General features: G+C 42.0%; 1 protein-coding gene across 1 annotated transcript; it reads right to left on the reverse strand.

Moving 5' to 3' along the window:
* Positions 1-46,167: 46,167 nt before the first annotated feature.
* On the reverse strand, positions 46,168-110,184 carry cdh2 (cadherin 2, type 1, N-cadherin (neuronal)). The gene is made up of 16 exons (XM_084369969.1): positions 109,793-110,184; positions 108,031-108,139; positions 69,725-69,945; positions 66,181-66,348; positions 64,476-64,631; positions 63,116-63,260; positions 62,580-62,752; positions 60,938-61,075; positions 60,268-60,453; positions 59,004-59,257; positions 57,825-57,967; positions 56,541-56,774; positions 55,435-55,668; positions 55,061-55,200; positions 50,137-50,301; positions 46,168-47,443 (listed from the first exon to the last, which is right to left on the reverse strand). Exons 1-16 carry the CDS (start codon positions 109,850-109,852, stop codon positions 47,237-47,239), a joined length of 2,733 nt encoding a protein of 910 aa, XP_084226095.1. The 5' UTR covers positions 109,853-110,184; the 3' UTR covers positions 46,168-47,236.
* Between the last annotated feature and the right edge of the window lie 11,712 nt (positions 110,185-121,896).

The raw sequence follows: 121,896 nt of genomic DNA on the forward strand, positions 1-121,896 counted from the left end.
TAAGATTTAACCATTTAAAGGAGACGGTCATTATCCCTCCTCGTAATGCTTCCAGCCAATCGGAGACTGTGCAGAGATATTTTCATCGCCTCACCACTCATAATATGCCAACACCTTCCTTTGGGTAAATACCTCATTGTTTTTAAAGGTCATGTCCCAAATACTGATTCATAGCTCATGCAAAAGGGCAGATGTTCTTGAATGAAACCTCAGCTAAGGTCATTTGCACGCAGTAATATCCATCTATATCTGTTATCTGTAATACCATCCATGCATCTTATCTGTTATCCGTCCATACGTCATCATCTCTGTGGATCAGCGGGTTAGGTCATGCTCTGATTCCAGTGAAGCCCTTGGAGTTATATTTTCACAGTAACAGCAACAGACAGAATATATATATATATTTTTTTTAATTCTTCAGTTTCTTTCTCAAGATCTCTGCTGGTTGAATCCCATTTATTATGCAAGGGCATAATCCACGTCGAGGAAAATTACAGGAAATGTGTTTTTGTTTACTCCTCGATGTAAATTTAGAGCTCCAAAGCCTGTCATTCCACCATAGTGCGAAATCATCTGCAGCTCTGCCTAAAACCAACACAACTGAGACAACACAGGAAGGACTGACAGGGCTCCACTCAGACTGTCAAAACTCCAACTTCAATAGTGCCATTACTTCAAGTCAGTGCTGTCTCTGGTTGTGCCTTTGAAATGACACTTTGGGGGTGGCTCACATTCAGACTTCACAATTAGTCATTAGTTTATGTAAAAGGTCTGTGGGGGAGTTTTTAGAAAAAACTTGTTTATGAATAATGCAAAGATAAAAAGTAAGGCAGCAAGAGAGCAGTACTGTGTCACCTCAGTATAGATGCTCTTTTGATATCACACAGCAAATGATTTCGTCTTACAGTCTTGAAAAGTATTCATCATTACTTAATCACAAACATGTAATTATTGGTGTGACTGTCAGTTCAACAGCTAAAATAACAGCTAGTTATCTCAGGGTTGCCATGAGGTTCAATTTGATGTTTCTAGGGACATTTTTTACTTTTTTTAATAAATTCTGACACTGTTTATGCCATTTTATTTTGTCAGAGGAAAAATGCTCTTTAAGTATGTTGTGTACGGTGTGTGATGTGTCAGCCTTGCCTGTGTTCGTTTTGGTTTCCTGTTGTTTTTTCCCTACCTGTTTCCCCCCTCCATTTCCCTCGCCTGCAGGGAACGTCTTTGTTGAACGCTGTTTGTGCTTGCAGGTTTCTCCGGCGTCTCTCTGCTCAGCCTTCAGCTCCGTTGTCCTCTCCAGCTCACCTGTGAGCTGCCTGCTACGTCCCCGTAACCCGGTGAGACCACTCAACCCCGCAACTCGTCTCCTCCTGCTCACCTGCCCTCGTTTTCCGTCATTCCCCTTTATTGTTTAATAAACCTTTTTTACTTTGCACAAATCCTCATCTCTCTGCTTTTGGGTCCGCCAGTACCAAAACATATGTAAGATAATTATTTATTATTTTTCGTAATCAGAGCATGACAGGAGGAGTGAAGCATCTTAACGATTAATATTCAATACAATTAATTAAGTTTCGCTTTTTGCTCTTTAAGAGAAAGGTTTGTGCACCCTTGCTAGCTGTCACGAGCTAGCTGACTGGGGGCAATTTTTTGAAGATAAATAATGAATGAATGAAAAATAAGGTTAGTAATGCACAGGTAGCAAGCCAATCAGCAGGACATAAAAATTGCAGTTCACATTGTTTGAGCAAATTAACACATATCATATCATTCAAATGACTTTCTCATTATAGCCCCATGCAAACAAATTCATATTGTTACGAAATCCAAAGTTTGACAGGCAAGCTGTGCATAGTTACGATTGCTAAGCTATAATTGGACAATCACTGTTGCAGATCAAATGGTGCTACTTCTAATGACTATTAAGATTACTGCGTTATTATAAACAGAAGCCCTGTAAACGTTTATATCATAAGAAAATGACTTAGTACTGGATGTTTGCTACTACATAGAATATTTAGTCGCAGTAAATTAAGACTGAATGAATCCAAAATTGAATAGCTTCATTATCTTGAAGCATTTCAACAATGATTTAAACCAAAGGGTTGAAATCACACGACTACCGTAGTCGCAGTTCTCTACAGTAAAGTTGTTTTCAAAGTTTGCTTATAAAAGTCCAAAAGAAGCAGGAATACAAAACTATGAGGGCCATCACAAAACCATGAAGCAGACACCGACTGTATAGACTCTGTGGTAGACCTATACTCTGTGGGTATACATTTTCTCCTCCTCCTTGTTGTGGGTGTTACGGCTCAGACTGCCAGTTCACAAAGTCAGCCTCACACGCCGTAAAATGTTGTTTTATCATGACTTCAAAAAAGCTGCCCCTGGTCTTGTTTGGATTTTGGCTCTTGCAGCACAGCTTTTTGCCTTGAGTGAGTCACATAAAATAATTTACATTTATATATATTTTTGCTCATAGTTTTGCTGTCACAGTGGGAGCTTGGACAAATGATACTGTGAGTATTACTATAAAGCTCGGGCAGAGTCATGGCCAATTTCATGAGAAAAGTAAATAAAGGAAGGTATTCAACCTAGCATACCACTTCCAACCTCCTCCGCTTTTGATTTGGATCAAGGATGAAATGAGATATTTGTTCCGTTGATAAAATATTTTGGCTCTTGTCACATAAAGTTATTACCAATTGCAATATTTCACATTCTCGGCTTTCTGTGTCCTCTCCCCCGTGTCTCCTGTCTGTCTGTCTCTCGCTCTCCGTGTGTCTGTCTGTCCGGAGTGTGGGCGTGGCAGTCCCTCTCCGACTCTCCAGGCTCCTGGCTCCCTGCTGCTTATGCACACCTGCTGAACCTTGCCCACCTGCTGTCCATCTCCTCATCAACCCAGCAGCATTTCTACCACGGCTCTGCACCCACTTGGAGCCAGATCGTTTGCTCTGCTTCAGAAGTAGTCAGTGCTTGTATTTCTAGTGCAGCGTTCTTCTGAGTCATCGCGTTGATTACTTGTTTATATTTGTTGTCTAGCGTGTGCCATAGTGGATCATCTCCTGCCTGCTTACCAACGTGCCTGGGCGCAGATCCCGGTCAGGTCAGAGGGGACATAGGGAAACATAGGGAATCTGACAAATTGTTATCGTTTTACTCATGTCTTTTGATTGATCGGCCACTGAGAAGATGATAATGGCGAGTGCAGTACTGCGGGAATGGCAGCACACACAAATTGGTTCCTGGATTCATCTGTAGAACAAGATACCGGATCCAAACATCAGTGCCTTTTCAGTTCAATGAGAACTGCTCGTCAGGTGCATACGCCAACAGTTTCTAGCTTCCAGGTTTGCTTCCTGGCCCATTGGATACGGTCAGTCGTGTTTTGCATGTGGCCACTGGGCAAAATTGGAAGCAAGGCCGAGCGTCACCGCTGGTGGTCTAAATAATACATCCATGCGTCCAAATTCTGAAAAACATGTAGTTGTCACCGTGCACCCCCAGCCTGCCCTCAGTCTCGGCTACAGTGGCTCATCTCATGCCTGCCTGCCTCCCCGCTTGTCCGCCTGCCTTTCTGTCTGCTAACCTCCGAGATAACTCCAACCTTCGCACGCCACTCACCCTCATCTGTTAGTCCAGCCTTGCCCGGCTCTGCCATCCACCATCGCCCCTCTGCCCTCTGTTTCTGCCAGCCAACTTCTCCTCGCCTCTCCACCTCCATTCCCCCATTTTGCTATAATAAATCTTCCTCTGCTCTCCTTACACCCATGTCTGAGCCCTGCGCATGGGTCCACTATAACATATCTCTGCTCCAAGGGTACATTTACAGAAAAATTAATTCTAGTGCACCTTTTAGTGGGAAACATCTTTATATTTTACAAGAGCACTTGAACCAGCAGCCGTCTTTATGAAACAAATTACCAAATGTCCTTGAGTGTTGATAGTAGCTTTTACAGGGAGGAATGTTAAATAAATGCAAAAACTGCCAGCGTGTGTTAAGAGTGTAGCACTTATTTATGTGTTTGTTTTGCAAAACAAATCCACGCTGACTGTTATTACTTTTCGAAAAGAGAAAATACAATTTCCTTTCATCGGTTGCACTCTGCTGTGTCTGCATGGGGAGGTGTATGGAGGAAATAAGATCGTGATTGGGGATTTGGGGAGCAGGAGAAGGAGAAGGAGGTGATGCTACTAGTATCATCACGGCTGGCCTGTCACTACATGTGGACAAACTGCGTGGGGATGATGGGGGACAAAGGAGGCGATTAGTTGGACAGAGCACTCGTAATACACTCTCGGGGGACCAGTAAGTCAGGCAGCTCAATGCTGCAGCCAGGTTCACTGAGCAATTAAGAGAGCCGAGAGAGTCAAAGTGGCTTAGCCTGATGCTCCGCAGCTCTGTGCCAGTGCTGAGAGCAGAGGGTCACTTTCAACCCCTATCAGTCCACCTGTGTCTTAATGCACCCATCCACACTGGCTAGATGAGCCGAGAACAGAGCCAAAGGGACAAGTGGGGCCACAGCAGTACATGGGAGGAATTATTCTCCCCTTTCCCCATAATTGTGCCTGACATATCCTTTGGCTTCTCTCCCAGATCACTCGCAATACATATATTTTTTCTTTATACCCTTGTTATCCCTGGCTCCTTAATGAATTATTTATAGTAGGGAGAGTGAAAGGGGTAGAGAGCGTTTCCCTCGGAGTAAACATACCAATAAAAGGAGAGATGACTGCAATAAAATTATATGGAAGGCATCATTTGCCCTTTTGCCAAAATGGGTTTCAAAGTATTATGGGCCACGCACCATTTTTGAACTTAGAAAAACAGCGAGAGTCTTTAGCAACCGGATTATCTGGAAACACATTGAGGTCTGGGTGAAATTGTGCAAATTAGTATTGCAGGGGCCCTTCATTGTAATTCATTCTTGATGCGCAAACAATTGATCTTAACTGTAATAGTCCTGGCTGCTGCATAAACGGAATCGATTAAATCCTCCTAAATATGGCATTTTCAAAGGCTGTCTGACGTCCATTTGAGAGTAAGTGCAAACATAGCAATCCAATTGCTACTCCCGTTGCAGGTGCCTCCCAGTTTTAGAGTGTGTGTCAGATATTACCCATGACTACCTGGCAATCGGAAACACCAATAAAAAAGACCTTACTGTACCTTACTGGAAGCATTTTTAACGCTAACGCCCCAGGACAATCATCAAAAGGTGTTTCTTTGATTTGCTTTTCTCTCTCTCTCCCCTACTCTCTGCAATACAAGCAGGATTACACGAATGAAGGCAGTGATGCCTTGAGGGGAACAATTTCCAACTTACCGGCAGCACATTCATGAGCACTCTCTCACCTAAAGGTCCTCGGAGAAATCTGTGCTTCAATTTACAGCTTCCACAAGAATGTGAGAAATAACTGTCCTGAAATGAGGAAATCAAGCTCTTTGTTACGTTTCATTGGAGGAGTAGCCGTCAGCTCTCAGGGTCGAAATTGAACAGCACTCCATGGCTCTCCCTCTCCCTCACTGTGCATACAGTATGTTCTGAAGTCTTAATTTGCAGCGAGTCTCATTTATTCTTAAGTCCTTTCAATGATTTTTGACACATGTGAAAGTGAATTATTCTCCCACGTATGAGTCCACGTGAAGATTTTGCTCAGTGAGTCATACTCGCCTGAAGAGTAGCAGTCTTTCAGAATTGCAGGAAAGGTCAGTGATAGGTCAAAGCAGAGAGCCAGTTAATTGAAGTTGTATATAATAAAAGAAGGGGGGGGGGGCAGTCTGTTCATTAATAATTGATCAAAGAGCCGTTAAATTGAAATGTGTTTGCATCAATTAATCATACCCCCAGATGCCACTAATCAGCCTTTTCCATTGCAGCATCATAGCAGCCATGCAGACGACACCAGTTATGCTGCGCCCGAGCCATCGTTCATCATGTCTCACTGTGCTCTTAAAGCTGGCCTCAAGTCTGTGACAGAGTGATTAAAACACTATTGCCATTGAGCGCTGCGGGCTTTGCTCACAATCTCCTCTGAAAATTGGCTGCATTCTGTTCTGTGTACAGTGTGAAACTTGATTACCATGTTTCTACGAGATATTGATATTCTTTGAACTTTAGCAGGGCGGTGAGGCGTTCAGCTACAGTCTGCAGCGACAGTTTGAGTCCTTAAAATGTTCAGTTCAATCACTGTCAGGCCGTACAAAGTGCCTGTAGAGGGGGTGGACGCCCATTAGCAGTTTGAGATCAGCACAAAACAGAATTTGAAATGACGACTTTAAGGATGACTTAATCATAGCTCATGGTTACAGTTTCTCAGCACAGGTAAAAAAAAAAAAAAAAAAGGGTAACATTAACTTAATTAATCTAAAATGCATCATCTGAAGAGCATGCTAGGTTATCCAGATCAAACACACCCACAGTTGGATTTTTAAGCTTACAGAGTTGTCTGATGTACAGAGAGTGACAGTCAACAGTGGGTCTATTTGACATCACCGTGTTGTTCCAGGACCATCATTTCAACTTGTCTAAGTAAAGTAGCAACAGAAACCATATTTGTAGCAAGCCATTTAGGTTGAGTGGCCTAGGCCTCTCATAGGCCTCTTAGTTTAGAGATTGGGGACCAAATCCAGCTTTGAATATATAATACAGTTCACTTACATGACTTTAAAGTTTTCTGTTGCTGTTTTGTTAGGTTTAGGGAACGAAAAATCTTGGTTAGATATAGGGAACTAAAACTCTTGGTTAGGTTTAGGGAACTAAAATTATTGGTTACATAAAGGCAACAAAAAATCTTGGTTAGGTGAAGGCACCAAAAAATATTGGTTAAGTAAAGGCAACACAAATACTTTATTTAGGGTTAAAATTCACAACTTTTACAATGTTAAACACATGCTTGAAAGGACAACTTCTCCTATGTACATATTTTTCCAGTACTAAGCATTAAGTAATGACATTACGAAGACATGATTGGTGAGTTCTGATGGTCCTTACGATATACGATAATAGATCATGCATAAACAGTGAGGCTGCTATCAGTGTGGTAAAGTATTAGTTACTTTTTAACTGTTGATATTTAATGCAGTATCAATAGCAGGCATTTAATCAGTGAAGGTTTCTGTTTCCCCAAATCAAATTACTCCAAACTCAAGCAGTTCTGCTCAGTGGTCATCATGGTCACCTCTCTAAATCTGCACCTGCTGCCTTTTTCTATTGGCCCGTTTGCGATCTGATAGCCTTATTGGCCACAAAATGCAGATGAAAGGTTTAGATATTAATTCAAATTGTACTCAGGACTTAATTAGTTGCCTCTACACCTGCTTTTCTGTGAACCATTTGTGCATGTAAAGGAAATTTTAATCCATTTCTGGAACGATACATAATTTGTGCAGTAATTACTGGATGTAAATGCCAACTAAAACTAGTGTACAAAAGTGCTTTGATTCAGTTTGAGGTTTTTAAGTTTATGACCTTACAGTGAAGGCCTCATCTGGCAAGCCTGCTAGCATGAATGTCTCAATGTACATGTAGTTTGAATAAAGACAGTTGTAAAGTTGTACTCTGGGCAAACAGTGGAGACTTAGAGCTTTGTGGAGTGTGAGGCTTGAAGGCCGCTCATAAAATACTGTATGTGTATCTCCTACAGTTTACATTTCCTTGTCAATGATGCAGCCCACTCTTCATGAGAGAGCATCAACAGTCATTGCATTGTGTAGCAACAGAGCATTATGTGTACAAGCTGTGCAAAGAATGAGTGTGTTTGTAATCTGCACCTGCAGTGGTGTTCATCTGTCTTGGTGAAGCTCTTTATTGTTGTTTTGATCCATGTTGGGCAGGTTACCTGAAAACTGTTACATTGCACGTTACTTTACTTTGGTAACTCAGTCTAGCTACACACACTGTGATTTAACTGGCAGCCCTGTATTTTGGAAGTATTTACTGCAGCTAGCTTCGCCCTGCTAACGGCTCTCCATAGAGCTATAAACAAAACTATAAGCCTGGATGTAGGCGTAGCGATGCCTAACATTATCAAACCAGCTGAGAACACAAAACCCTGCAGGTGAATGTTTTAAATGTGAAGAAGCAGCAGGAGGAAATGTACCGTTTGTATCAGCGGTCACTTAATATGGCTCTAATGTAAAGAAAGTGACGGCACACAGTGAGGAAAAATATCATGCCTGAGCATTATGCCGCATGTTTCCTGTGAATCCTTTGTGCACATGAAGGCCATTTGAATCCAGTTCGGGAATGGCGGACCCCACCACCAACAATGAAAACTACTAAATAGAGAGGTCATTACTGAATATAAATGTACTAATGTCTGCTGCAAAAAAAGAAATGCAGACCACACAATATGTTATAAAAAAGGGGGGGTTTGTTACGAGCAAATTTTAAGAATAACCTTCAGAGCGTTTCATTGCACAATACTTATGTGGTTACTCACACACATTGTGATTTAACTGGCAGCCCTGCAATTTGGAGGAATTTACTGCAGCTAGCTTAGCCCTGCGTAAAGCTCTCCAGTGGAGCTATAAACAAAACTCATGGCTAACATTAGCAAGCCAGCTACAGTTATCCCTTACGACACTTGTTGCTGACAAAAGTAAACACATTACTGTGACACGTGACCGCCCAATGCTGTTTTTGAATGCGTGTTATTTGATTAATGTAATAATGCATTTTAGACCCACTGCGGTGTTCATGGCCTCTTTTTGATTCAATGTAGTTAGGTTGTATTAAAGTTGTTTGTAATAATCGTAAGTCTGTTGGATGCAGCTGCAAGGCGCCCATCTATGTAAAACAATGTATTATTCGGTTTGGGAAAATAGCCCTGTGGTGCAGTTATGTAAAAAATATTGTTCCACATAAAGAGAGACAAACACATCAAACAGCAGCAGCTATTGTTGTTTCTATTACGCAGGTATTTTTATTATAAATACATTACATACACTCAATGCTGCTCATTGCTCTGTCTTAGTTTAGTCATCGGAGGACGATGTCATGACAAATGCCATGTGTCCCAAAGAGTCACCTCCATCTAATCGGTCTGAAATCAGAGCCCCCATCTTTAATTAAGATGAAAGCACAAACTGATGCCTTTTCATATTTACTACATCAGTGAACATCCAGGTTAATCCAAGAAGGGATTATCTGTGCTGACTGAGACTGACCACTCATGTAATAAACTCACAGGAAAGGTGACTCAGTGGAGCTCCGGAGTGGCCCGACCACAAGTCATGACAGTCAGTCCCACTAAGCCATGTTAGGAAACGTCCACATCATCTTTATTTAAAGTTTAATATCTCCGGGCTGTGTCTCTGGCCGATGCTGTTGACATGAACATGATCAATGACAGAAGATCAACCCCATGGGAAGTGCAAGATACACATCACATGATTAATGGCTTTGCCAGCTGTCATGAACTATAGTGGACCAATACAGTGAAGGCTTCATAAATCATAAGTGTTTTGACACAAGAAGTTTTTGTGCACTTTATAAAAAGCCAACATTTGGTGTGTTTTCATTTTTCCTTTTTTATTTTATTTTTTTTGCTGTTCTCTCAGGAATATAACAAGATCAATTTTGCTTCCAATTTGGTGTTTAGAGTTAGTGTATTTTGTTGACAGTGGTGCTATGGCGTACTGCCTCCAGTCTAATGATGAATTAAACATGAAATTTAAGAGCACAAATAAGATGTCCCGCAGGAAAGTCTGTCATGCGCTGTCATGCGCTAATGAATGTCTCTTAAACATGCATTAAGTGTTTACCACTAGAGAGAAGAAAGCAAAGCAAATTCAAAGCAACAGAGCAACCTTATATACCACCATCTTATGAAGTGCTCAGGGCTCAAGTCTTGGAAGAAAATCGACTGCTTACACATCCAACACACACGGAGCAACATGCCCATCGTATTGGGGAATTCTTTTTCCGCTTCTACCTGTCAGATGTGAGCCTGATATTCAACATTTCAGCCCTTGTTTGGACCGTGACAGCTTGAGTAGAATATCACCGGAGTGCTTTGGTTTCCTAGACGCTTAGACATGAATCAACTGCAGGCAACAGAGAGCTGCAAAGTAGTAAATAACATCAATAATCACTGCAACCATGATCTCATTTCATTCCGCACATGGAGCGAGTAGTTTTCCACACAACGTCAGTGCACAGTAAAGTTGGTTACCTTGCTGAGGAGTCGGAGGCGTGCAGCTTGTCGCCTGCAGCTCTTCATCTTAAAGCTCACTGTGGCTGCTGCAACATGTTTCATTACTCCCTGCAACATTTTTGCAAGAAAACGGGCAAAAATGCCTGTTATCTATAGTTTTGTAGACACATTTATGATGAACAGTTGCGGTTAGTGCTTCCCCGCTGTGACAAACATATTGCCTTTCCTGTGGCTGCTTCACCATAAGTTAGGGTCATTGCAGGTGAAGTTTTTTAATGTGCAACAGCTGCAGTGGAAAATGTACCGTTTGTTTTAGCAGTGACTTAATAAAGCTTTACTGTGAAGAGAGTGAGAAAACACAGTAAGGTAAAATCAGGCCTGATTACATGTTGCATTGGTTCTTATGAACATGTGAAGGCAATTTGAACTACAGTAGTTATGTAATTACTGAATATAAATCAAAAAAATGCAGTCCATAAATCCAAATAATAAGCCTTTAAAGTGAGTAGCAGGTGGCAGTACAACAAATGACTTTACAATACAGGAAGTCATTTGATTTAATGTGCTTAAAAAAATCACGACCGGAACTTTTAAGGACCAGTGTGTAGGATTTAGTAGCACCCCTCGCTGTTGTGCAACTAACTGAATACTCCTCGTCTCTCCCAAGTGGCAACCTAGGGGGCTAAGAAAAGAAGCCAACAGGGAAGTACCAAAAACTGCTGTTCCTCAAACTGCCACATGAGGCAATCCTCATAAGAGCCCATGTTAAAATGCCCAACTATACAGCAGAAATAAAGATGTTTACAGCCTGGTACAGCAAACGGCTTTGCTCTCTGTCCTCTCAGACGACTGCACGGGAGGTGGATTTTTAAATAACTCACTCATTGAATTATATTAAGGCTTAAAGTTATGCATAATTAGGGGCATAGCCCCTTTGAGTGACAGCTAGCCCTGAGCTGTCTGCTACACTTTACCTCAGCTAATTCAAGACTCTGATCTTCACTCCTCGGCCGTGTTTGTGGTGTTGATGCCTTGTGATGCCCCCGTGGTGTCATCTTAGAGCTGTCTCACTCCTGTTGTGTCATGTTGGAGGTGTGTCTCATCTAATCTGTGCTGCTCCCTTGCAGGTAGCTTAATTGCAGCAAGTCAGTGCACCTGGGCCCGGTGTGCTGAAGTTACTTAAACTCCCGCAGATGACTGTCACTGTCTCTCTCTGCTCACGTTCTTGTTTTGGTGAAGTCATACTAAGTTCACCGTGCACACACACTCTTCACTCATGCATAACTGACTTTATTGATTTCCACATGTTGTAGATATTAATTTGATCATTTAATGGTTCAAATTGGTTTGATTAGATTTAATAAAGCATTCTTTAAACATTAACCGTTGTGTCGTCTCCCTATTTGTTGTGACCTCCTGTGCCAGGTCAAGACAGCCTGTTGGAGCAATTGTAATGCAAATATCAGAAAAATAATATGTGTTGCTGTGCGGTTATTTGGACCAACAGACAGTAGTGTTATTTGTGGCAAAACTCACACGAATAACGTGGTGAAATGTGCCTCTCTTTATGTTTGACCACGGGAAGCTTGTTTGCTTTGGCTAGCTTGATAGCTTCCAGGTAGGTGCGTGTGCTTAAGTAACTAGGTTTGCTTCATCTCCACCCACGCTTCACCTATTTGCCCATTTTTGATGAACCAGAAGTTTGGCGGAGTCAGGCTCTGCCAAGATGGGGAAGGTCTGACCCTCCCTCTCCTACGGTGGTCACTCAAAATGCTAAAAACATGAATGGCCCGCTCTAGTGCCAGTGTTTGGATTGTCCATTCAGGGCTACGGCGGCGAAAAGGCTCATTCTAAAGAAACACAAACACAACTGTCATTACAGTCAGGTGATTATCCTCGAATGAAAATATGATTATGCATGTATATTCCATTTCTGCCTTTAAATCCTACACGCTAGAGCTTTAAATGGTCTATAACATATCATCAGCCATTATCTGTATTCCTTTAATGTGCATGGTGCTAATCGCCCAAATTTCACTGGCGATTATGAGTTTCTGCATTCAAACTTTCTGCAATTCTTCTCTGTTTATGGGAAAAGATCTCATTCTCATTATAACAATAATAAACGTGAGATGCTTTTCTATGCAATTTTTCTGCATATGCATTCCACGCGAATCATTACGCTGCCATGTGGTCATAGTAACTCTCCTTAATGGCCGTATTAGTAAGACAGGTCACCAGGGGTACAACTTGGGAATGATTACATATCCACCCACCATCCGCCTACACATATGTATGCACCCGTTCATTACTCAAACATGCATGTGTGCGCGCAAACTGCACAGACACCGCGGGGACGACAGCAGAAGGAGTTGATGTGGAGAGAGGGAATGAGAGAGAGACGGAGAGAGATAGAGGTCAGAATTAATAGAACGCTGAACCTTTACTAACACTGTACAGTAGTGAGGACATTACAATTATAATTATACTCATTAGCCTAATATCTCCTCCTCCATCCTGTCCAGGATGATATGCAACTCTGTTGAGATCCATCAGCTTCATACCCGCTGGGACTCTGCGAACATATGGTGCGTTTAACGATGTGGGGAAATAATAAAATAAATTAAAAATAACCTCACATGAATCCAAAATAATTGTTTATCTGACCATGCCTTCGGGAACGCATGCCATTTCCATTAGCACCGAGAAATATTAAGTGAAAAGTTACTTTTCTTCTTTTTAATTGCTCGCATTTCTGCACAAGTCAGCAAGCCAACTTATCCCTTTCCTGTGTCTTAATTAAGCACATTAAATCTGTAGGATATTGAATCAGAACGTTTCTTTATTAGCATCATGATAAAGAAACCTGTGGGTAATCGGATATTTTCTTGGTTTTAGGCTTTAAATCCAAATTTGCCAATGTCTCAGCAGTGCAGAGTTACTGCTCAAACCACCTCTTCCACTCTCGACTCAGTCCAACAAACAGTTTGTGTGAATTTGCCAGGTCATTTTAATATAACATGGCAAGGTCAGCACACAGTGTAGAGCTGCTACAATCGCTGAGTGGATCTGCGGAAATATTTGCCAATGCCAAGAGGCAAAACAAAACAACATTGGAAATACATCACAACTTAAAAACAAGCATGTCAAAAGCTATTTTTGCAGTTCTCTATGACCGGGTAAATCGAATGGGATATCTAAAAATCTCCATGTTTTAACATCAGTGATCCGTGACTAAGGTCCGTGTTTCGTAACTTCATGCTTTCACCTTTATATTTACAATCTTGTGATTGTTTTGGGGCCTGTCCGGGGGTATATGCGACTCTCTTGACCAGTGCATGCTGGGATTGGATCCAGCCCTACTGGGACCCTAAACAGGGTAAGCTGGTATACAAGAAAGATGGATGACTGAATGCAGTGGAGTCTCCCTGGAGAGAAGATGTATGTGTTATAAGAATGACAGGCAATCTGTTCTTACTAGTGTGTGAGGCACTGGTGAACTCAGGTGGGGGCACAGCCTCCACTTGGTCCCCACATGTTTGAAAAAATGCTGAAGGAGATCCCTGATGGATGCCCCTATGGATAAAACATGATAAAGCCGCTTTAATGGTGTCCTTCCAAAGGTACAAATGTGATGCAGTGCACTAATGGCTGCATTTAAAATGGAGAACACTTGTTGCCCTTGTGGATTCCCTTATGGTAAATAAAATTATAATAATGCAATCTACTGTGGCTTTCTGTGCCGTTCCAGTGGAGAAAACGCACCATTAAGCTGCTTTACATACCAGAACATTAGTTGGCCTCTTTGTGCCTCTTAATGGTAGAATAGTTAATAACTCCCTCAGTGTTAAGACACAGGTTTAAGAGTTATACTTTAAATGTAAGTCACACTATAAAACAACGTTAATCTTAAAGGTGCAATATGTAAGAATTGACCACCTTTTCCAATTCAAAACAAAGTTGTTGTTAGCTCAGTTAGCTGTGCAGCTAGTGGTCAAACTGGGGCGAGTGTTGGTATGTACACCACCAGCACAGGAGCATTAAAACAGGACGGGTTGGGGCTAGTTGGTTAGCATGCTAACTTTAGTTTGTATCTTTGCAACAAAATACAGAGAGCCGCACAATTAAATTATTTTATTCATATTCAAGTTAGGAACTAGGAATGCTAATGCTATAATGTTATGATATGGCCCATGTGTCCATCCGTATTTTCAATATTCATCATCTTCTTAGTCGGTGACCAATCAGGAAGCAGTTAAATTACAGCATTTTTTTTTCCAATTATATGACTTGCAGCCTGGAACACAGCAGCATTTGAGCTTACCACCCTGAGCACATTTTTTTTTTTTTTTAGTTTTTTTGCCAGCAGACACATCACCCAGGAGCACATCTATATATAAAACACGCAGTTAGCAGAGTCACAGCCTTGTAGCTTCCTCCGTTTGACATGAACACAAACATTACAACAGAGCCAAGACAATGACACGTGCGTGTTAGCACAAGCAGGAAACAGTTTGGTGAAGTGTGCTTGCTGAATTGAAGCGGTGATCCCTGGCATCCCAGCAGAAAACAATGTGGTAGTTGCATTGACCTCAAATTGCCACAGCACACAGAGGCGAAACTGTCTTCTGGCTCGGAGGCTGAGAGCTCATATAAAGAACCAACCAACAAATTGAGTCGAGGAACTACGTTCCTCAGCGACGGCAAGCAATGTGCAAGCACAATTATCTCGCCCACAAAGCCTCTCTAAAGTGAACTGATTAGACTCTTAGCAGGTAAGTTTCCCTATGAAAAGCAAGATGAGCAGCAGTGGTAGCAGCAAGTCTTACAGCAGACGTAGCTAATGAGCAGGGCAGCAGCTGATAGCTTACAGAGACCACACTGTAGCAAAGGGTGCATTAATGTATATTTCAGCCAGCAGAGTACTTCATGTGGGAGTGTAGCAGTGCAATTTAAGTTGCCTGCCTGAACTTGCTCGCAGGCTTCTCTGCTGATATAAAAAAAAAACTGAAAAAGAAACGGTTCCAATTTGGAAAAAGACCAATTTGCTGCGGCTATAGGCATATTTATTCCCCATGAGTCACAGCCATGTCTTGCATTCTGTTAGTTACTGTAGCTTTCATCTGTCAACATCCACGAAACATACTCCTAACAGGAAACGGATATATAGATGATTCTGAATTACTTTTATTGCTAAAAGTATCAGTTTATCCATCATAAGGTTGATATTTTGGATGTTGACTTTACTGTTGTGCTCGAGTAACAATTATTTGGAAATGCCAGCTCCTCACTGTGAGGAATATCCAGGTATTCAGACTGTGAAGACTGAAAATAAAATGCTATAATCAGCCCTCTTACGTGTCTAGTGGCCGACGCTGAGGACAGTGTTAGTGTGACTGAGAGAGCCAGGACACAACATCCTCGTTAAATGTCGCTTCTCGGGCTGCAAACAGCGAGGCCTGACCCTTTGATTACACCAGAGCCGGGGACAAAGGCAATCCAAAAGGAGACCTACCTCACCACTATGATTAATACTGCAGGAGCCGAGGCTTCCCCGTGCTTTTTTGATCCTATCAGATCATTTCTGTCAGAGTGGCTACCAAAATAAATAAATCAATAAGACTGAAAATGAAAATAGAAAAACACTGCAAGCACCATTAGGCAACACGGGGGGGCGGAGAGACCACAATCTGGTGAGATGAAACAACTCTCATTGGACACTCGACTTTGTGGCATGTGTAGGCAATTGCCTCACAATATAACACTGACTCAATGAACACATTTCCTGTCATTCATTATGCTAGAGGGGCCATGAATGTTCATCCATTCCATCAGGTATGTGTCCAAATGCCCTCAAAAATTCAGCATACTGCAAACATTACATATTTAAAGCTGCCGTAAGTGATATATTTTTATTATTGTCACAATCATGTGTGTCATGTGCGCGTACATCATCCATGGTCAGTTGATGGTATGAACTGCGGTGATGGAAGATAGTAAGCAAAAATGAACGGTACAAAAACACTAAAACTATTGCTCTCAGCATGAACTATCAGGAAGAGCAGTGTGGAGCAGGAAATTGACATTTCAAGTAGCAGAGTTTAAAGGTGCATTACGTAAGAATCGGCCGTCTTGAATTGATACTCCCAACAAATAGGGGCAGCATATCGCCAGAATAACTGCTAAGAGCCGCCAACTGAGTTCTTTTTATACATCCACGACTGTTCTACTGTTAGCTTGTTAGCTCAGTTAGCCGTGCAGCTAGCTGGACTACCAGGGGAGGGTTGGAGACTCGGACTACACTTGAAAATGCAGATCAATTATTGAATATAACAAAGAAAATCTAGTTATTCACAATATTATTAGCGTTAGTACATTTTTTCATGCTTTCAACTTATTGCACCTTTAAACCTAAACTGACGACTGTGAACAGATCGAAGGGCGCAAAACAGTGACGCGGATAGAGCAGCCCATGCTACTGTGTTTTCACAATGGTCATCATGGCAGTACTTGTAGATACAGATATTTTTTGAGGCGGTACACTGTGGAGAAACTTTGAGAAACATTGATCTCGATTTCTTTGACACGTCCCAAAAAATATGTTATTCATGAATTGAATATTAGCTTCCGGAAAGCCACTGTTGGATTTGTTCTTGAAGGTACCTTTTTTTTTTTTTTTTTTTTTGTCCCTGCATGACTCGGTTGCAGGCAGATGAATGAATAAATTGATTTTCTCCACAAAAGAAAAGTAGGGATGGAGGTTCAGCTATGGGCAGAGATGAAAGCAGGCCGCGCTGCCTCTTCCTAAATTAAACACAGAAGACGAGATAACAGATGTCGTAGGGGAACAACCATGAGCTGAATGCATTGTGAAGGAATGCACAAAATGGACGTTTTTAGGTATAACTGCAAGCAATAGAAAATATACAGTATAATGTGAAGTGTACATGGATATATGGTATGATAAACAGCTGAGGATCTCACAGAATTACTTAAAGATATGGACCGCTCACATTTTCTCACAGATCCATAATTAAAAACTAAATATATGCATAATTTCCCCCTTGGTTTATGTGCTCATGCTTGCTTTTTAGCTATAAATTATTGGCTTAATCCATTAAAAGCATAGGCTGATGTCATGAAGCCTGACAGTTTAAGCTCTTCCTCATATTTTACAGCTCAATGCTAGAAAGCAAGTGACCAGAGCAGCCTATTGCAGAGATTATGAGCACTCAGTCAAGAGATAATGCTGGAGTGAGATGAGATTTGTGATTTTATTGAAAGAAGGGTTCTGGTGTATCAAGTGATATTGAGGAATGATTACATGCGGTCCCTCGGGCCATTAAGAAACTCACAATAAAGTGAAGGATACGGGTTGAAAACAAAACGGAAAACACTTCTGTCAGCGGAGTTTCATTTGTTTCTTGGATCCTGAGTTTTGTCCATAACATCTGAAGAAAAGGAACGAAAATGACCAAAGAAAAGAAAGTTAGTTATAAATAGCAAAAGCTTATGTTCAAGCACCTTCAGTCGGATGAAAATGTCTGTATAAGAACAGCCTCTTAGGCCTGAGGAGCCAGTGACATCAGAGAAAATTGTGGGTCGTCATACTCCTCGAGACATAATGGTACCTGATCAGCAATCACATACAATTCACTTATCAACGTAATTCAAGTTTTTAGATCATTTTCCTCTGGGTAAAGGAAATATTTATTCAATATACACAGATATAAATGGCCACTCAGAGACAGAAAATTGTTTATTCTAAGTGACATTTATTTTCCACATTTCATGTGGTTTTCCTACTGAGCAGAACATTTCAAGAGGACATCAGTTCAGTGTCATTTCAGTGAAATCTTGTTCAACTTCAGTTACAGACATCTAATGGACAGCTTCTCGTGGTTCAAAGTCAAAGTTTATATGATGTCTTTCTTGGACTCACAATGTCTAGATGTCGACAATGACACCCCAATTTTACTCACATGTGGTGTATCGGGCTGCTTTCAGACATCTTTTCCACATAACAGGATGCACAGCCATGAAAAGTGCAAGAAATTACAGTGTTGTTTTTGATTTTTTGTGCCTAATTGCTATACTTAAATACTCATTCAAAAAATAATAAAGTAAAGGCCCTATTAGTAGTTCTATAAATATTAAATAAAGTAATAATGATGGATCTGTGCGTCTTTGGGACCACAGAAAATTGCAGACATGTGAATCAACTGCTCCTTTCTCAAACTACACATCAATTATTGAATACAACAAAGAAAATATAGTTATTCCCAATATTATTAGAGTTTAAATTACGTTTCTCACAAGTGTAAACGTCACCCATAGGTTTGTAGACCACTGCTTTGAAGCCTGATGTTTGAAATTATGGACGTCACCATATTGGTTTTGTCAAATATGACCATATTTGGACGAGAGGGTGGCGCTGGGCAGGATATCCTGATTAGCTGAGAAGCGACTTGTCAATGCCAGAGTAGCCAAGCTGGAAAACAAGCCCTGCTTCATCGTATATTTAACTTTAAATGGAACCAAAATGTACAACATGAACATCGTGCCTGACACTAGTGATTGAGACCATAAACTCATAAGGAAACAAGAGTTAGGGTCATTTTCTCATAAGCTTGTATAAAATCAAGCTTCTTCATGAAACCAGAAGAGTTGCCCCCTGCTGGCTGTTTAAGGCACTTCCATATTTTTCACTTTCCTGCCTCTGAAGCTCCATCCATATTTTATACAGATAATGGTTGTTTCTGTTGTGCATAAAGACAGAGCATTAATTCTCAATTAGATTATTTATATTTAATCATGAATTGGACTGCGGCAGTTGTCAGCATAATTGAAAAAGTTTTGAGTTCTCGAAGATGTTTCACCTCTCGTTCAAGAAGTTCCTTCAGTTCTCATTAGAAAAACAAAATGTTGTAGGCGGATTTAAATGATGTTCCTATAGGCTCTTATATTCAGTTCTGAGCTTTCACCGTTGTTTGTGAAATGAGTGCAAACTCTTTCATCATAATCTCAAACACAACAGCCTCAACACTAACCCCACTGTTGCCATTGATTAATGCTTTGCTGTCATGTGGTCAGACCACGTTGCATCCATACCTCCTAGATTATTCCATTTGTTGTCATCTCCGCTGTAAGGGGAGGCTAAATTGTGTTTGTCTGGTCTATTCACCGCTGACTTACTGTGCAAAGTACAACCACAGGCACAGAGTACATGCGGGCAGCCCTGTGCGGATATGGTCCGGTAATTTGCATCCACAGAGAGCGAGCCGCAGGAATGAAAAATTATCTGCGATCGTTCTCCTGAAAGCAGACAAACAAAGTGATGGAAAAGGTGTCGAGGCTAATGCTCGGGGTTGTTAACACTGCTGATTTTGGTGACCAGACTTTGCCCCCTGGTGCACATGTGGCTCTGATTACGGGAGGCCTCGTGGTTTTGAGGAGAAATGACCCTAAAATCTGTTCTGAATCAGGGACGAATGAAACATCTTTCCCAGAATGTTTGTTTTGCCTTTCCCTGTGCTGTCTGCTCTGAAATATGTTAATATGGTCATCAAGATGCTCTGAAAACCACACAGCAAATACAATTACTGAATACATTAGCGCGCGACATCTGGAATCATTAAATTTAACTTTTTTCGGGGGCCGTGGTGAAAGAATCGTTAAAGTAACCGGTGCGGCATAAAACTTGAGATAAGTTGGCAGGCGGATGTGACATGATATGTATGCTAATCTCTCTTCCACTGCGAAACATGAATGAATGTGAAATATGAATATGGAGGAGTGCCACGCGCACCTGCTGTTTCAGGACACCTGGCCATTACGCTGCCACGTAGGTGCTACTTAGACAAGTTTCCTCAAGGTTGCGTCTGTGTTATACCTGCACATCTTCATTTGACAGTTATTATCCCTAAGGCTTTTATCTTATATGGTAAAGTACAGCCTGTCACCTACCTTCTAGGATGAAACGTAATGGTGAACGTTTCAACTCTAAAGAACATTTCGTTCTCCGCGATCCATTTTCGGAGGTAAGTTCATTAAACAGCACATAAAGAAATGCACCTTCTTTCTTTGTGCATTGAAGCACAGACGCCAGTAGCTGAAAATAATAATAATTATAGAAGGGGGAGAAAGAAAGACTTTTTTATACATTTGTGTTTGATTAAGAATCATCCCAGGGGAGCTGTGCAGCTTCTCACCGCCCATCATTAAACAGGCGCACAGTGAGAGGATCAGAAGAGATCCCATGAAAGCTAAAATCTCATCATTCTGTAACTTTAAAGTTTCCACAGCGGAGACTCACACTTATCAGCATCTCTCCACACAAGGGCAGGTTAGTATGGAGGAAACAGCTGTACTGTGTACGACGCACACTATGGCCGCTTTGTTTCTTAATCGCTGTCTAAATACTCAAGGAGCGGGAGGAGGAGGGAAAAAATCATTCGATGATGTGCGTTATTAAAGGGCCAGTTCATCCTAAAATCAAAAATACATATTTTCCTCTTACCTGTAGTGCTGTTTATCCATCTGGATTGTGTTGGTGTGACTTGCAGAGTGTTGGAGAGATGTCAGCCATCTCGTGAATATAATGGGAATAGATGGCACTCGGTTTGTTGTGCTCAAAGCGCCAAAAAATAGGCTACATTTGAAAAACTCAATATCAATGTCTCTTTACAGAAATCGTGACCCAGTTACTCAAGATAATCCACAGACTTTGTTGTGAGCGGTTTCACACACATCAACCAAACTACGCCAGTGTTTCCCACACATAGACTTTACGTGTGCAGGTTCAAATCAAATCAAACATATTTTGGTGATTTGGCCCAAAATCACAATCACATTGCCTCAGTGGGCTTTACAGACCGGACAGTGAACGACATCCTCTGTCCTTAGACCCTCGATTCGAGTGAGGAAAAACTTGCCATATTGAGAAAAAAGAAAAACTTTTAACAGGGGAAAAAAGGATGGAAGAAACCTCAGGAAGAGCCACAGAGGAGGGATCCCTCTCCCAGGACGGACAGACATGCTATAGATGCCGCATCGCAACAGAATCACAATATACAGAACGCACTGACAGAATATCTGATCCAGGAGGATGACTGAGCAGGCCGAGGCATCGCCAAATTTTAAAAAAGAAAGAAAACATCAGAATGAAGAGACATCAAATTTGACAGAAATACTGATATAAGGAGATAGTAAAACAGCGGAGAGCAATGATCTAGCGGTGAGGCAGCAGAAGCCAGGAGAGGTAGATGTGGTCCATCGATAGAGAAATGTAATGTTAATCAGAATAAACACATGTTTCTTGTCGGCAGGACAATGTGAATCCTAACACTATAGGTAACTCACTGAGACTGAGACCGACCCACTGGAGAAGCTAGCAATCGAAGTCATGGACTATTTAAAGGTTGAGTCAAAAAAGTAAGTTTTGAGTTTAGATTTAAAGGCATCAATAGAGCCAGATTATCTGATGTCAGTTGTGAGGTTATTCCAGAGGAAGGGGGCACGATATGGAAAATGCCCTGCAGCCAGCTGACTCCTTTTTAACCCTGGGAACTGTCAGGAGCCCTGAATTCTGAGAGCATAATGCACGAGGTGGAATATATGGTATAATGAGATCTGACATGTACGACGGGGCAAGGCCGTGTAGTTTTGTATGTCATCAGCAGCACCTTAAATCTGATCTTATGTGAATTGGGAGCCAGTGCAGTGAGGCTAGCATTGGTCCAGACCTTCCCATTTACCGACATTCAACAGAAGTAGAAAGATGTTCACTGTTACGACGTCCCTCCTCTTAACTCACGGATTGTGATGCGACCTCTCCTATTTATTGCAGGACTACTTATGCCGTTGTTTTGTACAAGCTTGTGAGTGCACCTGGTTGTGGTGATATCATTCGGTGTTGGTTTGTGTGGCTAGGCTACATAATTAAGCAAGCTTCCTCCGCATGTGGCTCGCCTGCTGTTGTGAAAGTTGAATCAGGGTGTCAACAGAAGAAGGTCAACAGAGCAGACGCATACTGGGAGAAAGACAGAGAAAGGCTAGCTAGCTAAGCTGACTACCTTAGCTGAGGAGGAAGCCATTAATCTTTACATCCCTTCGTCTGTGAGTGAGTGCATGCCACCTTTCTGCGTTCTTCTCCCATTTAATCTGTTGTGGGTGGCATTGTTCTCTCTGATGGAAAAAAAAAAAAAGTTATAAAAAAGTTTTAAAAGAACTAAAAACACTGCTAAAATGATTCGACCACCCTCCACAAGTAGAGTCTTGTGGGAAACACTGGTGTAATTGAGTTGAACGAAAACAATTCCGACACAAAACAGCTTACAACAAGGTCTGTTTATTATCTTGAGGAACTGGGTCATGATTTCTGGAGAGTTTCAGTTTAATATATGTATTTTTTTGGCAGTTTAAGCACCGCATGCCGGGCGCCATCTAGTTCCATTATAATCCAGACATATAAGGCAGACATCTCTGTGACTGATATCTAGCACATATTGGCAACATACACCAAAACAATCTACATGGAATAAATGTATTTTGTATTTTGGGGTGACCTGGCCCTTTAATGTAGAAAAAATAAAACTCTTTGGCTCTGGGTTTAGACAGAATTCACAGTCCCCTGGCCAGGATAATAAAAAGCACAGATGCACATGAATGCATTCAAAACAAATACCCAGATGCAGGAAACAAGGACCGTGAATGTGTCCAAACACCCCCCCCTCCTCTAATCCTGGTGGGATATTTTGTCATTACTGGCTCTTGTGTTTGAGCGAGGATGCAGGAATGCAGCATCCGGTGCCCTGAAGCCAGCGCTTGGAGAGCTAGCAAGAGATGTGTTCTGCTAGCAATCACAGCCCACTGAGTCACAGGCCAGTGGAAAATGTCAGATAAACATCACAGTGAGAACAGGGTTCCTCCCCCTCTCCCTCTCCCTCTCTGGCAGTATAAGTGGTTTAAGAATAGCACTAGAGATGGAGCTGCTTATTTTAAGTGACACCATGAGAGTCAAAAGGTCAAATGAAATATACAAGGTTAGAACAGGCCAATGCAGCGCTGAGTGGATCAGATGACCGAGGCACATGCCAGGGTGTGTTGTGGGTTTTGCTCTAATTCAAACGCTATGCCGCATGTTATTCTGTCTCACCAACATCTCTGCTGTCATCCCCTATTATGTCCTGCGCAATAAAGGAGGAAAGTCTGTAAGGAAACGAGGAGGAACTGAAACCTGAGTCAGTGCTGAGAGCCGTGCTGCAGAAGCACCGCATTAGGACTAAGCCGAGCGCTTGCTTTACCAGCAACCGTCTCAATTCACACCTTTCGCACAAGCATTCACAAAAGCTTGTCGTAATTTCCTGCGAGACCTTAAAAAACACAGCGAGGAACAGCTCTCACTGCAGGCTGCTATTGTAAATCACATGAGGGCAGCTCTGATATTTCATTTTCACTGAACATTTCTCTGCTCATCGACCGGTGGGGGAAAGTAGCCTGGGAAACATCTCCTCCAGTTTCATGACGTATTACACAAACTCTGTGCTCGGCCTCAAGTGAGGCTCGCGCTATGAAACATTTTTGTCAGATATAACAGCTTTTTACTTATTAAAGTCCTGGATACAAAGAAGAACACTGCATTTCATGGGGGCATACTTTAATATATTACGTATATTGTATACACACAAAAGCAATATCAGCTTATTGAGTAAGATGCACTGCAGTAGAATAAACTGCCAAAGGTATAGAAGGAAATTTAAAGCAGCATCACCTCAGCCATCTACAACGTTGTAGTAATAATAATTAAGTATTAGCTAGAATGTCACTCAGTCCCCTTTTGTACTCACTCATAGATGCCAGCCGCCTCAAGATCCATGCATTATTCCCTGAGAAATTAACAAAAACGTCAGGAAAAAAGGCCTATCTCACATTCTTTAAGAAAGCGAGAAAATATTCCTGGATCCGTCCCTTTATCCAGATCTGCACCAAGAGTTACGGGGGTCTATTCTGAGCCGAGACCCACCCTACATCCAAGCTTCGTGGAAATCGGTTGAGAGGTTTTTGTGTAATGCTGCTCACAAACCAACCAACCGACCAACAAACAAAAAAACAGGCACAGGTGAAAACACACCCTCCTCGGCGGAGGTAATGATTCAGTTATAATGATTTATCGATAAGATATATATAATATAACACTCATGCGAGGCGTATATCCTCTGTCTGGTTTCATCAACTTCAAATCTACTGCTAACAGGGCTGCTGGAGGTGCAGCTGGGGGCGACTGCACAATCCCACTTAAAAAACTGCTTTTAGCCGAGTAGTCTTCTCCTCCAGAGGAGTTTAATTTGAGAGGCCCCATCATATTATCCATTTAAGTGTAATGCCAAGCGATGGCTTGTTGACGTCCCAAAATCTGAAGACTGTTTTTTTAATTTTATTATTGTACATGTTTTATACTGTATATATTTTTAATCAACTAGCCCTTCAGCTATCCCGGGTGCCTTAACATTTGTTTGAATGTTGATGAATACGCACCGTCCCTTTTCAAAATAAAATAATTTAAGTTTTAAACATTTAAAATATCTAAAAACAACTAGACCTTTGTTATATATTTTGTTGAGCTGTGTAGTTATATTATCCTAAATGTTTCCGACAATGTTCAAGCCGGGATATATCTGTAATTTTGTTTCTAATGGTACGTTTCATTTGGTCACGTCTTAGCGAGGAAGTAAGCAAGTAGGCAAACAAGAATAAACATAATAAAACTTTAAACCACTACCTTCACAGTGAACATTTCTGCCTGAGTCATGTGGACAGATCTTCATTAGTAATGGTGGTTGTTCAACGAAGCAGAACTCCCATGATCCCACGCTACTTACAACTTTTGCTTTGTTTGATTGAGAGATCCCTAGTGGCACAAGTTAAATTATGTTTGTTTAATACTTCACTGTTTTTTGTGTTATTTTCTTTACAGAATATATTCTGTATCACCCTAAACAAATAGGGGGCAATAAATCACCAGAGTAACCGCTAACTAGCTCAGTTAGCCCCACAGCTAGCGGTTTGGACTGGGAGCAGTGTTTACAACGCCCACACAGGAGCCTTGGGACGGGGATGGGATGGGGCTAGCTGGTTAGCATGCTAACTTCAGTAGATATCTTTGCAACACAATACACAGACCTCACAATGTCGAAACTGCTACGTATTCACATTCGGTTGATTCAGGCTGACATATTTGGTCATAAAAGAAATGACTGTGGGTTTGGATAAGGTGTGGCGAGGTTCTGTTCATTTAACTTGGCCCCCTTTCCTAAAGTTTAAAACACTTGGCGAAGTTACAATATAGGTTCCTCAGCCCCCATTCTGCCTTAAATCATTCTTTTCCGGTCTAAGAAGTAAAAGCAAAGTTTTCGCTCCATTTCCTCACGACTCCCTCATTGCTGTGCTGACTGAGTGCTGCCCAGCCCTTTACTTTATAGCGGCTGCACAGAGCAGGGGATGAGCTATAGGTGCCGTCCAGTTCCTCCTCCTCCTCCAACCTCCTCTTCCTCCCTGGCATTTGCTTGCTGTGGCAGCCGGTGATCATGGCAACGGCGGGTCTTTGGCGGGGGCCAGTCAGGTCTAGACTGGTCCAAGCTGCAGTAGTCTACTGGCTGCAGTGCTGAGGCGCTGTGTTTAATTAGCCCCATCCTGCTGAGCTGCTGCTGTTTATTTCCCCTGTGACACTCGGCTGATCTCCGCTGAGCAGCCAGAGAGAGGGGAAGAGAATCATTATGCATACGCTTCTGCACAAAAGCACCTATAGTCTAACTGCTACACTGTACAGGCACATAAAGTTGCTCTCAAATACACACTCACATCCGAACACAGCCTGTTCTTTCTATTTTGCTTTCCTGTGCTGGTAAATTTCATTCTCTGCACACACGCAACCACTTTTGAGAGAGACAGTATAGCAGCTCATAGTGCTCAGCCAGTGATCCTCTGGTCTTACCCTGCACTCCCACATTATTACACTGCAGCAATCTCACATATCTCTCTAAAAAAAAAAAAAAAAAAAAAACACTTCGAGAGTGCTGGAAGCTTAGCTGAAGTGTGTACTTGATATTAGCTTTGTCAAGATTTGGACAGGTGATCAAATGTCAATTGAATCAGCTGTTTGTCATGCTAAAAGAGCAGCTCAACATTTTGGGAAATATGCGTCCTCTCTTTCGTGCCGAGTTAGTTGAGAAGATCAATACCACTCTCACGGCTGTACGGTAAATATGTAATATACCCAGCTGCCGTTTCGTTAAGCTTAGCACAAACGAAGGGATAACAGCCAGCCTGGCTCCATCCGAAGGTAACTGTTGGATGTAACTGCCACAAGACCAAGAAACTGTCCAGCAGAGAACCTCCAAGTAAAACCCACAATTTTATTTATTGATTAATTAAACAAGTTATAAATGTGTTAGTTATTGGGTATTAAACTACATTTACGTCGCAGAATGCTGTGTTCGTGTGAGTAAACGTTTCCATGACGTCTTGGTAAAAAAACTTTTCTTCCTCACCTTCCTATCACAGTTAACCACATCAGACTGGGGGGGATAAAGGAGTGGTGCGTTTGTGAGCAGGGCCCACAAATATACCAGAATGAATAGCCATGATTTATGGAGGAACTAATAGTGAATGCCTGCGTACAGGGTCCAGACTTTTGTGCTACGCCCATGCAGCTTACATCTGGGAAAGAGTTGGACAGACTGACCAAGTCATTATTTCATGGTTGCCTGGCAAATACACATAAACACAGCTTAATGTGGATGTAATTCTTAGAGGTGTTGGTCTGCAGATTTAGTTACCTCTGGACGGAGCCACGCTAGGCCGTTTCAAACCTTGTGGCAACAGCGTCCAGTGGCTGTTTGGAACTTTTTTCGTCCCTGGCTTTATTGCTGAAATAAGTATTACCTACTACAGAAATACATTCATCAGCATTGCAGGAGAAAGCATGGGGGTTTTTTTCGACCATCCATACTGACTGGCAGGACCGCACCAGGAAGGAGAGGAAGTGAGCCGAGATAAGAATCATTGACTTAAGGCTGCTCCTGCTTAACGTCTGGTCGCCGGGTAATGAAATGGACAAATGGGGATCAGGCTGCCCAAGCACCAGAAAATCAGAGACCGTTGGTCCGACATCTTTACTCCACCACAACATCCCAGATCAAGCTGTTGCGCCGGACAAGGCGGACCGTGTTCTGTTCAGGAGAGGCGGACTCTGTGTTTACGACATTGATGCTTCATGTTCACACGCAGCCAGAGTTGATGTACAGTGTCGATCTTTGAAGATGCCGACCATAATATCATCACCATGTTGTTGCTGCTGTTCACATTCGCATGCACTATGTGTTTTTTATATATATGTACACAAACAACTGCGAAAGAGCTGAAAGAGTTGACCTCACCTAAGCATAGAGTCTTTCTCCATCGCCGCCTAGCTACATGAGTACATTGTGTGAGTGTAAGGAACATGGTATGAATGGGGAGATGTTTTTGTCGCTGTAAAAGTGAGAAACATTCACACACACACACACACACACACACACACACACACATACCACTGTCCATCTCTCCCACACTGCTTTAAAATAGACCACATGTGAAATGGGGGAGAGGGCAGCAGCCATGTCTCCCTGGTCCAAAAATCAATGCAACAAAAAAAAACAAAAAAAGGAAAAGGCTCTGACAGAAGTTAAGTTGTGCCTGTGAGTCTCTCAGGATCCCTGCAGGGCAGAAACTCCACTGAGTTTCTTCAAAACATTAGCTGTTTAATTTGAGTGCAGGTCCAGTGAATTGGAGGAGAATTACTGTTCATCTCTGCCGGGTTCCCTATGCGGCGGAGGAGAAGCATCAGGTCAGCGCAACGCTGCAGCCAGAATGGACAGCGATGGATGGATTGTCAGAAAAGCTCGCCACCAAACAGCTCATAATATAGGACACGTTTTCCCTACGTGCAACTTAAGCCGCTTAGCTAAACAAATCTGGAGTGGAGCGAAGATAGACGAACAGGATAATGCGCTGTCCTCACATTTTTTCCCCACCTTTTTTACTTTCCTCGTTGTGTTTCCGTGGCTGCAAATTGAGAACAATTGGAACACATGGCATGTTAGAAATCAGTTTGACTACTCTGGCACCTCCCAAACTGTGAAAGTAGGACTGGCAGAGCAACCATATGCTGTGTGCCAGATCCTTCTCGCTACACAAACACTTCCTCACACGCACACACACCACAATGCCGGGGAAATATGATTGATTTCCTGCTTTTAAATATCCACTGATTCAAACCTGCAGCTTAATGTGGAATCAAAAACCTATAGATAACGGCGTCGAGGTTGCTTTTCTCTCGGTTATAGCGGCGTAATGTCAATATCAAGGTCGTTTAATAGATGTTTATGTTCAAATGAGTAGCTTGCGAATCTATATTCCAGCTCCAGGTGTTCATTTTTTGTTTTATGGTTTCTCGCAGGCTCCCTCGCCTCGTAAGATAAGGAGGGGAATATTTTCCTTGTTAAATGGAACAATTTCTCCTCTTTAGGCAAAATATATGTGGAGAATAATTCATGAGACATACTTCTTTAGTATCCGCCTTGGCTTGTAATTCATTGGCCACATGGTGTCATTGTGTCTGGATGATAAAGTGAGTGAAAGCAGCGAAAAGGACATCCAGGAATCCTTTGGAAGTGCACAGCTGCGCTCGTATCAGTTGTGTATGAAGTATAATGAGGGACCTCCTTGTCACTGTCACCTGTGATAGACTCATCAGACTCCAAATCACAGGGCTAATGGAGAGATGGCCCGGTGGGATACGAAGGAGTAGATATTGTTGCGCGAGGTTACGGCGACACCTTTGCATTGAAATCGCAAATTTATTTATGGTGTTAATGTATCTGAGAGGAGCTCATTTGTCTGTCAGCGTGTATACTTGACTGGAGAGGATGGAGATTAGCCGTGGAGTCAATGTGACCTTTCTGTCTGTCAATCCTCTGTCCTCCTCGCTGTCTGTTGCGCCCAGCTTTGGTACGCTTTCTCTCAAAGGAAGTGACCGTGAACCCGTATTAAGGAGGGTCCTTGGCAGAGGCGGCGTTTTTTTTTTTTTTTTTGTGCGATGACAAAGAGCAATCTCCAAAGAGAGAGTGTTTCTTGATCCGGCGCCTTGGACTAGAACATTTCGTAGAGCGCTCCTAGGAAGGAGCTGATTGCTGCCGGTGTTTACTTAACCTGATTAAAAAAAATACACTTATCACCGCACAGGCGTATGAGAGCAATTACGATGTGGGTGAAAAAAAACGTGAACCTTGTAGCGTTTGTTTGCTTCAGCCTGTCAAGGCAAAAGCTGTAATAAATAGAGCAGATAAGAAAATATTAGATTCGTGCAAAAATTTGTTTTCTGGAAAGTCTCACAGCTTTAAATGATCAGAAACAACAAATGATAAATAATGTAATACCCACGCTAGTATAATGATACTCAGACTGTTTTATTAAACCCAATTTATCTATGTTTACATAATGTTTGGGAAGACAAACATTTGTTAAGTGCCCTGACAGGCATCAGAATCCGGAGCCAAAACAGACTCATAGCACAAAAACCGTCTTGCCAAATGTTTGTAAAGATTAGCCACTGTCAAACTGGCAGTTTAATTATTTTTGATTGCACGTTATTAGCGGCGCTCTCGGTACACATTTCTGTGTCTCTCGTTTGGCAAATGAGGCCCATTGTTGATTTCCTTTTTCTCCATGTCACCAGAGTTCAGGACAGCACTGCTGGCATTGGGAATGATTGGACGGGAAAAAGAGAGCGGCGACAGGCTCCAGCAAACAATCTCAGCGTGATCAAAGCTGCTGAGTGGAAGAGAACACTGTGTACAATGATCGGAGCGGGGCGGGAGGAGGGCACTGTAGTGAAACAGATCACCTCAACACAAAGTTTCTCTGACACTGCACTTCATGGAATGGAATCGGGGGGTTGCAGTTACATGCCATTAATCATAACTACCACACTAGTGTCAAGCGTTGTCTTTGCGGCCTATTGTGTGACTTGCACAGCGAGCCAGGAAGTGATAGCTGTAACTGGAGCATCATTAAACAGGAGCCTTTATTTCTCAAGTTATCCTATCATTACCTGAGGCGTGACTACGATAACAAGAAAACAGATGCAAGGCTAACAGTGTGAGGGCCGGTCATCACCGCACATTGTAATCAAACTGACAGGGTAACGACCTTCATTTTGTTCACAATCTGCCTACTTGTACATAATTATCACATTTCTCCCCTGCAGTGAGCATCCCCGGTAGGAGCCGCGTCTCCGTGGAGGGAGACAGACATGTGACACCCATACCCACCAAGCACCGTCATTAGACACTGATTGGAGGCAAAGTTCAGGAGACGACTCCCGCGTTAGGCCTAATGGTTGCACGTTGGGAAGGGGAGCTGATGGGGACGGAGCAAGTAAAAACACATAATGGGGGTGGCGGAATTAAACGGAGGCAGTTAGCTGGGTGTGATTTAGAGCAAAGCTGTAAATAAAGCCCACTGATTTACAGTATGAAGTCATCGTTTCCCTCTTAACGCAGCAGCTGCAGGCTTTTCTTACAATTAACACGAGCCACAGAGTTTAGTTTGGTGTTAGAGTTTAACAGAAAGGGTTTATATTTTCTGACATCGGTTACTTTTTTTTTCAAAATTAGACCTAAAATAGGTTTTTATTTTCTTTTGTCATCTGCTGAAAAACAGAAAATTAATATTTTTAATCTGCGAGTCAACATTGCAATTATATACGTGAATACAAATTCTGAATTGAAGAAAAGATTCTGTATTGGGCGATCAAAGCAATTATTTTCACTTAAAATATCGTCGATAACAGCCTCAAAATCATTCTCTGAAGCTGTTATCCCCCCATCTTTTGTTTCTGTGCTGTGTAACTTCGATGAGCGGGCGGGATCACAGTGTGTGTCGCTTTAAGGCAGCACAGCACACACAGCACTGACTACCAGTGAGTTTGGTGAAACTGGATCATATTTTATGGAGAAAACCTTTCCTGGCTTTCCCTCTGATGTCCTTCTTCTGCTCTGCCTGGACTGTCTATGATTCAAGGAGTTCCCTGAAAGCAATCTGTAACTGTGAGGTACTGAAGCCACACCACAAAAATGGCTGAGCAGCCATGTTCACTTCAAGACATAAGTTCTCAAGACATAAAACTGCTATGACGTGCCAAGTTTTGTTTATCTGTAGCACGTAATGTTACATTACATCTGACAAATTGTTACAGAAACCTGTTGCACTCCCTGTTTTGGCGCCAAATCACACAAAATAAAAATCACTACATAATGGTGCTTTAAGATAGAAGCTCAACCATTCTGGCTTTTAAAAGTTGATATTTTTGGCTCTTGTTTGTTGTTTATTTGACAATTTCATGCTAAGCTAGAATGGCACTCAGGAGAGGGCATGCCTCCACCAAGGCCCGTTTAATTCAATCAAGCCTAATCCAATATCAAACTCTATAGCCCTGTGTCACTCTGAATTATAAACCATCACTGCTTAACCATATTTTAAGCTCAGCAGATCTGTGACAGCCAACAAGGACAACAAAAACGACAAAGATTTTTATTAGGATCAACATCAAATTGCGCTCACTCATACTGTAGGTACCCACCGTTTTAATACCCCTGGTATTTTTCATCAAGATCCATCCATTATAACCTGAGAAATTAAAGAAAATGTATCAAAATAAATAGATAATTAATTAGAAATAAAACAAAACGCCCCAGCTCACAATGTTAAAGAAAAATCCTGGATCTGACTCTTTATCCAGATCCACACCCAAAGTTACGGGGGTCTATTCTGGGCCGGGACCCATCCTCCATCCAAGTTTTGTGGAAATCCATTCAGTACTTTTTGTGCAATCCTGCTCACAAACCAACTATAAAACAGACACAGTCAAAACATAACCTCCTCGGCAAAGGTGAAAATATAAGAAAATATCTGACGAGCGTCGAGGGTGCAGTATGTTTACCAGAATGAGTCGAGGCAAAGTTGAGAAAACTTTAAAGCCGATACACATGGGACTCCAACACTCCCTTGAAACTTCAAATAATATCAACAACACTAACAGGAAAAACATGCAATAAACACTGAAATAAACATACATCAAGATACAACATCATATCCATTTTATCAGGGATGACACTGGGAAAATGATCCAGTGAATGTTCTGGTGTGAAGTTTAAAGCATAGAGATTAAACATGTTTGCCCTCCTCGTCTTTATTCAGCGAATCCTCGATTCATCTGAGGATTACTGCCTTCAGTGTACAGTGTGCTTGCTTTTGTGCGGACGTGTGTGTGTGTGTGTGTGTGTATACATCATGTATACCGGTCCTGACGCATATGCATATAAGCTCATATCCAGCGGACACTTCTGGGTCAGCTCCTCTTGCAAGATTCTAATCCAATCCGTTCCCTCTATGTACAATTAAAACACCACTCAGGAATACCACAGTGTGTCCCAATTATATTTCTCCAAATGTTCCCGGCAACATTTCTGCGGTGTGCGCTCCTTCTCCTTCTCCTCCCACTTCTAAGTTTGGGTGACAGGCCTCTGAAATACCTGGCGTGTCTGTAGAGCTTTTCACAATGCCCCAGATCCATCATTGCAGGGCCATCGAGGCTCATTGTGTGCATCCATTAACTGTATCTATGGTGGAACCTTACAAAGGGCCAGCTTGAAGAGGGTCACTGGTGCGTAGGCCCCCGCCATCATAAATCTGGAGCAGTCCAGAGCTGAACCTCCCCTGCGCTCAACTAATGGCGCTCTAATCGCTGGTACCACTCCTTGGGTGGGACGGATGGGGGTGCGTATGAGTGTGTGCGGTGGGGGATGGGGGCTTTGCGAGCGGACGGGGGTGTATAAAGCGTTACTCATTTGTTTCCAAGCTCCGAGGCCAATGAGCCCTAACTAATCACTCGGCTTTTTGTCTTTTCCATAAAAGTGTTTCTGAAGCCACAAATTAGCCAACCGTTTTAGAGACACTTCCTTTGTCAAGATATTGATATTAATCAATGTCTTTATCCCCCACTCCAGCACAGTGTTAATATCCATATGAATAAAATATAGACTGTGCACAAGGGATGGTCAAACCTCCTTCCCTCGCTTGCTTTTGGATGGATCTCATTGTTCCTCATTATTGAAGTGGGTCAGTGCCTCTTCACCTCTCTGCTCACCTGTGGAAAAACATATGGGTTTAGAGAGGCCTGAAATATTAATGCTCACATAAAGCAGGCATGACCTTCCCTGCAACCACATCCTGCCATCAACCAGCTCAATAAACAAAGTGTAGTTAATAATTTGTTCCCCTATGCCTGTAGACAAGGTTTTAAAGGTGGTACCTGATTGTTTGCAACACCCTGTGAACTTACATGTTGGTGTAAGCATTGATTATAATCTTTAGTGATTGCTCCTGACCATCACAGCAATGAATTACAAAACATTATCACAAAGCGTAATTTGTGTATACTATAGTATACTGCAAATCATATCCTGAGAAGGTGTGAATATATGTATATAGGAGGCAGATTTTGAGAAAAAATAGGCTAATCATGAATGTTTCTCTCTCTCTTTCAGTTGTTATGAAGAAAGCAGTGTCAAAGTGCGAAATCTGGCGCTCGTACCAAAGTCGCAAATTGTTGACTTGTTCGGTGTGTTTCCCTGCGCTCTGAATGCTGAGCAGTATCCCCTGTGAGCGTTGCCATGCAGGTACAAGTGTCCCACTAATTTGCCTGCAGGTTCCAGGGAACGGCTAATTCCCTCGTGCTGTATTACACCGACTAAATTGGGTTATTTTGAGACAGCTAAGCGGGATATGAAGAGATTCTTTAACACGCGGTATCCCACAGCTTGTCCTCTCTAGATTGGGCAAATAATTTACATTTTTTTTCCCTTCCCTCTCCTCTCCTCTCCGCCTCCAGCTTTGTAGGCAGCTCAGTCAGAACATCTCCCGCTAGAGTCTGTGGGTGTCCTCTCAAGTAGAAGGAGCTCCTATTGGTTTTCCTACTGCATCCTACCCACACACATCCAAAGGTTCCCCCCCCCTCTCTTTGCCAGTCAGTCCCTGCGAGTCCTGGCAGCCATCACTGTGTCTGAAACACAAAGGAATCGTGTCCACCTTAATACTGTCCCTGGGTGCAGAGAGATGCAGAAAGCCGGTACTGGCAAAAAAGAGAAGAGAGCCTCTGCTTGAGGGGCCCCCAGTCCTCCTCTTTCGCTCATATGGTGGATGATCAAACCTCAGAGGAAGCTTCAAGTCAAGTGCTTAGAAGACAGTGGCTTTTTTTCCTGCCAAACACAGCAGGATTACTGGTGGAGTGTAGCCAGTCATATTCTCACATCAATTACACCATTTAGATAATAGACCAGCGCTTGATGTCCAATCATAGTATTTACTTACGAAGCCCCAGAGTATGGAGGACCATAAGAGCCATGGAGATAGTAATACGACTTTTACAAGGTACAAGGTATGAGGTAATAGTTTGTCATTTTTTTAGACAAGGGTTTAAAAAACTAAATAATAATTGAGTCCTTGAGGCCTGCTGAGTGTTGAGGATGAGCTCAGGAGTCTCACAGCGTGGGGAATGAAGCTGTTCTGTAGTTTGGTGGTAGAACAGAATACTTCAATCAAACATGTCATTAATTAAAAATAATTCAATATTAGTTCAATAAATATGAAATAATCTCATGGATAAACTGAATACATACACAATGTAATCAATGATGTGTGAGTTGTTTGTGTTTAATTGTAGATTTTGTTTTTGTTTCCAAACTTTTCATTATGTCACTTTTTATTTCATAATGTTACATTTGATGACAGTTTAGCGCCAAATTTAGCCAGTTAGCTCCTGTTAGCTGCGGCTAACAACACCTCCAAAGTAACTCTGAATCAGCTAGCTGGTAACTGCGGCTATATGGCCTGAATAAACAGGTTACACTGACACAGTGACAACTCGTAGCTTAACACGGCTACACATGCTACCTAGCTAGTCGGCTGACTGGCTAGCTAAAGATGCTCCTCAGATAATGACACGCAACTCTGTGAAGAGCAGAAATACCGACCATGTTTTTTTCTTTAGTTGTTTTAGCTAACAGGAGCTAGCTAACTTTGATGCTCAGTAATAAATCAAGGCAACCAAGCCTAGCTAGTTAGCCTGTGCTGTCTTGTTAAGGTAATTGTGTTTATGGTTAATTACAACAGCAGCCTATTTAGTTGGTTTATCCAGAATTTCTTCGGCTTTGTTGTGGCTCTGATCTTGCTAACAGAAGCTAATTGGCTAAAGTTGGTAGCAGCTGTTTATGTTTCAAAACAATATTTCACATGCGTAAAAAAGCATTTGAACGTATAATTCACATGTGATAATGTTATTATCTCTATGAAGAAATTGTCATTCTTATGTAAAAACACAAAACAAAAAACAAAAAAATACTCATTGGTGAAAGTACACGTGTCATTATCTTATTTTCACATGTTAAAGTTTAGCTCACATGTGAAAACAGCTAATTGTACGGTGGCCCTGAAGTTCAAAACACAACACTATTAGAAAAAAAGACAAAAGCATTTCAGGAAACAAATGTGTGTTCGCTGTAATATTGTGAGTTGTAAAACGTTATTGTGTTTTGCGACATGTTGTCGTCTTCTCTTTAATGTCGTTGTGTTTTGACCTTCACGGCCGCCGTACAACAGCATGTGACAATGTGCGTAAAGGGAGATTCTCATCTACGAGTTAAAAAAGGGCAGTCACGTGTGAATGTATGTAATTCACATCAGGAAATTTTCCTTCATGCGTGGAAAAAAAACAATTACTTGAAAAAAAAAAGACATGTGATATTCACATGTTCACATGCAACATTTTCACAAGGATGTTTACACACTTAAGAAGAAGGGGTCACTCTAATCAGCTTCAACACCATCATTAGCACCAGTCAGCATCCGATCAATGGTGGCTTTATGCAAGAGTGTGGGTGTCTCCATATGGTTAATTCTGAACCGTAGCCCTAACGCCAGCACCTTCTTTGAAATACATACAATGCATCTAAATGATTCGTTCTGTTTCATGTCATTACATGCAATCATAGCAAAGATCACTTTTAATGATGCACCGTGTTCGTTTCTCCGCGTGACATTTTGTCACGGGGGCAAAAAAAATGTTTTTTTTCTGATGTAATCTATAGCAGTAACACTTTATTATCAGTGAAGCGTGTGGAGTAATACACTAGAGAAAAGCTATATCAGATATTCATCTGAGGTAATTTCCAATGTGTAAACATGGATGTCGTCCTTGATAAGGTTGTGCCCAATAGTCCAGCAATGATGATAGATGACCACTGATCCACCCGTGTGTTATTCAGCGCTCCTCCGAACGTGCTCATCAGCCGCTGGAGATTACCATTCAGCTCAGGTCCTTTTCTTCTCCTCTGTGTGTGCCAGGACAGAGAAATATGAAAAACATATGCAAAACAAGCAAATAAATAAATAAAGGGAAATATATTTGTGCCTACCTGTTGGATGCTGCTTGGGTATAATGATTTCGGGATCGCTCATGCATAAAGTGTGCTTTATTAAATCGAATTCTTTCAGAGCACTTAAAGGAATCTCACTGTGTGTATTCAGTTGGAGATCAGATTATCTGCGGTGTTGTACAATGGCTCATTTTGGAGCTGGTAGCGATTTTGTCAAAAGAGATTATATGATTATATGGGTAAATCCTTTTTTGTCTCTTCTCGTGTAAAAATACAGTGAATATACCTAATATAAACATATCTGCCTGCGTGCTAAAAAACAGATGCGCACAATCGTTTCTCCACAGAAAAACTCAAGTCAGACACCCTCATTTGAATTTTTATCACAAATTCTTGTTTGGAGATGAACGCAAGACATTCACACTCCACTGCACAGGTAAGTTAAAAAGATATATTGATGTTTTATATTATATTTGAACATCACTCTTTCTTTCTTTCTTTCTTTCTTTCTTTCTTTCTTTCTTTCTTTGTCATCTATCCATTTTTTTTCTCTACAATGTTTATGTCTTCTTTCCTTCCAAGCTCTCATCAGCGCAAGAAAAAAAAATAATATGTGACCTGCCACTGCAGCTCACAGCAGGTCTGAAGAGCTGTGACAGGTTGCTCCAGGTCTCAAACTGACACCAGCATCTCCATAAGAAGAAAAATCCAAGATAAACTCAGAGACGCGGGGTAAGAAATATCGACTCATTGCTGGTGTAATGAAACTATAAAAACCAGGCGTATGTGTCAGAAAGCAGACAGAGAGAAGAGAACAGAGAGGCAGGTAAAAGAGGGAATCAGGTGAAGGACTGAGACAAGGTTCACCTCTTTCTTATTATAAGGTGTGATTGATCACAGTATCATGCCATTAATGGTGTTGGAGCTCACATCGAGACGCTGGGATAACAAGGTCATGCTACCACATTATTGTGCAGTGCTGTTCCTCGACAGGGTGGCAATATCCTCCACTTCTGGCTCTCCCTTCAAAATCTTTTCACCCAGACTGACTCAGGCTAATATTAGACATTTTGGCTCCTTTCTTTACTTTATAAAAATGGTTAGGAATCTTTTGAAAGCCTATTTAATGTATGAATGTTTCATGACTGGCCCCGTCCGACTACAACTAAGGAATTACTGGCTTTGCATAGTCATTTCACGACTAGTGTGTCTTAATGACATCTCTGTGGCTCCTATTTAAGACACTAATGGGCAGTAACGGATCTCAAGCTGCGGTGTGTTATATTAAATTAATTATTGATCTCAGCCTCATACGCAATTGATGTCTCAGTCCTTGGATACCTTGTTATTGATGGATCTTCTCTGAGGTTGTAAAGCGTGTCTGAAGCCAAAAATGCATCAGGCTGTGGAGCCTGAAGCGGTAACACAACATGCGCAGACTGGCTGCAATGATGCAATTTGTAGTCCATATTGAAATGAGGGAAATCGATGGGAGATACGTGGAGTCGCATTCACAAGCCGCGGCGTCGATACATGAGGATAATAAGCCCAAATTGTTACGTTCTGTATAAATGGTGGGCATCGCTTCCGCCATATTTTACACTTAATTAGAATGAATTTGTGTTATTGTTACAGCGCGGGCCGTGTAATTGAACAAGGGTTGGTGGACGTGGAGGTCGTGACACATGATCACAAATATGAATTATGAAGGCAGGGAATTCAATTAATTAACGGATGAGTAAATGGAGTTTATTTAAAGGGAAATTCCACCAATTTTTACACATTAAAGTGTGCTTCAAGGTCATGGGGAGGGCTACCGCGTTTGTGAAAAGTAGCATTAAGTCTTTTATGGCTCCGAAGAAGCTGCATGTAATCTGGCAAATTGCCTCCAGTGATGTCACTCATTGGCTAAGTGGCATCGTGGGTAATGTAGGCCCCAGGCTTTGAAAAAGAAATAAGAATGTGTGGAAGAAAAAACAGTCATATATCTGGTTCTGCTGAATGGATTATCATTTGTTTATAAACCGTCCATAATGAGTCCAACAGTGTTACAGGAGCACAATGATAGACCAGTGGGCCTACATTACCCACAATGCAACATAGCCGCACTGGATGTTATTTATCGGATTACATGCAGCTTCCTCTGGAGCCACAAAAGGCTAAAAAGGCAAAAAACATGTGGAGTTACCCTTTAATCTTACATTTAATGTGTGGACGCCTACAGTATCTCTGGAGTTCACATTGTGTTGTGTGTCTTTACTGCTTATTTGTATTTCTTGGCTGTCTCCCGCTGCACACTGCAGCCAGGAACAACAATATCAAGCAGCAAAATGAAAAGGCGCACTGAAATTGTTGTTTCTTTGTCTCGTTCATTGTTATTGTGTGTGCACCTGACCAAAACCACTTCCAGTTTGTTTTACATACTGATAATAAAGTGGCCTCGGAGTTCTGGGTTCTGTGTTTGAGGCTTTAAAGCCGTGAAGATGATTTATCCATCTTGGCAGGCGTGCATTTCTTCTTGTTTATAAACTGAAGAGTTTATGGACTTCTCAGCGTTGGCACTGCTGTCTTTATCTGTCTTTTGGCACTTCTTTGCTTTGACAGAGGAAACAGCTTCTGCCGAACAAAAAAAAACAAAAAACAAACTTTGGTATTTTCAAGTATGTTAACATACAGCCTGACTGAGCTGGCAGCAGTTTTGGAGAACACTGTGCTGCTCTGACCAATAGATATTGCAAATGCAGAAAAACAAGCAGAGTTTAAAGGTTAATCTTTACAGTAAACCGGGCGGACGTCATGCTAACCTGAATTTTCCAGGGCTCACGCTGCACACCTGCCTCAGCACTGTGGAATTGGGCCACATCTGGCTCCGGTCTGTGTATTTGTTTCCCTATGATACAATCCCTCCCTGCTATAAACAAGTCGAGCGAGGCAGTCCTCTCGCTGCTTTTCTTTGGTTTAGGATCCGTCTTTGTGCTGCTAGTCAATCCTGTTCTCTTTTTTTCGGGGAGGGGTGCTAAAAATACTTGCGTGGACAAACAGAAAACAAAAGGGAAAGGAGGGGAAAGAAATACATATTGTGTTGTGTTGCGACACACGAAGCATCCAAGAAATGTTTTGAAATATTCAAAACCGTGGCGCAGCGGCGGCTTTATTTCCACTCTCTCTCCAGTGTAGGAGTTATTAAGGCAGTATTGTAGATGTATATTTCATAGATGCACCCTTAAAAGTCATAACGTGCAGACTGTATACCAACATAAATCAAGCTCTCTGAAGATTTCATCTCGCGCAGCAATAACTGGGTGTGTTTTTTTAGTATTATTATTATTATTTTCTCACACGAGACATGCAGATGAGCCGAGGACTCCGTGGCAACAAGGCCCAATGTGACTTCTTTGAGTAAATCGCCTTTGAGTAAAAAATCCCAGGCTTGGACCTTGGACTTCTAAAGGACGCAGCTCGTGAAAACTTCCTGTGACGGAGCGCGGAGACACTCCCAGCATAAGCCACCCTGCTTTTGAAGCTCCTCTCCACTTAGAATTGAGGTTAAAGGGTCAAATCAAGAGAGGAAGAAAAAAAAACCCCATGGCCTGAAGAGAGATTAGTCAGCTCAGGGTGAAAACTCATTTAACATCAACCAGTCGCCGTGAAAATGTGTTCTTACACCTTTTCACAGTAGCTTGGGCAACGTCGTATTAGCATGAACTACCAATGTGTGCTATTTATTATAGCATGGGGAATTTCTCAATTGAATTCAAAGTGTAAAAAAGGATTAAGGGGCTGCTTATAATCACTGTGTTTATCACTACTTAGCCGAGCGGATGGTTTGACATATGTGTCAGAGTTGACTAATGATTTTTCACTCTCTAATTCATCGCTGTGTTACAGTAAATGAGCTGTAATTCATGCATTGTGTGCGTTTTACACATGTCAAACAAATAATTGGGCGATTAAAATATACTTGAACGGATGTGCGGCCTCGTGTTACATCTAGCGCTCTTTGACAATCGGTGAATGAAAGCTGATGTTCTCCAGACCGACTGTGCCCCGGAGTTTTTGTCCCCGCCCGGCTGACGGCTTGTCACTCCAGCCCCTCGGCTATCCATACGAGTGGGTGACTACAATAGAGTCAGTAGACGGGAAAGACCGGCCTACCCAGTGGCCTCTTTTCTCCTCCATATAGACAACAATATAACGACCCAGTTGTACGATCAGCAGCACATTGATCTCAGGGCACGTCTAGCCTTCGGCACATTTATTAGCCGCTGATCGTGGAAGCCTCTCGCCAGTCGGCAGCCAGACCGCACGATAACAGCGACGTATTTGTTCTCGTCGGAGGGAATTATCCAGTCATTTTGTGGACGTGGGCCAAGGGACGTAAAGCCTTAATGACAAGAGGGTGACAGAAAGTCAAGTGTTTAAAAGCATGAATAAATCTAAAGGCTCTCAAGGGATCTTTTGTTTCCTCTCGTTTTTCCCTTTTCCATCGTTCTATTTTTGCATATTTTATTTCACAGGAGAATTAAAAAAAAAAAAAGTATTTCTCTAGAGTGCACAGTGGCTATTTTCCGTCCTTTTTCTTTGTTAGTCATCTTCAGGTTGCGTTAAAGAAGGAAAGTGTTAGAAGGAGATGGCCTAGGTGTCTGTAAATGCGCGCGCATGGTTTATGATTACATGTCCTTTGTGGAGCACATCAACCATTCATGCAAGAGGAACCACGGCGAGATGAGAAATCCCTTCCGCGCGCTCGCAGGCGGCAGAAAGTGACATTGAACGTTTGTATACAAGCCGAAAAATCTCACGCTCAGCCGATATGCATCTCATGAAAGAAGCGGCGTTCATCATTTCTCGTCTCGGCACGCGGGCCCCAACCCTTCCCCGTCCCCGCCGCCACCTCCTCCCCCCAACTGTGTGACCACGGTGTCATGGCTGTGCGTGGACTGAGAATAATGGCAGGACGGGGCCTGATAAATGAGAGCTGATAAATCAGTATCGCGAACAGAGGCAGAACAATATCTGCTGAAACAGAGGGAAAGCCAGCGGAGAGATATCTGCCCGCAGTCAGTGAGAACACAGGGAGTCGTAGATCAAGGCTGGATGTTGGTGTGATTGCGAGGCGAGAACCCTGGACTGAGGGAACCGGTCCCCAACACTCTCCCTGGCTCAAGAAATCCAAACAAATTGATCCGGCGTCACACTTAGAGGGCAACAGTATAGAAATGAAATTGATTGATTCTTCACAAATGACTAGGTCCATACACAAATACATTAAAGACTGCAAGTGCCCCCCTGCGCGCACACTCCGTCATCCTGCCTGCTTACTTATTCATTCGAAGGTAGCATGCAGGGGCTGGGAAACCGTAAGAAATATGCTCTCGCTGCTGCGGGCCAGAAATTTCTATCGATAGCCTGGGTAGCATCCATCTTCTCAAAGTCCACCAAAGGTCAGGAGCAGCATAACTTAGAAGCTGGTTTGCATTGGATTCTAGTCTGTATTCTGCATGTTTACTGACAGTCCCCCCACGGAGGCTGGGTGGCTCTGTGACACTTGCTCAGCCATCCACACACACACTCAGAGGAGCTGAGGATGGCTGTCTTGTAAATCTGCGATGGTGAGGGGGTGTTGGTGAAAGCATTGTTTCACAGTCAATAAAAGGGGGCCCTGGGGTGCTTGTAAGAACAGCAATCTGCAGCCATTTTCCAAAAGAGAACATCTAGGGAGTACTCGAGGGTCGTAAGTCGAGTTCCTGCTCGTATTTCGGAGTTAATATTTCGGATAAAGACTAAAACAATAATGCAGGCCAGCACATATTGCAGAGTCTAATGGGAAAAAAAGATATGGCGTCACTGGAATCCAATGTGCTCATCAGAGCCAGAACCCACTCCAGGATTGACAACAAAGCCCGCAATGCTAGCCAGCGAATGATGGCACATTCATTATTAATCTATCTATCGTTTTGTATTCCTGAGGTGTTTGCTTTTTCTTTTTTTTGTTTTTTGCTCTGTGCATTTTGTACGTCAAAGACATTCGCAAAAAGCTGGCAGATGAAACCAATGTCATTCCCATCCAACTTAATTAGCTTTGCAAATAATTTTTCCTGCATATTTTAAATTCCCCTCGCATTACTATTTTTATCCGTTTGTCAGCTAGCTAAAATGTGCAAATGAGATACTATTCTGAGCAGTGATTTCAACCCTCCTTGCTGCGCCATATGACAAATAAATGATGAAAATATGCTTCTCACACAATAGACATTCTAATTACCGCTCAGTCAGTCAATGTCAACGATTATAATCCTCAAAATACATTGTCCTTTAATTTCCCATATAATATATTCCCCCATCCACCATCACTCTGGCTGAAGCAGACTCTTCTCCCTGCATTGTTAAACAGCCTCTAACACCACATGTCTATAAATGGTACAGTGTTGTATGTTTTGGGTGTGGATAGTGAAGGAGCTGAGTAGAGCTGAGTAGCGGCTGCCTTTATGTCCCGGGCTCTCTTAGATTGCCAGCTTTCCTTCGGGGATAATCCATGTTGTGAAATTGAAGTGCAGTGCTGGAATATCAATTCTATTTCTTTTTTTCCCCCTTTTTTTTTCCCCTGCTGAGGGTTAAAAAATGAAACAGGAATTGACTGCTTGGTGGATATGAACCCGTTGGAGCAATCTGAACATCAAGATGACAATACGGCAGGGTGGGAGTGCCTGGAGAGGGGTTAAAGCTGGGGAAGAGGCTGCATTAAGAAGTGGACAGCTGTACACCTGCAACTATAAAGCTGCTCATCTGTTATGTGTGATTTAAAGGAGTAGTTTGACATTTTGGGGAAATGCACTTTCTGGAGGCGAGTTAGATGGAAAAGACGCTTTCAAAGCCGGTCTGTTAAATATAAGGCTAAAGCCAGCCGGCCCGGTCGCGTCCGACACAGAACGAAATCCACCTTCCAGCACTTCTTAAGGCTCGCTAATAAGCACATTGAATCTTTTGTTTACTTCCAACAAAAAAACTTGTAAGGGCAACAAAGCTAGATGAAATGATCAATACCAATCTCAAATCTGTCTGTTAAATGTAAGGCTAATGCCAGCAGAACGTTAGCTTGCTGGTTGTGGCTGTCAGTGGGGTGAAACAGTCGGGCTGACTGCGGCCAAAATGTCACAAAATCCACTTACCAGCACTTCTGAAGCTCACTGATTAAAACCGTGTATTTCTTGTTTACCAAGTACAAGAAACGTGTAACAACAAGATGAAAAGACCAATACACAGACTCAAATCTGTCTGTTCGATGTAGGGCTAAAGCCAGCAGACCGTTAGCTTGCTGGCTGTAGCTGCACCAGCCTTTGTGAAGCTCATTAATTAACACGTTGTATCTGTTTGTTTACTTTGTGCAACAACCGTTGTAAGGACAATGACAGTTAGTTAGATGACAAGAGACACTCTCAAATTGACCGTTAAATGTAAGGCTAAAACCAGCTAGCAGAATGTTAGCTGTAGCTGCAGGGTAAGACAGCCAGCCTGGCCAAAAGTCCCCTAACCCTAACTGATTAGCACGTTGTACCTTGTTTGCTTGACAAAAGTTAGATGAAAAGATCAATCCCACTTATATTTAATCTGTCCATTAAATGTAAGGCTAAAGCTAGCGGATGTAAGCGTACAGGCTGTACCATAAAATGGAGACGGATGTGTGAATTTATTAGCTCATTCATCCTGGTAGCATTTGACCGGATTTGTATCTTCGTACTGATCCACGCTAGCTGTTTCTCAGTGGTCCCAGAGAAAGCAAAAAATTCTGAACTATTCCTTTAATGGTGATCTTCCTCTGAAAGTATGTCCTGCTTGGCTGCACAGTTGTTAGCTTTGGGCATGTTTAAGAAGTAAAAAGGATTCGATGAAGCCCTTTTGAGATCCTGAGTCATGAGCCACATCTGTGCCTGCCCAAGATCAAAGCAACAAGTAGTTAGGCGAAGGTTTAAATGGCGTATTAAGGGAAGTAGAAACAAAAGGAAGTACATGAAAACCAGCCGTCTGGCCTTGGAAACCTCAAAGTCTAAGGAAGTGATTTTTTTGCAAAACAAATCTGACTCAGTTGCACTTGAAACAACACCTCGAGGTCAGACGGTTTGTTGTTTAAGATTTCATCTGACTGGGCATGTAAAATTTCATGTTGCCTCTGGCGAGTGGAGTGCATAGCTGTGCATACCCTGATAAGTGATATGCACCAGACAAGGTCATTTAAGAGCAGCTCTGTAAGAAAAACTCCTCGCCTCATGCAGGATGTATGAAAACTACCGGTGTTCTTCAGCGGTACAGGATGTGGAACTGATTAACAGGGAGCAGCTACACTGATTACACCAGCTGAAAAACAAAAGGCAGGTACGGTTCACTGCTTATTCTCTAATAGACATTCATTGCGTTTTGCGTGAGGCGTAGAAAACCAAACTCCTGTCTAATTTGGTTGAATTAATAAGCCGTGTCCACGTCGACTCGACTGGGTGCAAGCGGTGGCTCTGTGAATTCCAGGTCCCAGAGTAATCGCAGCGAGAGGGGGAAAGGAAGGGCAGGTGAAGGCTGAACGGCCAACGTCCCGTGACTTTCATCATCCAAATTCACTGTGCACGTGACGGATGAGCGGATCGTTACCGCTGCTATACCACCATGTGCAGTACACACACACACACACACACACACACACACAAACAGACACATTCTCATCTCCATCCGTCCACATGTCCTGGGAGTACATGCCAGATCCCTCGGGGCAGTTTTTTTGGAGGCATTCTTCACTTTGAGGTCAAGGCCGATCTGACCTATAGTACTTTACAGTACAAATCCCTGATAGCTGACAGGTGCTGGGTGGAATTGGCATTTTACATGATGCTTTTGACCTCGACTTGGCTTAGGAACACACAGATAGTGTTATATAATAGGCGTATTGTTTACTTCTCAGCCTGCAACACACAACTTATCTAGAAACTCGTACGAGCCCGAGGCACTTTGCTCATACACAATGTGTGTAAACAATAAATAAATAAGGATATGAATGATTTATTCTCCCCTCTGGTAAAACACTATACTGTGAACTTTTTTTTTGTTTTGTTTAAAAGCTATTGTCTTTTTGAGATAGATTGCACAAGTCGCAATCTAATTAAGCCTCTGCAACAATGCTGCGTTTGAGTAAAAACAAATAAATAGAGAGGCAGATTTTAGCTCCAAAATTAGCATTTTATTTGGATGGTTGGGGTCAGAGATGTATAATTTGTTTTCCAGTACACATGGTTATCCAACAAGGCTTAAGTCCAAAACCTTTTCCAGTCTTAAAGCTGATTCAGTAATTAGTGCCTAACATGTCATCCCACCCCACCCCACCCCCTTTTTGGTACAAATTCAACAGTTGTGCTGACAAGATCACTACTTTTCAATTTTTTTTTATCGATGTGTTTTCACGTTTTATACAAAAAACTCTCTTAACTTCTACACATTTAATGTCACCCAGATTTTTATTATTTTTTTTCACTTTGTAAATAAATTTGGGAAACAACATTTTTCATTTTTGTTGTCAAGAAAAGATAAAAACATGCAAAAAACTTTGAATTTTGTAGTCCAAATCAAACATTTACAAGTTTGGAACTTTTTGCACTTTTTCATATACTACATCAAAAGAAAAAAGATAAAGAAAAAAAAAAAAACATTATGTACACACATCTTTTTACAGTGAAGTAAAACTTGAAAATATCAGATGATGACTAAGGCAAATGAAGTGTACATAGATTAGACCAAAACAGTTTTTTTGTTGTTTTTGTAAAATACTACATCACTTCAGAAAAAAAAGAAAAAAAAAAAAATCTGCTACAAAAGTATGATTCATAACTCCCTTTATTTGCAACCAGCTGCATAATTTTAATTTTTTAGTGAAAAAGTCTAGAAGTCTAGCGTACTGTACAGTGCTGCTCTCAATTGTGTTTTTCCTTCCCGACCAACCTAACAGATGATCCTTCATTTCTCCGTCTTTGTAGTTTATTTAAATAATCTTCAACAAACAGGAGCATTGTGGAACCAAAGAAAAAAAGCATGTAGAAGCATACCAGAGTGTAACATACTTTGTTTTTGAAATCACTCCAAAAGTCAGTACCATTAAAGCCTTGAACATAAAACTAATCATTTAGATCCAAAAAAATGTACAAAAAGGCACATTATATCCCAGTGCTTCTGTACTGTGAAATTCAAGTGTAACTGAGCGCATTCAATACCAACAATCCAAATGGTGACAGTCCACCAGTGTTCCCTCCCACATCCTCCATAACTGGACCACAGCCTATGCCTAAGCTTTCAACAAGCATATGTATGCGTAGACTACAACAATAAGCCTAGGTTGGTTGTTTTTGAAAAAAATTTCTGAATCAATGTTTATTTTTTGTTTCTTTTCTGTCACAGTTCCATCTTTCAGGGAATATCAGAAGCTGTCCGTGTCCATCAACAGGAAATCTTTCCTTTTTCTTCATTTTTTTTTTCTTCATCTCTTCATCTTTTTCGAGGAGTGGCTGTGTGTCCTAGTCATCACTTCCACCGTACATGTCTGCCAGTTTTCTAAAGCGTGGGCCCCAGTCGTTGAGGTAATCGTAGTCCTGGTCACCCCCGCTGCTGGAGGAGTTGAGGGAGCTTAGGGAGCCAGCTGTGGAGCCGCTGCCCTCGTAGTCGAACACTAGCAGGGAGTCGTACGGAGGAGCGGTGGGGTCATTGTCTGCTGCCTTCAGTCCCTGTACAGAATGAAAAAAAAAAAAAACACGGTTAGATGAGAAGATTAAGTCACGTCTGCAAAGAGGCGGGAGCCTCGCGACCCCCTCCCCTCCTACTGCTGAACACAAACAGGCTAATCTATCCAAAAACCAGTCAGTTGTTCAACCTCCACTCGTTCAGGAAATAAGATTAATCAGGCTCTGGTGTTCCCTCCTCTGTGTTTTAGTCAGAACTCTCCTGATGTTTCTGGGATGTGGGATTATCTGCTGCTTGATCAAAAGCCAAGAGTGAGCATGACCAGCAGCCTCAGATGACTGGAATTATTTCTGCTTCTCCAGTGACCCTTGTGCAAGCCCCCCTCAGTCTTCAAGGGCTTTCGACAGGCAAAACAACTCCAGCACTGACACTTTTTCATCTATAATTTAGACAGTAATATCTTGTATGTATGTAATATCTAATATATCGTATTTATCTAACATCTGCCTAAACATTTAGCAGTAAGCGCTGAGCTCAGCCGAGGCTGAGATGAGAGGAACATGAGCGTCTCTGCCACGCATGCGTGTCTCTCCGTGTTATCTCGAGGCTCATGGTGCTTGGTGGGGGTGCTCCTATTTTGAAGATTGTGCTCGACATTCCTAGAAATCCTCATCGCGTCATGAGAGGTCCTTATGGATTGTTATTGATTTCCAGCCCCATCCCCTAACGGGACTCTAGAGACTTGATGGATTGCTAATCTAGGAGTTGAGATGTGCTTTGGCCATCTACCACGTTGGATCCAAGCCTGGTTTCTCCCTCTTATCGCCACAACTGAGGCACCCAACAAATAATAAATGAATTAACAGAAGTGGAGCAACATAACAGTGAGAAACGAGACCTCAGCTCATTGGGAACTTGTCGAAGATTTATAGTTTCCTCTATGCTGCCATTATAGCGCTGAAATGCTCTCAAATAAAAAGATGGATTGAATTAAAGTGCCTGGGCACTTAGCGATTATTTTCCACTTGTTAGCTTTCGTTAAGTGTTTGCTCAGGGCTGTGGTGCTGATAATTTGGTGGGAAATATGACAGATGGATCGTTCATTACAATTACAACCATAATCGCTCTGCTGGTTATAGCCCCCTTCCATCTACAACCAAAACCCCACTGGCAGTTTCATAAGGTTAGTCAATCACAGAACTCAGCCTCGTAATTTCATTTTAACTGAGTCATCCACCGTGCGGGAGACAATCACGACTTTTTCAGTGAAATGGTGAACCACTCTCCCCACTTTTTTTGGAGTCACTCTGTCCCAGATAACAAAAGAGACGTGTAATAAAACCCACTGGTATTTCTATTCAGAGACAACCTTGCCGGAGCTGAAACGAGGCACCGTGAAAAACAATGAACACAATCACTTCGGCTTTGCGGCGCTGTGTCCACCTGTGACCAACAGAGGTCATGTCAAGTTAGTGCTAATGTATCTAATATGCACCTCCCCCTCCCCACTGTGAGAACAGACTAATAGACGTTTGTTTGTCCGACTGTGGCTTAAAGTCTTTACGCTAAACCTAAAATTTCTTGTCCCTCTAATTTAATTAAGAGCCACAAGCTCCCGGGGCGTGTGCACATTACAGGATGGAGATCAGACCCCTTTTTTCCCCTCCCCCACCCGTCTCTGTCTCCCTACTCCTCTGGCAGCTCGCCCTTATCAGTTGGGTCAGATTCCAGCTCCGTGTGAGCGCTGGAGCTACCATGACTGAGCTTTAGCGACAGTCAAATCTGGGGCTAAAAACAGATCAACATTGCCTGGCTGCAGTGAGCGTTTTCTGGGTCAGGATGCTCAGACTTGAAAACGTCTCAGAGGTCTTGTGAGAATATTAAAATGACAAGTCCAGTGAAGGATGGGGCGCATTGTGAGACTGCTCTTCATTGAGCGGCGCGAAACATTAAATTCCACTCAATATCAGCTGTTACGACAAGTGTATTAGGTGTATTCATGAGACATGGCGAGAGTGAAAATGAGTGGTGCCTGGGTTAAGGGATCTGAGAGATAGATGGTCGGGGAGCGGAGCTGAAAGAGCGAGTTCTAATCTAAAAACATGGGCGCCATCCAAAAACTCGGAGAGAACTCCATTTGTAATGCTGTGAAACTCTTGTCTGTTGGAGCTTGTGAAAAATACATGACTGCTCTTTTCATTTTACATTCTCCCTTCATGCTGGAGTCAATGATGGCCTCAGGCAAACGAGGGCACTCTGAACAGTGCACTCCGATAGAAAGCCAATGTATTGCTTCTCTCATCTTCCATTTCTATGCTGACACGTCTGCAACTCTACGTCGGCGGAGGGTGAGGAGAAAAACAATTACATCCAACTTAGTTAGCATCATGTGCTTTTTGGGCTTTATGTATGTCTGAGCGGATATACTGTGTGAGATGAGAAAAGTTTCTGCTGGGAAAAGATGAAAACAATTCAAATAATAATTTATTCAATTTAAAGTTTTTTTCTCTCCCAAGAGAAGGCTGTGCACAACTGCTTGATATGAAGTCATATGAGCCAAATTGTTTATTTAGATACAAGTTGATTATAAGAAAGTCATTCAGCTTGAAAATGAAATTCAAGCTTTTTGGGGCAGCACTGATCCTTTCATTTCAGCTCCTCTCCGAGGGATTTGATTTCACCACGCAGCACAACAATCTCATTTTTTGCAATAACTGTTGCTGGACGGTGCGCTTACCTCATTGATGAAGTCTCCGATGTCTCCAGGGTGGGGTGCTGCTGACCTCATTGGGTACTGTGGCTCGGGGTGGAGGGGTCTCTCGTCTAGACGGCGGATTCCCACCGGCTTGATGGCATCAGGCTCTATCGTGTCCGGCTGCTGGAGCTGACTCAGGTCGTAATCCTGGCGAGCACATAGACAGATGGGAGTTAGCTGAGCGGCGTGACGAGACCCTAAACCGAGTGTGATTATTTAAATTGATAAACACATCCTGTGCCGTGCGGAGGAAGAGGAGTTCAACTGAGTGGAGGAGATTTTAAAGTTAGAATGCAGCGGGAAGAGTTGAGGGAACACAAGAGAAACTTTAATCTTCTTGTCTGTGAAGCACGAGCCCAGGGACAATTTGACACATTAAAAGAGCCAGCACTGAGGGGGTCCAAGCTGAGGACCACATCATACGCTGCAGAGTGTTTGTACTTGTGCAGGCGTGCTGTAGGAAGGATGTGCAGGCGACTGTTTTGCTCTAATCAATGCCCAGACACGGGATGGTGGATATGCATAAGCCATTCCTAATCCTATTAACATTACCAAGGCAACCTGAATGGCTCGCAGTTTGTGCAAAGTCATGGGCAGGGAAGAAGGAGGAGGAAGAGTGGGGGGAGAAAAGGAGTTAGGGGAGAAAGAGAGGCCGAGCTGGGCTGAATGACTGGATGGTATCACGGTGACAGCAGATATGATAGAGAAAATGCCATTTGAGAATCAGGGTGTGTGCCTAATAAGCGTGCATGATGGATTGTCCCTCTTTAGAAGATTTTCGGTAATCCATCCATCTCTAATATCCCCCTTCAAAATTGTCTTTGCTCAGTTGCACATGTACCTACACACACAAACCTGCATGCACGCTCACTGCCAGGATAAAAAGGAAAAAAAAAAAAAAAAAAAGGCTGGAGAGGCTCCAATGTAAAAATAAAGATGAGAATAAATATAAACCATGTGATGGTGCACAAACAACCCAGATATACAAACACAACACCTACTCAGCTCCACACTAATAAGTATCATCTCCAATCTAAAACAAACACATTGATTATTCATGTGTGATTTGATTTCATTGTGAATGACATTAACCCTCAAGGCTAGCTGGGGAAGTACGATGGTCATACATCACGCAGTAACAACCATCCATCGTCTTAGATGCATTTCAGTCTGACTCCTGTTCGACCTTCTCTGAGGTCACACACCGGAGGGGTCAGGAGTCGGTGACAGGAATTGCAACGGAGCCAAATAATGGCTGAACTAAGCAGGAAGGTCTAATGATATACCAGCTCCCTTCAGGGAATCGAATCCTCACACGTACTCTGGCCCGCTGAAATGGCTGCCCCTGGCACTTATGATGACCCACATTCAAACATGCGAGGGTGAGCATCGCTTAGCCTTGCAAGTCGTGGCTGAGCAAGTTTAAACAGGACCCAGTTGATTATTTTAAAAGCTTGTTCTTTTGTTCCTACTGGTAATTATGGCTTTCTACACACTTATTTAATATGGAATCTGGGAATGCAGCAAAATCGCTAGTAATAATTCCTGCAGGGCAAAAAAACATGAGTAGTCTAATGATAACACAGAGTTAAACTCCAGGCGAGAAGAAGAAAGATAAGAAAGGCTAAATTGTTACCCAAATTGTCCTTTAGCCTTTAATTTGATTGTAAAGCCTTTTGGCAAACAAAGTGGTAAAGATAATCTGGCTAAAGTGCTGGCTTGTTTCCAACATTTCTTCAGTAGTTTGACATTCAATAGTTTGACTCATTTGCTTTCTTGCTGAGAAGTCATTGAAAAGACTGACACCACTCTAGTTTTGTCCGATCGATATAAGGCGGGGGGCGCCAGCAGGTTAGCTTAACTCAGCACAAACACAGAACAGAGGTGCTGGTAAACAGATTTTGTTACGTTTGGACGGATTAGCCGTTTCCCCCTTTTTCCAAGGAATTTATAACTGGTTATGTAGAAGTCTCAGTTTAATACTGATGCCTCTACAGGACAAATGAGACCATAAGCATGAACAGTGGCTGTTTCTGTGTAGTTTGCATGAACATTTTAATGCCTGTGGGATTCCAACTCATCGAGGTTGGATGAGTCATAAGACTATTACTATTTTTATAGCATTTCTCAAAATTTTTGAACTGTTCCCTCCGATGACCGCTTGTGTTTCGTGCCCTGATGGACTTACAAGTGGAGGTGTTAATCCCAATTCTTACAATAACTTCCTATTATATGTCAGATTGAAATAATGACCCCAAACCCAAGTTGCAATACACTGGAATTATCCTGATATAACATTAGAGATGCTGCAGTTCCTCTGAAATGTTGAACTTGTTTTTATCTCTGGTGACAAATACATGAGGCACTTATACGGTCTGTGAAAACAGGTCTGATTCGTTTTGTTTCACTTACTGCATGAGATTGAAAAACAAATCAAAAAATTTTGCAAAGCATGCCTCCAAAGCCACAATATCTATGGTTAATGTGCAGCAAATTATTCAGAGGAGGTCACTGGAGAAGACGATGACTCATCGCTGTCTAACATTTTTATTTTTCTCACCGGCGTTTATGTGCACGACAACTACTCAATTTGCTATTATTTCTGCATTCTTTTTTTTCATGTCCGGGGAGCGCAGGCTGATCAGCTGTCTGCCTTTGATGAAATGAGTGCTTCACAAACCAATAGAAACCAGGGCAATGGCAGCAACAACCAAAATCATATACTCTGAGAGCACCCAATAGTCTGACACTTCAATTTCCTCACCAGCGGGAGATAGGGAGAACAGAGGTGGGCATTATAAAGACCACATCTCAGAGAAAGGAAGGGTCATTTTTTACCCAACACTGACTCTCCCGATTCCACAGACAAGACCATTTTCTCCTGCTGCCCTACCCTCCTCTGCACCACTCAAAATGGAAGCTTGTTTTCCCCTCAACAAATTGCTGTACCCGCTCGTTTGCCTTTGAGGGGTGTTATATCACGATTCTTCCTCAACATGTTCCGCTCCACACGTTTGTGCATTCTGTGTGTGAAAGCGAGGAAGTGAATACACAAGTGGGTGCGTTCCCTCCTGCCTAATCACTGGCTCATGTGTAATGGCTTTCCAGTCATATTGTTACCTTAGACAGAGCTTCATTATTGTGCCACAGCAGATGTCTATCTCCAAATGACATCAGCTTACCAATTACAAGTCTCCGAGGCTAATTTGGCACAGTGCTGGGTCAGAACGGGGTCTCCTGCTCGTTTCTGCTATACCTAAGCCACTTCAGCCAGTAACAAAACAATAGCCCATTTGGTATATTACTGCCTTTTTTATGAAATGGTTCCGTTCTGCTAACAAGGGGTCGTTAGGACAATTGAATTTGTGTCTGTGTGTGCGTAATCAGTGCAGGGGGATAAAGAAATGTGACTTTATTGATGCCGGTGGCACTGCATTACTATTGTATGTGTGTGTTTGTGGGCGTTAGGGTTGTGAAGAGAGAACCAGTTCCAGTTGAGCGAACAAACCGATATTTCCAGAACAGATAGGATCACTATGTGTTTGTCTTATTGATTCCAGATTTCGATTCCCAGACCCTTTTTTTGTAAGAAAAAAGGTACTTTGCAGTTTACAATGAAAACCGTCTTATTCCGCATTGTGAAGGACTGTAAAGTGTTGTGGAGCCTCATAGTGAGCAGGACTGACACTCAAACGAGAGCATTGTTACTGTTAATGTGTTCGCAGAACGATTGTAGGTGGTCGTCTTTGTCAAATTGCTTCAGTTATACAGAAAACTGCTGCTGCATACTGTAGATGTGACCTGAATGTTTCTACCTAACAAAGACCACACACTCACCTGAGATGAAATGTCACCCTTTTCAAAAACACTGTGTTGTTTGACATTTTTCTATACTAGTACCAATATGAGCACATTTCTCCGCTGGGACTAAGGGTGCACAATTAACAGAAATATTACTAAAATCAAAGCAAATCTTAATATTAGCTGCAAAAAGCTAAAATTTTTTGATAGAGGTAAAATGTGTGACCAGACAAACAGCATTATAATAACGGAATGTAGTGCCATGGCAACAAATCTTGTTCCCTAGATATAAAAAAACATGCTTGTCACATCGAAATATCTGTCCAATTTATTGCAAGATGATTTCACAAGTACATGGACATATTTGAACAAGCTGAAGTCCTCAAGTGTTAAATGTTGTCTGAACACTAGCAGAACATCTATCCAAACAAAATATAGTATGAGGGCCAATTCACAGTTTCTTCGTCCATGTGAGCACAAGGATCCAGAGTGGAATTTTTGGTTATTGCTACATAACTAAACATTCTTGTCTGATAAAGAAACGCTCTGAGCGTCATCATTGTTTTATCTAACCTGTCCCATTTGCACTTGACAAGATCTCTGTTCTGATTGGATAAAGTGGGCAGTACTGGAAAATGTCTTTTCTCTTTTACTGCATGAGCAGGGGGAGGAGAGACATGGGTTACTGACTACACAATCTCCAACAGTGATTACTGTTGGAATACAGAGTGATTTAATATTCATTTTAGAAAGAAAATAACACTTACAGCACCTTTACAGTTAAAGTTTGTCAAGAAAGGTATTATTTATTCAGATTTTTCCACTGCAAACAGCTCATCTTCCTCATCAGAATTGAGTGGGTTTGACAGTGGTCAAGATAAGCAAACACCCCCACAGCTGTAGATCAGATTCCGATTTAAAAGACGCAAAATCCTGATTGGTGCTCAGACTTATGAGACATCTCACTCCAAACCAATCGGAGGAGCACAGACAAAGCAGCACGGATTCGAAATTTGACACCATTGCTTATGGTAGGAAGCAGATTGAGCACACAGGTTAACAGGGCCTTCAAAATAAGAGTCTGTGTCTACCACATCATTCTTACCTGATCCTCCTCTCCGCCACCTTCCTCATCATACTTGAGAATGTTGTCTCTCACATCATCCTCTGGATCGATGAGCAGCTGCTTGGCCTGGCGCTCTTTATCGCGGCGCTTCATCCACACCACAAACAGCAGCACCAGGACTGATAGGCAGACAGAGAGAGGTCTCACATTACTAAAAACATAATAACTTACATATTTTCATACAAGTGTAATCGGATCCGATGTTTTAGAGCTTGGATGGGGGCCTGATCAAAACTATCTTTTTGGTAATCCTACAGTAATCTAGCGGTATCTCGGATCATGTTTATCTGTCTTTATAATCCCTGCGTGTGTTCGTGCGATGTGCTGTATGAGAGAGGCACTGAGACACTCACTGAGGAGGATGATGATGCACAGGAGGATGGCAATGATAGCACCGGTGCCCAGGCCCGCAGCCATGATGTGTTGCTGGTCAGTGCAGTCCCCATTGATGTCGCACTGGCACACTTTAATCCGCAGATAGGAGGTGTTGGACATGGGCAGGTTGCCCGAGTCTGTGATTATGATGGGGATCTCATAGATGCCACTTTCAAGGTAGCCAATTTTCAGGCTCACCTGAGCATAGTCACCTGAGAGACGAGAAGGAGAAAAGACAGAAAGACTGAGTGAGTGATCTAAGACGGCTCATCGTCAGAGCAGATACATATGAAGAAGTGAGAGCTGAAATCAAGTTGCTGAATGTGTTCAAAAATAAAATGGCATCATGTTTCTTCAACTGAGGAGCTTTCAGAGGGGATTAAATCAAAACTCTGAATACTTGTTTGTACAGACCGTGTTCACAGTGCGATTACACTCCCTATTACCACAAATATGCAGCATAAATTCATACCTGGAAGTTGCATCAGCATATCTAATCCAAAACATGGTCAGGATTTAGATTTGGAGCTTATAAACCTACTGAATACCTTTTGATAATGCTGCTTAGGCTGAATTCCCAGTAGCGATAATCCAAATGCCATTATCCTATTAAGATATATTCACTGCTTTTCAACTGTCACACTGTCTAATAGCTAACAAACAACAAATTAGTTCTTCCACACATGTTTTTTTTCAAATTAGCATAAACAATTAATGACTGTTTAGTAATGTTAATATAATAACTTATTGTCTGTTCCAGCTCTGCCTGACCCCTCTGCAGTGTGCTATTTACACTTTTGCTAACTTGTTCAGAGGGATCACAGATCAAGGTTTCAAGTTTTAATTACCAGACAAAAGACTGCTGAAAGTTACATTTTTATTTATATTTTTTTCAGTTTTATTTCTAATTATTAAATGCCACTAATTAAAAATCTGAAATGGGTCATTCCCTCTTTTCAATTTCCAGTAACAGATACAAAACCAGGCCAAAAAGCTGAATCAACATCACAAAGAAGATTACTGCATTAAACAGTACTATATAATATGAATCTAACAGGGTTATTCATGGGAATCTGTTTCCTACCGCTGACTCTTGTGATGGTCCAGTTTCTCCTCACATCAGAGGGCCGGTGGGCTAACTCGAAGGCGAACGGCCCAGCGTTGGGGTTCAAATCTCCATCGAGTGCAGTGATGTTGATGGCATTTGGCTCGGGCTTTTCACATATCTCTGCCTCCTGAGGGAACACCTTCGGAGCGTTGTCGTTGATATCCAGCAGGTAGATCTGGAGAGTGCCTGTGCCACTTGCTGGAGGTATACCTACATGGGTTATAAAATGACACACATACACACTGAGCACATACATATGTATGGGAAAAGGGATTTTCATATGGATAGGAATGTATACTATCGAAAAGCCATTTCTCATTTTGCAGTCATTATGCAGTAAACAGAGAAAAGTAAAGTACGGAGTTTATTCTTTGGGTCTCATGCTGTAATAAGACACTCTAAACAGCTATTTACTCTAGTGGGAGAAGGCCCATCCAAACTGCATACTGATCTGAGATCTAATCTCAAGTGAGGAGGTAGACAGAAAGAAAGAGAGAGATATCAGAACATTTGGGTAGTGTGTGTGTGTGTGCCTGGAGAACGTCTTCCTGACGAAGGACACGGGATGGGAATACTAAAGCAGACAAACAGAGCCCACTGTCGCTCCTCTCAGGCTCCTCTATGTATTCACTCAGCTAAGAGGCTTTTTTACCATTCAGGCCACGCTCAAAGGAGCTAGTCATCCAATCCTGACCCATTAATGCTGAGAAACCTCTTTATTGGTAGAGTTTTTAAGCCTATTGGCCTAAGCTATGCTCCGCAGAACAGGGTAAACCTGAACAGAGGTAAATCCCACCAGTGCAGGGAAGAGGTGAATACATCCACATGCTGCATGGTTCTGGGACTGCTAGCACATTAACCTTCAACTAAGGTGGTCAGCGTTCCAGACAAACCAAGTGCCTGGTACAAGGTTGACCTTCAGGCATGGAGGATGTCTTTGCGGCTGTAACTGAGATAGTTTTTCTTTTCAACAGATACGGTACATTTGTGCACTGACTTCAGGTGAAAAACATCACAGAGGGAGTCAAAGTGATGCTAGGTGGAAGATTGACCTTTGAGAGGTAGGCTACATTAGACATACGCTAGGCTTCCTTTTGAAAACGCAGCATTATCTCCTCCTGACTGCTCCAACAATAATGGCCTCAAAGAGAGTGCTTGTGTAACAGCCTGGCTAAAACACCTAGACCATGTAACCGGTGCATCACAGGAGCTCGGCAAGGTATTTTTGGCAACTGCAGTACCACTTGACTGGTTACATACCGTTGTCAGTAGCCAGGAATGTTGCATTGTACAAACTGTTCTTCACAAAGGGCGACTCTCTGTCCAAAATGGCAATTGTTTTGATACGACCGTTGTTCGGGTCAATCCTTAACCAGTTGGCTGGATCTGAGAGTTTGGAGTATCTGAGGGGAGAAAAAAAAGAGGTTTACACAGTGATCCATAATCCTCATTATTTCTAATGCTGTATCGTAAACAACTGGACTTGTTTCAGTTTCTTGAAAACGTTTCACCTCTCATCCAAGAGGCTTCTTCAGTTCTAACTAACTGGAGGGGAGTTTGCAGGCTTTTAAACTCTGTGTGGGAGTGTCTTTTACAGAGTTGTTAAGGACAGCACTTAGAATTACCATGACCTGAATGACTGAAAACTTTCATGTTGTATTCTAAGTGACTAAGGAGTTATCTGCAAGTTCATTTTAAGAGTAGTGAGAAAGTTTAAAAAGGTTTCATTTTGTTTTCTGCAGAAAGAACTGTTGTTGCTGAATTTAGTTTCCATTTCCAGCGAGGCATCTCTTTCTTCTAGAGATGCTTTTGTTTTTTATTTGTTTACACTGAATAAATATTTCAGGCGTCATGCATTTTACATAATTATTCCAACTTTTGAGAGCAGCCTCGCAAGGGAGACCAAACTGGCTTGTTGTTATCAGTAGCTCAAACTAATTTGTAGGACAAACCGTGGAATTACAAAGCTAGCTTATTTCACATGGACTGTTTTCAGGCAGATAAACTCTTCCACGGCCAAACAGCTGTGAGGCAAGATGTCTGATGATGAAAAGGGAGAAACAAAAATAGGGCTTGTTCTACAAGAATGAGATGGAGACATGCTGGCTGTGTCGTGTTATTTGAGCAGGAATGACACAGAAATTGGCCAGGATGGCAAGTTATCTCAACCTATTATGTTGCTCCTGCTCACACACAGAGTACCGTGTAATCAACGATAAACCCACCAGCATTGTTTTTGCTTTTGTTGCGAATCATTCTAGCTACATGTACATGTTTGATAAAACACACCTGTGGTGGATGTTTAAGGTAGAAAAGACATTCTAAGGAATGAAGCCAACTTTAAAGGCTGGAGGTAGTTCTTCTAATTTTCCAAGTCTGTGAACTGGACTTGAGTCTCCTGAAGATGTGTAATGGTTCAGACGGTACTCAAAAATCTACCTGATGGTTTGTGGCATGAAGCGATCAGGGTCTTGTGCAGTGAAGGAGGTCAGAGTAGACTCTGGCATTACTCCCTCCTCCAGTTTAATGAGTTTCGGGTTGGGCTCAAAGTAGGGACTCTCGTTGACGTCGATCACCCTGATGGAGACGGTGGCGGTGGACTGACGAGGAGAGTGGATGCCTCTGGCCAGCGGTACCTCATTCCTCGCTTCCACTGTCAGTACATACGTCCTGCTGATTTCATAGTCAATAGGCTGGAAAACAGATACAGAGAGTATACAGAGGGTGAGTCACTCAATTAAATTCAGGACAAATAAACAAAAGGAAATCACATTACATTTTTGGTAATCTGAGACTGGTGAGAGAGCACCTAAAAGAATTAAAGCTTTTTCTTCCTCCTGCCTGAAAAACCTTATTGTGTAAGCTCACAATAGACACTGAGATGATATAAAGAGACTCTTATTGTGGTCAGTTGAAGGATACACAACAACAAGGGAGCCGGCTGCAACCAACCAATGTCATTCAAAATGTCCTCTGAATTTTACAACGATTTTGATTACGAGTTACATTTTTGAATTCACACTTAATTAAAGTGAAAATTTGTTCTATTCGAAAATCTGTTTAAGTCAGACATATTTAGTCTCTCTGGTCAAAATATCCATTGGAAATAATTCCCTCTGGGCACAATTTGAATTGTATTAAAGGTGGAGTCAGCAATTCAGGGGAAAGATAGCTGATTGCTGACTGAGTCTCATTCCCAGGCCAACAAATACCGATGCTTTGGGTCAGTGATGCACAGCATCAGTAGTCTCTGTGAATTGTTTTTAAACTCAACGAAACACAGATAATATTTTTACTGGAATTTCTCCCATTTGTTCGGGACACTGAAATCTCCCAAGACATGTAAAACCTCAGTAAATTAGTACGTTTTTCTTTTTTTTCTTTCGATAAATATGATAAATCTGCTGAAATCATCTTAAAATTCAACAGTAGTATTCGTCTATGAGTTGCTTCCATTCTTTACACAAATGAACTGGACAGTTGGATTATCAACTGCGAATAACATAACATTTAACCTTTAACTTCAGTTCCATCACATTCAGTGTGTGTTATAAACGGTCAGAATATCAAAACTGTCAGTTATCAATGTAATTAATCGAAGAAATATGAATCTTAATATAACTGCCATCTCAGTATAGCATACATACATTCACAACACATCTCGTAGGGATAAGAGGGGCAGAGTTTGAAGAGGAGGCCTTACCTTAACGACCGTCACCAGACCCTCGTTAGTGGTCGGATCAGTGGGCACGGAGAACCTGCCCGTGGGATCGCCCCCGGTGATTTTGTAGACAGCGTTCCAGGCCGGCGTGTTGGGCTGGTCCTTGTCAGTCACCGTCAGGTTGGCCACAATGACATTCACACGGTTTTCAGGCACCTCGCCGAAAAACTGCATGAATAAACCATGAACGTACAGAGCAGCGAGCTGTTAGTGATACTGCTGTGGCAGCAGAAAATAGACCGAGCCCAGCCTGCCTCTCACAGCACAGCAGGACCAATCCAGGGTAAATAGACATCTAAGGTAACTTATCATGTCGTCATGGTCATCTCATTCCCTGTCCTCCCCTGATAGCACGACAGCAGCATTACAAATTTCAGTGATTCGCGAGCACAGTAAGTGCCTCTTTCACTTGGGCAGACACCCCCGTAGTTGCATGTGTCAACATTTGGAGGGGGATATAACACTTCACGCATGGCTGGCTACTTGTATATCTCTATGGCTTCAGAAACGCTGGGCAAGCAGAACTAGGCTAGCGAGCAGAACTGACGCTTGAGTGCATATATCCACAATGGGGTGAAATGTGGGTCCTTGTTGTGCTTTCCTCTTGCTAAGATTGCTGTGCTGATGTCCCAGATGTAAGTTTGTTTCTTACCGTCTCAGCAGTAAACTCCGGCGGATTGTCGTTAATGTCAGTGACTCTGATGACAGCGGTGGCTGTGTTGGAGAGGCCGTACATGGGGTTGCCCTCCATGTCAGTGGCCTGGATGATCAGCGTGTACTGAGGCACTTTCTGGAGGGAAAGAGAAGAGAGAAGCAACGGCAGGATTAAAACACAATTCTTTGATCTCTGAACAATACAAGCAATTCTGTAGCCATGTTTGGAGGATGTAGAGTTGTCAATGAATTGTTTTTAAGGTAAAAATGTTAACTCAATGCAAGCTCATACAAAATACAGTAATAATTACGATCTTATCTATCCTATCTCTAACTCTATGCTTGTTCTTAATAATTGAAGGATGTTGTTTTGAACTGCATTACATAAAAGGTGTCTGCCCCCATTATGTACAGTATGTAAATGAGAATTAGATTAGTAAAAATATTCAACATACTGCTGTTGGACACAACACTGCCTCAAACTGTAGCCTCCACAATGCCAAATCCTCAGTAAAAACTGAACGTTCTTAGTTCCACAAAGATGGGATTTATTTCTGGACTGCTGTTTAAGGTTGAAATAGACTTCACAAGTGTCCCTAATAAGCTGGTACCCCAGTGCACATCAGTATTAATGTGTTCACCTAAAATGAAACAAAACTGAACCGGCTAGCTTTTTAATTATGATGAGTAATGGTGGCTTTTTATATAAATCTGATTTATTCTCTATGGGGGGACATGAGTTGCACGCGTGCGTGTGTGAAACTCGCAACCTCTGCTATGTACACCATCATGAAGCTAACAAATGACTCTTTTCACATTAAAAGCCACTCAGGTGACGGACCAGTTGCTAGGTAATGAGAGTCGGGCAAATTACTTTCATGGTGGCAACTGGCGGACATAAAACGGCGGCCCCAGGGCGGAAGTGATTGAGCAGCCACCTAGCCAGATTGCCCTCACTAGAATTGCACCAACTGGCTCCAGCTTTCTATATTATTTTATTTATTTTTTCAAACAGCCATGAGATCCAATTAAATGACAGAGTGGTAGCATGTATAGCACGGTAAAAAAGAGAGAAAGAAAATGCGAGTAAAGCCTCTGCTTTAGAGAAAGGGAAGACGGAGAAGGCGAGAATGAGGGAAGGGAAACATTTAGCTGCTCGGTGATGCGCGTGGCCTCCTTGTAAGAGTAAATAAGTGTGAAACAGCCAAGTCCATTTCCACTTTCTCATTTAGTTGGTAATCAGAAAAATTCACTTTGGCTCATTAGTTCTCAGACAGTCTGGATATTAGCAAATATAGTCAAGCTGTGTTTTGTCATCATATTAAAAAAATGCACAGCCCCACTTATATGAACATAGAAAATAGATACGTTGTTATACATCTACAACAGGCGGCAAGTGCAAAATTACGACTAATTAACATAATGAATGGTCTTGCTAATGAAAGCCTCACTTAAATGTTCAGCCAATCATTTATTCATTTCATTTTAGGTCTACATTTTCTCAATAGGAAGTGAAAAGACTACAACATTAAGGTGTAGGATATCAAAAGAAAGAACGCCAAGTAATAAACAAGACGATAAAGAAAATAAAGAGAATGAATCAAGGCTACATAAAGAAAGAAAGAAGGCGTGTCAGTCACCTCTCTGTCCAGGCCTGCAGCCACTGTAATGATGCCTCCTGTTTTATTGTTGATGGTGAACATATTGGAGGTCGGACTCTCCGGGTTCTGAGACAGGATCTTGTAACGCAGCATCCCGTTAGCTGTTTTGGGGTCATCTTTGTCCACAGACGTCACTGTCATAACAAATGTTCCTATGGGACAGAAACACAAAGACAAGATGCAAATACTTTTCAGTTATCTTTCTATTTATTTCTGCTTCAACTGGCAATCAAAAGACATTGGAAGTTGACTGGATGGTGCTATATTGAACACTACTAGATTTATAGCTTTGTACAGTATTATAGACATCCAGTGTTCTTCCTAGTGATCTTAAAATACCACCGCACACATTAAAACAGCAGAAGCAAAGTTAACAAAGTGGCCTCCCCAGGAATGCCATCTATGCTGTTTGATCTACTAACATCATAGCAGCATGTGAAGCCGGAGGCTCAGACTACAGTCAATCGGTTGCTCATACAGTGTGAAGCTGTGCTTGGCTTTATGTGGTATATTACCTGGCTTGGAACCCTCCGGAACAGTGCCGTTCCAGATCTGATGAGTGAACTCAGGTCTGTTGTCGTTCATGTCGATCACATTGATCACGATATCAATGGGGTTTTCTACCTGGTTGCCATTCAGGTCCACTGCATGAGCTCTCAGCTGGAGGAAACACAAACACATCTGGGCTGTGGAACTGTTCGAGCTAGGATGATTCTCCACTGTTTCAACCATATATTGGGAATAACTACTCACTCAATGTCACCCACTTAACTAAAAATATATTTGTACTGTATGTAGAAGAGCAAAGAGTTCCGAAAATCGTCTTTATTCAGACAAGCGTGACCACGAGAGGAATTTTTTTTTTTTTTTTAAATAAAGACCACTTTTTTCCCACAACTAACTCTGGCATGTGCAGGTCAAAAGGCAAACAGATGACTAGATTTAGTCAGATACCTGCCACAGTCGACAACAACACAAGCCTTTTAGCTGCATTTTTATTGTGGCCTGAAACAGATATACTCTGCTTTTATTCAGTACTGTTGCCTACACTGGGTCAGCGCAAGTTCAGTTCTTTTTTACGAAAAACAACTCTGATCTACTGCATGTTTTTGCACTTCAAGTACATCTGTCCTGCTTACCACAAGGTAGGTTGGTGCTTACACAGGATTTCAACTCAGTGATACACCTATATTTTGATCATACACATCCATGCTCTAGAATAAATATAAGTAATACAGTACATATTGAAAATCTACAGGCTATGAACAGTATACATCATATGCCCTTGAAATATGAAATATTCAACATGTTACAGCGTCAAGTGCATACAGTTCACATTTCACACGCAGCATGAATTGAATCACTATGAACATACTTGAAGGTTTTTTCAGCTGTGAAAGTCTTTCACTGCCTTCAGAGATCATGTTGAATCTGTCATTGTATTTGAACTGCAATCTTGATTGATGTCCAACATTTTGAGTTAAAGCACATGGATAAATAGTATTTATAAACTAAGCTATGTTATTGAAAGAGCAGTGCAATATAATGGGTGAACCACTAATGAATAAAGCAGCTCTGAAGGAGCTGGAGGTTATCATAATGTATCTAACACACACTAAGTCATTCAAAAACATCACGTTAAATCCTTTAAATTCTCAGACGGATCAGTCAGATTTCATGGGAGACCCCGGCCCTTATTGAGTCTGAGCAGAGCGTTTAGACTACACATGACCACTGAGCACATGCCAACTGGCGGGAATGTACAGCGCCGCCAGACAGAACACATTTCTCTTGATGCAGCAGGCTGGAAACACCATTTGCAAATTATACCACTCCGGGGGTTGATTTTTATATAAACTATTGTGTCTGACTTACATGGAAGTTGGAGATGTGCTCTCGATCCAGGGGCTTGTTGACAGATAGCTCTCCAGAGATTGGGTCGATGATGAAGATGCCCGTGGGGGGCTGGTCAGCACCGGGGCCTGTCACACTGTATCTCAGGGACCGGTTTTTGTCGTGGTCCGACCGGATCTGTTGGTATAAAGACTTGTTAGTAAAAGCTAAGCGGTCTATTAACTATACACTGACTATAACTGCATTTTTGAGGATGACATTCCCTTTTTTTTCACTGACACATGAGACAATTTTTCTTTTTAATTTGGTGATTTGTTTATGTTGGTATGATGCTTACCAATTTGCTATACATAGTTACATATACACCTATGTTTATTTATTTGCAATTAGCTAATATAAGCTGCTATAGTGACCCAAATGGCCAATTTATCTAATCTAATTTATCAACAATGACAATGTCTTTTACAAGTTTCTAGAAAAATCTAAACCCACAAATAAACAATTACTAATAAAGACATGCAGTATAATTAAAATCACTATTAGAGGTGACCGATAAATTGTGTTTTTATCCTTATCAATAAGAAAAATATGTTTACTTTAATGCGCCATGCATTCAGAGTCAGCATGTGAACCTTTGACGTATCACATGGGCCATGAATTTACATCATCTGGCCAATGACATGAAGCCACAGCTAGCCGCTAGCTACTCTTAGATTGATTGGAGTCCATTTGGTGGCGAGGTTAGCTAGCACAATGACAGAGGAAGGAAAGAAGAGCTGATACGTTGTCCTTCAACATCTATTTATTGATTGCAAGTCATGTCATCATCCCAATATTGAACGTTATAGCACATTGCAGATTTTCTTCATAATGTGCAGGCATCATCGCTATACGCCTTCCTGTACACTGACTGACGTATTGACTAATCTTTTCAGCACCAATCTCAGTATTAGTTTAAAAATAGGTTGCTGTGCAAGTAAAACGGTGCATATAAAGTGTATGTGTGTCCGTCTAGTATTGAAAATCTGTCTTGGCTGGTCCCTCTATTCTGTTTGCCATGTAAGCTGAGACCCTATGTGCCTACACCCTGAATCCATGCTGAGCAAACAGAGTATTTCCTCATCCTGATATCATCCACTAAAGCCCAGAAACATCCCTTCTAATATGGCCGGATTAAATATAATACATACAAATAGCATGTACAGGACTTAACAGCCTGTAAGGAAGTCAGCTTAATATGCTGAAAAAGGATCTACTTCTTAGCTGTCCTGAGTATTGCTTGTCCTCTGTCAGCCACCCACACTCAACCCTGACCAGAGAACTGATGCAAATGAATTGTGCTGTGTGTGTGTGTCCTTGAGAGCTAAGATATAAGGAGTGTAAAATCTCAACAGGCAGCTGAGGAACAATTGCCATGGTGAGCACTTAAGATTTCTCTCAGCTTCTAAATAATGCCAGGTTACATTGGTACCGACCGCCCCCTGGAACAAAAGATAAATAATACAGTGGAAAAAAAGGACCCTGACCTTTAGCAAAGTACTGTAAATATAAAGCGTTTTGTTGAAGGCATGTGTCTCATGTCTGCGACCCTCTGAGTGGGAGCTCAGGGCAACCAGGACCTTCAAGGTTGTCATATCAAGAAAAAAGCATTTTCTTTGAAGTTGTGAGAGTGGTATGTGTGATTGTGTGTGTCTGTGCATGCGTGTGTTTCAGTGAGCAACGTTACCCGGACAAGCTCTTGCGGGAATGGGCCTCGTGAGTTCTCCGGGACATTGATTGGGGGGATGACCCAGTCTCTCTTCATGCGTTTGAGCTGGCTGTCCACGTTTCGTGATGGAAATGTTATTTCCTTCAAATCCTTGGACATGATGGGAGGGACAGCACCTTCCTGGACCTGTGAAAAGGAAAAGATTTAGTTCAAGAGTTGGGCAGTGATTGTATATTTTCATTAAAATATCAGCACATACATACTATTATGTATCCATACTACTGGATAGATTGACATTTAATTTTGTACGGACTTTCACAGTCTCTAGAGGATGAATTCTACGACCTCTCTGACTATGATCTCCTCAATTTTCCCTCGATAACTATTGAATGCATTACGACAAAGGCAGTTTCTTTAACTTCTTATCTAGCTTCATAATCAGATTTTCATTTGTCCATTACTTTTATTTATGACTAAATAGTTGGAAAACTAATGACATGTTGTGTCATTTATGTTTACTGCCAATTAGCTAACTAGCATGCTAATATGGTAAACTAAGATGGCGGCCATGGTAAACATGATGGCTGCATCCAAATGCGCAGACTTCACCGCTCTTGCAGACAGTTTCGAAGGGAGTCTGCAAGTCTGCTTGTAGTTTTTTCCGATTTCTGACGGCTGACCAATAACCCTTCCATTTTGGTTACATGAAGAGGAAATTGACGTGGTTATAAAAGGAAACATCTAAAAAGCTCTTCCGAATGTCACTTAATATTTATTGAAAATCTGTGTTCAATCAAACAATCCATTGTTTTATGACTTTCTTTGTAGCTTAAAATATCTACAGTACAACACGTGATGATATGCCTTGAAAGGCTTTGGTGTGGCGACAATTTGGCGACTGCAGCAGTCACACACTGCCAAAGCTGGGGTTTTTTTTTTGCTTTAAATGGCAGACCTCTTCTTATGTCCTGATAAAATGCACCCACACAGACAGACCAGCTTCCATAATGGATCTGCCATCCTCCCTCGCCTGTAATGAATGAGATTTGAAACAAAGGAGGATGGTACCTGCAAGCCAGACACTAAACACACAGATGGCTCAAATTGCCTATGCTGCTCCAGAGACTGAGGAGACTGAAGTAGTGCCAGAGAAAGTTAAAATAACCTTGAACAAAACAAGGCAGGAAGGAAAACAGAAAAACAATATGTGAAATCTGTCAATGTCAATGAATGATAGCTGGGGTTTCAATGGAACTGTCATGTCCCTTGAAGTATTTTCCCTACTGTTGCCTTTAATCATCTGAATGTTGATTGGTTGTGAGGTAGTCAAGTCCTACAAACTACTACAAAGTGTCCTATGCAAACAGAAATTAATTACCACTTTGCCACCTTATAACGTGACCCATATCCCTCCTTCCCCCTCCTCTAACATCTGGGGAGCTGTCGGAGAGCTTCCACTAATCATGTTTGAAATCCGATTATACTGCTTTCACACATTGGAAATGCAGAGAGGCAAGCGGACAGATAGCGAAGGAGCATGCCTCAGAAATATCTATTACCCTATTAAAATGGGTGCGAGTGAGAGCAGTAATTATTTGCAACCTGTGTCTGGAATGATGAATGGCATGGTGGGTTTTGTTCAGCCCAACACGCATCTATCTCTGGTGTGCTGGAGGTCTGCACCTATCCACACTCTCCGAATCCCCCTCCATCTTCTGAATAGAAGTCTACTTCAGAGTCCAGGAGAGTGTGAGGCTGAGTGATGGCCTGAATGTTTGTGAGTGTGTGGGAAGGATTAGATGTGTGTGTATTTGCCCTTTTTAGAAAAATTCTCTTTTTCAGACGCTGAAGTGTTTTCTCCTCACGGACTGCGGTTGTTCTGGGTGGAGATGGCGGGCAAGGACCCTCTCACGTTAACGAGGATATTGTTTGGTTGTCATTGATTAAAATGTTTCCCCAAGGCTGCCGCATTCATGGACTAATAAAAAATGTAATCGCTGATGTGATTAAGAGATGCGTGATGATTCATGACAATAATTATGCTGTGGGGAAGACAAACGCTCATGACCTCATAAATGTGCGTGATACGGGAAAGTCAATCCCTGATTTCATTACTGACAAATCAAGGCAAACCCAAGAGCTCTTTACAGATGCAGATCAGAATTTGGTTGCTGATGATACAGCTGATAATTTGTAAATGCATGTGTACCCAATGTGAGGCACTAACTTTTATTTAAAAACTAAAAATAACCTGCTGAAAGTCTATGTTTACCTGTTTGCGACAAGTATACATTTGCCTTTGACCAAGCGACAACAGTGACTGATGATATCATTAAAATCACATACCTGCAGGAGTCCATATAGTAAATGAGTGTCAGTGGCTAACGATGGTGTTTTGAAAAGCAGTGAAATCATTACCGGCTACAAGTTTAATTTCGGCCCAGCAGACCACTGTGCCCTCGGTACTGACAGTAACTACACATAACTGTCAGTATTAACTTTTAATCTACACCCACATAAAATACGACGCCAGCCTTTCCTGAGATTATCTGCTGTGCAGCACATGTAGAAACAGCCTCTTGTGGCCATTCGCTTAAGTGTATTAGAAGGATAATAAAGACAGGCACATTGGTCTTTGTAAAACAAACACGATTATTGCATTTGGGCGTGTTCATTAAGACACCAGACGGCTAATGATCTCAGATCTTACAGCAATGATTACTTCACAAATGCACATAAAGGCCCACTTATATCCCTACAGAATGGGTAAGGATAGAGAGAAGCACAAAGAGTTGAAAACAACATGTGTACGTGTGTGTGTGTGTGTGTGTGTGTGTGTGTGTGTGTGTGTGTGTGTGTGTGTGTGTGTGTGTGTGTGTTGCTTTACTCCTTTAAGTTTAAAGCAACAGATATTATCTAATTGAACAGGATCACATAATCCACTGGCACTGACGTTAAAACCTCTACAATAACACATCCTTCAGAGCTTCTTTTCATTTCCTGGTTACAAGGCAGACTGATGGGACATGTGCAGTGCTTTTTTTGTGCACTTCCTCTGATCCCCAGCCAACCACAATGTTGACATATGAGCACATGGTCATTCTAACTAATTGCAGATGACTGCACAACACGTCCAGCGGAACGAGTGGCGCTCTACAGCTCAGACAGATGCTTCCTGTCTTCCAAAGCAGTGAAAGAGGTGCGTCCCCTTTTGGATGATAAGGCAATAACCTCACAATCACAAGGCATGCTCACTGAAATCAACTTTATGAGGAGCTATTCTGCATCTGCTCTTGCTACCCACTGACCGTGTTGAGTATATGTTTGTGCTCCTAGTAAATTGACACATTAAGTTTTAATTAGCAAGCATCCATCCAGTCTCTCGGAACACCTGCTGCAATTTAGGGAACTAGTCATCTGTGAATGTGCAGTATGCCTAATGAGCGTAATTTTTTTGTTCTGAGGGTAGAATTGATCATTCCACCTTTCTATGGCAGCAACATCAGTCAGACAATCGTAAAACGAGTCAGAAACGTTATGGAAGTGGTTAAGGTATATTCACCTGCTGGCTGGAGAGTGTGGAGGGTGTCAACCTGACTTGAGTCACCCATTGCTGCTGAGTGGTGGTGTCACTGGCCTTGATCAACAGCGTTAACGCAGGGAGCGTAGAGTGCTGGATACTCCTGACAGCATAAACCACTCCGTCAGCTTCTATCCGGAAGTCAGATGGGTTACTGCATTCAAACCGCACCAGTCCACCTCGGCCACAGTCGACAAACCTCACTGCAAGAGACAGAAGCAGAAAATTAGCTCAACAGTACAAGAGAAACCTAGGGGAAAAAAACTAGATATAGAGTCAACTGAGCTGGAAGACATACAGACACACACCCAGACAGACAGAAGGTCCACAAAGGTTTTCTGATTCTCCTTCTCGCTCATACATTATTCACTTCAAGCTGTGCCCCAAAGGTATTGCTCAAAACAGGTGCAGTGGAGGAGAGAGTTGGAGGGGGAGAAAACTACAGAAAAAAGCGAAGTGTGCCCCTTAAGGGCTATTAAAAAAGAACCCTAAAACCCAAAACCATTACATTTAAAATCTGATGTGTAAATCAGACTGCCTCATTGCCCCCCTGTGTTTGGGTTTGAGAAAATATACACAGCACGTATAAAAATGTTTAATTCCGCAAGATAAGTCTCATTTTATATCTAGCTAAGGCCATCGCATGCTAGCTTTGTCCCCCATGACATACAGGGATGCCTTCTGCGGATGACTACCTATCCTCAGCTCCTCGAGAGACAGAGGTAAGTGCGTGTGATGTTTATTTCATCAGCGTGTTCACACAGAAAACACACCGAAACTCACGCACGCATGCATACACTGCAGACAGGTGGCTCATGGGGGCTGGAGTCCCACCGGTGCCTCAGTGGCAGTGGTACAACACCAGTTCATGTTACAAGTGAGTGACAGTACAGCACAGACTCCATGGAGCTCCTACATGTACACACACACACCTCAACACCTAAGAGCTTCATTGTCTGATCCTTTTGTGTGAATGTGTTTCCCTGGCAGCCGCCCTCCCCCCCATGTTTGTACCACAAAAAACAACATAAAGGGAAAGATAAAATTCCTCCTGGCCACAGAGATCACAACGTTACCATATAGTGTTTGTGTGAAGGCCCTGCTGGTGCGGCAATGAATTATTAAAGGAGATGTGGAATTACTTAACAAAAGCCTTGAAGGAGGGTGCTAATCTTCCTTTGTGCTGCTACCTTAGGGACCCACGAATGTCTTCAGAGTATCATCTGCACTCGCATATCTAGTTCCTCTGGGCTTTGGGAGAGGATGCAGTAAGATCATTCAGGGTCTAAAGGAAGTCAAGGAAGTTGAAAACCTCCATGCTTAATTTAATAGCATCGCCCAAACACATGCAATCAATTCTCCTAAAGTGCACCGCATTGTACAACTAATAAATCTCTCTGTGATGACACAGGAGAATTTAACACTTTTCTTGTTTCTTGTAACGGCAGACAAGGCAGATGTTCTCAGGTAGATGCCCTTGGTCTCAGCACTGACAAAGATTAGTTTTCTTAGTGAGCCACTAAAGGCACAAAAAGCAACACAGCAGCAAGAAAGGGAAAAGCAAATCTTCCTTTAAGAAAGACAAACTATTATTGAAAAGTGAATGTGGTATTTGGATTTTCTCACTCTTTTCTTTAGCTGAAGCAAGCGTCCTATACAAACCAGCATGTTTTCGAATGTGAGAAGCTTGGAAACTGACGTGCAGTGTAGTCACAATGTATTCATCCTGATGAATGGAAATGCAATCTTGCTCTACTTTATCAAAACCCAAACAGGGAGAACAAATCTTCCGCAATGCTCATGTGCTGCATTCTATTACAACCACTGGTAAAAGGTTTAACATTGACATAACAAAAAAACTGCACTGCACACTGGACCTTTTTTTACCTTAAGAATTGCAATTCATCTAAATATTGCTTAACAGCACACAAGGTGCAAATGCATTTGCAGGAGAGCCAGCAGTTCCAATAATGAAGATAGAAGATGACAAGATCTTTCTTCTATACTGGAATACACTTGATATTGACCATCTCCTTCTTTTCTGGCTGCCTTTGTTAAATTACCCTTGACCAATTAGTTTTTTCTCTTTGAACCTGGCAGAGCTGACATCAGATAGATGACCTTCTCTCTCTGAAGGTTTTGCCTTAAAGCCAGCCGCCTGTAAACTCAAAGCCTTCAGGCAATCACCAGCCAGCCCAAGTCAGCAGATCCTCAGACAGAGGTAGAATACAGAGTAAGGGACTGTCAAAATAACTCACAATGCAGCAGAAGACAGTCCATAGATTTAAGCACTTATACTCCGAGGAGGGTAGTTCTCCACTCACACTATTCTGACTGAGGTGCACATACTGCATGATGTTATTTGGCAAAGTTAAGTAGTATTATGATCTATTTGAAAATGAATTGCAACTATTTTGATAAATGAATCATCATCCAAGCATTTGATGGTTCCAGCCTCTCAAATATGAAGATGTACTGCTTGTCTCTGGTATGTATCATAATCAATCAAATGTCTTTGCAATATTGATGGTTGGTTGGAGAAAATAAAAGGGATAGACTGATTATCAGGGCCGATAAGTGTTTTTCTTGTTTTTTTCCTCTTTGTTATCTGTGGTTTTTGCGTCCGAATGTCAATTACTCAAATTGATTTAAAGATGCCCTGCTTCAACTCTGATGCAGGATCCTCCCTCTGTCTGTAGTCACAACTGTGTAGTCTCATTCAATGTCTCATTCCACAACACAACCAGACTGGTTACATGTCACAAGTAACACCCAATACTAAGTCATCTGAATCTGCAAACTAACTAGTAATTACAGTTGTCGTATAAATGTAGAGAGTGGAAATATAAAGTAATGGAAATACTTCAAAAGTGTATTAAAGTAGAGCACTTGAGTCTACTGTGCCTATATTGTAATTTTTACTGCAAATGTATATCAGTTCCAAATATTAGTTATTTGTCTCTTTCATTGCTAATACTCGGTATCAGTAGCAGCCCTGAAAAAAAATAACGGTCAGTCCCTACAAATTGCACAATTTTAAGACATCGCTTTTGGCTCTAGGCAATTTTGAAGGTCATCTTTCCCACCAAATGCCTGCAGGTCTAAGTTTGGTGGATGATTGTTAATTATTAAAAAGGAACTTCTGCATTGTTCCAGCGGGGCTACTTTAGTCAGTTCCTCTCCCCCTCATTGTATTTAGGGGGATTCCAGTCAGCATTATGTCTATAAGCAGTAACAGGAAACCAGTAATGTAACACGGATTTGTCTGACCTAAAAAAAAGTAATTTATAGAGTACAGATGTTAAAGTGACTCAGCTAGGTTTGATCCACATTTGTTTAAGTAATGCTATGTTATTAGGTCACTACTCATCACTACTTTAATCCATCACATAATACATTTAAGCTGCAGCTCATGTGTTTTCATTTTCTTAACATTTTCTGTGTGGCACTTTAGACTATACATTTTTGTGAACATGTGTAGCTGCGCTCTTGACAGCAGCATTTCCCCCTGCGAGTTATTTTAGCCCGGGCCTCTCGTTCAGCTGAGCTTCAGCTCCTTAACGTCGACTGAAATTTGGCCATCAGGACACCTCTGAGAGGCCCTTCAACAGTCAGGCCCCCACGGCAATCACTGCACAAACTCCCAGCAGGCACGGCCATTTCCAATGATAATGAATGAGACTGTCCAGCATGTGTCTATTCATTTATCAGACACACTCTGGTGGCTTATAAAACCACAGAAATGTGGAGTGAGGCACCGCTTAAACCCTGGCTCCTGCAACTTATCTATATCTAGATGTATTGGCTCCCCAAGGTACAGGGGCTAAAGGAGATCTTGGCTGCCACGCCCTTTTCAGACATGTCGTCATGGGCACAACGATAAAGGCCTTTGGTTTGGATAGAAATGCCGATGCAGCAGAGGGGATTGGGGGTTGGGGGTTAAAAAAAAAGGAGGGGCAGAGAAAGAGAGGGAGAAACAGGCATGTCAGCAGAAAGGCCTGTCCAACTAATGCCCTGCACCGGGGCCCAAAATTACCTCCGGCTCAATGATCCTATTCACAGCTCAGATGCCCCCCCTCACTGACAAGCAACACAAAAACCCCCGCTAACCTCTCCGTAGTGCCAGAGTGCCTCTCTATTGTCTGCTCCATCACGTGATGAGTCTAACTCAGACAGACACAAATAGTTAGAGAGAGATAGGGAGAGGCAGCGAGAGATACATTTAATTTGGAACATGGAATGCAGACTCTGTGACTGCACGGAGGCAAAGAAAATGTTCCACAATCTCAGCTTTAATGCCTGCCTGCCAAATACACTGGCTGTGAGTGAGCAGGCTGCAAGTCCCTCTAATGTGCTGCAAATGTGACAAGACTCAAACCTCTCATGTGAGATCATCCCAATATACCATCACTCATTTCTGGAAAGTGAGGTCACTGACAGTTGAGAAATACTCAACATAGGTGTTTCATCAGTAGCCGTGGATAAATGCAGACCCAGGCAAATACCCTAGTGGCAACCCCCCCCCCCCCCTCCCCCCCACACACACACAGATACCCAACCCTGGCAAATGGTACAACACCCCTGACAAAATGCATTATTCACAAATGAATGTGACCAGGTTTAGTAGAGTGGCCTGCACTGGCGATGAGACAATGCAATATGAAGCAGAGGCTCCAACTGAATGTGCTGTGTGAGACGTGCATGCCAGCACCACTGTTTATAAGATCCTGTTAAGCCCCGGTGGAGCTCGCACTCTGTTACCTCAATTCAAACTGCTGTGATATGAAATTCTAATCCAGTCTAAAATTGGGGAGAACATGCCAAATTAAGGTCAGCGTACAGACTTTGTGCCCAACGACAAAAACATCCTTCACAGCATATTCTGTAATTGCCCAATTATTACACAAACTGCTAAAAGCACAATACAACTAAGATGACTGCTTGATATGCATAGTTGTGCATGCATATGGTACTTGGTCTCTCTAACTGGGCTTATTTTTGCTAATGCTACTATTATGAATGCATATTCTACAGCTTCAAGGCTAGTGAGCAAACAAACTCCATTGTCCAACTTATTAAATCCCATTTTTCACAATTAGGGCCACTTTCATGCAGTAGTATTTTTTTCAGGCAGGTGAATCTTCCATTTGCTCTCTCTCCTTAGTTGCAACCATTAAAGATGCATTTACATTTTATGGATAATTTAAAAACTACAATCAACTATGTAGGGTTGCCACGGTAATGAAATTTTCCCATCAGTTAATAAACTTGTGCCAACACTGTGGTTACATATTACAACGGACATTTTAAAAGGACGCTCACCATCTGTTGAGCTCTGCATTAAGTTACTGTTAATGCAAATCCTACATTTTCTTCTGCTGCACGAGTTGACTTTTATAATGAAGTATGCTTATCATAGGAAATGCAATACGTTCGGTACACATACTGCTATTTTTCATCAAAAATGAGAAACAGCACTGGTAGTCGGGTTGTTGTACTGAATCAAGACTAGGGTTACAACGGTTTTTCACGATGTGATAACCGTTTCAGAAAATATCATGGTATCACAGCATTACAAAATCATTATTTATTATCAGTTAAAATGACCTTAAAGCAACAAAATGTGACATCCTGGAGAAAGATAGTTGATTGTTGAGTCTCATTCCAAGATCGTCAAAATACTGACGCTTTGGGATGGCAGCTCAGGTTGGACGCCAGCCAAAGGTGTCAGGGATTGAGACTCAACAATCAACTATCTTTCTCCAGGATGTTACATTTTATTGCTGTAACAGAAGGGATTTTTGGTAGGTACAAAGGCTTTTAATTTCAAGAAATATTATGTCTTCAGGGACATGAAACTTGAGATAAACTTTAAACTTTTTTAATAACACTGACACTGTTTAATTGAATACTGTAGCAACTGTACACAGTATGACAACCATAACTTTTCATACTATGGCTGTGAAGTCAGCATATTGCTGCAACCCTAATAAAACGTCTCTAAAAATCTGATTATTTAAAGAAGCTGAGATGAAGAGATGAGACTGAGGTATGTACTGTATATTTCTGGTTTCAGAAAAGAGGGTATTCTTCAGAGAAAGTAAACTGTTTGTAGCTGAAGCTTGGATCTGGGGATGATGATACTGCCTTTTGCCAGACTAAGCCCTCGAAGGCGTTTTACTAATGCACTGCACTTCAAACGCGCAAAGCATTCCATGCATTTATAGCTGGGCCTAAAATATGTAAGGGATTTGCATGAAAAAAACATGCTGTGTTTGTACTCTGTTCAGTGTCTCTAGCAATTAAGAAAACTAAAGAGGAATTGCATCAGAGCATAAACACATTTAGCAAGCAGCTGGCTTGTTTTCCTAGTTTGATTGCAGTGACCATTCCCAAAACACTTGGTTTGTGTAGTTTGTGCATATTGTTGGAGCCATTTTTTCTGCTGCCTCAATTAGACATTTATGAAGAGGCCCTCAAAAAACGTATTGATACTACCTTCTCTTATCACACACACTCACATTTGTGTACACACTGAGAAATTTAAGTAGCATGGACGTCTGAGCGCCTACAGCAGTATGAGCTTGCTCAATCTCAAACACAGAGGTTTTTAAGCTCCCTTGATGTAACCAACTGGCCCTTAGGAGAGGGGAACTATTTTCATTCGTTTTGATGTGCTCTCCAAGGGTACAGTAGCCACATTTGACAGCCATTATGTTTTAAGGACAATTACAAGGTAAGCAGGCCCCCCACCAGGCCGAGAGTCACCTCCATTTCCCTCAGAGTGCCAAAGCTTATCCCTGTTCCTGTTGGGTACAAAGGGTCTCTGTTGTGTGTCAGCAACGATTAGCCTTAAGAAAACTACATTTACCCTCACGACTGGCTGTCCCATGCCTACACATCAACTGCACTGCTTAGTAGATTCCTGCTGAGTTCTGACTGAGCAAAAAAGGTAGCCTAACATAACCAGGCCGCTGTGATCTTCCTGAACTGACATTAATAAAGAGCCTCTTATTCCAGTGGCAAAACAGGTTTCTGTGAAAAGAAAAAAAATGCATGATGACAGTTCGGCTCTTTTGAATAAGTAATATTTGACCTTTGAAAATTAGCGATCTCAATAGGTTAGCAGTGAAGGGGAAGCGCAGGGGGGACATCACAATTATTCTCCCGGCTTTGTTGGGTAAATGAAATGATTCTGTGTTTTCCAGCACAATGACAGCCACGCATTGTGTGGATTACTGTGTCACTAGAGCCAAGAGCTGATAAGACTAAGCTACATCCTTCTGCAGTTATCAGCGCATAGCTACTGGGATTTTGTTCTGCGAGTTATTGAGACGAGCGGCTTGATACAGAGGCTTTAGTGGGGTATTAAACTGACCACATTAGCAGGATGTCAAACTTTTAACTCTTTATGATGTCACTCAGAAAAGCTCTGTGGCCCCTGCGAATGCTTACAGGTGGTGCTCATTAGGAGAAACATAACATTAATATGCTGGTAATCAATCTGAAAAAGACGAAAGCTGATTGCTTTTTAGATTGCCAGAAAACATGCTTTACAGTATGTTTCCTTCCTTTCTTTCTCCAAGTTCAAGGGACAATAATTGATACTTTTGAAGAATGAAACTTATAATTAGTGCAGACTGTGATGGGGTTAAGTGTTAGGTAAATGCGACACTATAATACCAACGTATCGCTAAATCTCCAAGCCTACAGTTTAAAACGCCCAGTTGGCAGAACCTCTCAGATGTAAATCAGACCTCTATGAAATGCTGAACTTTCTGACCATAAACAGCTATTCTTTGTTTGCATTTCTGTCCTCTCATCAAAGGTCACAGTTTTGTTTTTTTAAATTGCTCTCTATACCCTAATTCACCTTGTAACTGCTGGCATTGGTCACTTTGTTCTATCTACAAAGGCTTTAATGATTAGCGTAGAGAAGGAGAACGAAAGCAGGGAGTGGTCAAATAAAACAATCTGCGAGGGGTTGGAGGTCAGAGTCAGGCTGGGACACTGAGATGTCTTTTAGAAATCAGACTGTGAATAATAATCCATTTAAGATGTCCACATGCATCATTTTTTATTGTTCCTGTATTAGATAGGTCATTCTCTGGTGACCATACACCGCAGTAATACACATTTTAAGGGAATGCTCCGCTGCACTGTGCCATCCATCTCTGCTGCGCCACAGTGCTGCTGCATCTCAGGCATTTTTAGCTGGATGGAACGTTAACTCATCTCTGAGGGTGAGAAATAACCATAAATATTTAACATAGGATATTGATCGCTTTCATTTATTATACATCTACTGTGATGAAAACAAAGACACTACTTAAAAGAAAAACTCAAAGCATGCATGGCCTGATTCACTCAGAAACATTAATTCATTTATTCATTAAGTAAGAAAACCGCGTCCATTTCATCACTTTTATGCTTTGTTATGCAGTGAGTAATGAGGAGGTAAGTTGGAGGACAACTAGATTTAAGTGTTGAACAGCAGACACAGCCAATATAATCCAACTTTATATTTATGAATGAGGTTGTAGTTTGCAGTAGAATTAAATTGGGAGTGTATTATATTGAGAAATGTTTCTAATGTTTTGTCCAACCCATTTACAAGCCTGAGGTATGGCTGAGCATTATATAGATATTTCATTGTTAACGTGATATGAGAGAATATCGTCTTGGATTTTGGATATCTTTGTATTGTAATATGGCATAATTGCTGTCTTTTCCTGGTTTTAAAGGCTGCAGTACAGTCAAGTGATGTTATTTTCTAAACTTATCAGACTGCTCTACTTGTTCTAATACTTGCCTCTACCCACTTTGAGATTTTAAACATTGTAGGGTATTTCATGTATTGTGAAGCTGAAAAAGATTGCAGTATTATTTTAAGGCTATACTACCCATCCTGAGCATGAGGGAGCAAGAATATTAGAAACACTTTTGAACATAATGTACTAACTGCAAACTTAAATAATAAACATATAGTGGAATTAAGCCATTTATAGAAAGTGTAAACAAAAACTGAACATTATAATGCTCTTCAATGTAGAGTTTGTGGCAGATAAAGTTGTACCTAATAAACTAGCTAGGGAGTGTATTCACACTGTAGATATACAAATATAGTGAATAATTGCTTAAATTAAATGAAATACCTGATTTTGTACATGTATTTTTTTCTTAAATATACTTGGGCGATTTATGGTCATAAGAAGTCCGAAAGAAAAGACAAGTATAAAAGCACCCAGCCAGTGGCCACATCAGCTGTTCACCATGAAGCACCCCATGCCTCCGGCTCCAAGCTGAGCTGATATTTTCTGAAAAGGCTGATCACGAGGGCCAGGCACTAAAACTGCCTCAGTGCAACCTGTAATGTGACATTATTAGGTCCTTTTGATCTCAGAGGCCCAGAATCAAAGCTATTTAGTTCTCCCTCTTGATCATTTCTGTCAAAATACCATCATGAAATTCAAAGAGACAAAGAATGAGGCAGTGACCAGTGATGAGGTAACATCTGCTGGCATGCTCACTGGTTCTTGTAGGACTTTTTAATCACGGCAGCACAGAGGGTTCTGTCTCTGATTTGTTGCTGAGAGGAGAAACACAGAAGTATATCTCTCTGCACAGAACAGTAGCAGTCGTTGTTCCACTGGGACAATCATTATCCAGAGTTTCAGCTGGAAAACAGGATAGGTGACTTATGCAATAATGTCAATGTCTCGTTCTGCTTTCACTAAGTAGGGAACTAAAAGTGTTAAATCATGCATAGTTAGGGTGTAGGTTCCAGCTTCACCGTCTCTAGCTGTAGAAAATAGTTTATATGGCTCAGCGTTGGTACAGTATGCCTACCACCTTAACTAAGTCAGGAGGGGCATGTTTATGGAAATTATATCAACAATCACTTCAAGGTAGTGCAACAAGATACCCGCTTATTACAGGGAGTAGAGCTGTTATCACTGTAGAAAACACACTATTGGTGTGTCTGTGGTTGAAGATGGCTGGTGCCAGACAGAAATGCACTAGTTTGTGTGCAAACATCGCATGCTTGAGTAAAGGGTGGACAGTTCGTGCATCAATCAAATCTTGACAACTCACTTGTCGTCGTTGCAGTGAACTAGTAAAAAACGGAGGCTGTTTATTTCGCCACATCTTGTGATGTTATGCCATTTGATGGACAGCTGGGGACTGAAAAACACTACAGTAGGCTTTTCAGTTTCAACACAAATAGTTCTTCGTGAAGCATAAAAACTACCAGCCTTTATAAGCCATCTTTCAAGCCAACAACATTTAAATATGTGATACTAGAATATCAGGTGTATATGAGGAGTATCACTTTGAGTATCAGTAATCGAGAGTTACTTTTGATATTTACCTTTGAAAAATAAATTAAATTAAAATTATAATCATAAGAACATGTCTTTCTACAAATAGCCGACTCCTCATTGGATATGTTCTGAGAGACCCACAGGACCAACAAACCAAACAGTTCATTAAAACTTTGATTCTTACTGGACAAAGCTTGCACAAATTAATGTTCAGAAGAAGAAGCCATTTCCCAGGAGATCAACTGCAGAGGAAGCCATTTGTACGTTATCAAATTTGATAAAATTAACACAGTTGTATATTAGGTAGGGCTGCCACGATTAGTCGACTAGTCACGATTACGTCGACTATTAAAATCGTCGACAACTAATTTAATAGTCGACGCGTCGTTTTTTTTTTTTTAAACTTTGTTTTCTCTCTCTGCTGCGGCACCTTCCACTGCCGCGTCTGCCTTTCTGTCCTTGACACACATGCGCAGTAGTGGTAATCTGGGTCAGCCGTGGTGTCACCTGAAGTTATACCAGACGGGCTCTCTGGTATCAGGGCTACCCGGCGGCAACGGAGCTCAAAAGTGTGGGAGCATTTTAAGAAAACTAAAGAGAAAAGTGTGCGATGCAATATCTGCAAGACAGAACTCGCCTTTCACGGCAGCACAAGTGTGATGCACGAGCTCCTGAAAAGGAAGCACGTTGTTGCTGACAACGACGATGAAGAGGGACCGTCGTCTCGTTAAGCTAACTGGCTAGTTAGCTGCTAACATTAGCGTAAACAGAGAGCTAACTTACTACTTACTCATATTGATAGCTGTAAACGTTAACATAAGCGATGACGATTTGATTCATTAGCCTTAGGAACAAGAGCCTTGTGCAGTTTGGGATTATATAGAGTCAGAGTGTAGTAAAGTTGAATACAGTTCGTTGTGAGCACTGAGCACAAAATGCACTTTTGTTATATTCAGGGACGCAAACAGCGCGCCTAAAAGCGCAACTCGCTTTTTTCGTGGCCAATTAGGTGACTTGTGTGAATCGTTCAGATCCGATGAGTTTTTGTTTTTGGGGAGGGGGTGCGCGTCTCAGCTCGGGTCAGTTAAATTAACAGGCTGACAGTGACAATCACGTGAAACTGAGGCGAACTCATTCATGGTTGCCTCTGATTATACTGATAACAGTCTACCTATTAGTTTCCAATGTAGACGCGCAACATGCGCGCTCACAACCCAAAGCGGCGCGTAGCCGCGTGCATTCGGTGCGACGGCGACGCCGTTTTTTCCCCCGTGCATGTCCGTGGAGCTGTGCGCCGCGGACATGCACGGTTCCCTACGTTGCTGTGTCAGGCAGGTGTTTCCCACGGAGCTCTGCCCCGTTTCAAAGATGAAGGAAGCCCTCAGTGGAGAGACGTTGTCTCCGCGATGTAGATATGTTTTATAGAAGAGAAACACACATTTCAGGACCGCTGACTTGTATCATCAAAACAGACACATGTAAACACAGAGAGCTGAAAATCACTGGACATGTCTGTTGGGATTATACAAATCAACAGTGTAAAGTGGAGCTGTCAAGATGTATGCAGTAGTTAATTATTGCATATCCTACTGTACCTATCACTCCTATTGTTTCTGATGTACAGGTGCATGAGAATGTCATGGGAGAGTTAATTAAGGCCTATGTCACTAGTAGTTAGCATATACCTTAAACACTTCAAGCTGAAAGCTAATGATTGTTATATAAGAGCAGCTGCATGCTGGTGCGATAAACTGTATGTTATACATTCAATTTACGTATGATCCGATTAGTCGACTAATCGAAAAAATAGTCGGTGATTAGTCGACTATCAAAATAATCGTTTGTGGCAGCCCTAATATTAGGACGTGATTACATTCCACGAATTGCCTAACCTTCTGTGTCATTACGCGACATGGAGTTAATTTAATGCTGAAAAGAGGCAGGTCCAGCCACCGTAAATAATGACCTTCATGCGTGACAGGAGCAGGCGCCCTCTCTTCATACATGACACGCCCCATGCATAGCTATACAGCAGCATGGTGATCTTCAGGTTTCGAAAGACTTCAGGGGTTTTCCGTCTAGTAATAAATGTAATCATCTGATCGTTTCACTGTATTCAAGCACATTTAAACTTTCATTACACGGTGGTGAATATGCCACAGGAATGACCAACCAGAATAAAGACAATGGCAAGGGCATCACGTGATATTCAAGGCAATGTAACATGAATAATAGTCCAATTTACATGCACTACTTCCCGCTATCTGCTGAAAGAGTCATATTCATACATTCACAAATGACTAGAAGTCAAAGTTGCCTAAACAATTGATGTAAAAAATAAAAAAACTATATTGGATGTCATATATTACAAGTATGTAGAGAAAGTAAAGTACAAGGTGAAATAGCAGGGCAGTTTTTTTCTATGTTGAAAGGCTCTACATATAACACCAACAAAAGCAGTTTTCAGCGTTTCAAGTTTTATCTGGATGTCTTTAATCTGTCCTGACCTGATGTTCTCTTTTAAAAGCTTTTCTACCCTTGTAACCTTTGAGGCTCTTCACTATTTCAAGTTTGATGATTTCAAAAAAATGTATAAAAACCTCCCACTATGTTTAACTTGAGGCGAGTAAGAATCTGCCAGAATAAACTCAAACACTCAAGTAGATGGACTGTGACTGGATAGAGTTGATATGTCTTTATGCAAATTAAATTTGAACCATTTTCTTTGCAATAATGACTCAATACTAATTAACAAGAAAGTGATAGCTCATGAAAAAGGCATGGTTTGTGCATCCTCTCTACCTACATAGGGAATAAAACTTGCGCCTGCTTTGCATAGCTCTGTTGTCAATCAAACCTATGCAAATGACTGGCTCAGGTAAAGACTGATGCGGTCCACTGCATCCAATTACAAACCTAACCACACACACAAACATGCCGTTTCTGTTCACTTTTTTCCCTCTTTCTTTTTAACGTGCACACGTAGACGGTGACTCGCCCACACACACATATACGGTTTTCCTTTATCCTTCTGAGTGCTCAAAACAGAACAGCAAAGCAATTTGAACCAGATTCAGAAAGTGAGGGATTTTATACAAAGACGAGTGTCTGTAAAAAAAGAAAAGACATGGAAGGATGTGATGCACTCACCTACAGCATAAGATGTAAAATAAAAGCTGAATAGAAATGCATGGGGATCTGGGACCAGTTCTTGGGGCCATTATGTCATGTGTTGCACAGTCACAAGTTCACGCTGAGTTTTTGAGAACAAAGCTAATGGAATTCCTGCTTCTCCGCTTTTTTCCTTTGGAGAAGTCGGGGCACGGGGAGAAACAAGAAGAAGGCATGTGAATCCTCTTTGGCTGGGAAACAAAGCGGCAGACAAAGGAAGATGAGGCTGACAGCCTCTGGAGAAGACTATTATACTGTAGGATAGGGGCTGCTTCTGCGTCTCTCTCCAGCTAAAGAAAAATGATTTACCGAGTAATTTGCACACACACAAAAATTATACTGTATATTCTTCCTTACTATTAACACCAACCTCTAAATTGTGCAAATGTACATGCATGTGGTAATCAGTTTCCCTATAGGGATGGAGTGTATTTTTTATGTCAAAACAAAGATATTAAAGAAAGAGAAAGAGGACGAGGAAAAAAACATTATTTTGTCGAAGTGGCCATATGTACATTTAAATGCTTCTTTTTCGAGCTAAACAAAGCAAATGAGTCATCGTGGTGGGCAGACCATTACAGCTACAGCTACCAACCATTATCCTCATTTTACTCACTTGCCCTGTGCCACACATCACGAGACACTTGAAAAATCTGCCTCTCTCTAAATCCCTTCCTAAGAGCAAAACAAACCAACATATGGAAAAACCCAAGGCTGTAGAGTCACTGGGTTTAGAAAACCTGCCTCCTATGAAAGGCTGGGGAGGGGAGAAAATGTAAAAAAAAAAAAATCCATCCTCAAAACAATGACAGCAAGGAAAAAGCTTCTTCTTCAAAGAGAGGGATTAGGGCAGCTGCCAATACACAGGGTGTGTGCATTTGCCATTGCACGTTTGAATCAATACGTGTCAAATTCCGCTTGAAACACAATTAGCCCCTGCTTAAAGAAAAAGACGAAAAATACACAGAGAGAAGATTAAAGACAAGCCCAATGTTGCTCTCAAAAGCTTTCGCATTCAACACATACACAGCCTTTCAGACGCATGACAGCTTGTTATGTGCTGCTCCAGTCGGAGAAAGCAAACAGAGAGGGAAGCATGCATTTGTATGAATTTACAAGTGCTGTCTTAATGTGTCAACCGAGCTTATCCCTTTGTACTGTGTTGGTTCCTCGAGATATCAAGCTACAACTGAGATGCTAAGCGCAGCTCGCTAACAACCCGCTTTCACGGGCTTGACCCTCCCCCACACATATTTTGTGATCAAAAGGGGGGAGGGCAGGTTATGCTAAAGATTGATGGTAGTTTAACATCCATCTGTGCACAGTAAATAATGTTTATCTCAAAGCTGAATGCATCAAATTCTCAAATTGATGGGACAAACTTGTATACTTAAAGCAGACAAAAAAAATCAATTTAAAAGCATTTTTCGATTGCGAGCAGTTAGTAGACTTTGAAAACTTGAGTTGTTTGTCTGAGTTGGATATAAAGTTGGTATGTTGTGTAATACAGACAGCTTCAGCTGTTATTGATCCCTGCTTTTTGTTTTTTTTTCATTTCGCAGAAGTTAAAGCTCAATGCAGCATCAATTTGTACGAGAGAGACATTTTTGTATTAGCTGCTCACTTTCATATGCATGATTTTTTTTTTTTTCTGAGCAGAAGCAATTTAACACAGTCCAACCCAACAAATTGACATACTGCATTGGAGTCTCACCATCACATAATGCAGTCTGAGCAGCATTAAAACCACATAAACTATTTGTTTAAGTTGTCCATTTAAAAATGCCTATAGACTGAAAAAATATGTGTACAATTCAGTCGTCTGCAAAGCTGAAATATGGATTTTAAAAGATCATAAAGATAAAGAATGAACCTGGTTTTCCTTGTGTGAGCAAAATCTGTGTTAGACATTACAAATAGCAACGGATATAACGGTCCCTGAAGTGTAACAGTTGCAAATGCAACATCAGGTGTGAGCAATTAGTCTTGGCATCGGTCCAGCACAAGGAAGTGTCTCGTCTCACATGCGTTATCTGTGCTAAGGGACCAGTAGAGCATTACCATGTGGGGAGCATGGCTGTGTGACTGGACTGTGTGAGAGGAGAGCCCTCTTACTCCCATGTAATCAGCTGAACTGAGTGGGTTCAGAGAAGGATCTGTGCAGCTGTGCTTTATTACAGACACAATGAGTCCCAGATTAGGGGAACTGGAAGGAGGGAGGGAATAGAGGATCATGAGGGAGGCGGAGGAGGCAGGAGGGGGGTGAAAATGACTCCAAACACATCTGTCCTCAGTTTGTCTGCAGCTATAACACCAAACCACAAGCATGGCCATGTACAAATCTGTCTCCGCTTGGAAAGGCCGCCTGCGGAAATGTTTCAGACCTTGGGGTTTTTAACGCGAGGACTCGTGGGAATAGTCTGTCGCCTGGCGGCGATAGCAATGTTCGTCAGGGTCACACGAACATCGACGGTGGTGGCATGAACAAGCAGGTGGCACAAACATGTGAATCAATGTGGACAGCTTCTGGTGCTGTCGGGTAGTCTCAAGGAAACAATCAGTGTTACGGTGAATGACATGTGCTGTTTTCCTGCTGTTTTCCTTTTGTGTCTTTGCTTTAAAATGTCAAAATAAGAGCCTGATCTGTCTTAAAGCTGTGTAATTGTTGTCCAATTATACAGTGCTTTCAGGGCAGGCCTAGCAGTCAGTTTACAGAAACGCAAGCGATCATAGAGCCTCCACCTGAGTCACCCTAACCGACCCAGAAAGAGACACACAGATGAGAGGGAGAGAAGTGAGATGCTATGTTTGGTCGGGGCTGCCCTATCATTCTGCCTCAGTGGAACCTCTCAGGCAAACAAAAAATGCAGGTTCACAGCGTGTTATGCCAACAGAGGCAATATTCACCAGGAAGACATCCCACCACCATTAGGGCTTACTGGAAAGCCTCTCTAACCCCCTTAGAACAGCTTACGCATAAGGAGTGATTAAACATCAAACCACACTGTTGCACCCTAATCCACCACCCAGTTCCTGACGTGCCTCCCTGTTTGTCTTGCTGTCTTCTTTCACATATACATAGGCAGACTCGAGCTGATATCCTCACACTATTTAGAAATAATCCCAAAATAAGATTTTGTGTTTGAAAAGTGGCAGTCGCACTTGGATTTTCCTTTGTTACAGTTTACTTACTAACAGCTAACTTAATGATGAAATCAATATCTGGATTGGATGAAAAGCTGGGGGGGATTTTTAAGTTGGCAACAGGCACATGACACAGGCAGGGTGCAGCGCTGCTTCTTTGTTGGTCAGGCTGGAGTGTTAAATTGTTTCAGGTGGGCTACTATTTTCTTTAAAACTCCTCTGCTCGGCCTGTGGGTATAAGAATAGCAATTCCCTAGACTGGAATTGATCCTATTTTTTAAAGCGCATGAACAGACCAACAGGAATGATGGGGGCTGCATCACTTGGTCTGTGGCTGGTTTTATTACTTACATGGCTTCTCATCTAAGGCTGTTCTCTACACTTATCCACATGCCTCTGAATTACTGGAGTGGGCACAAGAATATGTTTTTTTTTTACTAGTTTAATCTCATTACTTTCATTGGCTGATAAAACCCTGTGCAAAAAGTGAGCTTATTATTTATTGCTTTCAACAAAGTCTATCTGCACCAGGTGTGTGAGCATGCTCAGATGGATGCAGAGATTCAAACAAGCAGTCCGGGGGTGATAATAATAATAACGACCTTTTATTTTTTGTTCATATCTTCTGTGGTCTGGTATGGCACAGCTGCTTAATAACCAATATGATGTCCTCTGCTACTCTATTTCCTCTAGGACCACACCGGACAGATCCAGCAATATAAATGGATACTCAAGATGTACGGCCTAATAACTCACATTATATGAATTCAATAACACATGTCTATAGCCCTGCATGGTTGTTGATGGGAGCAGTAAAACAAACTTTAATATCCCAGTGTGTTAGAAGTGTTAATGATCAGCACTGAGAGGTGTTTAGGTTGTAACTCACTGTCCACGGCCACCTCCCTGCCAATGGAGACAGTAATTCTCATGCTAACACTACATGTGAACACTGACCCATAAACAACATCCAATTTTTTACAAGCTTACCAGCTCTCTGACGTCAGTGTTGAACTTGCAGATTCCTCAAACTCGCCACACTGTCTGATTCATCGCCCCAATTGTTTTCACATGTAAGTGTGACGCTGACCACATTTCAAGGTCATTCGTCAACATGTGATTTGGCAGTCTGAGGGTAAATAATTAGTTTGCAGAGGTAGGGCTTTGGCAAGGCTGACGAGTGCAGCAAAATATGGCAAACATGGCATGCTATGAGATCACAGACTGCTGGCCAGCTGTGTCTGTTGATGCTGTAGAAACTCTTTCAAGCCCCTTCAACATATGGTTTGAATCAAGTACATCAGAGTCATACTGAGTTTTAAAAACAAGCTAAGGTTCCATGTTTTTGCCAATGCTGGATTAATTAAAACACTGAGAAACGCATCATAAAATTTATCTTGACATGTAGAAATGCTGACACTGTACTTAAGCGGCCACATATTTCAAAAGCACAATTCAAGAAGAGGGAAAAAAAAATACTTGGCTAACTGTTTCAATGAAATCCCGCAACTGTTTTAAATTAAAATCTAAACAGCGTTTTAAAGTGAGGTTCACTGTAACTACACGGTCCCATGCATTTAAAATCAAGGACTTGACTGTATAATGTGTTGCTGACGTACCTTGGCAAATTCTTACACCTCTAAAAATACTGTTTAGGTGGGAAATATTCAAGATATCCAAGTACTTTAAATTAAATACAGCTACTGCAGCCCATTTTCATCTCTCTCCACCAGAACTCCCCTCCGCCTCTTGCACATGTTCAGACGTAGACATACATTAACCACCAGCTACTGAAGAACTGAACTGCATCTTTAGTTTATTGAGTTTGTAGGCCATCCTTTCTTCAACTGCATTATCCTGTTACCAAGGAAATCACTACACTACGCAGAATCAACATAAAAGCAGAGAAGAGGTGTGGGGGAAAGAGACAAAGACAATAGTGAAGACTGAGAGCCATTAAGTCCAGCTGTGCAACTTTTGTTAGTAAAGTGTCAAACAGGGTGCTGTTATATTCATTAACCCTGCAGGGGAAGGCTGTTTTCCTGTCTCCGGTAGGAGCAAACACAGCAAAATGGTGTTTAATTGTTAACTTGTTTTCTTAGGTGCATGTTAAAAAGTTGCTGATTGGAGACCGGAGTCTGTTTGACCAAAAAATAAAGTGAATACTGAACACAGGCTCAGCCCACATTTAATCCAAATCAGTGATGTGTGGTACTTTAGCAGTACTGGGGTTGGCTATGACCTCAGAACTCTTCTAAACCATGTACAACACCTGTCCGCTTATGTGTTATACCTATTCACATCAGTTAAAATGGTCGAGGTTTGCAATTAATCTGTTGTGACTTGGGATGTGTGATATAGATTTTACCAATAATTACCTGCTTCTCAAGTCCGATACCAATAACATAACCTACCTTCTCTATTTTGAGAAGTTAATAACCTCTATTTTGCACCCCAGGGGTAAGACAGGCTAACATGGATTGTACAAAGATGGATGAGCTCTAACAAGATTAGTTATTTGTTTGATTAGTTTGGTCAGCAGAATTGCACAAAAACTGCCAAACAGCAAGGCAAACAAGTGACGGATGCAGGGATTTTTTTCTCACTTTCTTTAACATTGTGAGATAGGGCATCTTTCAAAATTTCTTCTTAAGATAAAATGCATGGATCTTGCTGAAACTATTTATGTGGCTGGTATGTATGAGTGAGTATAATTTTATGCAGATCCTAGATTTGGCTAAATAAAATATGGTAAAGCTGAGTGATACCTGAGGCCTTGGCGGAGACCAGGGTATACATTTCTCATTGTCAGGCTGATGATGTATCAGTCCGATATATATCGTGCATCTGTAGCTCAGTTTAACATTTAGAAGAACTAAAAAATAGAAGCCATCGCCACTATAAGCATATAATGCAAAACGTCTGTAGTAAGTAGAGGCTTAATATATTAAGCATGTTGCAACAGTATAGTTGCATGATGATGAACCAGTATAGCACCCCTTTAACCCAAAGCAGGCCAAACCCAGCATGTGAACCCAGGTCAGAAAACTCACATTGACCCCATTCACACTGATGACAATGTACAATGACTGATGTATTTTTCTGGATTGCTTCGCTGGTGTGAAATTTTAAATTTCTATGACCAGAAATAGGCAGTTGATATACTCGGATACAGTCTGGGAAAGGGCGTTGTCCATGAACCTCAGCGTGTTGCTCCATCTTGTGTTACACATCACCCCCCGTCCTTTGTGCAGAGGGACAATAACAGCGTTTGGGAGGGGGGGCTGGCAGGGCTGATGGGGGGATCTGGTTGCCTTCCCAACCACTGCCATAACAACATATGGAGGAAGCTCAGTTACATGACAACAGGTCCATCTTCCTATAATTCTCTCTATGCTGTTTAGACGCCTCAGGCCACTGACTGTTAAGCAGTAAACACAAACACACATACAGCAGAGAGAAGGCGGTAGCATAGGAGAGACACAACAGAAATTGCGCATGTTTACAAAGACATGTTATCCACTTTAAGACAAGTGTCACATTGGCTTCAATCAAACTCACAGAAATGAACACACACACACAAAAGAAACTGTGTGTGTGTGCAGGAAAACAATTGTATCATCCCTCACTTTTGTACACTCATTTACATATTGTGGGCGTAAGGGGGTCAAAGATCATCCCCATCACAAATCCCTTTGAGTGTGGACTCACAATGGGCAGGAGCTGAATGCTTTTAGCCTAGCGGCAAAGGGGAGAGCAGCTCCTCCCTTGGTGCTTCGTTCCTCCATCCCTATACCCGAACCTCTGCTACACCCCCTTGTTCACCAAGTTTATCGTTTGAAAAGAATCTGCACTGTAACCTGAAGCAGTCTGCGTATCAGTTTTCAAACGAGAGTAAGACGAGCTGTGAAAAAGAGGAGAGGAAACAGAATAAGGCAAAAAAAAACATTATTAACAAAGAGGAAAGGGGTGGGGCAAAAGCTGAACTCGACTGTGTTATTGTGTCCCGGTCCATGGCAGAAACTGTGGGGCTTCTTTCAGTTGTCACACTAAAAGACCCATCCGTCAGAGACAGAGCTCAGTGTAGTCAAAAGTGTGGCAAAAGAAGGGGACACTTTCCACTGTGCTGGCCAACACTCTTAAACCCAGCTAGTGTAAATAAGATTTCCATTGGCGCTCGTTATGACCAGCATACAAACAAGGCCATAACATTCCAGAGGAAAGACAACAATGAAATTGAAGACATGGTGGTGGGAGGATTTTTGCACACTCACCACACGTAGCTAAGCAGAGAGTTTACTACTTTTTACCCTGAACAACATCCAGTGTGTACATCATCTAAAAATATGTAGTTCACGTAAAGTTCATGCATCATTAATAGGAGATCATGGCATTATGAGGGCATTAAATCAGATCCCTTTCTTAAAAAACTACAGTTGTTGTTTTCCGGTCGGAACTTGGGCCTCAAAGAAGGCTACTGTGCCGGAAGCCTTAATGATTAAATATGCAGGCTTCTGTCAAAATAACAACAGATATCTTAAAGAGTCTGCAGCTGGGATGCTAGCAGATATTGTGTTGCATTCTGAGCTGGGAGGCTCGCGTAGGACGAGGATAACATGACAGCTGTAGCGACCCGGGGTACCAGGAAGACCTGGAAGCACAAACATTTGCCTTTCTGCCTCACTGGAATCCACATTAGGAGGTCATCGGCATTACAGCAACCCCCCCAGACGTGACCCGGTGGCAGCTGTGCATGGGAGTTTACAGCCCAAACACAAACAAGAGATAGGATGTTCAAGAGGGAAGGGTGCTGCCATGCATGTACAGTATGACACTGGCGTATATCCCTGACAGTGTGCCTGGAGTCAATTAAATTACCATTTTATGACAGCGACTGCACATTAATGTATTACAATGCAAGACGTAGGACTGGGCAATAAATCTCCAGTCAATTATATTGTTAGTGTGATCAGAGAGACTATATACAGTCATATATTGTTATCTGTGATGTGGCATAAGCATTACAGTTAAGTGATGTAATTTTCTAAACTTACCAGACTGTTCCAGAGTCCGACATCAACTTGATTATGGGGGCCGATGATGATATTATTAAGTAAAACATTTTGATTATTGTTATCATGATATGAGACTATATCTTCTTGGGTTTTTGATATCGTTATATTGTGATAAACTGATGTAATTTTCGGAACTTCCCAGACTGTTCGACTTGCTCTGATACTTGCCTTTACTCACTTGGTCATTATATCAACATTCCTGATGACTGTTTATCATTGTTTACCAGAGGAAAGTACCAGTGGTAAAATATCGAGATATACTGAGTATTGCCACAGTATCGATAAGGTTATTTGGTCCAAAATATTGTGGAATTTGATTAGGCAGTGCTTTTGAGGAGATTTCAAAATTTCGACATATATTGTGAGTCACAATAGAGCCTGAAAATATCCCAATATTATTTTGGGGCCATATCACCCAGCCCCAACATGAGGGGATACAGATGAGTAATGAGGCGAGTGGTAACATGAGAAGCACCATTTGCATCATAAATCAATCAGAATGACATCACCAGGGTCATGTGATCTTAAACCAAACACTGAAATGTTTGATGTTGTCCTTGCATATGTCCCACTCAATCATGCTAAGGTCTTCTTCTCAAGTAGACCAGTGGGAGCCGAGCTTCTAAGATCAATGTAACATATGGAACAAACCAAACTGAGAGGGAGTGGCGCCCAAGGGTTAGATTTTAACACGGATAGACAGCTGGTGCCGTGAGCAATGACAGCATAGAATTCATATGGAATTCAATTCCCTTTTTTTAACGGCTCTGGAATTGTGGGCAAATTGTGGCGCTTCTCTGGTAAGAACATTAAAGGGGTTTTTTATAGGTCTGCTAGAAGAGAGCAGGTCATTTTAATGAGTGGCAATGTCCAGCCCGTGCTCCTCCTCACTTTAACTGCCTCAAAGCCCACGTTGGACCCCTCAGCCACATCAGGGACATCTGGCCCCGACATCTACAAACATGGCCCTTAATGGGCAATTACAAAGTCCAGGGGCCTGGGAATATGCTGCGATTTATAGTTCCAATGTATCCAAACCCAGAATCTTCTGTCTATCATGGCCACATTAGGTTATATGAGACAGGAGGCCCATCAGACCTAATAAGCCTTATCCTTTCCAGAGGATGGCCATTAAACTCCCCCCCTACCATGCCAACCCAGCCATCAGCTCCCAGTCTAGTAAATTAAACAAATGAATGGCGTCCTCAGTATCACAATTAAAGCATAGAATAACATCAAACTATGAAGCTCATTAAAGCTCGACTCCATCTACACTCGAAGCCTAGCCCGGGAAAACTCAATTATAAATCATTTATAAGGCAGACATCCACTGTGTGTATTTTGTTTCACCCTTTCAATGTCAGGCTCATATTCAGTCCGACTATATGCCGGCAACTGAAGAAAGCTTGAGGGGGAGGCAGGTTTCACAGAGCCATTTTAGTTGCCCCTGACAACCCGTGGCTTTTGCCAAGTTGAGCCCTCTTCATTTAAGTTCCCCTCGTCTTCATTTCGCTGTTCCTCCCTCTTTTTTCATTTGGGGTCTCCTGCTTTTATTAAGCCCCCTCCCCCTTTCGTTACAAACACACCCGCGTTATCCATGTCAAATCCATTGGAGACAGCCCGGGGAAGTCAATATGGAGCCAATAGATTCTCTGCTTTCACTGTGGAACTCCTGAGGCAGGCAAGGCAAACACAGCTGAAACTATCACGGACAGCTCAAAACAACTGTAACCGTTTTTTGTTTTTTTCTTAATCTAAAGCCAGAATATATTTTTATGGAAAAACAATTCAACTGCTATTTCTTTACACATTCAGTCAAGATTTATCCAGGTATGAGAGTGATGTTCCACTAAGCTGTTTTTCTTCCTCGCAATGTAAAAGTAAACGAAAAAATTAAAAAGCCCCCATGCTGAAATGAAAAGCTGGACATGTGAGAGAAAAGAATGAAACTCTTTTCAGAGTGTTGGTAAGCTCACAGCCACAGAAAAGAGGATTTTTGTACAAACACATTAATCTGTGTACTTTATTGAAGTGCTTGAGCAGAAAAAGAGAAAATTCAAATGTGAGGCAGACAAAGAACAGAACAATCGGTTGTGAAACACTTTATTCCTCCCGTTGGATGCAAAAATACCGTGCAGAAATTATTCTTAGCAGTGTGTGAAATATCAGCGCAGGAGAGAGCAAAAAAGTACTGTACAAATACACACAGTATCATGCCTTGTTGTCTTTCTGCTGTCTTTTTTGGCAATTAACACCTGCCAACAGCCTTTCACCTCCTGTCCTGAGCCGCAGGTGTGAGGAGACCAATGTGTGACCTGATGAAAGACACACTGCCAGTTTGGTGCCAAACAGTCATTTCCCCTCACTGATAGGCCATTCTTTATTTAGCGTAGCCTAAGGAGGTATGCTTAGCCGTTGCGCAGACCAACACACACCGGCACCGATGCTAAAAATAAACTCTTACCACCAGCACAGTCTACTGGTCACACATTAACCACAGAAATCTAGCTACTCCCTGCCTGATATGATAACGAGTCTTGAAATTAAACACATCAGACAGAAAACAGGAGAGGGAAATGACGGAACGTGGCATTAAAGTATGAATCACCACCTGTACAGCAACATTTCTCCCACTCTTCCTTCTGCTCACCCAATGGACAGAACTCTAGAAGTGACAGTGAATACTAACAACGCAAGTTAGTGTCTCCTGGGCTTCTGTACAGCAAGCGCGACGCAGAATCATAAATGAGCGACTTTGACAGAAAACACATCGGCTTATAGAAAAAAAAAGAGGTGAAGGATGAGCAGCAGAGGAGGCAATGAATTTAGAGGTTGGGGGATTTTCAATATGACAGGGGGTAGTTATTTGCTGGCAGCAGCAAGCCCTTTACCAACAAAGGGCCTTTCATATTTCCTGTGAACAGAGACAGAGACTCCCATTAATCCCGGAGGGAGGGCTCATCTCAGGCTTCTCCTCCGCACATAAATTACTCTTCTTATGCCCTTCCTCCCATTACTGCTCAGTGTTTACAGCATAAAGAGTAAAGAAAGAAAGTGGAGGAGCCAGCCACACATCTTTAATGTGTTAGGCCACTCTTAAAAACAGTTATGTCGACGCTAACTCATAACACATGTGCCAACATTTGCTTTGCTCCAAGCCACAGTCAGGAAGCTGTGGCAACCCCACTCTCTGTGTCCCTCCTCTCATTCTGTCTCTCTATGTCTCATTTCTGTCCGTCTTTCTCATATGGGAGGAGTGAAAAAGCTCTGCCCAGCTGTCGCATTTTTGAGCAGATGAAACCCGCTCTGACGGGCAGAGAACATGCCAATCCCCACTTATCCCACACAGAATGGAGTTTAACAGTGGTGCACAGCTGCCTGTGTGCACATGCTTAGACCCCTCGGTGGTCTGGTGGAAGGCATGATAAGCGGCTAAGGAACCATCGTCGCCCCGTGCGGCATGCTGAGAATGGATTTAAGGGAAGTGGAGGACAGAGAAAGACATGGAAATGTAGAGAGACTGTAAGAGAGAGGGGGGGTGAAGAGGAAAAAAACGTATCCAGTATCTGGGCCGCCTTATTTCAAACAGACACAAATCAATGGTAGTGCAATTGCATTTTCCAAGCGCACTGTAGACGGACCAATAAAAGAAGGCCGAGGATCAGAGGATAGTTTGAGGAGAGGCTAGACACTGCATTGGCTCATTCATACAACACTGTTCCAGCTGTGAGCAGGGTCCAACACCTACTGCTGCATTCACGCAAACCATTTAATGCCTGCAACAGCCCTGTTCATAAGTTGCTCAGCATGAGACCTGTTAGTTTGACTACTATTAAAAGCAACAACGGCAACACTGTTTTCCTGTGAGACTGTACTGATTATACTTGTTCGTGGCGGAAAATGTGGATGAATCATCACATGATGATCTGTCGAACGCATTACTCAGGATATTAGTTTACATAGTTGTGCTTTAGTTCCGAGCCCATGGATTAAACACTATGAATAATTGGTAATGTTCAAGTCTGAAGTCATAAAAATGTGGCACCATCGGTATGCTTGGATGTATTATATCCAGTGCACAATGTCTCAAACACAAAAGTGGATTTCATCGTACTTCATCTTGTACCATCAAATATCTATTACTGAAAAGACACAGATCACTTCCAAACATCAACATGTAGGCTCCTGTGGGTCATAAATCTTTTCTCTTTAGATTGTTTTTATGTCTGAGAAAAAACACCAACAAGCACAGCTTCAATTTATTCCAATTCAGAGGACAAGATGTGTGACTATCTTTGCAGTCAAAAAGAAAAAATGTAATATACATCATCATAGCTCATGAATAAATATTATCTTTCAATCAACTGTCGGATCTTTCAACAGATTTATAAAAGAACAATGTGTGCCAGTGTTGTCCACTACAGTCACTGCTCAGATTAAGCCTTGTAAATGCAGAACAAAGCCTCGTATGTGTCTTTTGACCTCAGCTCTTCTCGACAACACATTCTTGCTAGGACAGAGGGGAAACATTCAAACGGGTTCGCCAGAGTTGTTTTTCCACTATTTATCCAATGAGATCCCCTTTAGAAGACAAGCTGTGTGCGTGTGTGTGTTTGTGTACTGGCGGGTGGGGGAGTTGCTTTAAACAAACACCAAACACTGAAGTAATAATGCCACGTCAACCTGATGGTTTATGTTCTTGGCAAGGCATCCACAGCATACTTTATTCAGGACTGAAGAGGTTCTTTGTTGTTCCTCTAAGTTTATCTATTAGTTGATTTAACTGCAATATCTGTCAAATTTCTAACACATTACTGTCCCTAAAAGGTTTCTCTAGGTTCCAGGAATGAATAATGGCTAATGGCTTATCCTCCATCCATTTTTGACTAAAAATGTCTAATGAATCACTAATGGACTACAGGGGGCAGCCACGTTGGCCATACTCAAACTTTCTGATTGACAGCTTTATCAACCACAGACAGGGATTTTAAATTACATCCTACATCAGTGAAAAATAGTATAAACATGTAAAATGGAAGTCATGTCATTTTTCCGTCACTAGCTCCTGTAACCACAGCAACACTTGTGCAGAAATTGTGCCAACACAAGCTTTCTGAAGTGTTTTTTCAGCTTGCCTTGATTGCTCAAACAACCAAAGGTGTGATTTTATCCATCACGTTGTACTAAACCGACAGTGACTTCATGTGCTTTTCCTCCTGACAAATTTAGTGCCTTTAAGGAAAGTGCTGTGTAAAGTGCAGCATTTGGTCCCAGACCACAAAATGGCCCACAATGGGAGCAGCACCAGTGGAAAGGCAGCGCCTGGATTGAAAATGTGAGGATGTTACATCTCATCTCCGTCTCTATGAGTAACTGCCATCTTGCAGGGAAAAGGGCAGCTCACACCTCAAAAAAGAGGAAGTGCAAAAAAAAGGGGAGCTGTACTGTTATGTTTGCCAGCTTCCAGTTGTCCAATGAGTTTACAGAACATACTGCTTGATTCAAATATATACACCCTTAAATTCAGCTGAAAATGCTTTAATTGTCACCAAAGGTTGACACGATACTGGAATTTTAAACTTCAGTACAATGTTAGCATAAAAAAGCGATACTTTCAATACCATGGCAAAAAAAAAAAAAAAAAAAGATATATTTTCTTTCTTTTTTTTTTATAAACAACCTTCACATGGTGCTGGTACAGAAAAAGTCACTGAACATATACCAACACATTTGCAAGAATGTTTTTAAAGGCTCCGGTACTTTCGATACTATCAAATGTGGATAACGCATTGTTATTAAAAACGTGATACTGAAAAAGCATTATAGCCTTACATTTACCTTGCTTTTTTCAGTATTTCATGGTCACCCTCAAACTGAACTGTGTGTGAACCTAAGCTTTATAGTGACATCCATATTTGGCTCCACTGTGATCATACCCTGACTGCATGTCCCCCCCCCCCCCCCCATCAGCTGGCACCCACTTGTCCACGGTGCCTGCTCGAGGTAAGCTTTTGCGATACGGAGCTTTTCAGGTTCAAAATAACCCTCCTACTCATACGTACCGCTGTTGCCCACAGGCAGAGATAATGTTTTTTTCTCATTTTGCACACACTGTACATTTTAATAAGTAGTCCACCTGAACACACAAATAAGTCCCCTTAACACACAAGTATGCATCGCATTTACAAAAAGCACTTTCATGCATGCAAAATTCTCAGGCATTAGTCCTTTTACCTAATCCTCTGGCTATCTCATTGCAAATAAACAAACACTTGAAATATTCAACAAGCTCCTCTAAATTAATACTGCAGAGGATGGCTGAAGCAACATCAGTGATTCTGTCTCTTTTCTTGCTCTCTAAATGAGGTTATAGTGAAGCCTACTTGGAATATCTGAGGGGTATGTACGAATGGTACAAATGGACAATATTAAAAATGTCCTTTAAGTTGGACCTCATCGGGGACGTCCTCTAATAACAAAAACACATTTATGGTACAAGTTCTCTGTTTTCATCTATTGCTTATTTCCACAGGGATGTGATTGTGGTCCTATGTACAAACAATGCATCAGGCGGAGATAAGCTTCTCCAGAGTCAATAAAAATGGTTTTAGTTGAACCCCATAAGGGACCGGGTATGATTATAAACACAAGTGGTGGAGCTGGAAAAATAACATCATAGCATGTTGATCCAATATAAATGCATGCCTCCCCTGCCTCCCACCAGGTTTTACAGACTGGGAGCTCTGAGGGAGGACTGGGTTGGAATAACATGCGCTCAATCTTCTCTGTCCACGGCTCTGTTTCTCCGCAGTCCACACAGCATTCTTTGCATGCTTCGTTTTATTCAAATGCTTTCTGCCTGTTCGGCTTTCCTCCTTTGTCTCACAGCCACAAATGTACAAGTAAATCACAAGCAAAGACCCACAAAGACAAAAAGATTTGTGAGAGAAATAAAACTGCGCAAGTCTTGTCAAGCAGTTTAAATCGCCTTTGCAGAAAAAAACTTTGATTAGGGATTCTGAGTCCACAAAATCCTTCATCTGATAATAATGACCTCAGTTCAAGATGTGCTGCTGTAATGTGTTTTGTGCTCCAAGTGTTAATCCTTCAGGCATTTCACGCACTGCACCCTGATCTCTTCCAGACACATTCAGGGGAGCATTACGATTCTGTGTAAGTCCTGCTGTATGCGCTCTCAATTTCTACTTTGGCAGCAGACAATTGGTCAAACAGTGTAAAAAAAAAAAGAGTAATGATTTAAATAAAAGGGAAAAACTGGAGGATAAAGTTGCCCCGTAGGTTTGATTCAAAGCCCAGCTCTTTAATAAGCCCAATTCATTTTCCTCCTGGATCAGGCTCCCTCTATCACTAGTGACAGGCGTGAAAGGTCAATAACCTTGGCTCATACCCCTCATATGGTTAGCAATGCCATAAATTAATGGTTGAGGCCCGTTATTCCAAACTCTTCAAGTCAGCCGAAGGAAGCTTATCTTCTACAAAAGGTCACAGTGCTTAGAACACTTAGTGTGAGAGTGAAGGGCTGACATAAGACCTATATAAGATTGAATGTATTGCACTCTGGTGGAATCAGATGGACGGTAGGTGGGATGCTGGTAAGCTTTTGAAAACCTCTGTTACTGTTGTCAATCTTACAGTGTCCACTGTGTTATTATGAGATGAAACATAAAACTCATTAAATGGGGTTTTGGCATTCCTGTCAGTTTACATAATTTTGTTATGGTTTCATTCATCACTATCCTTGATATTTACACTGAATCAAATAGCTCTCTGGAATGAGGGAAGTGGACACTTAATTTGCTTTATTTATTATGGTTAAGAAAATAGGAACACCTCTGCACTGTAATGTCGCCCTGCAAAAAGTTTTACCTTGAAAGTTTTTGTTGAGACTACTTTTCTCCTCTAAACACCAGGAGATTAGACCCTCTAGGCATCAGGGATTTTCTGGTAGTTTTTACGGCCTTGACAGCTTCATCACATTAGACAAACTTGTGGTGTTCCCTTCCAATACTGCAACCAAGACTGTGTTTGCAATGTGCTTTTGACAGTCTCCCTCATCTTCTAATCTCAAAGTTTTCAAAGGAATGTGACCATATTTTGTTAAGTCAGAACTGGATTTGATTGAATAAATGTACTTCCTCTTCTTTTCTCTTCTCCCAATTTGCAATTTAGGCAGAAATTTAGCAGTGTTTGGATTAATGCAACTGATCTCCTGCTAATCCAAACACAGCAAAATCATTGTCAAGTGCGAATGAGATTTCAGTTATGAATGTAAATATTGATTTTAATACAATTAATCATGCAGCTTTAATGGACAGCGGCTGCCAGCTCACAACCTCACACAAGCACATTCTACCTGCCAAGAATAAAATGGCAGAAGGCCAAAAAAAGAAGAAACTAGTGAAGAAATTTAAACGATAAGGAAGGTTAAGAGACCAAGATATTTTATTTGGGACTTGGATAAAACTATAGATTTAAAAAATGTGATTATCTGACTTACATTTGTCAGATTACAAGAAGCAGAACTCCACTTGGATGGCCGTGCTGCTCTAACTTTTGATTGATTTATTTTAAAAAATGTTTGCTAAGATGTAAGTTACAAGAGCTGAAAAGTATAACGATTTAAAAAGTTTGTGATGGAGTCTTGCTGACAGTTGCTCAGACACTGTTTATAATCTCTTGATTTAGTGCAACTTGATTAATGAACGCAGCCACTTCTACCAACTGATTTTCATTTCATTTTGCTTACAACTTCAAGCAAGTAATTTACAACAAGACAAATACAAATCAAAAAAAACACTCAAACTGTTATGCAATATGCATTTGTATTAGCTGCCCCATTGGTGCTGATTTTGTCTAACGCATGAGGTTATTTTATGCAAGCTAGATTCAAAATGTTTGGAGAAATTAGCAGACCTTCATCTTGTAACAGCAGTTATACCCTTGAGTGAGACTCTACCCCCCTGCAGCCCCTGTCCTGCTGAGCAGGCAGTGCTACAGGAAATAAAGTGGCGACATGCTGCACGCTCTTTAATGCCTCGGTAAATATCGACAGAGGCAGAGATAATATAAACTCAGACAACGCAGGCCGCAGAGCGATATGTTGCTCACTGACACAGTGTGCGCTCAAATGGAGGCAAGAAATTGCTGCAGGTCAATCATAATATCCGTGTGGTGATGGCAGACACTGGAGTCAGCAAGGTTTGGTGACAGTAGATCACTTGAGACAACTAATATGGTGGACTACATATGCTTATCTGATGAGCCAACAGTTTGGACAGGGGAGGGGGGATGGGAGGCAATGTTCCCAACCACCAATCCAATCAAGATTAAAGTAACAGATTTATTAACTACAAATAAAAGTAATGATGTTCTTTTTTTTGTGAGACAAGCAAGAAAAAAACAGAAAGAACTCTCAGCCTGGAAGGTCCTGAAATTATGTGATCAATCAGCAGTGAATGGGACTTTACTCATTTCCTGTCTCTTGATGGGCATGAACACACTGAGCACACGTTAGAGTCCAACAGACTTCACAAGCTTCACAAAACCTCAGCCATCTATCAAATATATTACCAATACCACTAAAATTCCACATCACACTCATGACTTAAGCCATTGAGCAACCAAGGTCACTCTGAGAAACAAACTCAGTCGAAGAATAAAAGACTAAATGCTACACTACTGTCCTTGCGTTACTCAATTAAGTCACATCAATCATTGTATAGAGCCAAGGGAGCTCCTCCATCTTAAAGCTCACGTGCGGAAGCGGGGGAAGGGAGGAAAAGGGAAGGGAGTGGTGGAGGTGGTGGTGTCTTGGATAAAAGGAGAGTGTCACGGGATACAGGATACGACCTAGCGACTCATCAGAGACTAGTGTCCAGAGAGGCGCTGGTGCGTTGAAATTGAAGCTGGAACACAATAGTTGGCGTGGCCCGTAGGAGGTAGACGTCTCTTCCCAGGCAGGATATTGGCCTTTGTGAACATGGTTACAGTATCTGGGTCAATTAACGTGTCCCTGCTTCAAATTTCTCTTTTGTTGTCAGAGGAATAATAGTGTGCCAATTCATGTAGCCTCTTGAACACAGCATGGGGTCTGAGTATGCGAGCAATGTGTGTCACTTGCATACAGGAAAAGGCTAAACACGAGGCTAGTACTGTTTCTATTTTCTACATTTGCTCATACTGTCTCATTAATATATTCATTTGAGTATTAGCTTCCCAGTTTGACCCTGCGCACAAAGACGCTGTGTCTGCCTGCCTGCCTGTCGTTCAGTGATGTATCTACATCCGGGCAGCCAGTGAATGCACTCCTGTCTCAAAGCAAAAAAAACTAAATGTATCTACGTACGAACAAAAGATTTAACTAGAGAGAGAGACAGTAGTGGGGACTGGGAGTGGCTTCCCTTCACATGCCTGCTGATTGAAACATGCTAAGCTGAGGCTCTCGAGACTGTCATCTACCTTAACATTATGAGAAAAACAAGCACGGTAGAGAGAAAAACTGAGGGCAAAATCGAACTGTGCTATTGCAAAATAAACAGCTGGGGCAACACTGCAAACAGAGCTTTCTTTGTAGAGACAGGATCTGTGAGAGAGATATGGAGTTGTTTGCTCTGCCAGCCAAAAAAGGCTGTCCCACTGAAGAAAAATGGCACTGAAATCCACAAATCAGTCCCTAGAACAGTAAACAGTCCACTCCATAGTGCTGATGTATTGTCTTCCAGGTGCAAGCTGGCATTTTCTTTTCCACACTGGTTCCAGCATTTCACTTGTGAAAAATAACACTAGCCTAGTTATAAGCATATATGCAGAAAGTCAGGTCAATACAGCTATTTATATACGGCCTCATTAAATAGCGGGGTCATCTAATGCACTTCCTGGGTGTTCTTCACATTAAATAAAACACATCAGAACTAGTGTGCGCACCGCAATTGCTAAGAAAGATCCCAGCTTCCTCTCATGTTAGAACAAACAGGAAATAATTGTTTTAGAAGGAAAAATAAATCTTTTCTCTTTTGACAGTCTTTTAGATGGAAGCACACACATCAATTTTAAAACCTTAGTAATACCGCATCACGGATGGAGGGGCCCAGGTGTGATCTAGAACCAAATAACCTATAAAACCCTTCTAACCTTCACATGACTGTGTGACAGGTGCAGTACAATGAAAAGGTCTGCTGTTCAGATCTGTATTCAGTCCCAGTAGATCATGACAAACAATAAAATTTTGATTTAGCAAATCTTGTTACCCACAACCTTGTGAAAAACAGATGACAGTGTGCATTTAACACTGCCAGATTATACAGCATGACAGTCATATCTTGCACTGAAGAGGTAGTCTAGCCTTTACCAACAGCTAGTTATAGAAGCCTCTGTTACCAGGAGCCGCCTGTACGTTTCTAAAAGCCGTCTGCATTGAAGAAGCTAATTATATGCCAAGGACAACCGCCCCCCACACGCTCACACAGGCAAGAGAGAGGGACACCTTAACTACTGCCCAATGTCAGAGCCACACACTGTTAGGTGCCAATAGCAAAGGGCAGGGCCTGTAGCTGATAAGAGCGATATGAACAGAGGTGATGAGAAACCGTCAGGACAGTGTCAGTCCTACTTTATCTACACTTAGGCACTGTTCAAGTACCTGTCTGACTCCAAATATGTAGAGATTATTTTCAGTCTGCCCTTTGTTTAGATTAAGAACTTGCAGCCTAAAAAAGGTCAGACATAAATAAAATATGCTCTATCCTGCCGTGCCACCCAGTAGGCTCAGAAAGCACACCCACAAATTAGCCACAGATGGGCGCACTAGCTTTAATATGCCAACATTGTTTTTTATTTTTACGATATGGCCTTAGGACTGCAACAGAGCTGTGAGCTTCTGACAAATGGCTACCACTAGCCCTCGACCAGCTCTGCTTCCTTGTTATACTGTAGGCGAACCATACACCGCCAAGATTCAATCTGCCGTCACAATATGTGGTGGTTATCTAGGCCGTAGCGCTCCCAGGAAGAAAATAAAGGACAGTGACGGGGAAATGAAAATAAATTTATGCAGGACTGATAACAATAAAGAATAAAACAAATTCATGCCCAACCCGCCAGTGATGCTTTAGCTGGGAATTGGAGCGCAGCCTTCATTACAACATATTGATCAGTGCAAACAAAGACCCTGGATTTATTGATCCACTTCCAGAAAAAAAGAGGGGGTTGGAGGCAATGAACTGCTCTTTCGGACAAACTTACAGTGAAACTGCTGCCTTAGCTTATAAAAATGAAGCACAGCTGGAGTTTGATCCCGCACAAAAAGAAAAAGATGGTCATGGGGTATCTTGATGTCCCACAATGACAAAGAGAATATGTAAAACACACAGCAGGCGCTATACAATTAAAGAGGAGGAGCTTCACATGGTCTCAATTTGCTCTGTATTTTTTTCTCATCTGCTGCATGATGGCTTCTCTGTGCTAACGGATCTCAGCTTGAACAGGGATTTGAATAGTAAGAAAGTCATGTCTGGCTATTGAATTATTCAGCATTGGCACAGACATCAATGCGGACCTCATACACCTCAAACATAAAGATCTGAACGGCGGACCCTTCTTTTCTGACACCATGGGCTTCAGCAAAGATTCTGTTCCCGCCGATTTCATCAAGCTATACTGAATATTTCAATAAAACAGAGCTATATAAAAACTGAAATTCTGCAATATTCCAGAGACAGTCCCTTACAGTCCTTGGCCGCACCACAAGGGCCATAATCGTTATTTACTGTACATCATGCTGTTGGAGGAAAATTACTAACAAACTTCCTATACAGACTGCGAGGAAACCTGGGGTTTAGAAATTTGTCTTTCTCAACTGATGAACGATCGACATCGTAGGTCAAAAAAACAAGAGGTGGGGGTGTTGTGCATTTGCTGCCTCCCTGGTGACGGGTCAGGACCTCTTTAGCTGTTTTTTCATTCATCTACACCTCACCAGGAAACCCCCACCAGCCTCAACCCCAATCTGTGGGCAGGAAAACGAGTATGTTGCTGAGTACTTCGTCCAGTTTACAGGAGAAGGTCGAGCGGGGTCACGTCTCACCAAACACGGGGGCCCCTTAAATACATCTGAGTGGCCCCAGCTGTACCCAGGGCCATCAGAATCTTAACAGAGCGCAGAGAACCAGAACAACATAAAAATGGGTTCAGCCAGCACAAAACTCAGGATTTGTGAAAACAATGTTTTTCTTGTAAAAAGGGTGAAATTTTGTTTGTTTAAAAGGTTTGCCTTACACAAACACAGCAAGGAGAGATAATTATACTTGATGATAGATTAAGTGAAAATTCTAAGATATATTTAGAGCCCAAGAGAGCTATCCAGTATGTGTTCTCATTGCTGACGTTGACATTAATTGCTTCAATCACATTATTAAACTGGTCAACTGTAAATCCCTCCCCCTAACTCATCCCTGGAGCCGCCTCACTGGACCCTCTTGACACGCTCACATTTAAAGCACTTGAACCGAAGCTAAAGCAGACTATATACATAACTTCTCTTTCATCAGCAGAGCTCGCATAATTGTCAAGAAAAAAAAGAGGTAAAACACAAGGCTGTGGGGTGGAGGAAAGAAAAATGAAAGCAGAATAGATGGTTGGGGGTAGGGATGGCAGAACAGCAGCATAAGAGACTGTATTAAGCTCAATTAGGCTTTTGGGCTTTTCATTAACCCAGTTTTTAGGGAGGGAAACCTCTGCTGAATAATGCTGCGACTGACTCACTTTGCAACCCTGCTTTAAAGGCCTCATCTGGAGAAAACTGCACAATGTGTGTCAGCTCTCCAAAGCCACCAGAATTCCATTAGACACCCAGGGGCAAACCACCCGCAGACGCAGCCTACCTGAAATTAAATGCAATTTAGTAAAACAAGTCAGCTTATCAAGAAACTAAACAAGATAAGAAGAAACACTGCGCAAATGTTTAAAGACTCCAGCTGCAGTCATCTCGAAGATAGTCTGATAATAAATAACCATGTTTGGTCATTTCTCTCCACTCAGGCCAGAGCAAATATTCCGACGTTAAAAGCAAGGTCATATGGGCCCCAGAGGGTAGACAGTGGGTAACCTCCTAAGCCTTGTGTGGTTTTGCATCTGCAAACAATGAGCGTAACCTCCCTTGAATGGATCGTTGGAGAAGAGTTCTTGTAGACGAATAATTGTCCTTCCTGGCGTTTCTCTGTGCTGCTCTGCCAAGCAACTTTGACGTAATGCATTTTAACAAATCTATTGAAAATCAATGGGGCATCACTTGGCCAGCTAACAGTTAAAGTCTAAGTTTACGCCCCCATAATGTGATTAAATCTTACAATCAAATCGCTGTGTTAACTGGTTGGCCACAAATGCCGTCATCAAATCCACAGGATGTCTTCAATTTGGCGCATACAATGTTGTCTGTTTACATGTCAACAACCACCATTTCCAGGTTTTACAGACCTAAGGATGTGTATTCTCTTGATCAGTAACAAAGAACAGACTGCAATTACATGAGACAAGATAGCTAACAGCTCACCCCCGCTGCATCTCTTGAACAAGCCTGGGTCGAAAGCAATACAATATGAGCAAAGGACTCATATTACTGACACCTTACAAAATGTACTGATAGAATTACACAGACATTCAAGCAGATCTACCCACCAATAACTTAACGTGAGGTTACTGGAATTCGCCGACTGGTTTATTTATAGCATGACAAAACCTGTGTTCAGACTTCCAGGTAATGTTAATAAAAATGACTCATCATGATTCACTCAATGCCTTTCTATTATCTCTGGCCTTTCTGGGCTCAATTGGCTCAGTTAATGGAATGCAAGGAAACGTAAAGCATTATTCAGCTACATGCAGCTATGGAAACATCAATTTGAAAAGAAGGAAAAAAAACTCAGCTTCTGGTCAAAAACAATATCCCAAACAGCATGGTGAAAGCAAAGTTGAAAAACTCGGGGCATACTCTCCACACTGTGGGGGCTTTGTCTTTCAAAACATGCCACAGGAGCTTTTCATTAGAGAATGCAGTTTCATTAACATCATCCCACGCTGCTGAGCCCTGCTGCATTACAATGACACAGGAGTGCCCCTCTCCGTCAAGGAAATCTCCACAGAGCAACAGCTCGCTGGGGGAAGGGAAGGTAGAGAAAAGAGGAGAGGGGGTAGTGCAGGGAGGGGAGGGGGGCAAACAAAAGGGAACCTGATTACCCCCGGTCACGGCTCATCCACGAGCCAACAGAGGGAAATCCATCACCTGCAGGATCAAACGGAAACTTGTGCACAAGGTAAAGCCCAGTGAAAGCTGTACCCACCCATCTAAACACTCTCTTCCTTTTCGCCTTTCTTCTCTCGTCATTGCTACCACCCCACCACCACCTCTCTGACTCACTCCAACGGCAGTGTGCAAGTTTTAGGCACACACTGTGAAATCCAACACAAGTGAGAATGTTTTCTGGTCCAAATGACCTCAAGGCTCTCACCTCTCTAATGGCACACTGGTGATATATTCCAGTTTTTATTACCGTCTGTAGGCCTGCTTACTGCTTCACAGTAGCTGCATCCTCACTTTACCTATATTAAACTCCATAGAGGCCATATTGGTCATGCCTTCTGCAATATAATGGACTGCTGGGGGAAAAAAATCATTATTTCTCACTTTCTTGTTTGCACCAGGTTATATGTTGGAAAAAATACAAACCTAACAAAAGTTGGGTTTCTCACACAAGGACAATTGCTGTAATAAACATTTTGAAAGACATTGCTGTTATTACCACAATTGAGTGGACAGAATATCATTTAATTCTTGCAGGAACCTTTAGGCATGTGTTGAGAAGTAGCAGAAATCCTCCCTGCATATGGTTTAAATCTGTACTGAAGTGATATTAAATAAAGACAAGACAAATGCAAAATAATGGCAAATAACGGTGGCAACAATTCAATTTACCAGCAGAAGGCATTGCATGTTTAACAGCAAGGCTATTTGCTTGATTAAAGTTGCAAGTATTCAAATCTGTGTGTAATTGATTTTTATTCATTGCAACAAGAAGTGCCCCCAGTGCAATCAACAAAGTTTTCCTATTTCTAATGACAAAGCCAGCTAGTTATTATTCGTCTCAACAAAATGCAAATTACAAAAACACTAACTGTTTCGCCGCAATATATGACCAAGCACTTAAGGAACAATCTGCTTATATTTGCGTCTCCTTTGAAGGAAAACAGCATGCACACCAAATGGACAGGAGCTACATAAAACTGAACCACATTTGAGCTGGTTTACAAGACAAACTACACGACTTGCAATACCACACAGCTACACTGAAGCTAATTGTTTAAATATGTCAGGCTTATTCTGATCCACCCTGAAAAGTAACACATGGAGGCAAGCTTGCACAACTGATATGCATGCTGACAAGCGCGCGCGCACACACACACACACACACACACACACACACACACACACACACACACACACACAAACACAGACAAACAAGCATCCAGCACGGAACAGAACGAGAAATATTTCACCACTCACCGTTGAAAAGGGGCTGTCCTTTCTCTGTGATATCTGGCACCACAACCTTGTATACATCTTCAGAGAAGCCAGGCCTGCATGGTGGGGTGCCCCTGCCCTCTGCTGCAATCTGTAATGGTGGGGGGAGGGACAATGAGTCATAAATCAACCTTCAAAAATGCACTCTGTTGCCTCTAAAAACCTCTTGGTCACGTTCTGAAGTCCCCACAGTTGTACAAAAGCATCTGTTGTTTTTATAGCAGGGACCGCAATTAGGATAATGAGGCCAAAAGGGTTAAGCATTAGCCAAAAAGCATGGCTAGGCAAGAACAAGCTCCATTTGTCCCCCTGGAGGGGCCCAGGCACAGGGACGGGTTATGACCAACTCTCTGTTGGCCCCTCTGATCAACACACTACTCTGGACAAACACTCCACTTTGAAGTACAGGAACAAGGGAATAAAAAGTAAATGCCAACGATCCACTTTTTGGATGAATAAACATTGCTGTGAAAATGTCTGTGAGAAGAAAGAAATAACAATCGCTGATTTCTAAAGAAACTGCGAGGCTAGGACTGTGATCAATATTGTGCTGTTTTTTCTTTTTTTATTTGCCTCTTTTTGAAAAACTAAAACTGCGCTTTGGGGTGTCAACACAAAAGATTTGGGGAATAAATGGGGATGTTGCAAAGAAAAGAAAAATCTGTGAATCACTGGAGCTGGCGTTTCCGCCAAGCCAGAAAGAAAATCACTAACAGTGAGAAATCACAAACAGAGCATAACAGAGGAAAACGCTCCGGTGTCCAGGCATGTCCAAAATATACTCCATCACAGACACACACAACACCCAGCATTGATTCAGCTCCCAGGAACAGGAGGCCTGGCTGGCCCTATTTCTTTGCATGCACTCTCAAAAGAATGTAAAAGGAGAGGAGTGCTGCTGAAAAAGAGCATTGTGGGTATCCGTGCCACTTGCCATTCTTAATCAGAGGAATTTAAATGGAAAAATGCTTGCAGACTGGAGGGGAGGAGGAGGAGCAGAGCCTGAATCTAGCACGTTACATTACCAGGATGTACATTTATAGAAGTAAGTGTTAACACAGGCGCCAGTGCTTCACAACAATTATTTCAGCCGTGAACGTGTGGCTGCTTATTCTCTCACAGTTTGGAGAAATGAAACCACTTCCACAGAAACAATCATTCTTCAGAACCTGACAGATTATTCACTGTTACATGCGGTTGAGCTGAACATTATATTTTACAGTGAGCTACTTCCAGGCTTTTTTAACCAGAGAGGCAATTAGCACGCAGGGTGGACAGGGACACGCTGCAGTAATCTACATAAATATTAAACCTAAACTAAATATAACCAAGTGAAAAACTGGGTTAATGTGGCCCTGCGTGTCCCAACTTTCAGACAATAAAATATTCAGCCGTATAAACTCTTAAGCCGGGCTACGTCACTGCAATTTTTTTTTGAATTCTCTCATCTGAAATAATTAACCGTTAAATTCGAACGTCCGCACGCAGTTAGCTAGCATCTCCGGAGAACCGTTAGCCCGTCACCTTAAATGGCGTAACTAGTCTAGCTAGTTGGGAGTCCGTGCTAGACCTACTTTATGGGGAATTTATGCGGCATTCACGGCACTGTTTTTCATGTTAAGTGCCCCCGGGGAAGCCCAGCCAACTCGACCCGGCTCGTAACTCAACAAACATCATCTCTACACCACAACATGTCACCGTAAAAGTGTCCGGTGTAACTCCCGAGCCCCCAAAATTACATTACCTGCAGTCCTACCAAGACCGCCAGCAGGAACAGACCGCTGCCCTCGTGTAGTGAGTACATTTGTACGCCTCGGCTGCTTAATTCCTCCCCTTGTCGGAATCCGTGTACAAAGAAAAAAGAAATAAAGGAGGAAAAAAAAAATGTAAAAAAAAAAAAAAAGAATATCCGTCTGGCTCAAGTGTGGCCGCGGTGAGAAAAAAGGTCCCTCTCTACGACAAAGGCAGGAGCAGCAGCAGGAGCGGTGGCGGCGGCGGCAGCATGTAGCAGCCTCCTCCTCTATCTATCCAGTCAGTACTGAGGGAGAGCGGTGCCTGGTACTGAGGCTGCTGCTGCTCCCTCCCATCCAGTCCGACACAAAAACAAAAAGAGCCCCGGCCACTAGTCTATAAACCGCCCATCTCACTGTCTCTCCCTACTGGTCACACTGCCAATTTCACTGCTGGGACGGAAGCGGGGCTCCCCTTATGTTAACCAGCATCCCAAATGACAAGAGCATTGTAATGTTCACACATGATTATCCTCAGTCACAGTGTGTGGCAGTCAGTGGTGGCCTTATCTTACATTGTGGGGTGTTTATTATTGTGTGTTTCTATCTTTAAGTAGCAGCCTACTCAAAATATTTTACGAGTATGTACATCAAAATACAATTAAAGTGGCAAAAATACTCATTGTGCTGGGTGGCCCATTTTAAAATGATGCGTTTTATATTGCACTATTCAAAATTTCTTAGGGATATTTTAGTGTTTCAGTTGATTGTTTATTCTGTGACTTATCTTAAGCATCACTTTAATGCTGCAGCAGGCAAAAGTGAGGCTGCTTTATATGCCGCTGGGTAGATTACAGTGATCTTTTACAGTAATTCATAATACATCGTGATTTATTAGTTGATTAGCACATTTTGTATAAATACCAGAGCCCGATACGCGTTTTTTGGGGGGGCGATGCTGATATTAGGAAGGAAATCTACGGATATTTTTGTAATGATTTCTCAAATGTCACACTTTTGATAAAGATACATAATGGAGGCAGGATATTTACAGTTAATGATATAGATGATAATTATTAACAACAAGGTTTATTGTTAACATTATTGTCTAAAATGACACAACTGCACTGAAACAGTAAACTTACTGAGTAATTGGTAATTATAAAGTATCCCAAGCATCTTTTTAAGCCAATACGATATATCTGCAAAAGTCCGATATCAGCCGATAACATAGGCCAAACGATAATTGAAAATACTCAACTAAAGTAAGAACACCTCAAAAATCGTACTTAAAGGTCCGGTGAGTATGTTTTGGGGGGATTTAAAGACAAAAATGTAATATATATCATGGCCACAAAGGGAATCATGCCTAATATTCATAATTATGTTTTCATTAGCGTAATGTAACGTCCTTGGTTGCTTGGCATGTTTCTACAGTAGCCTAGAATGGACAAACCAAACAGTGGCTCTACAGAGGGCCGTTGGTATTTTTCACTATTTTAGTGACCACCCTAGGGCAGGGTGAGACGGAAGGGTATACAGTTGGTTGTAATCTGCAACCTCACTGCGAGATGCTACAAAATCCTAAACACTGGACCTTAAGCACAGTAGGCTACTTGAGTGAATGTGGTTAGTTACCGTCCACCACTGTCTTTTATCTTGGGTCTGTCATGTATTTCAAATGCAGCTGTGATACATGAAAACATATATGTAATTTACACTGTGGGCGCTGGGGACACGTTGCCGCCATAATTTGAAATGGGATATTTCGCCCCGATCACTTATACAAGCATAATTTGTTTAAAACGATCTGAAAAATAGCTTGCACCAAGTAATGTTTACTAACGAGTGAGAGCGCTGTCGGTGCTGAGATACGATGACACGATCTTAACCCAGACCCTAAAATGTTCAGCACACAATGAACTAAGGCTAAGTAACAGCCTACAACTGTTAATGTTCCTTGTGATCAGCAATACTGTAAAATCAAAATGTAATCGATCAGCTGGACTGTTCAGCTGGATAGAAAAGTTTGCAAACACAGATCACTGCATCTTATTTGCCTGATTTTGTGGTACATAATAAGACAGACTTAAAGTACAGGGCAGCTCACTAAAGAGTGCCTCCTCCCTTTTTCATACAACCCTCCCATCACATTGCCCAAAAGTGGATATGTTGAGTACCATAAAAAATGTTTATCTGTCCCCACCACTTTTCAGCAAAAGTGACACGCTTCCTTGGAAACATTATTATTATTGTAGTTTAATCTAGAACCGTCATCCTAAAAAATGCAGACCTGCTGATAAAGCGAGATTAGACTGGGCTTCCAGTGAATTAGCACTCACAAGGCAATGTGTCACCATTTCAGATTACAACACCCGCCAGTAGTTTTAAGGGTCAGTGAGCATTTATTTGCTTATTGTCTGGTTTCAGTTACTCATTCACATAACATTTAAAGGCTACACTCAACTAAGCCTGGGAAAGACAAATGACCAAACCAGACATGCTGTGTGTACTGGGGACTGTCAGTGTTTGAAGTTTGAAGTTCTCAGGAGGTGGTGTGTTTATGATCAGTGTAAACTGGGTTGTATGTATATTTCTTTTGTTTTTATTTGAATTCTGTGGCCATTAGCTCCAGACCCCTCTGAGAAAAATGCTTGTTGAATGTCATGGACATCAGTCATTCAGTTTCAATCAGTTGTCTCTCGGCCCGCATGAAGAGTAGACCGCGCTATTGATCATTAGGTAGGGAGTGTTGATCACTTTGCCCTTAGATAATTGCTGTTTACTGCATGTTTGATCCTGAGGATTATTAATTGTCAATGCTTTGTGGTTAAACCTGTGTGTGTGTTACCATCGATACTCACAGATACACTACGCTGCACTGTCGAGACAGCTCGCTGTTTCGCAAATGACTATCACTGTGGAATTTGGGATTTTGCGTTGTATCCATTCATCTTCACTTAGGTCCAGAGTCCGTAAGTAAAGCTTTTTTCATGTTCCACTAAAGTATGCAATGAATAATTCCCTTAAATTATCTTCTCATGTGATACAGCCTGATGAAGGTTAAATTACCTCGGTTGTGCCGCTGACACCTAATTAACTGTCAAGAGATGGCTGTGCTGAGCAGATTGCATCTGTGACATAGATATATTTCAGAGTGGTGGACGAGAAAAATAGTTATTCTATCTCCAAATAATAAACAAGGACTGACTTTTGCTTCACCTCCTCCTGGGCAATCTGTTGTTTTCCGAGTTATTGGCGTTTTGAGTGTGCAATGGGAGCGATGTTGCTCCCCTCCTACTACAAATCAAACCATCCGCTCCGGAGAGTGTGCTGTAATCCTAAACAAACAGTAAGCACTATCACATCCCACTTATAGTCGGCACGCACACACATGCAGGACTAAGGGGCTGAATAGTTTTTGAAAGCTCCTTGTAATAAGTGACTCGTGTCACTTCACACTCTTGTCATTGATTAGCACGCCTGATCGTGCATGTTTTAAAATAATTACTGTCTCTTTGGTGGAAATGAGTGCAATCAAGAGAAGAAAGGAAGTGCAACAAAATTAAGATAATGCACTCAGCCCAGTAAAGAAAGAGTGCTGTGGTCATGGTTTCCCGCAGACGGTTTTCCCCCACAGCTATTAAGAAATACAACAAAATCATGTTGTCACCAAAAGGCAGCTTTATTCGATGTGCGCTTCTCTCATTCGCTGTGGCAGAAATGGGCAAGAGATCAAACTGAATGACCTGTTGATAATTGATATCACGTTTTGTACAAATTGTTAAATTTATGTAATCTAATCTAATTGAGAGTGGGATCAAAATGCCCCATCTCTTTGATTAATGCAGAGGCGGTTATCTTTCATCAGTGCTTGTCTAGGCAGGGAGGGGAGGAGGCGTTGGTGGGAATCCAATTTGGACTTGGTGCATTCAATCAAACAATATCATGTTGCATGATTCATAAGACCAATCTGAGACCCCCAGAGAACCCTGTGTGCAGCATATACCTGGACTTGGCACGGTTAAAGGAGAAGTTTGCCATCAAGGTCACTGTGCAGCTTATGGTTAATGTATTCTCTGGCTCGGGCTGTCTGTGCGTAGACAGATAACATTGTTTTGCAGGCATGTGTGAGGCAGCTGTATGATGCATGTTTTGGTCGCGGTGCTGACACCGCGGTTGACTCTCATAAACGCAGGTGTCCAAGGGCTGGTGGCCTGCAGGAGCCCTTGATTCCGCACCTTTTACTCTGCACAATTGGATGCAGCGTGGAGCATCGCAGCGCGGTGGCCTTGATGGCACTGGAAGAAAAATGGACGAGGTCAGCAGCACTTTCACATCTGCGGCACTTCCTCATGCTGACTTTGTGTTGCTTCGGGAATATCACGCGGCTCACCCTCGGCTCCCGCACACTATAGAACTCAGAGCTCAGCCGTCATTTCTGCCGAAAGCCAAATATAGATGACGATATTCAGTGACACACATACGTGCAGCCTCCTCCATTTGAATTTATCGCCTGCTTATGTAAACTGACGGAGACACAGTTGCTGTGTTTTTGAAATGACACTGAGCCTCAGTGTTCAATCGGTAAGGAAGGAGTGCATTCTCTTCTGGTTTAAAGCCACGCATTTCAACCCCTTGTAACTATTGGCGTATATTACCTTGTCATTGGCAATCCCATGCATGTCAGGCATTGCTTTGGAACAAATTAGTGGGTGGAAAGGAGCAACCTAGTCCTCAAAAGCCATTATCAATTCCAATCAAGCTTCATTGTTATGCATTCAATAAAGGATCTCTAAGGGCCACAGTAATGCTCTGATTATATTCCTCTTGTGCCAAATCGGCTCATTCAATCTTTTATGCCATTTGAACAATGGAGCGAAATAGAGTCGGGCATGTACTAGGCTGCACATACACGCATATGTGTAAGTGTATGGTATGCATATTTGATGCGCATGACAAAATGATGTCATCCAAGCTGTGTTTTGTTTTTACACGTTCCCTTTTATGGCAGGGTCACAGCATGTCACTCTCCGCAAAAACAGCGTGTGACAGGTGTTTTCCTCAAAAAATTGAATTCATGATTACATTGCTGAAAATGCATAACCTTACAAAAGATCTGATTGTATTGTATTGTACGCAAAGTGACAAACAGTGACAGAGACATGCAGGAACATTTCCGCCGAGCGTTTTCTCTGTAATTTCTTGTGAAAAGACGTGTCAGTAAAGCAGCTTGGTGCCACCCCCTTGTCGACAAATAAAGGGAAAATGCTGCTCTGCGATCTCTGGCAGCGGCTCTGGCAACGTCTACTGAGTCACAGGGCTCGCACAAGTGTGTGTCTGCCCCAATTTAGGGATGGTAGTTTTTGCTGGGGGCCACATCTGCCTGCTGCGTGCTGGTGTGGCACACAGATCTAATAGTGATTGATTGCCTGATTAAGGCAAATTGTGTTGAACTCCACAGCAACCCAAGGAGAGAAGAAGGCATCTTTAGTTAGCGACCCAATAAAAGTATGGCTATTGATTTGTGATGACGCATGTGTGATGAAAGGCAGTTGTCTCAATTATTTATTGCTCACTTGTTAGCCTGTGTTTTCTTTCAAACAAACCATGTCCGAAAGGTTATTTTGCATGTAAATTGTTTCCTCTTCTTTGGTTCACGATTTCAATTCAAAACTGTATGAATAAGTATTAAGACAGCACATTATTATTCATCCAGTTTGCCAATGATAAAATGGAGCAGTTATACAACAGTCTGAGAAAATAATATTGTTGTCTTAGGTTTGATTTTTAACACGGAAAAAAACCTTTCAAACTTTGGCACTACGGTCATGCTAGCAGTTCTGTGAGGCCGTACTAAGGCACAATGGTGCTTTGTGCAAAATGCTAACATTGGCATGCTAACATGCTGCTTGCAATTACAATGCAAACATGTTGGTATTTAGCAGGTATGGTATTGACCATGTTCAGCATCTTACGTAACCAAAATAGCATGCTAAGATTTGCCAATTAAAAGTAAAAACAAAGTTGGCTCATCAAATGTCATTATGTTTGCAGGTATTTGTTCATAAATACATATAAATACTTATAATAGAGAATAGAGAATGGCGGCACCAACATTCATGGCAATCCATTTGATACATTTTAAATTTTGGCAAAGCAATCACCAAAGTCTTTGTCTTATAAGTTACCATCGTCTGGGAACCACAAATGTATGTACAAGCTTCCATTGCGATTTATCCAATAGTCATTGAGACATTTCAGTCTGAGCTAAAGTGGTGAATCAAGCAACAGCCTAATATCGCCATCCATTAAACCAAGCCACCAGCTTAAAATGTTAAGACACAAGGAAACAAGACAAAGGCAACTAAACAAGATTCTTTTCCTCTCCTCAGCACGGGATGAGAAAATAACAAATGGCTGTGGTGTTGTTATCGGAGTGTTCAGGGTGAAACTGGAAAAGTTTTGCTTTAATAAACTGCCTTATCTTCTACACATGACAGGTCAGTCGGTCAAGTGCTTGCACACACATACACTGACTTACACTTACAAGTAAGCCCACCAAGAAACAATTTAGAGATTTTTAGAATGGCTTTTTTTTTTTAATCGCCAGTCACATGTTGAGTCAGTGCACAGCCATATTGCAGTGCAGCAAAATCAAGCCCAGTCTTGTCGACTTGCGTGGACCAGAAAGTCCAAGGCGGAGGTGGAGGTTGATGGATGGGTCAGCAAACACTGGACTTTCACCCAAGAGACCAGTGTTTGTGTCCTGCATGAAACCAAAAGTCAGTGCTGACTTGTAAAATAATGGGCGTAATGTATGTAACGTCATCTTTTCCTATGTGTAACCAAGTAGTTTTGTTGCCTTAAAGGTGCTTAAGTGTCTGTGTTGTGGTGGAAGATGGTCGTTGGTTTACGTTAGCGAACTCCATGTCTAAGCCTCGAGATGAGGCACTCGAGAATGAGCAAAAAAGTCACATCCTTCGGAAAATGCTTGAATAGGAAGCCAAGCTAGACGGGGACGGTCTCATTTTTCACGTCGCATTACAAACCACTCACATGTGGCAGATAAAAAGGTGATTAATGCACGGAAATTGCCCCGTTAAACTAACCAAACTGCGACCATTATGTGTGTGTTACCATGACTACAAAGGTCACCTGGCTATGGATGATGAAAAAGCTCGCCTCACTTTGATTGGCTCTCCGCAGAAACTAATGGGAAAGATTGGTGTAGCACCTACACTCAAAATTGGACTTTAACATGTGCATGTGTGTGTGTGTGTGTGTGTGTGTGTGTGTGTGTGTGTGTGTGTGTGTGTGTGTGTGTGTGTGTGTGTTTGCATAATAGGACAACAGCTCAGCTCAGTGTGCAGTTTTCCCACCATGACATTAAAAAATCCGGTTTACATGCCTATGGAGCTCCCGGCGACCTGAGAGCCTCTTCGGTGTCTTCGGTATTTGCAGTTGGAAATTTATTTCCCCTTATCACTATTGATCTGCAAGAAGACAAGGTCTCGGGTCGTGACAGCCTGGCCTCTCTGATTTAGGAGTGGACCAACAGCCTGTCTCAGCACAGGGACCTGGATGGATTTATACAAGGGCTGCTGCCGCCGCCGATCCACCCGTGTGCCGTCCCCCGCCTCACACCGGGCTTTCCCATCAAGAGCTTAATTTTGGAGGCAGTCGGGGAAATGAGACAGTGTTTTTCCGTAATTGCAGAGGTAATGAGATTAGAGGTTACTTCTATAAATGCTTGACTTTTTTTTTGTTTTGTAGTTATCTTAATGCGTTCAGCAGGGAGAGTTTAGTTTTCACATTTATTAGATTGCTTTCATGCAAATGGCGGAGACGCCTGATTACAAAAATGTGTTAATAATTACTGTGGGCTTAAGAAGGTGGCAAAGGGCTGGCTTGCTCGCTCGCTGAGTTTGTCAGATTGCATAGAGCGGTACAGCGTGTTCATTAAAAGAATTAAAATCATGATGGAGAGTATGATAAAAGGCATGCTAGTTAATGAATGAAAGCATTATTTTCATTAGTCTCCTTTGGTCGCGGTGGCATATAGCAATTTACCTGAAACACATTAAAACACTGTAGATGAAAAACCTTTCTAATAGGCAGCGACTAAATTAAGAACATTATGGTTTTTTTTTTTTACAGTATTGTTGATCTGACACAATATACTGTGTCTTAATGAGATTAAAGTATGATCCTAATTCATGGTAATTGCCATAGTACCTATTCCAAAACACTCGCCTGTGGGTATTAGTATCTATTTTTTCCTTGTCAATGCGAACAGGATTATTATCTGGCGCGTTATGCGATCTCCACAGCTCATTAGCAGTCAGCAGGTTATCAAATGCTTAACATTCTTCCCCCAGTTCAGAAAATAATGCTGCTCTTTCATCTGAATCAGATAATGTGGAAACATAAAACAATATGGAACATTTTAAGTGCATTGTGATGGACTTACTGTTGTCTTGCTTTTCTTTCAGTAAAACAGGATCCTGCCAGGGACAGTACTAATCATTTAAATTAAGCGAAGATGGATTATTTTAAAAGTAATATATGTTTTATCTGAGGGTTTTCATCCTTGTGGCAAAGACAATGGCTCGGACCGATAACGTGGACTGGATTCACATGACTTACAAGGGCATTTGCAGCCAAAAGCAGCAGATGTTAGTGGCAGGTTGCTCAGAGCGAAGGGTGCCTCATTTGGCTCGCTCAGGAGGTGATCATGAGACATATTGCCTTTACTCTCGCCCTCCAAGCAGACACATGACTGCCCTCCGCACTCACCGGGGAATTCGGCAAGACTAACACCAAAGGGTCAGTGGGACGCGGCAGAAGGTCTGAAGTGGACTGTTTTCAGTTCAAGTGTTCCTGGTGTGTTTGCTGTTGTATCAAAAGCTCGACATAGTCATTGCTGAGCTTTATTTTGCTTTTAGGTGAGGCAGAATGATGCATCAATGTGACTCACCCAATCCACACAATGCATGTCCCACACAGTGCTTTTGAAACGCCCACAAATCATGAGTGAGGCCGTCCTCAGAAATGTCGTTTTTATTATCAGCTCCGGCCCCGTTAAGCACAAAAGAGCGCTCTTGCATGTCTCACTGCAGCAAAGATGTTTGATTTGCACTCCGGTATGTTCACAAAAGAAAAAAAGAAGTCTCACTTTTTGTCTCTGTCGGTGCTTTTTTAGCTGCTCAATTCCTCTCTCACCTTTCGTGGTGTCTAATTGGGTTTCATTGATTTACCCCTCCATGATGCTGGCTTGGCCAAGTCTCTGCTGACCCTGCAGAAAAATATCAGCCGGGCTGTCTAACAGGCGCTGTTCCGGCTGCACACACACACACACACACACACACACACACACACACGCCCAGCACTCCCAATATAAGCAGTGAATGATTGTGTCAGTGAGCTGGAAGTGAGTCAAACTGCCGCTCCTGTGGCCCTCACAGCAGAACCATAGATTAGCGTCGCACTGAAACAACAAAAGGCTCTAGGGGGGGCGTTTGTACCCGCTGCATGGACTCCGGTGCGGTTGTAGAGGGGAAAAAGTGAAGGGGCCAACTGGCGGTCGTCAAGAGGCCCGGGGACACAGCCACTCATCTGTGCCTGAGCAACCATGTGTCACCTTGAGCTCTCTGGAGGAGGTGTCCGGACACGAACCTGCTGGGCCAGACGGAGTGTGAAGAAGGAGGCAGGAGGAAGGAAGGCAGAGAGGAAGCAGAGCTGGCTATCCAGCGTTCCGTATGCGACAAAATGGGAGAGAGCGCGAAGAGGAAACCTGAACAGAGAGGGAGAATTTGACCCAAAAAAAAGAATGAATACCTTCACCCTTTCAATTCTGCATGCAGCAATAGAGAGGATAAGAAGAAAAGGATATAACACAGACAGAGCTTTGATACCAACTGTGTCCTCGTTTCCTCCTCTCGACTCCCGTCCCCCTTCTGCCATGCATTATAAACGGCTGATTATGACAGTGACAGCTCCTCAGGTGTGCAGTATGCTAGATTTGTTATTCAGCTCACAGGCAGTGCTGTCCCTCCCTCTTACCACCTGCACAGGCACACTGACATGCACACACAGCGACACACACACACACACACACACACACACACACACACACACACACACACACGCCCACACGCATACGCACTGCTCACAGCTGCTGTGTCAGCGGGACTCTGGAGCCAGAGAGAGGGGGATATTACATGAATCAGCCTCACACAACTGTTGTATTCACAGTGCTATGATCCAAACTCGCAATTTGAATTGAGCTTGTATTGTTTGATTTAGGTTTTCATGGGCCACTGGTGTTTTCATGAACCTGGTTTTGTTTACTTTTACGAGATATTGTTACATTTTAGTGGACAGAACGGGAGGATTTGCATTCCTGGAGAAGAGTGTAAAGGCAACCTAAAACCAGGACTTACAGGAAAATGACTTTGTCCTTCGGGGCACTATGGGGTCACAAGGCCTGTCAAATTAAAATAGACACTTCAGTATGATTTGCAAAAATGCCTTATATTGGTAAATTCTACTTTTGTGGTCATGTGTGAATGTGCGTTCTACTAGCAGATATTGTAAAAAAATGTTGAACGCATCACAAACTAGACATATTTCAATGCTTAAAGCCAAACCAATTAATATTCTTATATCAGCAAGTGATTATGTGATGTGCTTAAACTCTCTATGGAGAGTTCAAGTGTCCTTTAGCTCATTGTCATGGATTAACGCCCCCATATTTACTGTTTTAGCTCGGTCTCACCACTCTCATCACCCTCATTTCCAGTCGCAGCAGGGAGCTACTTTCAGCAAAGGTCTGATAAACCCACTACACCACCTGCCCAGCACCAAACGGCTGACAGAAAAAGTTACTGTCTAGCTGGTGAACGTAATGAAGCATTTAGCAGCTAAAGAGCTGGTTATTTCCCTCAGGAGTTGGTGAAGACAAAACTGAGCGAAATGGAGAGTGAATATTGGAGGATTGGGAATTTTGCTGGTAGCCAGAAACACAACTCCCAATGAATGCTAATGTTGCTCCGGCTCTGCTGGATGTGTAAATAAGCAAATGTTTGCCAACATGTTAGTCAGATTACTGCTAGTTAATGACTTTATACGGTAATTACAGTGTTTTTCAATGTCACATTTATAGTTGCTGCCCCCAAGTGGCCAATAAAATGGCTGAAATGTTCTGTTTAAAGGGAAAATCTGCCCTGAAACACAGTCAAAAAGTAGATCAGGTTCCTTTCAAGGCAAGTCTTGCCACTCCGCAGCCATTTGGCAAGTCTGATTTTAGAAAACAGAAACAAATGCAAGTTTGGTGACTTTGCCCCCAAAATAAGGTTTAAATCATTTTTTTCCCCACAGGTTATACTACTCCTTTACATGCGCACAGTTTCAAGACACCAACTTCTTTCACGGCTTAATCAGGAGTGCCGCCATCAGCTCATCCCACCATCACCAGTTTAATTTTGAATGTTTGAATGACCTCACTTCTCTATTGATGCCCATTTCTGCCAAAAAAAACTTGATGAAAACTTAACCTTGATAAAAAAAAAATATATTCCCATGATAAGCCTTAATTATAAAGGTACAAGGTAGTTTATTAGTTCCTTACAGAACATACTGTATTCACAAATGTACAAAAAACACAAAGTGCATCTTCTGAATCTGCATCAGGGTGTTTGTGAACAGCTGCAACAAGATGGTGATGATAATGTGGACAGCATCTTCATATCAAAAGTTCAATATGTGGGAAACACTGTCCATCAACTTTGACTGTGTGTGAGCACCAAGCATCAGTGTTATAAACACAGAGTCCGACTCTCCTCATCCAACTTTAGTCTGGCTGTCGAGTCCAATTTTTTCTTTTCCTTTTCCTGCAACCAGCCGTTAGCCAGGAGCAGCCAATCCAAACTGGATTAGCATGACTCTTATTCCAACTCTCTTCCTCCCTGGAGTGATCCAGCCGGTCGACTGGATGTCCAAAAGAAGCTGTGGGCAGTGATGGTCTCAAAGTCCGCTGCTCTTAATCCACAACACCCACTTTATTCTCCTATGATGATGACAGTTGGAGGAACTACTGGTTGCATCTTCATGCGCT

Source organism: Pagrus pagrus (genome assembly GCF_965226575.1).
Source record: "Pagrus pagrus genome assembly, chromosome: 12".
Lineage (NCBI taxonomy): Eukaryota > Metazoa > Chordata > Actinopteri > Spariformes > Sparidae > Pagrus > Pagrus pagrus.

Bases quoted from the DNA above. Each gene is read 5' to 3' on its own strand.
- cdh2 (XM_084369969.1), bottom strand. From the start codon at position 109,852: ATGTACTCACTACACGAGGGCAGCGGTCTGTTCCTGCTGGCGGTCTTG. The intron at 56,775-57,824 runs GTATGTAACCAG...TAACCCATGTAG, and splicing joins ATTCCTGGCTACTGACAACG to GTATACCTCCAGCAAGTGGC. The intron at 55,669-56,540 runs GTAGGAAACAGA...CTCGTCTCTCAG, and splicing joins GACCATCACAAGAGTCAGCG to GTGACTATGCTCAGGTGAGC.